Source organism: Neoarius graeffei, chromosome 10, assembly GCF_027579695.1.
Source record: "Neoarius graeffei isolate fNeoGra1 chromosome 10, fNeoGra1.pri, whole genome shotgun sequence".
In the NCBI taxonomy this organism is placed as follows: Eukaryota; Metazoa; Chordata; class Actinopteri; order Siluriformes; family Ariidae; genus Neoarius; species Neoarius graeffei.
In genome coordinates, this window is record NC_083578.1 from 26,298,503 (window position 1) to 26,420,398 (window position 121,896).

General features: G+C 42.1%; 1 protein-coding gene across 1 annotated transcript; it reads right to left on the reverse strand.

Annotated features, from left to right (window-relative positions):
- Positions 1-17,146: 17,146 nt before the first annotated feature.
- Positions 17,147-97,295, reverse strand: gabrd (gamma-aminobutyric acid type A receptor subunit delta). Its single transcript, XM_060930761.1, has 9 exons — positions 97,238-97,295; positions 49,403-49,518; positions 43,376-43,443; positions 34,131-34,351; positions 33,508-33,590; positions 29,821-29,958; positions 27,129-27,284; positions 22,718-22,926; positions 17,147-17,853 (listed from the first exon to the last, which is right to left on the reverse strand). The coding sequence occupies exons 2-9, from the start codon at positions 49,512-49,514 to the stop codon at positions 17,563-17,565; spliced, it is 1,278 nt and encodes a 425-aa protein (XP_060786744.1). The 5' UTR covers positions 49,515-49,518; positions 97,238-97,295; the 3' UTR covers positions 17,147-17,562.
- Between the last annotated feature and the right edge of the window lie 24,601 nt (positions 97,296-121,896).

The window sequence follows — 121,896 nt, forward strand, 5'->3', positions numbered from 1 at the left end:
ACATCGATTCATTTGCACATTAAAAATTCTGGATAAATTAATGTCTTTCCTATAAATAATGATGTCGTATATGAATGTCTTCACTGTAAATAATCAACTGGAAAAGTTGAAGAGCATTTTCATACAGTATAAAAAAGTTTTAAGGCTTAAGCACAAGAAAAGTCTGGACACAGCCTTTTGTTTTAATGCCCTACAAATCTGGACAATCCACAAATACAGTTATTTTTGACTAATTGTCTGATAATTATCAAAACACCATTTAGAATCCATTTATACTTTTCAGAAGGTATACTTATTTGTATTTGATTTATCCATCCATCCATTATCTGCAGCCGCTTATCCTGTCCTAAAGGGTCACAGGCAAGCTGGAGCCTATCCCAGCCGACTACGGGCGAAAGGCGGGGTACACCCTGGACAAGTCGCCAGGTCATCACAGGGCTGACACATAGACACAGACAACCATTCACACTCACATTCACACCTACGCTCAATTTAGAGTCACCAGTTAACCTAACCTGCATGTCTTTGGACTGTGGGGGAAACCGGAGCACCCGGAGGAAACCCACACGGACACGGGGAGAACATGCAAACTCCACACAGAAAGGCCCTCGCCGGCCACGGGGCTCAAACCCGGACCTTCTTGCTGTGAGGCGACATCACTAACCACTACACCACCGTGCCGCCCCATTTGATTTATTCTAAATTGTTATTTAATTGTGTCCTGGTTCATGTGATATTCTTTTTATTTTGAGCTTCTTTTTAAATATGAACATGAGCTGTGCTCAAAGCTGCTCTGAACCCACCTACGATCTGGACTGCCAGTTGTAAGGCAGGAAGTGTTGTAGACAGGACGTATAATTCTGCTGTACACTGATCGAAGATAACTTTTGTTGTCTCTTTTCCATTTACAGCTCAGGATAAACTCAGGGAAAGCTGATCTGGGAACAGAGTTCAGAGGTAGCTCATCAGATCAGCATGGAAATGTGTTGGCTATTTCAGCAGCAGGATATCCTGTCCCAACCTTGTCATATGACCAACACAATGAGAAGCCAGGATGCACACTATAGCCCAGATGTTTTTATTTTGGCCTCACAAAATATTTTTCCACTTAGGCATTTGCTTGTTTGTTCAGCATTTTGCAATTATGATTCCCTCCAGTTTATGTCTTGGTTTTGGTCAATTCTCACGTAGACCTAATATTCATTAGCCTACACTAATAACATTTAACTCCCCAATACTTAGCTAGGACTGCTAGTGACATGTGACTTCATTATCCCATCTTTGCATTTCTTTTAATTTCAAACAATGATCAGTATTGAAAGGCCGACATATTGCTCTGCAATTACATGAGAATTTATTTCTCTCATATGTCACTCAAATGAATCATGTTATATAATCTGTAGTACAGTCTGTGTTAAATGACAAAATATTAAATTAAATCCATTTTATTATGTTTTCTTCTTGAATAAAATGCTTTTTCAGTGTTACACTGTCATGAAAATGAAGTATAAGGATGGTTTTACTTATTGCCGACCATGACCATGCAATATGTGTCAGATAACCCAATAAATGGAGAGACTATTACGCCATCTGTTGGTCAAACTGTGTGGTCATACAGGCCGACTGTTGAAGGAAGGGGGATCATTCATTCATTCATTCATTCATTCATTTACCCTCAGTGCCTGCTTTACCAGGATTACAGTGGATCTGGAGATTATTAGTAGAACACTGGGCATGAAGCAAGAATCCACTCTGGATTGGACACCAATCCCTTGTGAAGCGATGCGGATTATGTTCACAGTTTTTCAGTAGATTGAGGTAAGTGATAAAGCACTCATAAAGTGATTCACTAACTCCATTTCCAGAAAAGTTTTGTTCTTTTCCAAAATGCAATAAAAACAAACATCTATCCATTATCTATAACCACTTATCCTGTGCAGGGTCGCAGGCAAGCTGGAGCCTATCCCAGCTGACTATGGGCGAGAGGCGGGGTCCACCCTGGACAAATTGCCAGATCGTTGCAGGGCTGACACGTAGAGACAAACAACCATTCACACTCACGGTCAATTTAGAGCCATCAATTCGCCTAACCTGCATGTCTTTGGACTGTGGGGGAAACCGGAGCACCCGGAGGAAACCCACGCAGACACAGGGAGAATATGCAAACTCCGCACAGAAAGGCCCCTGTCGGCCACTGGGCTCGAACCCAGAACCTTCTTGCTGTGAGGTGACAGTGCTAACTACTACACCACCGTGCCACCAACAAAAAGCCATGATTTGTTAATTCATGTGAACCTTACTTTAACTGACAAGAGTACAAAGAAAATATTTTCAATAGTTTTACTGACCAACTTAATTGTGATTTGTAAATATAAATGAAGTTAGAATTTGATTCTTGCAACACACTCAAAAAAAAACTTAGGACAGAGGGATTATTAAAATTGTGTTACATCACCTTTCCTTTTAATAACAATTTTAAATGTCATGGTCCTACCTGTGGTTTTCCTCTCTTCAGGTAACAATTCCACTCCTCTCCACTCAGTATTACCTGCCACGCCCGCATACTCCTCCTCTTATTAACTTTCAGTAGCTGTCATTGGCTGTTGCCTATCACCTGCTCCTCCTCTGTGGGTATTTAAACTGCAGTCCTCCCAAGCTTCAGTGTCCAATAGTTTATGGGGTAGCAAACACACTGACCTGAATGGTATGGTGGTTGAAGAAGTCATCAATGACAGGATGTTAGTGTGTTTGAATGATGGCTCCGGTACTAGATTCAATATCCTTAAGAATGAGACTTCATGTATTGACCTATGGTGGTTGAAGAAGTCATCAATGACAGGATGTTAGTGTGTTTGAATGATGGCTCCGGTACTAGATTCAATATCCTTAAGAATGAGACTTCATGTATTGACCTAACCTTAGTTGACAGAAGATTAGCTTACAAATGTGAATGGAAAACTGACCAAACAACTAATATTGGCAGTGATCATTTTCCTATCTGGTGTAAAGTGGATGTGGAAATCAGGACTGAACCTAACTATATATATCATAAATGGCTTTTTTGGAAAGCTAACTGGGAGGAATTCCAGAACATGTCTGCAGACCTGGCTAAACTGATACCATCTGATCAGAGTGTGAATGACATGAATGACAGTATAAACTCTTTTATTTATTCTACAGCAAGACAATTTATACCAATGAGTGAGGGTCAGAATAACCCAAGGAATGTCCCCTGGTGGAATGATAAATGTACCCGAGCAATTAAGGACCAAAATAAAGCTTTTAAGTTATTACGTAATACTTTAACATACAGTATGACAACTTATTGGATTATCAAACGAAGAAAGCATTAGCTAGAAGAATTATTAAAGAGGCAAAAAGAGAGTCTTGGAGAAGCTTTTGCTCATCAATAGGCAAAGAAACCTCACTCAACCAAGTATGGATGATGATCAAAAAGATGACTGGTAGATATACACCTCCTCATATTCCTGTCTTAACTAACAAGGATAACCAATATATTACGGATGTTGATAAGGCTAATATATTAGCTAAAACTTTTGCAGATGTTCACAAAGGTAATCATTTAGAAGACTGTTTTAAGAAAAGAAAAGAGGAAATCTTGAGTATGAATGAGAACCTTTTTACCAAAAGGGAATCAAACATGTCTAGTCTAGATCTTGATTTTAGCATGACAGAATTGAAAATGGCTCTAAATAATACCGCTTACTCTGCCCCGGTAGTGATTGTTTATGCTATGCCATGTTTAGACAACTCCCCGACGTAGTTTTAGAAATTATTCTTAAGTTATTTAATAAAGTATGGAAGGAGGGCATATTACCAACTACTTGGAAAAGATCAACAATTCTCCCATTTCATAAACCTGCTAAAGATAAAAGTGAGCCAGGCAACTATAGACCAATAGCCCTCACCTCACACCTGGGCAAACTAATGGAGAAGATGGTTGTAACTAGACTTAACTATTACTTGGAATATAATAACTTACTCCATGGTTATCAAACAGGTTTTAGAAAGCAAAGGTCAACTACAGATGCACTGGTCAAACTCACAAATGAAATAGAGAAGGCACTGACTATGAAAGAAGCAATGGTAGCAATCTTTCTGGATATTGAAAAGGCATATGACACAATGTGGAGAGAAGGACTACTAATCAAACTACAGAAAATGGGCATTGAAGGGAAGATGTACAACTACATTTTAAATTTCCTATCAAAACGTACCTTGAGGGTTAGAGTTGGAGAAGCTGTGTCAGAAGAGTTCTTAGTGGAAGGTGGAATTCCGCAGGGCAGTGTTATTAGCCCAATTCTATTCAATATTATGATTAATGACATTTTTGAGAACTTGAGCAGAATCAATGATGGGCTACTGGATGCTGATGATGATGTCATTTGGAGAAGGGGCAATAATATTCCATATATTACTAAAACAATACAGAAGGACTTATATATCCTAGAACAATGGGGAGTGGAGTGGGGTTTTAAGTTTTCTGTACAAAAATCGCAAGTGACATACTTTACACGGAAGAAAGTTCCAGAGAGACATAAAGTCCTGCTTTACAACCATCCAATCAAAAGAGGAGAGGGCTTCAAGTATTTGGGTTTATGGTTAGACAACAAACTCTCTCGGAAACACCATATTGAATATGTCGAAACAAAGTGCAAAAAGGTTCTAAACTTGATGCGAATGGTCTCTGGTCTCTGTTGGGGAGCAGATAGACAATCCTTACTCAATATTTATAAAGCATTGATAAGATCAAATATTGATTATGGTTGTATAGTGTTCCTATACAACCATAATCAATAATCATGTTCCTCCTGCTCTGGCTCCCGGTGACCCGGAACCGAAGATCGGTAATCCGGAACGTTTCAATGGTGACCCAAACCAGGTCTGGCCATTCCTGACCAGCTGCCGTATCCAGTTCTCTCTGCAGCCCAGGACCTTCTCGACGGAGGGAGCCAAGGCAGGGTACGTCATCACTCACCTGACCGGCCGGGCTCGGCTGTGGGGGACAGCAGAATTCGACCGGCAGACCCCGGCCTGTGCCTCCTTCAGTGCCTTCGCCGAGGAGATGTTAAAGGTGTTCGACCTGGGCTCGTCAAAAACAGAGGCGTCACGAGCACCAATGAGTATCCGTCAGGGCAACCGGACGGTGGCGGACTACTCCATCGACTTTCGTACCCTGGCGAGGCGCAGTTCGTGGAACATGGCGGCGCTAGTGGACGCCTTCCTCCACAGTTTGGCGGACTACTTCAAGGACGAGCTCGTTTCCCATGAGCAACCCCCGACACTCGATGAGGCCATTGCCCTTGCCGTGTGCATCGATCATCGTATCCAGATCCGTAGACGAGAGAAGGGGCGTCCTAGTCAACCTGCCACCCGCACTCGGGGGGAGTCTTCCGCTGCCCAGTTCCCGCCTGTCACGCCCCAAAGCCGACATAATCAGTCTGAGCCCATGGAGATCGGCCATGCCTCCCTCTCCCCCGAGGAACGACAGCACCGCCTAACCTTCATCCGTAAACCCCTGCTTCAGCTTCGCCTTCAGCTTCCCGACACCACTTGTGCCCTGACCGCCCTGGTGGACTCTGGAGCCGAAGCCAACATCATGGATACAGAGTTCGCACGGAAGCTGGGTGTGGGTCGCCACCACCTCACTCCACCCGTTCCTGTAAGAGCGCTGGGTGGACATCATCTCGGCACAGTTACACACATCACAACCCCCGTGACCATGCTGCTGTCAGGAAACCACCAGGAGTCCATCCAGTTCCACCTCCTACACTCACCCGGCCAACCACTCATCCTAGGGTACCCGTGGCTCCATCTACACAACCCCCAACTTGACTGGGAGACTGGCACCATACGAGAGTGGGGAAGGGGCTGCCATCAGACCTGCTTGAAGGGAGCCGTCCTGCCAGCCAACCAGGAGACCACCAGCTCCACCCCCGACATATCCAAGGTTCCTGTCTGCTATCACCACCTGAGAGAGGTGTTCAACAAGTCCAAGACCACGTTGTTGCCCCCACACCGACCATACAACTGGGCCATCGACCTTCTGCCAGGCACCGCACCCCCTAAGGGCAGTCTCTACTCCCTGTCAGCCCCGGAAAGAAAGGCCATGGAGGACTACATAAACGACTCTCTGGCCGCTGGCCTAATCCGTCCATCGTCCTCTCCTGCCGGAGCTGGATTTTTCTTCGTGGGAAAGAAGGATGGTTCTCTTCGCCCATGCATAGATTACGGGGCTTGAATGACATTACGGTTAAGAACCGCTACCCTCTGCCACTACTCTCCTCTGCCTTTGAACTGCTGCAAGGGGCCACAGTGTTCACCAAGCTAGATCTCTGGAACGCTTACCATCTGGTGAGAGTGAGAGAAGGCGACGAGTGGAAGACTGCATTCAACACCCCGATGGAACATTATGAATATCTGGTCATGCCATTCGGTCTCACCAATGCCCCAGCAGTGTTCCAGGCACTGGTAAACGACATCCTTAGAGACATGCTCAATTAGTTCATTTTCGTTTACTTGGACGATATTTTGATCTTCTCAAAAACCCTGTCTGAACACACCCACCACGTCCAGTTGGTCCTGCACCACCTGCTTGAAAATTTGTTGTTTGTGAAAGCAGAGAAGTGTGAGTTCCATGCTCAGTCTGTCTCGTTCCTGGGATATGTGGTGACCGAGGGCAGCATTCAAATGGACCCTGTGAAGTTGTCGGCAGTGACGTCGTGGCCGGTTCCAGAGAGCCGTAAGAAACTGCAGCAGTTCCTGGGGTTCGCCAACTTCTATAGGAGGTTCATCCGGGGCTACAGCACCGTGGCAGCCCCACTCACCGCACTGACCAGCATCAAACAGCCCTTCCAATGGACTGCAGCAGCTGACAAAGCCTTCGAAACCCTCAAGGCCCGTTTCACTTCAGCTCCCATCCTCCGGATGCCTGACGCCGAGCGGCAGTTTGTGGTGGAGGTAGATGCTTCAGATGTGGGAGTCGGGGCAGTGCTTTCCCAGCGAGCAGCAGAGGATGGAAAAATGCACCCCTGTGCCTTCTACTCCCGAAGACTGATCCCAGCAGAAAGCAACTACGACATCGGCAATCACGAGCTACTGGCTGTCAAGCTCGCCCTCGAGGAGTGGCACCACTGGTTGGAGGGGTCCAAGGTTCCATTTGTGGTCTGGACAGACCACAAAAACCTGGAATATATCCGGACAGCCAGGAGGCTAAACTCCCGCCAGCGCCGGTGGTCACTATTCTTCACCCGATTCAACTTTGTCCTTTCCTACCATCCTGGCTCCCGCAACATCAAGCCCGATGCACTCTCCCGGATGTTTCAGAGGGATGAGGCATCCAAGGAGGAATTAACACCCATCCTCCCAAGCCCCTGTGTCATTGCTTCCCTGACCTGGGACATCGAGGAGCAGGTTCAAGAGGCCATCAGGGACCAGCCAGGCCCCAGCGCTTGCCCCTCCAACCGTCTCTATGTCCCAGCCGACCTGAGGTCTCAAGTGATTCAATGGGGACATGACTCCCACCTGGCCTGTCACCCCGGGGTCACACGCTCCCTCCAACTGCTGTCTCAGCGATTCTGGTGGCCGTTGATGAGGAAGGACATCCAGGACTTTGTGAGAGCCTGCCCCACTTGCAACCAGCAGAAGTCCCCCAGTCAGCCCCCAGCCGGGTTACTCCAGCCCTTGCCAGTACCCATGCATCCCTGGTCCCATGTCTCTCTGGACTTTGTTACTGGTCTTCCTCCATCGGAAGGTAATACGGTCATCCTCACCATTGTGGACCGCTTCAGTAAGATGACCCACTTTGTGCCTCTCCCAAAACTGCCAACTGCGAAGGAGACTGCCCGGGTCATCTTAGAACACGTCTTTTGGGTCCACGGCCTGCCCAGGGATATCATTTCTGACCGGGGACCACAGTTCTCCGCCAGTTTCTGGAGGGAATTCTGCCACCTCCTTGGGGCCACTGCCAGTCTGTCGTCCGGGTTTCACCCACAGTCAAATGGCCAAACGGAGCGCATGAATCAGGAACTGGAGAAAGCACTTAGGTGTGTGGCTTCACGCAACCCCCACGCCTGGGCTCAACATCTGCTCTGGGTGGAATATGCCCACAACTCCCTCACCAGCTCTGCCACCGGACTCTCCCCCTTCCAGTGCATGTATGGCTATCAACCACCTCTGTTTGCCAGCCAGGAGGGAGAAGCCACCTGCCCGTCTGCTCTCGCCTACGCCCGCCGCTGCCGCCGCACATGGGCCCAGGCCCGCACTGCACTCCTGAAGTCCAATACCAGCTATGCTATTGGGGCTAACCGGCGGAGGACCCCTGCACCCATTTACCATGTCGGCCAGAAGGTATGGTTGTCTGCTCGAGACCTACCACTACGGGTGGAGTCACGCAAATTGGCGCCTCGCTACATCGGACCCTTTCCTGTACAGAAGGTCATCAGTCCCACGGCAGTTCGGCTGCTGCTGCCCAAGACCATGAGGATACATCCCACCTTCCACATCTCCAAACTCAAACCGGTGCACGAGAGCCCCCTGGTCCCGGCAACACCGCCACCTCCTCCTCCATGCTTCATTGATGGTGGACCAGTCTACACGGTCCGGCGACTGCTCCGCTCTCGACGAAGGGGTAGGGGCATCCAATACTTGGTAGACGGGGAGGGTTATGGTCCTGAGGAGAGGGCATGGGTCCCCGCTGGAAGGATTTTGGATCCGGCCCTCATCGCCGACTTCCATCGCCTACACCCTGACCAGCCCTCCATCCGACGGGGTCGACGTAGGGGTTCTCACCATACGGAGCCACTTCCGGACCCTGCCGCCACCCCTGCTCCAGGGTCCGAGTCTTCTGACAGTGAAGATGGTGTGGAGGCTATGGACACTGACCGGTCAGAGGAATTCTGACCCTCCACCAGTATTCCCCCTCCTCCCGCCCGTCTTGGTGGGTCTGCGCCTAGGGACTTCTGGAGCCATCCCTTGAGGGGGGGATTCTGTCATGGTCCTACCTGTGGTTTTCCTCTCTTCAGGTAACAATTCCACTCCTCTCCACTCAGTATTACCTGCCACGCCCGCATACTCCTCCTCTTATTAACTTTCAGCAGCTGTCATTGGCTGTTGCCTATCACCTGCTCCTCCTCTGTGGGTATTTAAACTGCAGTCCTCCCAAGCTTCAGTGTCAGATCGTCTTCAAGGCATCGACTCCGTCAACTCTTCAGTCCTGGTAACCTGACCCTGCATTTCTGTCCCTAATCTTGCTACCTGATCTATAACTCTGTGTTCCAGCCTGTTCCCTAACTCCTGCCTGTTGTGCTGTCCTGTCTGTCTGCTGAGGGACTGCTTGCTGGGAGACTGCCTGAAACCCAAGTGCTGTCAACTTACAGTCACGCTACTCTGACAATGCCTGATCCCGTCTGATTTTAGCTGCTAAGCAGGGTCAAGCCTGATCAGTACTTGGATGGGAGACCGCAGACATCACCACCATGCTCCCACCAGCCATCCCTGCCTCTCAGTCCTCTGGCCATTGAACTTCACACATGCACATCCTCCCAACTCCCTTTCCCCTGCTATCAATAAAACTCAACATTTAACTTGCGCTTTTGGGTCCTCGTCTGTTTATCCTGACATTAAATTATATAGGAATGGAGGATACTAATTGTTGCAGTTTCGCAATTGGAATTTTTGTCCATTCTTGCTTGATACAAGACTTCAGCTGCTCAGCAGTCCATGGTTGCTGTTGTCTGATTCTCATCTTCATGAAACCCCATATAGGAGATAGATCTGGAATGGCAGCAGGCCAGTCAAGCACACGCACTCTGTGTCTATGAAGCCATGCTGTTGTAGCCTGTGCAGAATGAGGTCTGGCATTGTCCTATGATGTAACCGGCACACTAGAACACCGTTTGCCTTCTTTACACATAGACCTTCAAATAAAGGTTTCTTATTATAAAAACAAAAACAAACAAACAAAAAACCAATTCCCATTGCTCTCTGTGTGTCTGTCTCTTTCTCTGTGTGTGTGTTTTCACTGCTTCAGATGGGTTGAATACAGAGAAAGACTTTCACTGTGCTGTAGTGTATATGTGACAAATAAAGGCTTCTAATTGTAAAAATCTAATCAAAACTTTTCTGTGACCATGTGACTTTTACTGGCAACAAAATATGTGAATCAACAGACTTCACTTTTATGAAGTGTAAATATCACTCGGCTAGATAACGCATACGCAGTACTGACACGGATACTAGTAAACAATCCCATTGCCATAGCTATGCGATTCTTGCCATCTAAAAAGATCACTTTTCTCAGTGAATTTTAAAAAAGCAAAAAACAAAAGCATGTCACAGAAAAATACAATGAAAATAAAAATTTTTTGGAAAAAAAACAAAAAACATTGTGAATGGCAGCAAAAGGCTCCAAAAGGTTGGTTATGAGTCTGCTCACTGTGTGTGTGTGTGTGTGTTCACTGCTTCATTGATCTGGCTTATTTTTACACCCAAATGCTTGACACTCAGGCATTTTCAGGGCTGTTTCCAGTAATATCGAAGCGATGTATCCACTAGAGCTCAGCCTCGGTAAGTCACGTAGCGTGTAAGTGACGTCACAATCTTGGATTCTCTCGTGTAATTTGTACTCAGAGCGCAATATTTGAACCTTGGAGAGAGTGAGATGGCAGCGCCCAGGGACATAGTTTTTCTTTTAAAATAAAATCTGTACACAGTATACAGGTACAAATATGAACAAGTGAACACAAACATGTCTTGTATGGATATTATCTGTTTGTATAAAGGAGTTTATTTTTGGATTTTGTTAATCTTTAAGTAAAGAATGTGCGAACTTTGCAACCTCTACCAACTTCTCTAAATAAACAACTTGAGGTGACAATAAAAAAAAAAACATAAATTACAATATGCAGTCCTTTTTTTTTTTCAAAACGCAAACTAACATTCAGAAACCAGGTGGTATAAAAATAAGTACACCCTATAATTCAGTAACACATAGGACCAACTTGAGCAACAATAATTTGAAGTAAATGTTTTCTTTATCAGTCGCGCATTATTTTGGAGAAATTTTGGGCCACTTTTCTTTAAAACATTCAGTTAATTGATGTTTGAGGGCATCTGTTTATGCACAGCTCTCTTAAGAGCCCACCACAGCATCTCACTGGGGTTGAGGTGTAGACTTTGACTTGGCCATTCCAACACCTTGATTGTTTTCTTCTTTCGCTATTCAGATGTTGGTATGCTGGTGTGCTTGGGATCATTGTCCGCTTGCATGATTCCTTGTTTTTGTCTTAAGAACATTCTCGTATCAAGTGGAGGTCATTGTTGTCTTAATGGCTGCAAGTTTGACAGGTCCTGTGGCCGCAAACCAAGCCCAAATCACTACATCTCCATGACATTGTGCTTCTGACACTGAGAACATATGGAAGAAACAACTTCTAGAGGATAAATTAGTAACTGGGCAACAACAAAACAGATGACAACTAGTAGATGCTTTACAATCATGATCTAAATGGTTAGAGTATTACAGTAAAATGGCAGAGTAGTGTGTAGGTGTACAGGAATCAGAGCAATAACACATTGTTGATAACAATGTCATTTTTAAGCATTTTAATGGAAATCTCAGCAACACACCAATATACACACCCCCACATTCCCTACCATAGACAATATTTTCTTCATCACTCTTCATTTCTCAGAACCTGATCCATCTTTGGGTATGAGCCTTCAGGTAATGTAGTTCAATATACAGTAGAGGGCGCCACTTCTCAGCCATTTAGTGGAACAAGCCCTTGTATAGTCGTTCAAAGTTACTGAATACAGTCAGTGCACACTGAAAGAAACACCAGAATTTTTCATTATTTCCCATCCAAATGGACAAACGGCCCCATTAGCTGTAATTTCAACATAAATTTGTTTAACATGGTGACCTTCGTCTGTTTTAAACGTCAGTCCATTCCACCAAGGAAGAAAACCAGAGTCTATTTTATAAAGGTCACTGTCAAAAAATAAAAAGATGAGAATAGCCGTCTGTCCTCCTACAGCACACTCTCAACATCTGGCCTAATTTATCTTGCTAGCTAGTTGTTTAATGAACTACTTTCCTAAAGTGCTGCTTTGCTGTTTGGGCTTGATGAGGCAATTCAATATTCCACATTATTATGTGCAGGACATCTTAGTAAAACCGGAGCTAAAAGTGCATCCTTTTATATTTCTTATTCCTTTTTTTTTTACAGCATTTAGTTGATGTTTCAATTATTTTTTTTCTTACTTTTGCTCGACACTAATGAAGAGTTCTGAAACCAAAATAGTTGAATCTTTGAGTTGTCTTGACTTGCATTGGAACACTTTCTTTACTCTATACATTGAGAACACACTGTCATTTTTGCAAACCATGACGTTCCTTTCTACAACTGAATGTGATCACACATTATGAGATTTACACATTATAGACCATGATGTACAGTGGTGCTTGAAAGTTTGTGAACCCTTTAGAATTTTCTATATTTCTGCATAAATATGACCTAAAACATCATCAGATTTTCACACAAGTCCTAAAAGTAGATAAAGAGAACCCAGTTAAACAAATGAGACAAAAATATTATACTTGGTCATTTATTTATTGAGGGCGGCACGGTGGTGTAGTGGTTAGCGCTGTCACCTCACAGCAAGAAGGTCCGGGTTCGAACCCAGTGTCCGGCGAGGGCCTTTCTGTGTGGAGTTTGCATGTTCTCCCCGTGTCCACGTGGGTTTCCTCCGGGTGCTCTGGTTTCCCCCACAGTCCAAAGACATGCAGGTTAGGTTAACTGGTGACTCTAAATTGACCGTAGGTGTGAGTGTGAATGGTTGTCTGTGTCTATGTGTCGGCCCTGTGATGACCTGGTGACTTGTCTAGGGTGTACCCCGCCTTTTGCCCGTAGTCAGCTGAGATAGGCTCCAGCTTGCCTGCGACCCTGTAGAACAGGATAAAGCGGCTGGAGATAATGATATGAGATGAGATTTATTTATTGAGGAAAATGATCCAATATTACATATCTGTGAGAAGTAAAAGTATGTCAACCTTTGCTTTCAGTATCTGGTGTAACCCCCTTGTGCAGCAATAACTGCAACTAAACGTTTCTGGTGACTGTTGATCAGTCCTGCACACCGGCTTGGAGGAATTTTAGCCCATTCCTCCGTACAGAACAGCTTCAACTCTGGGATGTTGGTGGGTTTCCTCACATGAAGTGCTCGCTTCAGGTCCTTCCACAACATTTCGATTGGATTAAGGTCAGGACTTTGACTTGGCCATTCCAAAACATTAACTTTATTCTTCTTTAACCATTCTTTGGTAGAACAACTTGTGTGCTTAGGGTCGTTGTCTTGCTGCATGACCCACCTTCTCTTGAGATTCAATTCATGGACAGATGTCCTGACATTTTCCTTTAGAATTCGCTGGTATAATTCAGAATTCATTGTTCCATCAATGATGGCAAGCCGTCCTGGCCCAGATGCAGCAAAACAGGCCCAAACCATGATACTACCACCACCATGTTTCACAGATGGGATAAGGATCTTATGCTGGAATGCAGTGTTTTCCTTTCTCCAAACATAACGCTTCTCATTTAAACCAAAAAGTTCTATTTTGGTCTCATCCGTCCACAAAACATTTTTCCAATAGCGTCAGAAAATCTGATGATGTTTTAGGTCATATTTATGCAGAAATATAGAAAATTCTAAAGTGTTCACAAACTTTCAAGCACCACTGTAGTTCACTTGAAACAAACCCCAGAACTCTATTCTCCCCTTAGGTAGACGAGAGTTTTGTTCCCCGGAGCACACCCAGGTCCAGAAACATGTTTTATTTCTTGTTCATTGCCAGTTGACCAAGTTGAACTAGCAGACTATGAAACTTAAAAACAGCTGAGTCTGAAAATGAGTACCCATTTGTACCCTGAATCTATAACACAGTCCAATCGACTGAAAGATAGTCTGTGCATCCTGCCTTCCCATCTATCTCAGTGGTACTAGGAAGCGATGGTGATGAAGTAGCAAGCTGTATGGGTGAGCTCATGCCATCAGGCATAGATGTGGGAAGATGGGGCTGCCAAGGCTGCAGTAATTTTAAAAGGTAAAAACTTGCAAAAGTTAAACATTAATAAGATTTAAAACAGTGGGTGAAAATTGGTTGAAACAGTAATGTAGTGTAGTGTTGCACCAAATATACTGGAGGCTATATTTTCAGTGATTAATTGAAGAAACATGTAATTTAAACTATACTATATTGCAGTGTCGAACCGTTACTATTAGAGCTGGGATTTCAGCTCAGCCAAAACTTAGCCAGACACACCAACAAAGCAAAAGGGCAAAGGATTTTGCAAGGGATTAGCGGCAGGCTGCCAGGTAGCTCTGCTGCATGTAGTTGTCGATGTTGATTTTAAACGTAATGAAGTAAATTACATAGGAAAATTAATACTTAAGTCTGAGTGAAAAATACTGTGGCAAGCGTGTGTGGAAGAAGAGTCTTGGCACAGAAATCTTAGTTTCTCAGTCATTAGCCTGTGCTACTTGCTCTCTATAGCACCGACTTGACTGCTTTATTAGCGTTCGCCAACACTACTGATGAACGACTCACGGTTAAGCTCACAAGGGCGATACAATTTTGGTCCTTCCTACTATAAATCAAAATCTGATAGATAAATTAACCAATCTGTCACTTCCTACATAAACATACATTGCCATGGCCTTCTGTCCCTGCAATGAAGTCCTAACCAATGAGTGAGCAGCTCTAAACTCTTCTCAGCCTAGAGACAGCAAACAAAAAAAATCTCATTGGATAACTCTATTTTAATGTTTTCAGGACAGTAGCCCTTTCATTTCTGAAGCAAATTTGATCGAAAATGACGCCAAATTAAAATTAGAAGAGAATAATTAGAATGAAATTATGAAAGAATGAAAGAAAGTAAGATAACATTTGAAATGCTGATGTGTTTGGGCCTTCTCTGAAGACCTAGAAGGTCCTGATGGTTCCCCTCTGCTATATTGGCCAATCAAAGAACCTCATACTAAAGTCTATTAAATAGAGATTACACCCACACGTACTTTATGACGAACAAAAATACCTTTTTTCAAATAATATTTCAAAGAAAGCTAAAATTATTGGCGCAAATACTAAGGTTATCAAAGTGGGTGATAGCTGAATGGTTCTGTGTGTACAATCTATTGACAAGCTATGCTACACTATAAAAATATTTACATCACACTTTTACATTCACTTGGCAGCCTGCCCTACTCAAAACATCTTCGCGTACACCTTCTGGCAGGTACCCCAGAGAGTGCCAGCCTGTCGCAATTTACCACAAATGTGCACAAGCTGAAGTCCACCACATGGTGTCAGGCTTTCCTATATGAATGACTACGGCTCCATGGTCACTCCAGGAAATATACATCAGACCCTTTCTGACCCCAACTCCACAGCCACACCATTTATTTTGAGGTTATCATGACACACTCCATCTCTGACACTTCGTCGCTTTTGGCCTCCCACAGCTTACAGTACTGCAGGTTTCTTCGGTGCAAAGTCACTGCAACAGGGCATTAGCGTTGGCTTGTAGACACCCTGCACAGTGCCAGATTGTGAAGCGATAGGTCTGCAAGGCCTCCAACCTACTTGCCACCTGACCCTCAGGCGCTATGATGCACACAGGCCAGGTAAGTGAGGCATGCTGGAGTATTATGTCTTTGCTGTAGAGATAAGGCCAACAGCTATAGGCAGAAGCTTATAGTGAGTGACACAGTAGTTTCGCTATGATCTGCTAAGCTGGTAGAATGCAATAACCCTCCCTCTCCTCTCTGTCCTTAATCTTTCAGGTACCCTGGTTGCTTGTTCTTGCACTTTGAGGACCAGGTTTTTGCAAGGCAAGCCAAGAGAGAAGAGATATCAACTCCAAACAAAGTGGTGATTATAAGAAGCAAGCCTGAAGAAACTCTGGAGCTTCTCCAAGGCTGGAGTGTTGGACAACATTGCAATTGTGACCTAGTGACCCAAGAACCTTATCTATCACTGTAAGGCTGCATTTAGCCACGTTAAGGTTTCTTGAGCAAATTCTCATCGCTATTAATCCCAGTTTGAGTGTCTTTGGCATCCATGTAGAGACACAGTGAATTTATATTTCCCAAGGAAACATATCGTAAGGGTGGCACGGTGGTGTAGTGGTTAGCACTGTGGCCTCAAAGCAAGAAGGTTCTGGGTTTGAGCCCAGCAGCCAACAGGGGCCTTTCTGTGTGGAGTTTGCATGTTCTCCCCGTGTCCGCGTGGGTTTCCTCCGGGTGCTCCGGTTTCCCCCACAGTCCAAAGACATGCAGGTTAGGTTAACTGGTGGCTCTAAATTGACTGTAGGTGTGAATGTGAGTGTGAATGGTTGTGTGTCTCTATGTGTCAGCCCTGTGATGATCTGGTGACTTGTCCAGGGTATACTCCGCCTCTCGCCCATAGTCAGCTGGGATAGGCTCCAGCTTGCCTGCGGCCCTGCACAGGATAAGCGGTAATGGATGGAACATATCATAAGATCAGTGAAAATTTACATAGATCATCTAATCTGTGGCATAATGAAGTAAATCACAGACATTGTATTTCTTTTTTCACGCTCAAATTTATTGCAGCAGTCATCGCCTCTATATAGACTCAATACAATTTTCTCTTTAGTCTTGTGATTTAATTATTTGGAGCCTTAAACGGAAAACTATAAGAGTGAGCTGAATAATTTCAGAAAGATGGCCATAAATCCCTCTCCACACTTTGGTTGTTCAGGGCAGGAGATAATTTTCAATGTCTTGCAGCCATTTTAAAATCCAAAACTTTCCATTAAAAAATGCATTTGGTATTTTTGATCACTCTGGAGTTTGGCTACCTAAGGTTACACTATAAATATATTAACATGCAAGTATGCATTGTGAATAAAATGATCATTATTTAATGTCATCATTTAAACTACAGCCTTCTTTCATGACTGGTCCAACATTTGCTCAAGTTGAAAATCAAACAGTGGACAAACACTGGACAGTTTTTCAAAGTCTGAAATTAATTTGAAGGCAGGACCAAAACCTCGAGAGTGGGAGGAAACTTAATACTATGGCAGAATAAGAATGAAAAAATGTACTCATAGCAAAAACAGCAGCCATGCAGTCATGTTATAGGGTTCGATTTAATTATCCCCAGTTTCAGGTAAAAAGAACTGCAATTAAATGTCACAAAATAATCTCTAAAATATTATAATAGTAACACAAAGAGAAACCAAGGCAATATGACATTGCAGAGGCGAGACAATCAGCAGCCCTCGCAGCGTTTTCTCATATTTCACTCACCTTCATCTGAGACATTGCTGAAAGGAAAAGTGCTTCCTCACCAGATGTTCTCATCTTCATTATCAGATGCAGAGCCACACAAAACCTAAGCAGTCTGAGTTGAATCATAAGGATTCAATAATCTGAATCATAGTTCGACAATCGTGAACATCCCTTCATGTAAAAATTCAAAATCTCAAGATTTCAGCTAACTTAGCATGTATGTCACATGGTATAAGCCACCCAGTAGATGACATTGACCACGGCGAAAGTGAAAGGGAAGACAGCACGGGCGTATATGTCGATTGTGTCAGCATCTATGGGTTTGCACTTGCAGCACTTTCTCTCCTCACTGCTCCCTTGCTTAGCCGGTTCCACCTCTTCCTGAGGCTCTACGGATGTCTCGGCTTGGTGTTGGGCACGGTTCTGCCGATTGGAGACCACAAGGCCTTGATTCATGCCAGTCACGGACAGTGAGAAGAGGACCATGGCCTGCTTTCCATTTTTCACCATGGACTGTAAAATAATCATAAGAATATTTTTGGATGACACTTTCACAAATTTTATATATATATATATATATATATATATATATATATATATATATATATATATATATATATTTTTTTTTTCAATCCACATTCACTGGATATGAGCAATCGCGTGCTCTGATTGGCTACTCTACGACTAGGATAATACCATGAGTAGAAAAAAACAAAATGGCAGAGCGTGTTGCTGAACCACCCAAGGACAAAATAAAAACTCTACTGGAAAACAAAACCCCAAAAATTGTTCTCAGCTATTTAAAAGAAACGGAAGTAGCTGAAAGAATATAGTTTTTTTCCCCCAATATCTAGTGTTCCACACTTCTGCCCAGTCGGTGGCGGTAATGCACCTTAAAGTTGGTTTGCCAACTGCCAAAAAACCCTAAGAAGAGGAAGAACCCCCCCCCAAAAAAAAAAAAAAAATACAAAAAAGCAACAAAATATGGAATAAAAATGTTTGATAGGAAGAACATATCTTTTTTTTCAAGAATTATTATTATAGAATTTTTCACAAATTGCTACTGTCATTTCGCAGGTTTGTTTCCATTCTAAGCGGAAATGATTTTGTCGGACGTTTTGTATAAAGTTTTTATTTATTGAATTTGCAAAAAATAAAAATGCTCTGTTTCTCAAAATCCAGTGAATGTGGATAGAATAAAACAGTTATTCCACTCAATCTCGTCAAACATGGCTTATAGCCATCAGCTCATGTACGACTCGATTTCATGGGATAACTGTTTATATACATACATACAGTAGTGCTTGAAAGTTTGTGAACCCTTTAGAATTTTCTATATTTCTGCATAAATATGATCTAAAACACCATCAAATTTTCACACAAGTCCTAAAAGTTGATAAAGAGAACCCAGTTAAATAAATAAGACAAAAATATTATACTTGGTCATTTATTTATTGAGGAACATGATACAATATGACATATCTGTGAGTGGCAAAAGTATGTGAACCTCTAGGATTAGCAGTTAATTTGAAGGTGAAATTAGAGTCAGGTGTTTTCAATCAATGGGATGACAATCAGGTGTGAGTGGGCACCCTGTTTTATTTAAAGAACAGGGATCTATCAAAGTCTGATCTTCACAATACATTTGTGGAAGTGTATCATGGCACGAACAAAGGAGATTTCTGAGGACCTCAGAAAAAGCGTTGTTGATGCTCATCAGGCTGGAAAAGGTTACAAAACCATCTCTAAAGAGTTTGGACTCCACCAATCCACAGTCAGACAGATTGTGTACAAATGGAGGAAATTCAAGACCATTGTTACCCTCCCCAGGAGTGGTCGACCAACAAAGATCACTCCAAGAGCAAGGCGTGTAATAGTCGGCGAGGTCACAAAGGACCCCAGGGTAACTTCTAAGCAACTGAAGGCCTCTCTCACATTGGCTAATGTTAATGTTCATGAGTCCACCATCAGGAGAACACTGAACAATGGTGTGCATGGCAGGGTTGCAAGGAGAAAGGCACTGATGTCCAAAAAGAACATTGCTGCTTGTCTGCAGTTTGCTAAAGATCATGTAGACAAGCCAGAAGGCTATTGGAAAAATGTTTTGTGGACGGATGAGACCAAAATAGAAATTTTTGGTTTAAATGAGAAGCGTTATGTTTGGAGAAAGGAAAACACTGCATTCCAGCATAAGACCCTTATCCCATCTGTGAAACATGGAGGTGGTAATATCATGGTTTGGGCCTGTTTTGCTGCATCTGGGCCAGGACGGCTTGCCATCATTGATGGAACAATGAATTCTGAATGATACCAGTGAATTCTAAAGGAAAATGTCAGGACATCTGTCCATGAACTGAATCTCAAGAGAAGATGGGTCATGCAGCAAGACAACGACCCTAAGCACACAAGTCGTTCTACCAAAGAATGGTGAAAGAAGAATAAAGTTAATGTTTTGGAATGGTCAAGTCAAAGTCCTGACCTTAATCCAATCGAAATGTTGTGGAAGGACCTGAAGCGAGCAGGTCATGTGAGGAAACCCACCAACATCCCAGAGTTGAAGCTGTTCTGTACGGAGGAATGGGATAAAATTCCTCCCAAGCTAGTGTGCAGGACTGATCAACAGTTACCGGAAACGTTTAGTTGCAGTTATTGCTGCACAAGGGGGTCACACCAGATATTGAAAGCAAAGGTTCACATACTTTTGCCACTCATACATATGTAATCTCATCTCATCTCATTACCTCTAGCCGCTTTATCCTGTTCTACAGGGTCGCAGGCAAGCTGGAGCCTATCCCAGCTGACTACGGACGAAAGGCGGGGTACACCCTGGACAAGTCGCTAGGTCATCACAGGGCTGACACACAGACACAGACAGCCATTCACACTCACATTCACACCTACGGTCAATTTAGAGCCACCAATTAACCTAACCTGCATGTCTTTGGACTGTGAGGGAAACCGGAGCACCCGGAGGAAACCCACGCGGACACGAGGAGAACATAGAAACTCCGCATAGAAAGGCCCTTGCCGACTACATATGTAATATTGGATCATTTTCCTCAATAAATAAATGACCAAGTATAATATTTTCGTCTCATTTGTTTAACTGGGTTCTCTTTATCTACTTTTAGGACTTGTGTGACAATCTGATGGTGTTTTAGGTCATATTTATGCAGAAATATAGACAATTCTAAAGGGTTCACAAACTTTCAAGCACCACTGTGTGTGTATGTGTATAAATATATATATGACACACACACAGTTGTGGTCAGAAGTTTACATACAGGGACATGAATGTCATCTTAAATATGAATGTCATGGCAATATTTGGGCTTTTAATGATTTCTCTGAACTGTTCTTTTTCTGTGGCAGAATGATTGTACAGCATACATCTTTTTAAAAAAATAAAATTTGGTGCACAATTTTCTTTGGGTTTTCTGAAATCAACACAGGGTCAAAAATATACATACAGCACACCTAATATTTGGGTATAATGTCTCTTTGCAAGATTCACCTTGACCAAACATTTTTTGTTTACCATGAACAAGCTTCTGGCAGAATTCTGGTTGGATATTTCACAACTCTTCAAGGTATAACTGATAGAGTTCAATTACATTTTTTTTTCTTGGCATGGACTCGACTTATAAGCACAGTCCATATATTTTCAATAGGGTTGAAGTCAGGACTTGTTTAAGCTTAATATTAGCCTGCTTTATCCTCCACAACCAGCTCTGATGTGTGTTTGGGTTCATTGTCCTGTTGTACGGTAAGTCCCAGTCATGTTCAAGTTTCCAATGGTTTGAGGTTATGCTGAAGAATTCTGAGGTAGTCCTCCTTCATTATTCCATCCACTTTGTGCAATGAACCAGTTCCACTGGCAGCAAAACAGCCCCAGAGCATGATGATCCTACCACCACCACCAGCTGGTACAGTGTCCTTCTGTACATGGTGGTCATTGTGGCCAAACAACTCAATCTTTGTCTCATCTGACCATACAGCTTTCCTCCAGAAGGCTTTTTCTTTGTCCATGCAGTCAGTTGCAAACTTTAGTTAAGCTTGAAGGTGTCAATTTTGGAGCAGGGTCTTATTTCTTGGATAGCAGCCTCTTAGTCCATGGTGATCTGAACTGTAGACAGTAATCCATCAGCTTCCAGTTCATGGCAGGGTTGTGCCATGGTGGTTCCCAGGTTGTTCCTGACCATCCAAACCAATTTCCTTTCAGCTGAGAGTGACAGTTTGGGTTTTCTTGAAGCAAAGTGGCTTGGCAAAGTGACTACACCTCACAATAACTTGGATACAATTGTTTGAACTGATATTGGGATCTGCAGTTATTTAGAAGTGGCTCCAAGAGACATTCCAGAGTTGTGTATATCTGTGATCCTCTTTCTCAGATTTGCACTGAGCTCCTTGGACTTTCCCATTTTACTGTGTGTTGGTCAATCCAGTGAGTGCTGTAAACAAACCCTTTTTATGAAGGCATAGAGAAGCTACACAGCAAATTCCTCAGTGTTGAATTAACACTTTCAGAGTTAATTTGTGTCCAATTGGACCTATATAAACACAGTAGGGTGTTAAATCAACACTCTGGGTATTAATTCAACACTGGGGATTTTGCTGGGTACCAGCTGTAGTCAATCATGATCACTAACAGGAAGTTAAGAGACCTCGGCCTTGGCAAGATAAGCGACATTTTGGAAGTTTCAGCACCTCTGAATTAATAATCTAAGTGAGTGTATGTATATTTTTGACCATGTATAACTTTGACTAGGTGTTGATTTCAGAAAGCCCAAAATAAATTAAAACTTCTGCACCAAATTCATGTTTTTTTTCTATTAAAGAAACATGTTGTACAATCATTTCGCCACAGAAAACGAACAGTTCAAAGAAATAAATGAAAACCCAATATTGTCATGACATTCATAAACAAGATGACATTCATCTCACTGTATGTAAACTTCTGACCACAACTGTATATATCCTCCCAGAACTTTGGCATTACAGTATACAGTTGTGTATTAATAATGACTCGAAATCTCACTATACGATATGACTTAGCAGAATAATAGGCTCCCTTGTGACTCTGGTTCCTGTCTGGTTTCTTAGTCATGCCATCTCAGGGAGTTTTTCCTTGCCGCTGTTGTATCTGGCTTGCTCATTAGGAAGCTAAATCTACAACTAAATCCATATAAGGATTTCTGTAAAGCTGCTTTGTGACAATGTTTACTGTTAAAAGTGTTAGAGAAAAACAAATTGAATTGTATCTCATTTGTGTAATATTGGCTCCATCATGGACAATTAGCACACCGTATTCTAGCTCAAGCCCAAGAAATCAACATGACAATCTCCATGAAAGTTGACCTTTACTCCTTTCTCTTACCTCTGCAGTCTTGTTCACTTTGACCTTGGCTTTCTCCTTCTTGCTGTAATCGGCATTGTAGTGAGCGAAGGCATACTCAATCAGGGCGGCGAACACAAACACATAGCAGATCCAGAAATATACATCCAGGGCTTTTATGGCAGAGGCACGAGGCAACGAGGAGCGGGCACTCACCATCAGTGTCGTCATGGTCAGCACAGTAGTGATTCCTGAGGTCAGAGTTTACATTTTATTAATACACTACAAGCCCACTATAACGAACACATTTATTTACAAACTTTGGCATATAACGAACTAAGGTCATGTCCCCCATCTTTAATGACAATGAGTCAGAGTCTTTAAAAAATATCACTGTCACGTCCATGCGCATTGGCACTCGGAGCATGCGCAGCACAATTTGGATTAATGACAGTACTATGTACCTGTTCCAGATTAGACCGCAATCACAGCGCACACGTATAAGAAGTCGAAAAAGTATACATGTCTCCCATTACCAAGCCTTGTATCTGTGTATTACCTTTCTGGTTTTGACTTTGCTTTGTGTATTTGGACTCTGCCTTTGGGCGGCACGGTGGTGTAGTGGTTAGCGCTGTCGCCTCACAGCAAGAAGGTCTGGGTTCAAGCCCCGTGGCCGGCGAGGGCCTTTCTGTGCGGAGTTTGCATGTTCTCCCCGTGTCCGCGTGGGTTTCCTCCGGGTGCTCCGGTTTCCCCCACAGCCCAAAGACATGCAGGTTAGGTTAACTGGTGACTCTAAATTGAGCGTAGGTGTGAATGTGAGTGTGAATGGTTGTCTGTGTCTATGTGTCAGCCCTGTGATGACCTGGCGACTTGTCCAGGGTGTACCCCGCCTTTCGCTCGTAGTCAGCTGGGATAGGCTCCAGCTTGCCTGCGACCCTGTAAAACAGGATAAAGCGGCTACAGATAATGAGATGAGATGAGATGAGATGAGACTCTGCCTTTGGTCTTTGCCTCCACCATTCTGTTTGTGCTTCGTGTGACCATTGTCCGTTACATGACCCTGTCTCTGTCTTATGTTTTTGAACTGTTTGCCTGCCATGTTTGGAAGTAAATACTCTTCCTGCAATTACATTCATTCATTCATTCATTCATTCGCCTGCTTACATAACACACTGAGCCATGTGTTCCTCTTCCCACCAGAGACAAACAAGAAGTAATGAAATCCACAATCAAGTTGACAATATGTCAGTTAATGCCATAAACAAAGGCTTAACAAGCCTCGCTTAGGTATCAATCACTAACAGTTATCGAGAACAGTGATCCAAGGATCAATAAAAGGAGGAAATGACTACTGATACTGCGAAACTTAACACCTAGTTAAAGCGTACCAGTGGTGTTTTTATACCCCCCGCCCAGCCCTATGGTGCAACATAAATAACATCATTGGTGATTTATAACACATGAATGAATTGAATGGTGAAAATTTAGAAAATATAGTGAATCAGTGGGTGGATACTGACAACGATACACCAGTAACCTCTGTCATTTCCATAACAGACAAAGAAATTATCACATTTGTTTGTGATTCTTTAACTCAGTCACTGAATTGCCATAGTGACTTGGAAGGAGAAATTCGTGATAAGGAGAACGTGCCTAAAATTTCGCAGATAACATGAGTGTTTGGTGTGACAAGTGTGTCCATTTCAATATTACGAACTTTTCGGTATAACAAACTATTTGGACGTCCCCCAAGGAGTTCGGTATAGTGGGGTTGCACCTTACATGTGTGTAGCACATAGGAATGCAAAATTATTATTATTATTATTATTAGTAGTAGTAGTAGTAGTACCATTTAATAAGGAATAAGTCATTAACAAAAGTTGATCCCACAGTTGAAAATAGGATCATTTGTTTCATGATACTGAGTGTAAATGTACATTCACAATCACATCAAACACAATTAACTTATTTCTACAATATACAGCATTGCATAAAAGTCATACATTAATGATTTTATACATTTTGTCTTAAGTGCTTACAACCCCGATTCCAAAAAAGTTGGGACAAAGTCTCATCTCATCTCATTATCTCTAGCTGCTTTATCCTGTTCTACAGGGTCGCAGGCAAGCTGGAGCCTATCCCAGCTGACTACGGGCGAAAGGCGGGATACACCCTGGACAAGTCACCAGATCATCACAGGGCTGGCACATAGAGACACACAACCATTCACACTCACATTCACACCTACGGTCAATTTAGAGTCGCCAGTTAACCTAACCTGCATGTCTTTGGACTGTGGGGGAAACCGGAGCACCCGGAGGAAACCCACGCGGACACGGGGAGAACATGCAAACTCCGCACAGAAAGGCCCTCGCCGGCCACGGGGCTCGAACCCGGACCTTCTTGCTGTGAGGCGACAGCGCTAACCACTACACCACCGTGCCGCCTGTTTGGCATTGTCATGTTGGAAAATGCAAGGTCTTCCCTGAAAGAGACGTCGTCTGGATGGGAGCATATGTTGCTCTAGAACCTGGATATACCTTTCAGCATTGATGGTGTCTTTCCAGATGTGTAAGCTGCCCATGCCACACGCACTAATGCAACCCCATACCATCAGAGATGCAGGCTTCTGAACTGAGCGCTGATAACAACTTGGGTCGTCCTTCTCCTCTTTAGTCCGAATGACACGGCGTCCCTGATTTCCATAAAGAACTTTAAATTTTGATTCGTCTGACCACAGAACAGTTTTCCACTTTGGCACAGTCCATTTTAAATGAGCCTTGGCCCAGAGAAGACGTCTGCGCTTCTGGATCATGTTTAGATACAGCTTCTTTTTTGATTGATTGATTGATTGATTGATTGATTGATTAAAAAAAATCAATCAATCAAATAAAAAAAAAAGATACGGCTTCTTCTTTGAACTATAGAGTTTTAGTTGGCAACGGCGGATGGCACGGTGAATTGTGTTCACAGATAATGTTCTCTGGAAATATTCCTGAGCCCATTTTGTGATTTCCAATACAGAAGCATGCCTGTATGTGATGCAGTGCCGTCTAAGGGCCCGAAGATCACGGGCACCCAGCATCATTTTCCAGCCTTGACCCTTACGCACAGAGATTCTTCCAGATTCTCTGACTCTTTTGATGATATTATGCACTGTAGCTGATATGTTCAAACTCCGTGCAATTTTACACTGTCGAACTCCTTTCTGATATTGCTCCACTATTTGTCGGCGCAGAATTAGGGGGATTGGTGATCCTCTTCCCATCTTTACTTCTGCGAGCCGCTGCCACTCCAAGATGTTCTTTTTATACCCAGTCATGTTAATGACCTACGTATTGCCAATTGACCTAATGAGTTGCAATTTGGTCCTCCAGCTGTTCCTTTTTTGTACCTTTAACTTTTCCAGCCTCTTATTGCCCCTGTCCCAACTTTTTCGAGATGTGCTGCTGTCATGAAATTTCAAATGAGCCAATATTTGGCATGAAATTTCAAAATGTCTCCCTTTCGACATTTGATATGTTGTCTATGTTCTATTGTGAATACAATATCAGTTTTTGAGATTTGTAAATTATTGCATTCCGTTTTTATTTACAATTTGTACTTTGTCCCAACTTTTTTGGAATCAGGGTTGTAGTTTAAGTCTTCTCCATTGGGGTTACAGTGGACAAGCGACACATCTTGATATCCAAACATTTAATTTCCAAAATATTAAGTGTTATAGAGAAATTTTTGTATGATACTTGTAAGGATAATATGTAACAAATAAAATACTGTTGGCCTGCTGTCACTGGAATAAAATCAGTGATGGTGGTGTGACGTGGCCCAACATGAAGCACAGCTGATCTTATCACCCCAAAGTTTTATTTTCCTGTAACTGCAATTTTCAAAGATGGCATTTTTTGAAAGAATGCCACCTCATACTTTTTATTTGTTTATGGTTACAGTTAGAGTTTTTGTTATAGTTCACAATATCAGCAAATATTTTGATTTGTTAAGTAGCAACAAACCATTTTATCCTTTCATTATTAGACTCAGATCATGCAAATTAGCATGTGAAGTGGCTATCAAAATGATAATATCCTTGAACAAGTACATTAATATAAATCTGTGATCTGAAGCTGCACTACTGTCAGAGCTTCTGTTCCAGGAAATTAATCAACACCCCGTGACCAATCAAAATTCAACAGCACTGTTGTACAATAAACCATTTTTGCAATAAAAACATTACTGAATAATGGTCAATTTTGAAATTCAATTGAAATAACCTACCAGCCAATTACCTTATAAAACTAAACTGCATGACAGTGTACTGAAGATAACTGATGCCATTTTTGAAGTGAAGAGTTGCCACAGCAAGAATTGCACAGTAGCCTGCTGTATCTACACCAAATATGATAATTATATATCAAATCAAGTGATAAAGCTAGATATGTCAAATCTAGTGACAAACCTAGTGATACTCTTGCAGGCACAGCTGACTGGCTGATCCAGAAAGACACCCAGGACATGGCAACCAGCAAGATAGAGGGCATGTAGGACTGGATGATGTACACTCCTCGATTCCGCCTCAACCGGAAGTGCAAACTGAGCCGAGGAAATCGTCCAGCTAATTCAGTGAAAAAACAATTAAAAGCCAACACCTTTGAGTTATCAAATAACTCATTCATAACTTTGACTATAACCAAAGAATGACCTTAAAAGATGTTGGCAGAAATTGATATGGACAGATTTACTATAATAAACTTACAACCCCAATTCCAAAAATGTTGGGACACTGTGTAAAATATAAATAAAAAAAACAGAATATGACAATTTGCAAATCATGGACACCCTATATTTAATTGAAAATAGTACAAAGACAACATATCAAATGTTGAAACTGAGAAATTTTATTGTTGTTTGAAAAATATATATGCTCATTCTGAATTTGATGTCAGCAACACGTTTCAAAAAAGCTGGGACAGGGGCATGTTTACCACTGTGTTGCACCACTTCTACTTTTAACAACACTCTGTAAATGTTTGGGAACTGAGGAGACCAACTGCTGTAGTTTTGAAAGAGAAATGTTGTCCCATTCTTGCTTGATATACAAGTTCAGTTGCTCAACAGTTCGGGGTCTCCTCTGTTGTATTTTGCGCTTCATAATGCACCAAATGTTTTAAATAGGAGAGAGGTCTGGACTGCAGGCAGGCCAGTTTAGCACCCAGACTCTTTTACTACAGAGCCATGCAGTTTTAATATGTGCAGAAAGCGGTTTGGCATTGTCTTGCTGAAAGAAGGAAGGCCTTCCCTGGAAAAGATTTTGTCTGGATGGCAGCATGTTGCTCTGAAACGTGTATATATCATTCAGTATTAATGATGCCTTCCCAGATGTACAAGCTACCCATGTCATGTGTACTAATGCACCCTCATGCCATGACAGATGCTGGCTTTTGAACTGTGCACTGATAACAAGCCGGATGGTCCCTCTCCTCTTTAGCCTGGAGGATGTAGTGTTCATGATTTCTAAAAAGAATTTCTACTTTTGATTCATCAGACCTCAGGACAATTTTCCACTTCGCCTCAGTCCATCGTAAAAGAGCTCGGGCCCAGAGAAGGTTGTGGTGTTTCTGGATTTTTTTTATATCTGGTTTTAACTTTCATTTGTGGATTCAGTAATGAACTGTTTTCACAGACGATGGTTTTCTGAAGTGTTCTTGAGCCCATGCAGTGATTTCCACTACAGACTCATATTTGCTTTGAATGCAGTGTCGCCTGAGGGCCTGAAGATCACAGGCATCCATTGTCAGTTTTCAGCCTTGTCTCTTGCATACAGAGATTTCTCCAGATTCTCTGAATCTTTTAATGATATTATGTACCATAGATGAGGTGATCCCCAAATTCTTTACAATTTTACATTGAGGAACATTATTCTTAAATTATTGCACTGTTTGCCCACACAGTCTTTCACAGAGCAGTGAACCCCTTCCCATTTGTACTTCTGAGAGACTCAGCCTCTCTGGGATGCTCTTTTTATACCCAATCATGGTACTGACCTGTTGCCCATCAACCAAATTAGGATTTTTAGCATTACACAACTTTTTCAGTCTTTTGTTGCCCTGTCCCAACTTTTCTGAAACGTGTTGCTGACAACAAGTTCAAAATGAGCATCTCATCTCATCTCATTATCTCTAGCCGCTTTATCCTGTTCTACAGGGTCGCAGGCAAGCTGGAGCCTATCCCAGCTGACTACGGGCGAAAGGCGGGGTACACCCTGGACAAGTCGCCAGGTCATCACAGGGCTGGCACAGACAACCATTCACACTCACATTCACACCTATGGTCAATTTAGAGTCACCAGTTAACCTAACCTGCATGTCTTTGGACTGTGGGGGAAACTGGAGCACCCGGAGGAAACCCACGCGGACACGGGGAGAACATGCAAACTCCGTACAGAAAGGCCCTCGCCGGCCACGGGGCTCGAACCCGGACCTTCTTGCTGTGAGGCGACAGCACTAACCACTACACCACCGTGCCGCCCAAAATGAGCATATATTTTTCAAAAAACAATAACATTTCTCAGTTTGGGGCGGCACGGTGGTGTAGTGGTTAGCGCTGTCGTCTCACAGCAAGAAGGTCCGGGTTCGAGCCCTGTGGCCGGCGAGGGCCTTTCTGTGCGGAGTTTGCATGTTCTCCCCGTGTCCGCGTGGGTTTCCTCCGGGTGCTCCGGTTTCCCCCACAGTCCAAAGACATGCAGGTTAGGTTAACTGGTGACTCTAAATTGACCGTAGGTGTGAATGTGAGTGTGAATGGTTGTCTGTGTCTATGTGTCAGCCCTGCGATGTCCTGGTGACTTGTCCAGGGTGTACCCTGCCTTTCGCCCATAGTCAGCTGGGATAGGCTCCAGCTTGCCTGTGACCCTGTAGAAGGATAAAGCGGCTAGAGATAATGAGATGAGATTTCTCAGTTTCAAAATTTGATAAATTGTCACTGTACTATTTTCTATGAAATATAGGGTTTCCAAGATTTGCAAATCATCATTCTGTTTTTTATTTACATTTAACACAATTTCCCAAATTTATGGAATTGAGGCTGTAAATATAGGACTGTTGTACTGCCACATTGTTATAAATAATTCAGTAAAAATCATCAGTCTGACTCACCCGATTTAAAGTTCATCATCTCAGTGATAAAGCGGTAGTCTGTGATAGTGAACTGGGACAGCTCCAGTTTGTCCAGGCCGTGAATATGTTTCTGGCTGTCTGACCAGTAATAAATGATGTCCTCTGAAGAGTAGCCATCTGTAGCACCAACAATACAGAATGTTAAGACAGGAGTGTTTATGTCATGACTGCTTAACCCTGAGCCAGCAGATTTACCACCTAGCAGAGTTTTGCTCTAATCCTTATCTGACACACTGGATTTAGTATTTAGCCATCTTGAACTTTTCCACATTTTGTAGTGTTACAATTTGGAACGGAACTGAACTGATTAGGATTATATGCCATAAATTTACCCAAAATATCCCATTATACAAATTTCTCCTGGTGCAGGCAGTTACTATCATAAGATAAACTCGAAGGACACTCGGTAGAGTGCATACCTCCATCAAGCCACATATCCGGATTTGCATCAAAATCTAATCAATTGTTCCTTGGCCCATGGCCCACCGTTCCTCAAAATTTCATCAAAATCCATTCACTGCTTTTTGAGTTACATTGGGAACAGGCAAGCAAACAAACAAACAAATGGAGGCAAAAACTTAACCTCCTCCAACAATGTTTGTAGAGGGAATAAACACAATGGAGTCCACTGATGTGCAAATCATTGTGTCATATGATCTCAATATAAATACAGCTGTTCCTGGAAGGCCTCAGAGTTTGTTAGAGAACATACTTAAACCGCATCATGAAAACCAAGGAGTTATCGATAAACTTCATTTAGGGTTTGGTTATTGAAATATCCCAAACTGAGAACATCCTATGGTGCACAACCTATAGGCAAGAGGAGGCCATCCAACAAAAGTGTTATGAAGGCATTAGTCAAATAATCAACCAAGAGGCAACCACCACCATTCTTCACTGTGGCGATGGTGTTGTCAGGGTAATGAGCAGTTTTGGATTTCAATTAAATGTAGCACTCTGTGGCAAAATCAAAATGATTAATGGTGGTCTCATCAAACCAGAACACTTTTTTGTTGCATTTTTTACAGAGTTCTCCAACATGTGTTTTGACATGTCTTTTGCCATCTGAGTTGTGGATCTCTCCAGCTCATTTAGAATAAACTTTGGCCTCTTGGTTGCTTCTCCAACTAATGCCTCCTTACCCAGACATTGGCTTGGTGTATTTGTTTGTTTAGGCATGTTCTATAGCAAAGACTGAGGCCATACAATATGATTTTTTTCTTCTAATTCAATATTTAAATAATATTGGCTGGTGTTGAGTGGTATATCAGATATATTCCATTCAGCTAGCATAATACTGAACGAGTCAAAGACAAGTTCAATATCATGCTAGCTTGAATGGAACATATCTGATATACCACGATAAAAGCCAGCCAATATTATTATTATTATTATTATTATTATTATTATTATTATTATTATAATACATTCCTTTTGGATGTTCAACACGTCTTTGGCCCAATCCCAATTCTAATTTCTACCCCTACCCCTCCCCCTTCCCCTCCCCCTTCCCCTTGGCCCTTCCCCTTGAAACTGAGCTACAAGGGATAGGGCTTGAAATTCAACCCTTACGTATTGGGATAGCCCTTCAACGATCGCATACGTCATCGCGTACCTCCGTCAGCGTTTACGTTAGCAAAACGCGACCAAATGCGTCATTGGCTGCGACCAGCCGCTACAGTCAGAGCCAGAACAGAAATCTCTGCTGGCAGGGTGTGATTTGTTAACTAACACCACTGAATGGGATATCTTTGGCGCTTCGTGCACCACATCCGACAGAATGAGGTGTCAGAACACTCATGTAAACAATAAAAGCGAGAATAACAGAACAAAACGTACGCAGTAAAGCAACCGAAAACAATACTCACTCCTAAAGCTTTTTAGCAGCAGCTTGGATTTCAGAAATCGCTGCTCATCCTCAGCTCGAAAGCGAATCAAGCGGCGGGTTTCCTCTGGATAACAACTTAAAACACGTAAATAATGGAGAAAATACATTTATGACAATCTTTCGCCGCGGGAACCGCCATCTTTCTGAAATCCGCATGAAATCTCGCTGAAATCCGCATGGCATTGTGGGAAATCACTCAAACCCCTTCGTTCGGAGTCAGCTCCAGGAAAATCTCCGTTTGGAGGGGTACAGAAGCCCTACCCCTTCCCCTACCCCTCCGCGTTAACTGGGATTGGGATACCCCTACCCCTTCACGTGAACGCGCAAAATGGAGGGGAAGGGCCAAGGGGTTGGTCCAAGGGGTGAAATGGGATTCGGCCTTTCTCTTTCGAAATTCTCTCAAAATCTTTCATATTTAACAAAGCAAACCTGACGGCCATGTTGCTCACTCGTGTGGATGTTCCGCTAGCGCAGAAAAAAAAGCCAGCCCATTTTATTATTCTCATCTCATCTCATTATCTGTAGCCGCTTTATCCTGTTCTACAGGGTCGCAGGCAAGCTGGAGCCTATCCCAGCTGACTACGGGCGAAAGGTGGGGTACACCCTGGACAAGTCGCCAGGTCATCACAGGGCTGACACATAGACACAGACAACCATTCACACTCACATTCACACCTACGGTCAATTTAGAGTCACCAGTTAACCTAACCTGCATGTCTTTGGACTGTGGGGGAAACCGGAGCACCCGGAGGAAACCCACGTGGACACGGGGAGAACATGCAAACTCCACACAGAAAGGCCCTCGCCGGCCACGGGGCTCGATCCCGGACCTTCTTGCTGTGAGGCGACAGTGCTAACCACTACACCACCATGCCGCCCCATTTTATTATTATTATTATTATTATTATTATTATACATACACATTCGACGGAACAATTATAGATTTTACAAAAAGTTAAGAACGGGGGGGTGTTTACTTACCAATATCTGATGCAAAGTTTTATGTGTAATACGTATCATATGGCATTTTCAATTCACTGCGACAGTTTACTGCGGGTGCCGCTGGCAAACCAAGAAATACTTCTGCGCATGCACAGCAGAAAACTTTATCACTGAATATTCGCATCAGCTCCAACATGTGACCTCATGTTGTCTTGACAACCATGCAATATCAGAAATCATATTCAGTGCTCATTCTCCATTGGGTAGAGTGACGTAATACACGTAGGATAAGCGATGCTAACAATATTCAAAGCCCCTCTCACACCAGAATCTGGTCTTCCCAGGCAGTCTCCTGTCCCAGTACTAACCAACCCTTGAAGGTGTATGGGTGTGGCACCAATCTCCGTTTCGATAGCCCTCAGCCTCTTGCCTATACAGCTAGGGTTACAGTGGGGGGGCTGGTCCTCTGGTAACTGTGAGAGTTTGACTTCCCCACTCACATCTGTGTTGCAGAGTGCCTTGCCAGACGGTAGTAGGTACCATTTGTATGATGGTCTTGGGTATGACCTGACCGCAAGTAGAACTTGCGATCTCTCAGTCGAGAGGCAGACACGCTAACCACTAGGCCAACTCACGGTCACTAACAATATCATATGTTAGCAAACCAAATGAATGAAACCTGCCAGAAAGGAATAGAATACATGTTTTTATTCCATCGACAAAGTGTCCTTTATGTATAATAATATGGGATATTTTGTGTAGATTCATTACATTTCCCAATTAATCAAATTTCTCTCTCTCTCTCTCTCTCTCTCTCCAAATTTTTTGCCACATACAGCTTTCAAGATCCAGCATGCACTCCTGCTCATCCATTGGGTACTTGGTTAGGTCCATGTCACAGGCTACTGTGGATGTGATTCTGGAAAAGAGAAACAGAGACACCCAAACCACTAAGTGCGACCAACTACAAGATGTATTGGGAAATCCTTTTTGTGAGAATTTAAAGCATAAACTATTATACCACAGGTGAGTATTTAATCAGAATTCTAATGTTATTACTATAACTATTACAATTACCATGGATGCTTTGTTCATGGAATTGTAGAGGATTTTCAGGATTTGCTCTTGAAATAAGATTTCCATATACCGTAAACCATGGAATCTCACAGAGTTGCAGTATTTTCTTCGCATAATAAATGAGTAGCCAATTGGTAAAGTGTAATCTTACTTAATATTATTAACAAAATCTTACTTTTAGCGAGTTTTTGTTCTCCGAAATACAAGTGTGTTAATCTAAGAACATCAAAAATGATTGAAAAATGGAATTGGGACAATGGACTTTGGCCAAAAATTAATTTTGTTGCATAGATCATTTTAGTATTCATTTACTCATTAATAATTCAGTCATTCTATGGTTATATATTATGAATGATGCATAAACACATAAACACACACACACCGGCTGCTGTAGAGAATAACACCATCAGGCTGTAGCCGTATGAGCTTGTTCTCAACAGTGACGTCATGGAACCAGGCCGATTTGGCATTGACAATAAACGTGTCTGGAACCCAGAGTTTATCTACGAAACGGCTGTCCAGCCCCAGGGTCTTGTTTGTGTGGTTGTAAGAAAGGCGCTCGTCTCGCCAGCTCTGACGCAGAAACACAGTCATTGTATATTCCTGCCAGGACACACACACATGTGCACACACGCACACACACAATATTTATGGCATTAGTTAACATTAACAAACCATGAACAGCATTAATAAAACATAAGTAATGCTAACACACATGTTAGTTGACTTCTGTTAATAAACCAAATGTTCATGAAATACACCTGCAGAGACAACTGAACTCTGGTCTTTACGTGCCAGCTTCAGTTCTATAGTTTACCGGTTCACAATCATGGATTTGGGCGGCACAGTGGTGTAGTGGTTAGCGCTGTTGCCTCACAGCAAGAAGGTCCGGGTTCGAGCCCCGTGGCCGGCGAGGGCCTTTCTGTGCGGAGTTTGCATGTTCTCCCCGTGTCCACGTGGATTTCCTCCGGGTGCTCCGGTTTCCCCCACAGTCCAAAGACATGCAGGTTAGGTTAACTGGTGACTCTAAATTGACCGTAGGTGTGAATGTGAGTGTGAATGGTTGTCTGTGTCTGTGTCAGCCCTGTGATGACCTGGCGACTTGTCCAGGGTGTACCCCGCCTTTCGCCCGTAGTCAGCTGGGATAGGCTCCAGCTTGCCTGCGACCCTGTAGAACAGGATAAAGCGGCTACAGATAATGAGATGAGATGAGACAATCATGGATTTGTTCATTAAAGTGTTGGTTCATATTCGTCATTGTCGGCTTCATTTTACTCATCAGTGCTATGAACACTGGTGTACACAGCTGTTGATTATTTTGCTTATTTGGTTTATTATTTAACATTTAATAATTTTTTTTGTAATTTTGTATTTGCTAAGAAACATTTTCAGGACTATTTCGCTTTTTCAAAATTCTTCAGATGGTTAGCCCAACTACTCTACACAACCCAATTTTTTGAATTCAGGTTGAATACAAACAATTCCATTTCCAGGGACAGCACGGTGGTGTAGTGGTTAGCGCTGTTGCCTCAAAGCAAGAAGGTTCTGGATTTGAGCCCAGTGGCTGACGGGGACCTTTCTGTGTGGAGTTTGCATGTTCTCCCCATGTCTGTGTGGGTTTCCTCTGGATGCTCCAGTTTCCCCCACAGTCCAAAGACATGTAGGTTAGGCTAATTGGTGGCTCTAAATTGACCGTAGGTGTGAATGGCTGTTTGTCTCTATGTGTCTGGCGACTTGTCCAGGGTGTACCCTGCCTCTCGCCCATAGTCAGCTGGGATAGGCTCCAGCTTGCCCGTGACCCTCCACAGGATAAACGGTTATGGATAATGGATGGATGGACAATCCCATTTCCAGAATTATTTCATTAACTTCTCAGTCAGATTAAATCTTGAGCAAAACGGTGTGTTTCTCTTGCTCTAACTGTATGTAATCACATACACAATTACAAAACAGTTAATAGCTACTATAAACGTAACATGAAAATAAACTGGATATTAGTTTCCAAAGTCATAAATACTATACTGAACAACAATCAAAGCCCAAAAAAGTATAATGGTCATAGAGACAAAATGCTGACTGAATGTATATAAATAGGCCAAACACAGTTGACTCACACGCCAATCTGCTGTCCTACCCGGGTTCTGATATCTAAGATAAGCTAAAAAGAGGCCACTTCTAGAGTTATTTTCTTCACTTTACAGTAAAAATATGTAATGCAATCCAAACCGCAGAGTAAATACTTGTTCACTACTTCACAGATCGATGTAAAATGGGAATTTTCATTTATGTGGTTGACAGAGGAGTCTTGTTGGTGTTTGGGTGGAATGAATATATTTTGAGATGTGATTGTGTAGAAAGTAGTGTGAAAAGTCTTGGAAAAAGTCAACATGATACCAAAAACCTGCTTGTTATAACAGTTGCAAGAAAATCCTGCAATACAATACAAGCGTTAATTACTTTCATAATCTTATGATTATGAAATGGTGTACTAATGCTGAAGTACATGCTTTGTTTATGTAAACTCATCTCATCTCATTATCTCTAGCCGCTTTATCCTTCTACAGGGTCGCAGGCAAGCTGGAGCCTATCCCAGCTGACTACGGGCGAAAGGCGGGGTACACCCTGGACAAGTCGCCAGGTCATCACAGGGCTGACACATAGACACAGACAACCATTCACACTCACACCTACGGTCAATTTAGAGTCACCAGTTAACCTAACCTGCATGTCTTTGGACTGTGGGGGAAACCGGCGCGCCCGGAGGAAACCCACGCGGACACGGGGAGAACATGCAAACTCCACACAGAAAGGCCCTCGCCGGCCCCGGGGCTCGAACCCAGGACCTTCTTGCTGTGAGGCGACAGCGCTAACCACTACACCACCGTGCCGCCCTGTTTATGTAAACTAATGTGTTAAATAATCTCAGCTGACGGAGCCTTAATGTACAGTGTTACTTAACTTTGGGTAATGTTATACTCCATTCCCACTCACAGTGAAAAGAGTATATTTTCTGTTATTATGCGATAATGGTGTCCTATGCGAATGGGAGCAATATGGCAAAGCTGAAACATTAATCCATCCCCTGTCAGCCTAGTAACTCTGACAGAAATAATTTGTCACAGCTCCAGTGAGAACCAAAACCATCAGATTTATGTGACCGGTTGTGACGTTGCTGGTGGTGATGTTGATATTATATGGAAATGAATGGTTTACTGGGAAATATGTGATTTGTATTTTTCATACGAGCTACATCCAGGAGGCGGCACGGTGGTGTAGTGGTTAGAACTGTCGCCTCACAGCAAGAAGGTCCTAGGTTTGAGCCCAGCGGCCGGCGAGGGCCTTTCTGTGTGGAGTTTGCATGTTCTCCCCGTGTCTGCATGGGTTTCCTCCGGGTGCTCCGGTTTCCCCTACAGTCCAAAGACATGCAGGTTAGGTTAACTGGTGACTCTAAATTGACCGTAGGTGTGAATGTGAGTGTGAATGGTTGTCTGTGTCTATGTGTCAGCCCTGTGATGACCTGGCGACTTGTCCAGGGTGCACCCCGCCTCTCGCCCGTAGTCAGCTGGGATAGGCTCCAGCTTGCCTGCGACCCTGTAGAACAGGATAAGCGGCTACAGATAATGGATGGATGGATGGATGGATGGCTATATCCAGGACATGGAGAACCAAAACTGTGACATAAATCTCTGCATGTCACTCGGGAAGAAATCAATGAATTGTTTTGATAAATTTGGGTACTTTTTGCTTGTGAATGTGTCTATATAATAAAAAGAAACACACATTGGCTTGAAGATATGAAGTTTATCTTCTTGTGTTGAAAAACTTGCATTTTTCATATGAAATACATCATGGATCTGAGTGACATATTTCCCCATATTTCACTCTGATGATGTCACTCCTAATGTTTTCCCGCTGACTAGACGCACATTGTCAAAATGGCGAACTGGTTCAAAATTAAAATTATTTTGATTAACTTGCGTATTTTTTGTGGATGTGTCCATATAATATAAAGCAAATTACATGATGGTGCGAAAACATGAAGTTTATCTTCTCATGTTGAAAACTATATCGCTTGTTCACTTCGCTCACTTGTGAAATATACATTCATCATTCGAAGATAAACTTCATATCTTCTCATGACCCTGTAATATCCTCTATATATAGTCATACTGCAATGGAACTACTGACTAGGGTCATACTGTATCAATCACGGGCGATTGCTCTAAGACAACGAGGGAGGCTCAGCCTCCTCTAAAAATGACGAACATCGTGTAGGATGAATTGCGCTAGGCTTATGTTATAGCCGACCTTATAACATTGCTATTTCAGATCCAGAATCATAGAAATACTGTATATGTGCTCAACCCAACTACAGTGCGAAATCATTCCGTTATAACTTTCCCCAGTTTGCCTAATGTGTGCGTGAGTTTTTCCCCCTCGTAACAGCGCGATGCAGCCCAGCCTCAGTGGACTTCAATGGCATTTGGGAGCTATGCGCTTTTCAATATCAAAATGCAAGACGATTATTGGACAAGTACTGCAAAAACGCCCGCCCACCGGACTCCCAGCCTCAGTGGACTTCAATGGGATTTGGGAGCTATGCGCTTTTCAATATCAAAATGCAAGACGATTATTGGACAAATACTGCGAAAATGCCCGCCCACGGACTCCCAGCCTCACAGTGGGAGGGACATGGCAGTTTCCGTGAGGAGACTGGTGATTGGTGAAAGCGGACGGATATTTTCTTTGATTGACAGCTCGTTTCAAATATAGACAGGCAGCGGTGAATTTCAGTTCAGTCCCATGCGGATTCGCAAGTGCTGTGGTGTATTGTAAGAGATCAGCTTACATTTCGATTTCATTCATTACATACAGTTTCTACCAGCTTTTTTAGTTTGTATATATTTTCATTGTAAATAAAGTGTAAATATAGTGTTGTCAAGTTTGCTATCTTAGTTCCAGAAATTTCGTTTATTTGAGTGACTGAACTTGAACTTGAGGGGGCTAGTCAGCCAGCAAGAAAGCTGCGCACGGATGCCAAGCATTGCTGATTTAATTTTGGCGAAGCCATTTGCCAGTCTTCCTTTCGAGGAAAAAATTAAAATTAAAGAGCAGGGTAGACCAACGCCTCAAATTGACTTGGTGAAAAAGGTAGGGAATAATACTCGTTCCTTTCAGCTCTCCTGGTACGAGAAAGTGAATTGGCTAACAGCAAGTGACCCACATCAACAACAGTAAATAGGCTACTTTAGTAATATGTCATGGATGGACCAAAAATATAGAATCTATTTAAAATGTTTATGCTGAGTATATTATATTGGAATATATATTTTTCTGGATATGAATTAAACACAGCTACAATTTGGAAAACATTTTTAAACAAAAACACAGCCGAGAACATTTCACACTACAGACCTGGATTAAAAGTGAAGGGTTATCAAAATTGTCAATAAAACATTTCTCAGTCAAAATAAGTAAAATATAGGGAAAGTGTGTTTGAATGAAATGTGTGGCACCCAGCTCTGTTTGGCTCCCCAAGGTCAGTGCTTGTGCCTATTCCAGAACACTCTGCTGTTACTGCTGAGGTTCCTGACAAAGAGCTGCTTTCAATAATGATCAATTTTTAAACAACATGCCACAATTTTAAATTATAAAATGTTAAAATATACCCCTCCCCCCCAACACCACCATCATGTATATTGGACAGTAGGCTAATGGGCCAAAAGAACCTGTTATTTCACAGTTTGTGACCCTGCCAACAATCAGCCAGATCAGAGGCAAGAGTATGGGCAAAATTGATGTGTTTTTTCTTTTAAAATCTGGAAATATCGTAACCGACCAGCCTCCCCTGTTTGAAAGACTACCAGCCGCCACTGGTATCAATGTATAGCAACCAGCAGCAAACTCAAAACAACAAACAAAGAAGACATCAGCAGATACCGTGGAGGCATCATATCCGTGGGGGATACGTCCTAAGATCTCATGTGGATAGGAGCGAAGCATTCAGAAGCTTGTTTTTTGGGGAACACACATATCTATGATAAAGTTTCATTTGTAAATTGCACAAAATATGACACCAACAACAGTAACTAATTATAAAGTAAAAGTTATAACAATATCCTGGAATAAAATTTATGTGAATGTGGTCTCTCTGTCTTTCAAATGAATGGGATTCTAACATTTCCACTTCATATGTTTATCATGGTTGAGGCACCAAGATGGATGCAAGTGCGGAAACCTTTTATTTACACAGGATAGTAAGAACAACAGAAACGCCAGGTATGAAAACATGACAGTGGAAATGAGGAATACAATGAGCATCGGCATGCAAAATACAAACAAACGCAAGACAAACTAACAGAAGCCGGGGTTTAAATAAGGCAAGCAATACGTGAAAAAAAGTGAAAGATGTGCTGGTTAATGCTGTGTATAAGCAGGGCGTGTAGTTCGAGAAATCATGCTTGTATGCTTGAGCGAGTTAGCTGGTACGGCGGTCCCACTGTATAAGCAAAAATGTTATAAATAGCCTTTGCTTGAACAAAAGAAATGCTCAGAAACAGGACGAGAACTCTCTCAACAGAGACATGATGCAGCTCAACTGTGGCCATGTTCCTAACTAGCTAATGTCTCAGCCTGGGCTTTTCACAATAATAGACTTGTCGCCTCGTGAATTATACAGTGGTGCTTGAAAGTTTGTGAACCCTTTAGAATTTTCTATATTTCTGCATAAATATGACCTAAAACATCATCAGATTTTCACACAAGTCCTAAAAGTAGATAAAGAGAACCCAGTTAAACAAATGAGACAAAAATATTATACTTGGTCATTTATTTATTTACTGAGGAAAATGATCCAATATTACATATCTGTGAGTGGCAAAAGTATGTGAACCTCTAGGATTAGCAGTTAATTTGAAGGTGAAATTAGAGTCAGGTGTTTTCAATCAATGGGATGACAATCAGGTGCGAGTGGGAACCCTGTTTTATTTAAAGAACAGGGATCTATCGAAGTCTGAGCTTCACAACACGTTTGTGGAAGTGTATCATGGCACGAACAAAAGAGATTTCTGAGGACCGCAGAAAAAGCATTGTTGATGCTCATCAGGCTGGAAAAGGTTACAAAACCATCTCTAAAGAGTTTGGACTCCACCAATCCACAGTCAGACAGATTGTGTACAAATACAGGAAATTCAAGACCATTGTTACCCTCCCCAAGAGTGGTCGACCAACAAAGATCACTCCAAGAGCAAGGCATGTAATAGTCGGCGAGGTCACAAAGGACCTCAGGGTAACTTCTAAGCAACTGAAGGCCTCTCTCACATTGGCTAATGTTAATGTTCATGAGTCCACTATCAGGAGAACACTGAACAACAATGGTGTGCATGGCAGGGTTGCAAGGAGAAAGCCACTGCTCTCCAAAAAGAACATTGCTGCTCATCTGCAGTTTGCTAAAGATCACGTGGACAAGCCAGAAGGCTATTGGAAAAATGTTTTGTGGACGGATGAGACCAAAATAGAACTTTTTGGTTTAAATGAGAAGCATTATGTTTGCAGAAAGGAAAACACTACATTCCAGCATAAGAACCTTATCCCATCTGTGAAACATGGTGGTGGTAGTATCATGGTTTAGGCCTGTTTTGCTGCTTCTGGGCCAGGACGACTTGCCATCATTGATGGAACAATGAATTCTGAATGATACCAGCAAATTCTAAAGGAAAATGTCAGGACATCTGTCCATGAACTGAATCTCAAGAGAAGGTGGGTCATGCAGCAAGACAACGACCCTAAGCACACAAGTTGTTCTACCAAAGAATGGTTAAAGAAGAATAAAGTTAATGTTTTGGAATGGGGGTGAATGGACAGAAGAAGAAACACATTATAAATGGACATTCAAGTACAATCAAAAATAGTAAGAGAAGAGAAAAAAGCTAAAACAGAATAAGACAGATAAAATACAAGAATAAAAGTTATAGTGCAGAGCGAGGAATTAATCAAAAGCCTCCAATTTGATTGAATAAAAGGCAGCGGCAAAGAAGAAAGAAAGTATTCAGCCTTGATTTAAAAGAACTGAAAGGCGCAGCAGATACAAAGTACTTTGTATTTATTAATGTGGGAAATACGTGCAGTATAATATGTATTCATCACAAAAATATATGCATGTATTTATTATTTTGAAAACCTACCAGCTGACTGATCTGGCATGTTTTAATTGTGCGACAGTAATGACGTAAATAAATGGAGTAGTGTCTGAAAGTGTTGTTTGTTTGTTTGTTTGTTTGTTTGTTTGTTTGTTTGTTTTTCATTTTACCAATGAACTCACTATATAGTCCTCTATATAGAATTCCCTAGATAGTGACTAGGGAGTAGTGAATGAGTGAGTGATTTCAGACACAGCCATTGTGTGTTCCCATCTGACTATATTTAACAGAATTCTATGTCGCATGAACCATGCAAAACCAGATATGACGTACAGTGGTGCTTAAAAGTTTGTGAACCCTTTAGAATTTTCTATATTTCTGCATAAATATGACCTAAAACATCATCAGATTTTCACATAAGTCCTAAAAGTAGATAAAGAGAACCCACTTAAACAAATGAGACAAAAATATTTCCTTGGTCGCCGTTATTTACGTCATTACTGTCGCACAATTAAAACATGCCAGATCAGTCGGCTGGTGGGTTTTCAAAATAGTAAATACATGCATGTATTTTTGTGATGAATACATATTATACTGAGCGTATTTCCCACATTAATAAATACAAAGTACTTTGTGTCTGCTGCATCTTTCAGTTCTTTTAAATCAAGGCTGAATACTTTCTTTCTTCTTTGCCGCTGCCTTGTATTCGATCAAATTGGAGGCTTTTGATTAATTCCTCGCTCTGCACTGTAACTTTTTTCTTGTATTTTATCTGTCTTATTCTGTTTTAGCTTTTTTCTCTTCTCTTACTATTTTAATTGTACTTGAATGTCCATTTATAATGTGTTTCTTCCTCCATCAATTCACCTCAACACACTTTTTTTTCAGCATGACCGCAATGCATGATGGTACAGTATATATATCTTGGTTAGTGACCATCGGTTGTACACTACTTTTCACAATGCATTGTGTGATACTATGAGCCCACTATATAGGGTGTAATACTTCTCACTATACATTCCGACAGTACTACAAAATGGTGACCTCACTATATAGTCCACTATATAGTGAGTAGTGAGTGATTTCGGACACAGCGACTGTCCGTCACTTTTCCATTAGGGAAAACTATATGGGAATGCAAATTTGTTAACTAGTCCATGTTGTTTTTACCTCATCCAATAATGGATTATGTATGTGAAAGGGGCTTTATTCATAATGAGAAACTCAAAAGCCATGACATAATTTAAACATAAGTACATATCTACATTGAAATAGCCATTATATTCTTTTCCAGTTCGAATTACAAAAGTCCCGTGACTAAAAATTCACCATATTGGGCATACTGGCCCAAATTCACATTTTTAAATCGATGTCGAAATTCTGACCTTAAAATTGACATAGTCATTCAAAACTAAAGTGTGTAACATGGCAAACAGCATGCAAGCAACAATTTCTCTTTAACTCAAGCAAGCAAAACATTAATTCATACCATGTTGGCTTCTGAGATATGGTCAATGCTGGCTACTTCAATAGCCATGGCAACGTTCACTGGAGGTCCTTGAAAGAGAAACATAAAACAAAGTAAGATTTATCTCCTCGTCATCCTCATTAAAGACTCAACACTGTCATTATGCTCAAACACGCTAATCACTTAACAGCCATGTTAATGAGTGCAAATGTGTGGGGGTTGTTTTTTTTTTGTAGCCTCTTGCCTCTTGAGTATGTCTTTTTATACACAGTCACACTAGCTATCTGAAAGGTTTTTACATGAACCTTAATGTGAGGAATATGCACAAGTGTGGTCAGAAGTTTACATACATTGACATGAATGTCATGGAAATATTTGGGCTTTCAGTAAATTCTTGAACTGTTCTTTGGCAGAATGTACAGCATACATCTTTAATTTAAAAAAAACACTAGAATTTGGTGCACAAGTTTTAATTTTCTTTGGGTTTTCTGAAATCAACACAGGGTCAGAATTATACATGCAGGGTCAAAAATATACATACAGCACACCAAATATTTGGGTAAAATGCCTCTTTGCAAGATTCACCTTGACCATATATTTTTGTTTACCATGAACAAGCTTCTGGCAGAGTTCTGGCATGGACTTCACTTATAAGCACGGTCCATATATTTTCAATAGGGTTGAAGTCAGGACTTGTTTTAAGCTTAATGCTAGCCTGCTTTATCCTCCACAATGCATGTTTGGGTTCATTGTTCTGTCATAACTCCCAATCATGTTCAAGTTTCCAATGGTTTGAGGTGATGCTGAAAAATACTGAAGTAGTCCTCCTTCTTCATTATTCCATCCACTTTGTGCAATGAACCAGTTCCACTGGCAGCAAAACAGCCCCAGAGCATGATGATCCTACCACCACCACCACCTGGTACAGTGTCCCTCTGTACATGGTGGTCACTGTGGCCAAACAACTCAATCTTTGTCTCATCTGACCATACAGCTATCCTCCAGAAGGCTTTTTTCTTTGTCTGTGTGGTCAGCTTCAAACTTTAGATAAGCTTGAAGGTGTTAATTTTGGAGCAGGGTCTTATTTCTTGCATAGCAGCCTCTTAGTCCATGGTGATCTGAACTGTAGACAGTGATCCATCAGCTTCCAGTTCATGGCAGGGTTGTGCCATGGTGGTTCCCAGGTTGTTTCTGACCATCCAAACCAATTTCCTTTCAGCTGAGGGTGACAGTTTGGGTTTTCTTGAAGCAAAGTGGCTTGGCAAAGTGACTACACATCACAGTAATGTAGTGTAGTAGACTACACTTTTTTTATTGTATACATCGCACCTTCAGCTGATGTGAGGGAGGCAGGCAACACTATACACGAGCTGGTGACACTGACTGAAGCAAAAGTGCCCGACGCAGCAAAATTCATACTTGGGGATTTCAATCTTTGTAGTCTGGCTGAGATCCTGCCTGCTTACCATCAATATGTGGCATGTTCTACACGTGAGGAAGCGTTTAGATCTGTGCTACGGCAACCTGGAGAAAGCCTATTATGCAAGGGCTCTACCAGGGCTTGGTAGGTCAGACCACAACATGAGCCATCTAATACCAACATATCAGCCTTTGCTGCGTCGAGAAAAGGTGAGAAAAAAAGAAGTAAAGTGCTGGTCAGCTGAAGCTTCCAACACTCTGAGAGTCTGTCTAGACTGCACTGACTGGGAGCTTTTAATAAACTCGTCGACGGACATCAGTGACGCTGCGCTCGTAGTCACAGGATACATTAACTTCTGCGAGGATCTAATTGTTCCCAAAAAGACAGTGAAACTTTACCCCAACAACAAACCGTGGGTCACCCCTGAACTCAAAGAACTGCTAAACCAAAAAAAGAGGTTATTTAAATCTGGGGGTTCAAAAGAGGACATGAAACTTTTACAGAAAAACATTAAAAGAAAAATACTGGACTGTAAAACTGTTTACAAAAATAAGATTCAGTCACTTTTTAATAGTGATTCTCAGAAGGCCTGGCAGGGACTACAAATAATGACTGGATATAAACCTAAAATGCATAACCTGACTGTTTCAAATGATATTATTTTTGCGGAAGAACTTAACTCATTTTATTGCAGATTTGATAGTACTGACTATACAGTTCAGCAGACCCTGGCAATGGATGCAGTCAATGCTATGCAAGCCAATGACATTACAATCACTATTGATGAGGTTAAAGAACAATTTTTACGTATTAATACCAATAAATCTCAAGGTCCAGATGGCATTAGCTGTAAAGTTTTGCGTACATGTGCCGACTCACTTGCCCCTCCCTTTCAAGTGTTGTTTCAACGTTCTGTAGACACTGGTTTAATACCTGACCAGTGGAAGCAGTCTCTGATCGCACCAGTGCCTAAAAACAACAGGCCCAAAGAGATGAATGATTTAAGACCTGTTGCATTAACATCAGCTCCCATGAAATGCCTGGAGAAGATTGTGCTGAAACATCTGCTTACTGACGTAGCACCATCACTGGATCCATACCAGTTTGCGTACCAGCCAAAGCGTGGTGTGGAGGATGCACTGCTGACAATGACAACCAGTATATACGAGCATCTTGAAGCACCTCAGAGTTTTGTAAAGATTGTCTTTATTGACTTCAGCAGTGCATTCAACACCATACAACCCCACCTGCTGGTACGTAAGCTGGCAGATCTAGGCGTTAATCCAAGGCTCATCATGTGGATCAACAATTTTCTTCTAAAGCGAACCCAACAGGTCAGGTTTAATCAGACTATCTCTTCTATGAGGTACATCAATACTGGTGCACCGCAGGGCTGTGTGTTGTCCCATATACTTTATACACTTTACACCAATGAGTGCCGCGCTTTTGACACCAGACACTCTTATGTTAAGTATGCGGATGACACTGCCCTGGTAGGATTTTTAACAACAGGGAGTGCATCAATGGCCAGCTTTGAGGAGGAAGTGGGGAGCTTCATAAGCTGGTGCTTTGAAAACCATCTTACTGTAAATAAAACCAAAACTAAAGAAATGGTTATTGATTTTAGACGTAATACAGAAGAAGTACCCCACACAGTCGTCAATAACACATCCATTGAAAGAGTTAACACCTACAAATATTTAGGGATTGAACTTGATGATCAGTTGAAGTTTGACAAATGTGCCACTTCTAAGATAAAAAAGCTCCAACAGAGAATGTTTTTCTTAAGGAAGTTACGAAGTTTTAATGTTGATAGATGTATTTTACAGTTGTTTTATAGGTCTGTGCTTCAGAGTGTCTTGTCCTTTGGACTGATCTGTGTTTTTGGCAATATGCGTAAACATGATCAGGATAAATTAAAACGCATTATTAAGAATGCCAGTGGGATAATTGGGTGTAATCAAGTATCAGCTGTTCAGCTATACAAAGACATTATACTACATAAAGCTGAGAGTATTCTCAGGGATCCAACCCATCCCCTATACCAGGGGTGTCAAACCTGATCCATAAAGGGCCTTGTGGCTGCAGGTTTTCATTCCAGCCATGCAGCAGCACACCTGACTTGGCTCATTCAATCAACTGAACTGTCTTCACACAGTCAAATACTTGCAGCCACACCCACCCTTGATTAAAGGGTGGGTGTGTCAGTTGATTGAATGAGCCAAATCAGGGTGCTGCTGCATGGCTGGAATGAAAACCTGCAGCCACACGGCCCTTTATGGATCAGGTTTGACACCCCTGCCCTATACAATAGATTCCAGCCAAGCCAACGTGGCAAGGGGAGACTGCTGCAAAGGAAAATAAGAACTACCAGGTTCAGTAAGTCATTTCTCCCCACTGCAATCAGGATTTTAAATGAAGGGCAAAGAACTTGACAGTACTGTGTGTGCGTGTGTGTGTTGGGGGGGATGTGAAAGACCAGCATGTATCAATTGGATTGCTGATGTATGGGATGGAGTGGGGTATTTATTATTTGTTTTATGTTTTTATGTTTTAAATCTTGTCTACCTCTGTGTATGCACTGACCACTTGAATTTCCCCTTGTGGGATAATAAAGTTAACTTTAACTTTTAACTTTAACTTTAACTTTGCTAAAGTTAACTTTAACAGTAACTTGGATACAATTGTTTGAACTGATCTTGGAATTTGCATTTGTTTAGAAATGGCTCCAAGAGACATTCCAGAGTTGTGTATATCTGCGATCCTCTTTCTCAGATCTGCACTGAGCTCCTTGGACTTTCCCATTGTATTGTGTGTTGGTCAATCCAATAAGTGCTGTAAAGAAACCCTTTTTATGAAGGCACAGAGAAGCTACCAGCTGTAGTCAATCATGATCACTAACAGGAAGTTAAGGGACCTCGGCCTTGACAAGATAAAAGACATTTTGGAAGTTTCAGCACCTCTGAATTAATAATCTAAGTAAGCGTATGTAAATTTCTGTCTCTGTATGTAGAATTTTGACCCTGTGTTGATTTCAGAAAACCCAAAGAAAATTGAGACTTGTGCACCAAATTCTAGTGTTTTTTTTTAAATTAAAGCTGTATGCTGTACAATCATTCTGCCACAGAAAAAGAACAGTTCAAAGAAATTACTGAAAGCCCAAATATTGCCATGACATTCATATCCAAGATGACGTTCATTTCACTGTATGTAAACTTCTGACCACAACTGTATGTGGCTCTTCACAGAATATCTGAATGGATCTATCCTATGTCCATCCCCCCACAGAACTAACTGGATGTTTTTTCTGTTTTTCCACACCATTTTGTGTAAACTCTATCGACTTGTGCGTCTGTGTGTGTGTGTGTGTGTGTGTGTGTGTGTGTTTATGAAGTAGTCCGAGCCTCTGCTCAGAGTCACTGAGATCACATTTTCCCCATTCTGATGTTTCACATGAACATTAATTGAAGCTCGTGAACTGTATCTTCATGATATTTAATAGTTATTCCACAAAATTGAGTCAGACATGAGCTGATAGCTATAAGCCATGTACGACGAGATTGAGTGGAATAACTGTTTTATTATACGCACATTAATTGAATTTTGAGAAACAGAGCATTTTTATTTTTTGCAAATTCGATGAATAAAAACTTTATACAAAACGTCCGACAAAATCATTTCCACTTAGAATGGAAACAAACCAGCGAAATGACAGTAGCAATTTGTGAAAAATGCTATAATAATAATTCTTGAAATTTTTTTTAAAAAGATACATTCTTACCATTAAATACTTTTATTCCATATTTTGTTGGTGTTTTTTTTGTGTGTGTGTATTTTATGGGGTTTTGTTTTCGAGTACAGTTTTTATTTCATCCTCGGTTGGTTCAGCAACATGCTCCGCTATTTTGTTTTTCTCTACTCACGGTATATGAGCTGATAGCCTAGTAGTAGAGTAGCCAATCAGAGCACGCGATTGCTCATATCCAGTGAATGTGGGTAGAATAATATGCATTGCACTGTTGCCACATGATTGGATTGGATTTGATTAGATAACTGCATGAATGTGCAAGTGCGTAGGTGTTTCTAATAAAGTGGACAGTGAGTATATATGGTGCAAAAATACAAGCAGAGTTCCATAATGGTTCCATAATAATAACTGTTTGTTGACAACCAAAATAAGGCTCGAGTGCATGTTCACCTTGACTTAGCGAAATGAAACTGTGAGACACAGAAATCTGCACTGTGACAATAGTTTGTTTGATGGGCATTCTTTTGAGAGGAATGCTCATTTTCACACTGTTGCATTATTAAGGAACTCACTCTTGTATGGGCAGTTTGGTGGGCTCGCTTGCTCGACACACATCAAGTGCTCATTAATGTGCAAAGTCATAATTAGATGGAGTTCATTAAAAATATGTGGCCTAAATATAATGCTTTAAAATTAGATTTCAGGAGGAATTGGAACACACTTTTGGGAAGCAATCTCGGCTAACTGTAGAACTGGAGCAGAAATAGAGCTGGAAACCACACAGCATTGCTATGTTATATGTGTGCTGTTCTCACACATACCGGTATGCTACGAAAGACTAAATGTAAGGAGGGGTGAAAGTGAAATGAAATCGACTCACCTCCTATCCCTGGACGAAAGTTTCGGGCATAGCCTTTCATTAAATCATCCAGATTAGGCAACCAGGAAATCTCAATATCCGTACCTACATAGTCACCAATATCATTCAGCATGGCCCTATAAGAGCAAAGGCACAGAAAATCATATGTATCTGAATTGATCAAAAACGTATGTGAGATCTCATGAAGCAATAAAACACTACAGTTTAATGGTCTGGAACAGTAAAATGATATTATGGCATTATAAAAGAAAACAATAATTGCTGTTTTTATGAGAGAGCTGAAAATTCTTTTATTTGATGAATTTCATGATCTCCAAAGCTCAGATTATTTCATATCTTCAGGGACAAGTGACTTGACATCACATATTTATACAATATTCGGGTAACCCTGCATTTAGAGTACACTCTCAGAAATTAAAGTACATTATTGTACCTTTAGTGGCACAACGGCTTGTCACTGAGGCAGTACCCACTAAGGTACTTATTTGTACCCTTTAGATACTGCATGGGATCATATATGTACTTTTTTTTGTCCCTAAAAAGGTACACATAGTTACCATAAGGACCAATAATGAGCCCTAGGGGTTACATGAGTGTAGCTTGTACCTTGGGGGACGGAAATGGACTCCTATTATACCCCTGTTTCTGACAATGTACTGTGCAAAAGTCTTAGGCATCTTATGTTTTTAGTAGAAACTTTGTTATAGACTTTTATTTGATGACGTCTACATTATGGAATGAGTACAAAAACACTTTAGATTTCCGAACATTAAGTTTTCCAGCCCAAAATTAAATGTTACAAAAAATGTTTGTGTCAGTATGGGATGAATTGGAATACTGACTGCACCCCAGGGCTTCTTGTCCAACATCAGCGCTCACAAAGCTCTTGTGGCTGAATGTGAAAATCCCCACAGCCATGTTAAAAAATTTAATGCAGGGGTTTTCAAAGTGTGAGAGAGTCAGCCCCCCCCGAGAGCAAATAAACAACAGCGCCCCCCCCCTTACAATTTTTGTTGTTGCTATACTTAATGTTCCATTCGTATTTAAAAAAATGGTTGTTGTACACATTTTAATTTTTTCTTTGACACATTTTAAACATCTGTGCTTTTTGAAAACATCTTTTTTTACACATTTAAAACATATGAGCTTTATTAAAACATCTTTTTTTACACATTTTAAACATCTGTGCTTTTTAAAACATCTTTTTTACACATTTTAAACATCTGTGCTTTTTAAAACATCTTTTTTACACATTTTAAACATCTGTGCTTTTTTAAAACATCTTTTTTACACATTTTAAACATCTGTGCTTTTTAAAACATTTTTTTACACATTTTAAACATCTGTGCTTTTTAAAAAAAAACATATTGTTTTACACACTTTAAACATCTGTGCTTTTTAAAACATCTTTTTTTACACATTTTAAACATGTGTTTTTAAAAAAACATCTTGTTTTACACATTTTAAACATCTGTGCTTTTTTAAAACATTTTTTACACATTTTAAACATCTGTGCTTTTTTTAAAAAACATCTTGTTTTACACATTTTAAACATCTGTGCTTTTTAAAACATCTTTTTTTTTTACACATTTTAAATGTGTTTTTTTAAACATCTTGTTTTACACATTTTAAACATCTGTGCTTTTTTAAAACATTTTTTACACATTTTAAACATCTGTGCTTTTTTTTAAAAAACATCTTGTTTTACACATTTTAAACATCTGTGCTTTTTTTTAAAAAAAACATCTTGTTTTACACATTTTAAACATCTGTGCTTTTTAAAACATCTTGTTTTACACATTTTAAACATCTGTGCTTTTTAAAACATTTTTTACACATTTTAAACATCTGTGCTTTTTTTAAAAACATCCTTTTTTACACATTTAAAACATATGAGCTTTATTAAAACATCTTTTTTACTCATTTTAAACATCTGTGCTTTTTAAAACATCTTTTTTACACATTTTAAACATCTGTGCTTTTTAAAACATTTTTTACACATTTTCAACATCTGTGCTTTTTTAAAAAAAACATCTTGTTTTACACATTTTAAACATCTGTGCTTTTTAAAACATCTTTTTTACACATTTTAAACATCTGTGCTTTTTTAAAAAAACATCTTGTTTTACACATTTTAAACATCTGTGCTTTTTTAAAACATCTTGTTTTACACATTTTAACCCTCATCCTACCATGCTATTTTACACCTTAATCTTACCATGTGGGGTCCGTTTGGACCCCAATACTTTTCTTTAAAATTAAAGCTTATAAAGACAAAATCACCAGATAAGTTTTGTTCAGAACATCTTGTATTAATAACAGCAATACACTAAAGGGCCCAAGGCATAAAGAACACACTTAACCTTCATCCTACCAGCCAATTTTACATACACAAACTACCAGGCGGGGTCCGTATGGACCCCAGGAGGGAATACCTTGAAATCAATGCAGTAAGAACCAATTTAATGCAGCAAACAGACATAACTTTATTGAAGAACAAAATCCACTATGGCTGAATATCAATGATATATTATAAATGTAATAACATTGCAATAATATTGCAATAACTAGCATACATGTCGCAAATTATAGCGCCACAAAAAAAATTGGCATTATATACATGATTTTTGCAGCTCATGCAGCTGTAAAACATTCTGGATTACAACTTAGGTCTTTTCTTACAGAATTTAAAACAAAAAAGTAATTGTAAAATAATTTAGGGCTTTTGTTTTGCAGCCTGTGCTTATTGCAGCAGTGGGGTCCACACGGACCCCAAGAAGGAATGCCTTGGTAGTTTCATTATGGAACATAAAAGAAATAAAAGAAGTTAACTTTCAGTGTGCTATTCAATTATAAAATGAAAGACAGATAAACTTTACTCTGGTGTCTGGTTGGACCCCAGTAACAAATTAATTATACCTTCACAATGCAAAAAGCTGATCTTCCGCTGCTTTAGTGTTTTAATTAAGACATAAATTCCGACAAATTCATAAAACGGTGAGGCAGTATGTCACATATTTTTAAAATGGCAAACAAACATATAGGTGCGGGGTCCAGATGGACCCCACTTGGTAGGATGAAGGTTAAACACCTCATAGCATCGTTAGCTAGCACCTCTTGGCAGACAACACACTGTGGGAGTGGAGCGTCTTCAGATCCAGTCCATGAAAATCCAAACTTTAAATAATCGTGGTCATACTTCCTTCTTTTTTTGCTTGGCCCAGACTCTGTCTCCTCACTCACTGTAGCTTTAGGTACTAAAAATCGATCCATTTTGTCTCTGGCAAAGGCTAGCTGAAGTTCGCTAAATGTCCGCAATAGTAACTTATTCTGGTTTATTTTTCCTCACGTTGCGCCCCCCCTGAAGAACTCTGGCGCCCCCTAGGGGAGGCATGCCCCACACTTTGAAAAGCCCTGATTTAATGTCAAGTCTTCCCAGAAGAGTGGAGGCTCTTACTGGACCAATGGGGGGGACCAAGTCCATATTAATGCCCATAGTTTTAGAAAAGACAGTTCAGAAAGAACATCTGGTTGTGGTGGTCAAGTATCCACATACTTTTGGCCATATAGTGTGTTTTATGTGCTTATTTACCCAAAGCTGGCCCCCCCATCCCATCATGGCCTTCTTATAAGTATTATTTGTTATCTCCGAATCTATTTGGTAATAGAGGTTATTGGGTCCATGTTCTTTATAAATAGCACAGAAATTTGCCACAGGAGGGCAGTGTAAAGCTAAAGGCCCAAAAGACTGAACTGGGGTGAGTTTCCCAATAACGTTGCCCTTTAGGACTAAAGAGAGAGTTGAGAGACTCTCTTTAGCAACGGACATTGTCTCTGTACGTGGTTTTCCCGAACTCACTCATCAGAAGGAGTCTTACTGGCAACATTACGAAGAGCTTCTTTGCAATGCACGTCCCTGATATAGGCATTAGTAGTTGCTAAATCCAGTCAAGGAGGTCACATGGCGTTCGTTTTTTACCAAAAAACAATGGAATATAAAGTGTTTAAAATATGTTAAAATACTGTCCTGTCATTAAGCATTACATATATAATGTGGTAATGAATAATTGAGACAATTTTACATTTTTAAGCAATATTTTTTTAAAATCCCAAGCATGTTTTTTTAATTAAATGAATAAACGTTCACATGAAAGAATAAGCAAATCTCATCTCATCTCATTATCTCTAGCCGCTTTATCCTTCTACAGGGTCGCAGGCAAGCTGGAGCCTATCCCAGCTGACTACGGGCGAAAGGCGGGGTACACCCTGGACAAGTCGCCAGGTCATCACAGGGCTGACACATAGACAACCATTCACACTCACATTCACACCTACGGTCAATTTAGAGTCACCAGTTAACCTAACCTGCATGTCTTTGTACTGTGGGGGAAACCGGAGCACCCGGAGGAAACCCACGCGGACACGGGGAGAACACGCAAACTCCGCACAGAAAGGCCCTCGCTGGCCCCGGGGCTCGAACCCAGTACCTTCTTGCTGTGAGGCGACAGCGCTAACCACTACACCACCGTGCCGCCCAGAATAAGCAAATAATAAACTAAATAATTAAGTAAATGTGTTCCCCGTGCCCACTCATTTCACTCTTATTGGAATCTGTGTGTACCTAAGGAGGTTGAATTGACCTTAGATTAGGGATGGCGAAAACTAAAAAAAATCTTGACCGACCACCGAGCCTCATTAGCCGGTTAAAGTCGGTTAACTTACTGTATGAGTTTAAATAGGGATGCAAACGGCGCGCCTTTTAGCGGATGCCGCCTTTTTCACGGCTGAATCGTGCAAAGATCCGATTTTTTTTTTTAGGGGGGGCGTTGGAGTGTCTGAAGAATTTCATCAGAGTAAATTCTGTATGCTCAAAGGAAAGCAATCGGATCTGCACGATTCAGCTGTGAAAAAGTCGGCATCTGCGCCTTTAGTTTGTGTGGAGAGATATGATCTGTAATAATATGCATTGTTGGCTACAGACCGAAACATACTTTCAGAATGCACTGGCCAAGGCAGGACTAAACTCCATGTGCCTTCTAATAATAATAAAAAATAAAAAAAAACAGAATAGTAATCTGTAAGCTAAAAAGCCTGTGTCTACACTTTTCTTTCGCCGAGTGGCAGCTGTGTTCAACTGGGGCGGGACATGACTGAATGGGTGTTTCTGATTTGTCAGCTGTCTTTAACTGGGGCAGGAGGGTGGGACATGACTGAATGGGTGTTTCTGATTCGTCAGCTGTCGTCCTTACACCGCATGGCACACCCCAAGCGTTTACAACACAGAATTCCAAGTCCTCCGCTCCAAAATCGGCAGCTTCAAAACGATTGATTTTTTTTTTAACCGACAACCAAAAAAAAATTAACCGGATGACGTTGATTCGGTCAACCACCGGTCAAACGGTCATCGGTTAACATCCCTACCTTAGATAGATAGATAGATAGATAGATAGATAGATAGATAGATAGATAGATAGATAGATAGATAGATAGATAGATAGATAGATAGTGTGCAAGAACTGTGCAAGAAATAAATGCCTAAAAAAATAGTGCCCAATAGAACAACAGTAGAAATACTATAAGTTACATAAGGGGAATAGGACCACTGGAAAAACCAGTGCCTTGATGGTTAGCATTCTAACAGCAGAAATAAGGTAAGTTATGTAAGAAACTAACCTAATGGTGAAAGTAAATATTGCACATACAGTTGTGGTCAGAAGTTTACATACAGTGAGATGAATGTTATCTTGGATATGAATGTCATGGCAATATTTGGGCTTTCAGTAATTTCTCTGAACTGTTCTTTTTCTGTGCCAGAATGATTGTACAGCATACATCTTTAATAAAAACAAAAAAACCCGAGAATTTGGTGCACAAGTTTTAATTTTCTTTGGGTTTTCTGAAATCAACACAGGGTCAAAATTCTACATACTGGGTCAAAAATATACATATGCTCAATTAGATTATTAATTCAGAGGTGCTGAAACTTTCAAAATGTCTTTTATCTTGCCAAGGCCGAGGTCTCGTAACTTCCTGTTAGTGATCATGATTGACTTTCAGCTGGTAGCTTCTCTATGCCTTCATAAAAAGGGTTTGTTTACAGCACTCATTGGATTGACCAACACACAGTAAAATGGGAAAGTCCAAGGAGCTCAGTGCAGATCTGAGAAAGAGGATCGCAGATATACACGACTCTGGAATGTCTCTTGGAGCCACTTCTAAACAACTGCAAATTCCAAGATCAGTTCAAACAATTGTTTCCAAGTTACTGTGAGGTGTAGTCACTTTGCCAAGCCACTTTGCTTCAAGAAAACCCAAACTGTCACCCTTAGCTGAAAGGAAACTGGTCTGGATGGTCAGGAACAACCTGAGAACCACCATGGCACAACCCTGCCATGAACTGGAAGCTGATGGATCACTGTCTACAGTTCAGATTACCATGGACTAAGAGGCTGCTATGCAAGAAATAAGCCCCTGTTCCAAAATCAACACCTTCAAGCTTAACTAAAGTTTGAAGCTGACCACACGGACAAAGAAAAAAGCCTGCTGGAGGAAAGCTGTATGGTCAGATGAGACAAAGATTGAGTTGTTTGGCCACAGTGACCACCGTGTACAGAGGGACACTGTACCAGCTGGTGGTGGTGGTGGTGGTGGTAGGATCATCATGCTCTGGGGCTGTTTTGCTGCCAGTGGAACTGGTTCATTGCACAAAGTGGATGGAATAATGAAGGAGGACTACCTCAGAATTCTTCAGCATAAACCATCAGAAACTTGAACGCGACTTGGGAGGTACAACAGGACAATGGACCCAAACACGCATCAGAGCTGGTTGTGGAGGATAAAGCAGGCTAACATTAAGCTTAAAACAAGTCCTGACTTCAACCCTGTTGAAAATATATGGACCGTGCTTATAAGTCGAGTCCATGCCAAGAAAAAAAAAATTTACTTGAACTCTACCAATTCTACCATGAAGAGTCATGAAATATCCAACCAGAATTCTGCCAGAAGCTTGTTCATGGTAAACAAAAATGTTTGGTCAAGGTGAATCTTGCAAAGAGACATTTTACCCAAATATTAGGTGTGCTGTATGTATATTTTTGACCCTGTGTGTATAATTTTGACCTTGTGTTGATTTCAGAAAACCCAAAGAAAATTCAAACTTGTGCACCAAATTCTAGTGTGTTTTTTTAATTAAAAATGTATGATGTACAATCATTCTGCCACAGAAAAAGAACAGTTCAAAGAAATTATTGAAAGCCCAAATATTGCCATGACATTCATATCCAAGATGACATTCATGTCACTGTATGTAAACTTCTGACCACAACTGTATGTTGGGGAATATATATACGGTATATAAAAGGAGGTCAATTCAACCTCCTTAGGTACACACAGATCAAAACATCTCTCTCGCGCGCACGCACACGCACACAATGTTAGAGGTGCAGAAATGTGTCTCATTTATAACACTAAATGAGATAATCACTCGCCTTATGGAGTTAAATTTGATGGAAATGTGGCGATATCAATGTGACATTCCGATATCCATAAGTCATTCCAGACCATGCTGAAATATATTCATAATGTTTTTCGTATATTTATTTAATAATTAACTCGGTGTACTTGCAGTGTACAAGAAAAATAATTGAACACTGGCAGCAGATTCAACACCAGTTTCCCCAGTTAACTGTGAGAGTCCCTCGGAGGCGCATGCACATTGTATTCGGCTGTTAGCGATTCGCTCTTTGTTTTGAACGAGTTATCCGGGTCTCTCGTAAATTCCAAGCAAGCTAAAGGACTACTTGGCCTACGATGTTGTTTGGGAAAACCATGTTAGCTTGACGATGGATCTTAGGAGGTAATTAAAGACACTCTTGGCCTTAAGAGGCTTTTGGGAAACCCACCCCTGAACAATTGAGCTGTACATAAAATCAACTGAATTACTGGCACTGGAATTATTCATTACACACGCTGATTCCAATTTTTCATTTGACACAACTGAAGAAAGTGTTTACATTTTGTCTCGAACAAAAATCATTCTTGTAAGAACTTGTTTCTTTCTTTCTGTCATCATTTATTCTCGGAAATTAGTCTAATTTAGCTTCATGAATATTTTTCTTATTGCCATACTTACCAATTTAGGTAGACATTACTTGCTGCCTTTCTAATTTTTTTTGGGCTTTTTTCACCTCTATTTTAGGACAGTGTAGAGACAGGAAATGAGCAGGAGAGAAAGATGGGGAGGGATCAGGAAATGACCTCAGGTCAGAATCAAACCCGGGTCCCCGGATTTATGGTATGGCGCCTTATCCACCTGAGCCACGACACCCTCACCTTTCTAATTTTTAGCTTGGTTTACATGGGTATATTTTACACAAACGGTGCATCAGGTAGTATCGCTGCCTCATAGCACCAGAGTTCAATCCTGAGCTTGAGCTACTGTCTGTGTGAGGTTTTTCATGGATCTCCCCATGTCCATGTGGGTTTCTTTTGGGTCCTCAGTTTCCTTCCACCTCCAAAAAAGCATGCCAATAGTTGAATTAATTCAGCTACATTGCTTTTAGGTGTGAATGAGCGTATGAATGTGTTTGAGCAGGGTGCTCTTCAGGTTTCAGTATTCAAATCATGATTTGCGTCATCCCTATTCAGCAGTGAGACACATGCATGTAATGAGGAGTCAATACTGAAATTGGCATTCCGACCTCAGGCAGAACTACGGACTTTCAGACTGCTCAGGCTCTTACAGAGGATTTGTGAACATGACTGCTGCGCATGTAATTATCTGCTGCTGTAATTGGTGTCTTGTTAGTGTTGCAGAAGTGGTATAAAAATAAAACATGAACATCGCTGGCACATTTAATGAATTCTAGTTGAATTATTTATCTGAATGTTGGAAAATGGCAGGTCAATCCAGCAGTTAGCTATCAAGCTAAGAGAAGCCACTGCTCAGAAAAAAGGTAGTGTAAGTGTTTGAAATAAGTGTTAGCCACACACAGTATATATGCCTACAGGAACACAGAACCCAACTGGCATGGCACACATGCTGCCAAGCCTCAGAGCTAGATAGCACATCTGCTGAGTGAGAGCACAGCTCCTCTCTCTCTCTAGTGGCCCCGTGCTAAAAGAAGAGAGCATATAGAGCCAACAGTAGCAAGCCAATCATTGATAGTTAGTTTGATAGTTCTTTACAATGAACTATCTGGAAGGTCAATGAAATTACTCATACTAAAAGTGAGTAGGTGCTTTGATTGACTCCCGTTTAGGACCTGGTCATACTACAACTCGCGATGGGTTTGCGAATACTTGGCGATGAAAAATTGGTAGCATCGCTACCAATCATGTGATGCACGGCGAATGTTCTCTGAGCTTAGTAAGGTGTGTTTTGGTGTGTCTCCACCAGGGGCGATTCTAGCATCTGATCTTTGGGGGTGCTTCGCCCCCAGAGCTGACAGAGGCACCTGGCTTGAATGACAGTGTTTCCACGTTTATTCCGCATTTATTTCCACGTTAGTTCCTCATCGGTGTGCAATCCAGTTAAAAAAAACACCATGTCGTAGCAAGCACTCGCGCGGACAGGCAACCCAATCAGAGGGGACGCAAGGAGGAGAGGTATTTTACTGGTCATAGAACTATCATGTAACAGGTGAATTCAAGAACACACACACGCCCGCGCACACATTCATTGCGCAGTGCGCAAGGGCACTTATTTCTGAAAATTACGTCCAAAAGCAGTGTTTTTGAGGGTGCTGAGCTAGGGGGTGCTGAGCTCGTTTTTGGGGGTGCTTGAGCACCCCCAAAAATAGGCTAAAAATGCCCCTGGTCTCTACCTCGTGAGTGGCCAAAAACGTCATGAAAAATTTCAATGCATGTATTGAAATTTCGTAGTGATGTTTTCGTTGGCAAACTAAGCGGATGGGTTTGGGAATACTTCCCAAAGCTCGGGGAACCTTCACCAAGTCTATTGAGATGTATTTGTCTCGAATCCATGTCCCAGATGCTCGTGGGAGCCTCATCAACACAGCAGTGAGGCATAGCCTAACCTTCGCCAAGACTTAGAGTGCGTTTACATTCAGGGATCCTTCAGAGCGTGTTGTGCACACGCTTGGGACCCAGTCATTATGGGAAACACCTGATGCTGATTTGAGCACAATCAGCACACGCATATAAGCAGAGGTGGAAAAACCCGGGTGCAGAAAGTAAAAACCCTGCCACATTTTTGCTCCAGCCAATTCAATGAACCAGCTGATCCTAATTACCACATCCCCTAAGCCAGGTTGATGAGCTAATTGGTGAAATGAGAGCACAGGCAGAAGGAAAACCTAAGCAGGACTTTTACTTTGTCAATCCAGTTTTTCCACCTCTGCATATAAGGATGCTGATTTCACAGAAATTTTGCAAAGTATTCTGTCAGGTATGCGGTGGTAGAGGGATGTAAGTGCAGGAAGAGTGTTTATTAGCAGGTGTGATATTTACAAAAACAAAACGTGAGGCAAGGTCAGAGTAACAAAACACAAAGCAGTGTCATAAAGCAGAATATTTAAGCAGAGCCATAAACATGGCTAGAAACAAACATGGCAACGATGATACTTTGCAAAGTCTCTGTGAAAACAGCGTCCTTATATGCTCATGCTGATTGCACTCAAATCAGCATCAGCTGTTTCCCATAATGACTGGGTCCTGTGAGCTAGCATAACCGCTCGAGCGCACGAAGGCGTCACAGTCAAGTGTTCGCCTGCTGTGTGACCACAACTTTTAGCTCACCTGTATATCACCATACATCATCACCAAAACGCCTCATTTTCATTGATAACCTATCACAAATCATCACGAGCTGTAGTGTGACCATAGCTTTAGCAGACATGCCCAGCTAATCTTAGCTAGCTTAAACAACTTCACAACTGGGCTTCTTGTAATAGTGAAATGTGAAATACTCTTACCTAGACTGGAAGACTGCTCTCACCTAGCTTTAGTAATTCACACTACATATATTCTGTACATTCTACAGCTTTTCCTCAGACATATAACAACTTGATGGGATGGAACAACCGAAGTGGAGACAGTTGTAATTACAATACATCGTGGTTAGAGATGTCATTAGTTATCATGATTTTGGAGATTATACAATGATGCCATGCACACATTTCAATCTAAGGTATTATTAAAACCTATTATATACCTGTTACGAATTGTGACCATTCTTATGAAACCATCTCATCTGCCACTTCTATATAATTTACATGTTACAGCAGAATGTATGTAAGTAAACGAAAATAAGTATCGTAAAATGTGGTTAGAGTTAGTTAAACACTGATCTATCCTATGCACTTTCCCTCTGCTTTTCTGTCTGTGTTCTCTTTTCTGTTAGTGTTACCTGTGGAGGTGATTGATAACCCATGTTGCTCATGATTACGTGTGTTACTTTGCAATCTGTGCAAGTCAGTTCTCTTCAAATTGTAACATTGCATCATGCATAGTTTGACTGGATGCTTTGAGACTATTGTTTGGAGCACATAATCCAACCCTCATAATGTATTTAGCTCTATCTGTGTCTCTCTGTACCCTGATTGTGGGTTTGTGTTTTAGTTGTGACTATTTGTTCTTCCCATAATTCTTTCATATGTCTTTTTAACCAGTTAGTGGGTTTGTTGTTGTTGTTGATGAAAAAAAGCATATGCCAAATGAATAAATGTAAATGAATAAAAATGTGTATATTCAAACTGCCATGTGACACTCATTTAACAGATCTGACACTAGCAGGGCTAAGCCCCCTATCTTTCAAAGGTAAAAGAAAAGTCAATATAAGGTTTCATATTTTGGGCATCCACATCATCTTATCTCCACTTAACAAATGTTTTAAATAGCATTATTTGTGAATTTCTTTTGAAAACCAAGCTCCACTAGCGGTCGTACCAAAAGAAAAGACACAGAATGATATGAATTAAGGCTGTGGGCTAACTGTAACGAACCCAATTCAGTAGACAGAGATACTCTGTCGTAGGTTCATGCAGCCAATCAGTGACAGTCATGTCACATGACTACACAGCATGACACGCCCCCCTAGTTTTGAGCTCCAACGGGCTGATATATTCAGGGCTGCCAACTTTTCAAAATTTCTTGGAGTGAGATTTTTTTTTGGGGGGGGGAGTCGACGGCAAAATTTTTCCGCACACCACGTAGTAAGTGGGAATTTTGTATTCAGTTTGATATTCACTTGTCCCCCTGCATTCTGGTGTTTTGTTCGTGGGTCGTCCAGCTGGAGATGGACGGGGGGGGGGGTTGAGATTTTGGATTTAGTAGATGTTCCTGCATTCTGGTGGATTTTTGGAATGGCCTGCTGTGCCATACCTACATTCTTACACACCCTGACTTTCCAGGCCTTCAGCTTGTGGCCAACAAAAGCACCAAGTTTTGGCTTAAAAGCCCCCACACTAGAAAACTACAGATGACTGCCAATGTTCCTGTAGCCCTATAGACCTGCTCTTCTGTCTGCCCTGTTTGTTGCTCTTCTGTCTGTTGTTCTGTCTGTCTTGTCTGCCTTTTCTGGCTTGGCTGGACTGTCAAAATAAAATATTCCACTTTTGTCCTGCCAGTGGTCTTACCCTTCGGGACATCTTACCTTTGAAAAAATTCAAATAGTCATGTTGGTTTAATAAATCTACGCAGTCACAACAACATGCCTTTTCCTGGAGGACGTTTCTTGTGTTTATTCTGAATCTTACCTGCTCTGAGTGGTAGGCAGGCCTACAGCAAAACGGTCAAGTTCTTTGATATTACAGGTGACCATGCTTTATTTACTTTAACTGAGCAATTACATACATCATAAATAATTAAAAATAAATATCCTGTAAATAAACAATAGGTATGGTGGCTAATGGCTCTTCTTGCATTTGTAATATTATCTCTTACTTGCTTTATTTTACAACATTTCCAGTATGGCTTCAAATAAAGTCATAAAGTATGATAACATACAGTAAACAAACTAAAAATGCGCCTTAATAACCGTGTGCTAAGGAGGTGCTCTCCCGTGCTGCTTGTTGGGGAAGATAGAGGCTGTGGCACGGCAGTACAGTGGTGCTTGAAAGTTTGTGAACCCTTTAGAATTTTTTATATTTCTGCATAAATATGACCTAAAACATCATCAGATTTTCACACAAGTCCTAAAAGTAGATAAAGAGAACCCAGTTAAACAAATGAGACAAAAATATTATACTTGGTCATTTATTTATTGAGGAAAATGATCCAATATTACATATCTGTGAGTGGCAAAAGTATGTGAACCTCTAGGATTAGCAGTTAATTTGAAGGTGAAATTAGAGTCAGGTGTTTTCAATCAGTGGGATGACAATCAGGTGTTAGTGGGCACCCTGTTTTATTTAAAGAACAGGGATCTATCAAAGTCTGATCTTCACAACACATGTTTGTGGAAGTGTATCATGGCACGAACAAAGGAGATTTCTGAGGACCTCAGAAAAAGCATTGTTGATGCTCATCAGGCTGGAAAAGGTTACAAAACCATCTCTAAAGAGTTTGGACTCCACCAATCCACAGTCAGACAGATTGTGTACAAGTAGAGGAAATTTAAGACCATTGTTACCCTCCCCAGGAGTGGTCGACCAACAAAGATCACTCCAAGAGCAAGGTGTGTAATAGTCGGTGAGGCCACAAAGGACCCCAGGGTAAATTCTAAGCAACTGAAGGCCTCTCTCATATTGGCTAAAGTTAATGGTCATGAGTCCACCATCAGAAGAACACTGAACAACAATGGTGTGCATGGCAGGGTTGCAAGGAGAAAGCCACTGCTCTCCAAAAAGAACATTGCTGCTCATCTGCAGTTTTTAAAGATCACATGGACAAGCCAGAAGGCTATTGGAAAAATGTTTTGTGGATGGATGAGACCAAAATAGAACTTTTTGGTTTAAATGAGAAGTGTTATGTTTGGAGAAAGGAAAATACTGCATTCCAGCATAAGAACCTTATCCCATCTGTGAAACTTGGTGGTGGTAGTATCACGGTTTGGGCCTGTTTTGCTGCATCTGGGCCAGGACGGCTTGCCATCATTGATGGAACAATGAATTTTGAATCATCCCAGTAAATTCTAAAGGAAAATGTCAGGACATCTGTCCATGAACTGAATCTCAAGAGACATTGGGTCATGCAGCAAGACAACAACCCTCAGCACACAAGTCATTCTACCAAAGAATAGTTAAAGAAGAATAAAGTTAATGTTTTGGAATGTCCAAGTCAAAGTCCTGACCTTAATCCAATTGAAATGTTGTGGAAGGACCTGAAGCGAGCAGTTCATGTGAGGAAACCCACCAACATCCCAGAGTTGAAGCTGTTCTGTACAGAGGAATGGGCTAAAATTCCTCCAAGCCGGTGTGCAGGACTGATCAACAGTTACTGGAAACATTTAGTTGCAGTTATTGCTGCACAAGGGGGTCACACCAGATACTGAAAGCAAAGGTTCACATACTTTTGCCACTCACAGATATGTAATATTGGATCATTTTCCTCAATACATAAATGACCAAGTATAATATTTTTGTCTCATTTTTTTAACTGGGTTCTCTTTATCTACTTTTAGGACTTGTGTGAAAATCTGATGATGTTTTAGATCATATTTATGCAGAAATATCGAAAATTCTAAAGGGTTCACAAACTTTCAAGCACCACTGTAGGCCTATAATGATTTAGCATGCCTAGTACACAGCTCTCGATATGGCATTAAATATTCTCACAACACTTATAGGCTAAAACGATTCAGAAACTTTATATAAGTTCATAATTACGCCAGTAATGCCACACATTGGCGTGCATATGTACAAACCTGTCTGAGACACTCGTCTTCAACTCGGATACCTTCTTCTCTCTCCTCTTCCTCTAAATTGACGGTAGGCAATTATCCAACTTCCGACGAGTGCAGCATCATTAGATGTGCCACCTACCATAGGGGAGTGTGTACAGAAGGGAACAGATCTCTGCCTGTTTAGCCGTGCGTAAGGCATAATTGATCGATTGCAAGTGGTTGGCGCGACGCAATAGGTAGCCTAGATCAGATAGATAAACTAGATTTTTTTTCTAGCGTGAGAAATCGGAGGTATGGCGTGTGAGCGTGTGAAGACAGTCAAATGCGTGTGTCTCAAGCTCATTGCGTGAGAGTTGGCAGCCCAGTATATTCTAGCCCATTTTGGTAACGATTCCATAATACGTCTTCAGTAGACATGTTAGGGACTCAGTCACAGGCGTATTCAGTGTGAACGAAGTGGAGTATTTACTCTATCATTATTTTTCTGCTAAAATATGTTTGGAAGAGAAACTGAAAGTTGATAGACTGAGCACACATTGTCTAATCAAAGTACAAATTACACAAAAGGACATATGACAAAACCGTAAATTTAGTGGGTTTTGGTTTGAACAAAAAGGGTTACAACTTTTCTGTGTACCGTGTTTGTTATTCAGACGAAATGCAGTTCAGATTCAAAGGCCAAAAGTAACATCCATCCATCCATCCATTATCTGTAGCCTCTTATCCTGTACAGGGTCACAGTCAAGCTGGAGCCTATCCCAGCTGACTATGGGCTGACAAGTCGCCAGGTCATCGCAGGGCTGACACATAGGCCAAGTTTACATTAGACCGTATCTGTCTCGTTTTCTTCGCGGATGCACTGTCCGTTTACATTAAAATGCCTGGAAACGCCGGGAAACGGGAATCCGCCAGGGTCCACGTATTCAATCCAGATCGTGTCTGGTCCGGTGCTGTGTAAACATTGAGAATACGCGGATACGCGGATACGCTGTGCTGAGCTCTAGCTGGCGTCGTCATTGGACAACGTCACTGTGACATCCACCTTCCTGATTCGCTGGCGTTGGTCATGTGATGCGACTGCTGAAAAACGGCGCGGACTTCCGCCTTGTATCACCTTTCATTAAAGAGTATAAAAGTATGAAAATACTGCAAATACTGATGCAAATACTGCCCATTGTGTAGTTATGATGGTCTTTAGGCTTGCCATCCTTCCACTTGCAAGTGGTAAGTGACTTGCGCACAGCGGCTCAGTCCCGAATCGCTGCTCATGCACTTCACTCACGCGCTCTGTGAGCTGCGCAGGGCTGGAGTGCGCACCCTCCAGAGGGCACTCGCTGTTCAGGGCGGAGTGATTTGGAGCGCAGCCGCTGAGGAGGAAGCGATGAGCCGCATTGACACATTTCAATTTACGTGCCGAATTAGTCATGTGATTAGCGTATCCGTGTATTGGCGTTGCTGTGTGCACGCGAATCGTGTATTGGCGTTGCTGTGTGCACGCTAATCGTTTTTAAAAACGTTAATCTGATGATCCGCTGATACGGTCTAATGTAAACCCCACCATAGAGACAAACAACCATTCACACTCACATTCACACCTACGGTCAATTTAGAGCCACCAATTAGCCTAACCTGCATGTCTTTGGACTGTGGGGGAAAACAGAGCACCCAGAGGAAACCCACGCAGACACAGGGAGAACATGCAAACGCCACACAGAAAGGCCCTCGCCGGCTGCTGGGCTCGAACCCAGGACCTTCATGCTATGAAGTGACAGTGCTAACCATGACACCACCATGCCACCCCGTAAGTAACATATAAACTTTTATTATATATATATATATATATCATGACACCACCGTGCCACCCCGTAAGTAACATATAAACTTTTATTATATATATATATATATATATATATATATATATATATATATATATATATATATATATACGCACACACTCCGATCAGCCATAACATTATGACCACTGACAGGTGAAGTGAATAACATTGATTATTTCATTATAATGGCACCTGTCAAGGGATGGGCTATATTAGGCAGCAAGAGAACAGTCAGTTCTTGAAGTTGATTTGTTGAAAGCAGGAAAAATGGGCAAGTGTAAGGATCTGAGTGACTTTTAACAAGGGCCAAATTGTGATGGCTAGACTGGGTCTGAGCATCTCCAAAATGGCACATCTTGTGAAGTGTTCCCGGTATGCAGTGGTTAGTAGCTACCAAAAGTGGTCTAAGGAAGGACAAGCAGTGAACCAGCGACAGGGTCATGGGTGTCGAAGGCTCATTGATTCAGATGGGGCACGATGGCTAGCCCATATGGTCAAATCCCACAGAAGAGCTACTGAAGCACAAACTGCTGAAAAGGTTAAAGCTGACACCTTTTTGTTTTAGCCAGCATGAACTTTTTCAGCAGTTCACCGGCTGCCACTGGCTGTGAAGCTTAGGCCATATTTTTTCAAAGTGGAATATTATATTCCAGAAGAGAAAGTGGCAAGGCTACTTTGAAAAAGACTAGGCCCTCCATCCACCCATCCATCCTCTATACCACTTAACTGTCAGTGTTGTAGGGCAGTGATTCTCAAACTGTGGTACGCGTACCACTAGTGGTACGCGGGCTCCATTCTACTGGTACGCCAAAGAATCACTTAATTAAATATAAATAAAATTTAAAAAATAAAATAAAACGTGAAATACTATCCATAATATCCGAATGGATGAAAATATCTTATCAACCGATGACAAGAAAATGAAAGGAGGTACAAATTAAGTTAATAATTTTAAAAAGTTTGCAAGTGCTTCTGAGTAGCCATACGTAGCGTACGTACGCAATGCATTCCCGCCGGTTCCACTGACAGACGGTTATCCGCCATTGGTAGACTAGGCTGTGATGGGAAAAGGTGGAGGTGGCTTTGCTAATTATGACGAGTACGACAAAATTACTGTCGTGGCTTAAATCCGCGAATGGGAGCGTGGATCAGGAGAGAGGGAGAACTGAAGAGGACGTGTGTGAGCCGAGCGCAGATGCTAACGACAGTGGCAAAACCAGCCCCAGAACTGCTAGCAAACGGCAGAAACCAGTAAGGAGGAAGTATGACGAAAAATACATAAAACTGGGATTAATCTGGAGCGGGACAGAGGAGCTGCCCAGGCCGCAGTGTGTTGTATGCGGCGACGTTCTGAGCAATGAGTCCATGAAACCATCGCATCTCAAACGGCATCTTACAACCAAACACACAGCACTAAAGGACAAACCAATGGATTTTTTTTTTACAAAAACGTGATGAACTGAAGCAGTCCAAGTCCACCATTCTGTCCTATGGTACACCCGTAGCACACCCATCACATTAAGCTCAGTAAGTTGTCAATCAGTCAATAGTCTGTGTATATTTAACATTATAAGCTGTTATTCTTAATGCTTTTCCTCACTTTTGTTTTATTCTTAATCTTATTGTTCTTCCTCTATTTGTGGGTGTGTGTTTCTGTTTCAGAAAGCAGTCACTGGAGTTAAGAAACGGCAAGAACTGCAGCTATGCATAGGCTGTTTTGATTTTTTTCAAGTACATCAAGTACAGTACATTTTTTTACTTAACATTTAAGTACAGTACAGTTATTTAACTTTTAAGTACATTTTCATTTAATCTTTAAGAACTGTCTTTTAATATTTATTTTAGTACAATGTTTATTTCACTTTTATGTGCAATTAATTTTATTTGATTCATTATTTAAGTACAGTGTTTTATTTTCCTATATTTAAACACAGTGTTACTGTTCAAAGTACTGTGTGTAATGTTACAGTGGCCAACAATATTAAATATACTTGTTAAATAAAACCTCCGCCTTGTTTTTAATGAATACTTAGGCCTACTACGCTACTGTATTTTAATGTTGGTCATTATGGTGGTATTTGGAGAGCCAAGTATTTTCTGAGGTGGTACTTGGTGAAAAAAGTTTGAGAACCACTGTTGTAGGGGAAGCTGTAGCCAATCCCAGCTGACTTTGGGTGAGAGGCAGAGTACACCCTGAGCAGGTCACAAATTGATTGCAGGGCTAACACAGAGATGAACAACCATTCTCACTTATGGGCAATTTAGAGTAGCCAGTTGACCTAATCTACACATCTTTGGATTGTGGGATGAAACCGGAGCACCCTGAGGAAACCCACCCAGACACAGGGAGAACATGCAAACTCCACACGGAAAGGCCCCAGTCAGCTGCCAGGTTCAAACCCAGAACCTTCTCATGAGGCGACAGTGCTAACCACTGCACCACCATGCTGCCCCCAGGGCATGCGATTATATTAATTAATTACTTAGTAGAATTAAATATTAATTAACTATTATCACTAAAGGCATAAAATTCATTCATTCATTCATTTTAGTTCCATTTTTCCTGGCGGCTAAGAAGGTCCGTCTGTATTTCTCTGTCCCTAGTCATAGAACACAGGGTCCTGCCCAAACCAGTTCAGCTCACTCCTGACTCCACCTCAATGGAAACAAGAAAACCACAAGCAAGAGTGGATACAAGACAGACTCTTAATGTACAGTAGCCCAACACTCACATTAAAGCTAGACTGCCTTTCAGATTTTTCAAGTGTAGGTCATAAAAAGAATTTTCTCCGACACCCAATTATTTTTGTTCAGTGGAACGAAAGCTGCTGAATTCGAATCACAGACTTCCAATTTTATTATTTTTTTTTCCAATAGAACAATTAATGAATTTACCACATGGTCCTAAATTCTCTGCTATTTTTTCCTGCTTCAACATGACCCAATTCAAGATACTACGTCATGCATCACGTGGTGGGCTTTCCCTGTTCACGCAAGGCATTTTGGGATACAAATTTGAAACAAGAGAGAAAAATGGAGGATGCAAGTGTGCGAATGAAACATGGAAGACTGACTACAGTAACAGAAAGTGAGAAGAAAAGACATTATGTTGCGAAGGAAAGGAAACGCAGGACCAAACTAATAAATATCGTCGGTCAGCGAGCACCTCGGTGTGATCAGCGACAGAATGATGGAACTGTCAGTGCACGGTCAAAGGTAAACCTGTGCATGCGCACACAGACTTCCTCTGTGTGCTTGACTGCACAAAGTGAGCGATTTCATGCACATTATTTGTCAAATTAAATAACTTCCCAGCCACAGAATGGCCTGATATTTTGTGAGATATTACAGAAATATATCACAATGACCAAATTTCAGAGGGAACTAAATTTCACCAATTTTATGAAATCGAAAGGCAGTCTCGCTTTAAACTATTCTAATTTAATGCCAAGTATGTGAACACAACTCTCATGGAGATGATATAGAGATCAGATTGTGTAAGTAGTGACCAAGATACCCCATACTCCTGCAGCACCTCCTACAACAAGTGTTGGAGCATTCTTGTACGATCATAAGCTTTTTCCAAACATACAAACAGTGTTGGGGTAGTTACTCATCTCATCTCATTATCTCTAGCCACTACAGGGTCGCAGGCAAGCTGGAGCCTATCCCAGCTGACTACGGGCGAAAGGCGGGGTACACCCTGGACAAGTCGCCAGGTCATCACAGGGCTGACACATAGATACAGACAACCATTCACACTCACATTCACACCTACGGTCAATTTAGAGTCACCAGTTAACCTAACCTGCTTGTCTTTGGACTGTGGGGGAAACCGGAGCACCCAGAGGAAACCCATGCGGAGAACATGCAAACCCCGCACAGAAAGGCCCTCGCCGGCCACGGGGCTCAAACCCGGACCTTCTTGCTATGAGGCGACAGCGCTAACCACTACACCACCATGCCGCCCAGATAGTTACACAAAAAAAGTAATTAGTTACAAGTTACTAGTTACTTCTGTAAATTGTAATGAGATTATTTTACTAGTTACTGCTTTTGAAAAGTAACTTCACTACTCGTTATTTTACTTTTCAGTTTCTTCATCCAAATTCCCAAATTTACCGCGTAGATATATGGACAAACATAATGGCTCTTTCATCAGTTTATTTTCAATTTTCAGTCAGGGCATCTCTTAGCCTTTCAACATAGTGTATATCGTATAAATGTTTTTTAAAAAAAGGCATTTAAAACTAGGCCATTAATTTGAAAGAACAGTAAGTAGGCCTGTCTGTACAAAGAAATATGCCTCACTGTAAAATCCACAAACAACAGGATAAAAGAGGCTAGGTATGGTACAGTAAGGCAATCAGATGGGTCAATCAGCAGTAACACATTTAAACACAGGCTTTGGGAAACATGAGACCCCACTGAACACAACGTAGGCCTACTCTTGAGAACAAAACCAGCTTGTTACAGGAATCTCATCTCATCTCATTATCTCTAGCCGCTTTATCCTTCTACAGGGTCGCAGGCAAGCTGGAGCCTATCCCAGCTGACTACGGGCGAAAGGCGGGGTACACCCTGGACAAGTCGCCAGGTCATCACAGGGCTGACACATAGACACAGACAACCATTCACACTCACATTCACACCTACGGTCAATTTAGAGTCACCAGTTAACCTAACCTGCATGTCTTTGGACTGTGGGGGAAACCGGAGCACCCGGAGGAAACCCACGCGGACACGGGGAGAACATGCAAACTCCGCACAGAAAGGCCCTTGCCGGCCCCGGGGCTCGAACCCAGGACCTTCTTGCTGTGAGGCGACAGCGCTAACCACTACACCACCGTGCCGCCTGTTACAGGAATCATGGCAAAAAAAAATTTAAGTGGTTAAAGAAAAATAGAAACAGAAATTGCACTTAATCCCATAAAATAGAAACAGAAAATGCACTTAAATAAACAGAAAATTCATTTCGTCCCATAAATAAACAGAAAATGCACTTTATCCCATAAAGTTTATTCCATAATTCAAATATTTGAAAGACTTTTACTCATGCGATACAATCGCTATTTTGAAGAAGAGAGAGAAAAATGAATTGAATGGGATATTCAATTATTTTTTCTCTCTCTTCTTCAAAATAGCGATTGTATCGCATGAGTAAAAGTCTTTCAAATCTTTTATCCGACAAACTGTTCCTCCTTGGGGTCAGAACAATACTGCCCAGGCTGAAAAGCCTTTCGACCGGTGCACTTGACAGTATTGGAGTGTTGTAGTGCCTTGTAATATCTTTAATCCTGGGGAACTGTCTGAGAACTGTCTGCAGGTATTTTACTTAGTATTTTTCTAAATCTCAGTGATTCGATAGTGGACAGGGGAAGCATGTCTTCCACGATGTACCCTGCTACTAGTCTGTTCATTTCTTTTTGTGTTACCTGCTGCGCTCCAAGACATGAGAGAAGCTTAGCTTGTTTAGGGGGGGTTGGTGCCTGAGTGTCTTCAACTGCCCGACGAGCCGGAGAATCTTTCACCACAAGTTTTGTATTACGATGCTGGCTTGCCAAGTGCTTCGACAGGTTGCTCATTGAGTTAGCAGCAGTTGAAAGGCACCTCTATAGAGTGCATTTCACATGTATATTTTTGTCCTTTCGAGCAATAAACTGAAAGTAATGTGAGTATCGCCACTGGCTGAAACCCCCTGTGTTCGTCTCCATTTTCCCTCTCTCATGTCCCTCTACACACCAGCAGCTATGTACTCACTCAAATCGGTCTCTATGGCAACGGTGCCTAAGCACACATGCAGCATGCATGAACGCGCCACTAAAACAGATCAGAACTTTTCTGACTGCTAAAAATGGCTTGGGCAACACAGGAAAGCACGTTCCTATAGTCTAGTAAAGTAGCGTAGTTACTGATATTGTTAGTGTAATGCGTTATTTCACTTCGTTACCCATAAAAGTAATAAAGTTACTGTAATCCATTACCCAGATATGGACGAGCGGTGTGGACGTGCAAAGACTGCGTCTGGAAAGACCAAACAATTTATATCTTATCGACATTCGGCTCCCTGAGACAGCACCGGCCTCGGTTAAGGCCGTTGCTGAGGCAACATTTCCCCCTGAAGGTCACTGCTGGGAGACGCTCTCGCATTCCTCGCATTCCTTCTCCAACTTTCCTTGGTTGCCATTTTCATCCCCAGTGTGACAAGTGGGTGCGTGACCAGTGCCTTCATGGCTGCAGGAGCTGATGGCTGCTTGCTTGCGCTGGGTTACCTCTACCTCCTCCCCTCCCCCCTCCCCCCCTTATCCCCCACCCCTGATTACCCCCTCTTTTCCCCCTTCCCCCCCAAGTCCCGTGTTTAAAGTGTACTTGTGTTATTGTGTGATTATGTGCAAAGGTTTTTTAAATGTTCCCACACTTACCCCTTTTCCACCAAATCAGTTCCAGGGCTGGTTCGGGGCCAGTGCTGGTGCTGGTTCACAACTTGTTCAACTTGCGAGCCAGCTGAGAACCAGTTTGCTTTTCCATAGCTCGGGGTGCTAAGGGAAGCCACGTCATTACGTCACTGTATACGTTAGTTACGTCATTGTATACGTCAGTTACGTCGCTGTATACGTCAGTTACATCGCTACGTTTGCATAAACCTTGGCGCGAATATCAACGCAAAAACATGGAAGAAGCAGCAGCAGCAACAACAACAACAATAATAATAATGGATGACTTCGCGTTTGTACAGCTGCTGCTTCTCGTTGCTTAAAAATGGCGATCTTTCACGGTCTTGTTATTGTTGTTGGTCTTAACAACTCCGCCCCCCGCTGACGTAAGCAGTTCTTTCCTCTGGCCCAGCAAAGAGCTGGTGCTAGCCTGGAACCGGTTTTTCTGGCCCCAGAGCCAGTTCTTTGTCAGTGGAAACAGAAAACCCGGTTCCAAACTAAGCACTGGCCCCGAACCAGCCCTGGAACTGCTTTGGTGGAAAAGGGGCAACTGTATTCCTGACAGGAGCATAGTGGGGGGGTGTTCTTTTTTTCCTTATCTCTCCTCATGTTGTGTTTCCTTTTCTTTTATCCCTGTCTTCCTGTCCTGTTCCCCCTCTGTAAGGACAGGTTGATGGTCAATTTCACTGGCAACAGTGATAATAAAGGGTTCATTCATTCATTCATACCCCAACACTGCATACAAACTACATGTAGACTGGATTAACATACTTCCATGACCTCTCACTAAGTTGTGCAAGAGACAAGAGTTGGTCCTTTTACACTTATACAGCCATGGCAGAACCTATGTTGTTCCTCCTAAATCCTAGCTTCTACAACCCCGATTCCAAAAAAGTTGGGACAAAGTACAAATTGTAAATAAAAACGGAATGCAATAATTTACAAATCTCAAAAACTGATATTGTATTCACAATAGAACATAGACAACATATCAAATGTCAAAAGTGATACATTTTGAAATTTCATGCCAAATACTGGCTCATTTGAAACTTCATGACAGCAACACATCTCAAAAAAGTTGGGACAGGGGCAATAAGAGGCTGGAAAAGTTAAAGGTACAAAAAAGGAACAGCTGGAGGACCAAATTGCAACTCATTAGGTCAACTGGCAATAGGTCATTAACATGACTGGGTATAAAAAGAGCATCTTGGAGTGGCAGCGGCTCTCAGAAGTAAAGATGGGAAGAGGATCATCAATCCCCCTAATTCTGCGCCAACAAATAGTGGAGCAATATCAGAAAGGAGTTTGACAGTGTAAAATTGCAAAGAGTTTGAACATATCATCATCTACAGTGCATAATATCATCAAAAGATTCAGAGAATCTGGAAGAATCTCTGTGCGTAAGGGTCAAGGCCGGAAAACCATACTGGGTGCCTGTGATCTTCGGGCCCTTAGACGGCACTGCATCACATATAGGCATGCTTCTGGATTGGAAATCACAAAATGGGCTCAGGAATATTTCCAGAGAACATTATCTGTGAACACAATTCACCGTGCCATCCGTCGTTGCCAGCTAAAACTCTATAGTTCAAAGAAGAAGCCGTATCTAAACATGATCCAGAAGCGCAGACGTCTTCTCTGGGCCAAGGCTCATTTAAAATGGACTGTGGCAAAGTGGAAAACTGTGGTCAGATGAATCAAAATGTGAAGTTCTTTATGGAAATCAGGGACGCCGTGTCATTCGGACTAAAGAGGGGAAGGATGACCCAAGTTATCATCAGTGCTCAGTTCAGAAGCCTGCATCTCTGATGGTATGGGGTTGCATTAGTGCATGTGGCATGGGCAGCTTACACATCTGGAAAGACACCATCAATGCTGAAAGGGATATACAGGTTCTAGAGCAACATATGCTCCCATCTAGATGACGTCTCTTTCAGGGAAGACCTTGCATTTTCTAACATGACAATGCCAAACCACATACTGCATCAATTACAGCACCATGGCTGCATAGAAGAAGGGTCCGGGTACTGAACTGGCCAGCCTGCAGTCCAGATCTTTCACCCATAGAAAACATTTGGCGCATCATAAAACGGAAGATATGACAAAAAAGACCTAAGACAGTTGAACAACTAGAATCCTACATTAGACAAGAATGGGTTAACATTCCTATCCCTAAACTTGAGCAACATGTCTCCTCACTCCCCAGATGTTTACAGACTGTTGTAAAGAGAAAAGGGGATGTCTCAAAGTGGTAAACATGGCCTTGTCCCAACTTTTTTGAGATGTGTTGTTGCCATGAAATTTAAAATCAGATAATTTTTCTCTTTAAATGATACATTTTCTCAGTTTAAACATTTTATATGTCATCTATGTTCTATTCTGAATAAAATATGGAATTTTGAAACTTCCACATCATTGCATCCCATTTTTATTTACAATTTGTACTTTGCCCCAACTTTTTTGGAATCGGGGTTGTATTATAGAATGGAGTCTCCTCTCCAGACCCTGAGCATTTCCTGGGATGTGGTTCCTCTATAATTGGAACACACCCTCTCCTACCCCCCTTTTTTAAAATTAGGGGCCACCATTCCAATTTCTCAGTCCAAAGACAAGTCCCTTCCACGCCAGGATCTGGTCTTCCCAGGCAGTCTCCTGTCCCAGTACTAACCAGCTCTTTGAGGCGCATGGGTGCAGCGCCGATCTCGGTTTCCATAGCCCTCGGCCTCTTGCCTATACTGCTAGGGTTACAGTGGGGGGTAATCCTCTGGTACCCACAAGAGTTTGACTTCCCCACTTGCATCTGTATTGCAGCGTGCCTTGCCAGATGGCAGTAGGTACCATTTTTATGATGGTCTTTGGTATGACCCGACCGTGAGTAGAGCTCGCAATCTCCCAGTCAAGAGGCAGACACACTAACCACTAGGCCAGCTTGTGGTAGTCCAAAGACAGAACCCAAGATATCCATGCAACAATAAAGAAACATGTTAACCACACAACCCTAACTTCCTCTGGCCAAACTACATCCCCTCTGCAGCTTGCTACTATGAAGGTTTCTAACTGCCATAGTATCATCAGCCACAGAGGTAGACTCCAAAACTCTCTCCTGATGGAACAGCATGTCCACTGGCTCAAGGAGCTCCTAAAAGCGCTCCTTTTATTGCTCATCAATATCCCCAGTAGAGGTTAACACGTCCCATTGCACTTGCTTAGCAGAGTTTGTTCATAGTCTCATCTCCCCCTCTTGGGTTTGCCACAACATATTTGGGGCCACCAGAAAGTCTTTGTCCATGCTTTTCAAATTCCACCCATGCCTGAGCATTGATCATTGACCTTTAGCCAAAGGTGTTCTGCTGACAAGTACACTTATGGGTAGACTTGTGTATAATAACATTTCACCACATGGATCCAGATCAGGTAGGTAATTTCTCCCAATCAGACCCCTCCAAGTATCTCCATTATTCCCAATATTGAATATTGAAATCCCCCACAACCACTATGGCGTTAGAAGGAGGTACCTTCATGGTGGTACATGCTCCACCTTCACCAAGAAGGGTAAATATTCTGAACTGTTATTTGGTGCATATGCAAAAACAACAGTGAAATTTTCCTGATGGAGACTAATGGAGATATCCCTCTTGTCCACTGGGGGAAAAACACCCTCTTACTGTGAGGCTCTTAGCCTCGGATGAGTGAGTATACCCAGTATACACAGTATACACAGAGTGAGTATACCAGCCAGAGGCCTCTCTCCTGTGGGAACTCTGGAGCAGGAGAGAAATCACCCTCAGTCAAGGCATTGCCATGACAAAGTATTAGCCCCCTTCTGTTTTGCGTATTTATTACACTAAATGGTTCCATATCCTCATATAAAATGTTGCATCAGGCAAGAAGGACATGAAAAAACACCCACAAAGCACAGTTTTTAAATGACATTTAATGAAGGAAAAGGTTATGTAACACCCATAGCACTTATCTGAAAAAGTAATGGCCCCTAAATTTAATAATGGGCTGTGCCAGTTGTAGCAGCAACAACTGCACCCAAAGACTTAACCAACAATTGATGATCAGCTGTTCACTTTGCTGTGAAGCATTTTTGGTTCAGTTGTCTTTCTAGTATTGCTCAGCCACATTAGATTGCTCTTGAGCATGAACTACCTGTTTAAGGCAGGCCCTACCACAAGATCTCAGTGGGGTTCAAGTCAGGATTTTGCCTAAGCCACTCCAAAACATTAATGTAGTTCTTTTGAGGCATTCAGAGTTGGACTTGTTCTTGTGCTTCAGATCATTGTCTTGCTTCTCCTTTACGATTTTCTGGGAGGGAGCAGAATTCATGGCTCCTTCAATTATGGCAAGGCACCCAGGCTCTGAAGCACCAAAGCATCCCCACAACATCACACGACCACCAACATGTTTGACTGTTGGTATGATGTTCTTACTGTGGAATTCTGTGTTGGGTTACACCAAATATAACAGGACTCATGTCTTCCAAAGAGTTCCATTTTTGACTCATTGGTATACAGAACATTATCCCAAAAAACTTGGGGGTCATCAAGGTGTTTTTTGTTTGTTTGTGTTTGCAAAGGTAAGATGTTAGCAGTGAATTTTGCCTTGCAACTCTCCCATGGATACAATTTTTCAGTCTCTGAGTCACTGATGCCCTCTGGGAGGAACTTTGGTAGACTGGCCATTTCTGAAGATCACCTCTGTTCCAAGTTTTTTGTTTTTGTTTTCCATAAAGGCTCTCACTGTGGTTCACTGGAGTCCCAAAGCCTTACAAATGGCTTTCTAACCCTTTCCAGACTGAGATATTTGAATAATTTTCTTTCTGATCTTTTCCAGGCTATGTTTTGATTGCAGCATTGTACATTGCATGTTAATACCTTTTAGCCTACCTCACACTGCTGGAAAGGTATAAGTGATGCTTTGATTCAACAGGATTGGCAGTAAGCATGCCTGTGTGTCTATGCTAATTGAACTATTCATCCATCCATCCATTATCCCTAACCGTTTATCCTGTGCAGGGTCGCAGGCAAGCTGGAGCCTATCCCAATTGACTATGGGCGAGAGGCGGGGTACACTCTGGACAAGTCGCCAGGTCATTACAGGGCTGCCACATAGAGACAAACAACCATTCACACCTACGGTCAATCTAGACCCACCAATTAGCCTAACCTGCATGTCTTTGGATTGCTGTGGAAACCAGAGCACCTGTTGGAAACCCACACAGAGACGGAGAGAATGTGCAAACTCCACACAGAAAGGCCCCCATCAGCCACTGGGCTTGAACCCAGAACCCTCTTGCTGTGAGGCGACAGTGCTAACCACTACATCACTGTGCAGCCCTAATTGAACTAAATTTGGTTAATTGTTTGATTAATGAAGGGGCCAGTTGATGTTGGGCAACACTTTTCCTTCAATAAATGATCATTTAAAAACTGTATTTTGTCTTTATTCAGTTTATCTTATATAGGGGGTGGCACAGTGGTGTAGTGGTTAGCGCTGTCGCCTCACAGCAAGAAGGTCCGGGTTCGAGCCCCATGGCCGGCGAGGGCCTTTCTGTGCAGAGTTTGCATGTTCTCCCCGTGTCCGCGTGGGTTTCCTCCGGGTGCACCGGTTTCCCCCACAGTCCAAAGACATGCAGGTTAGGTTAACTAGTGACTCTAAATTGACCATAAATGTGAGTGTGAATGGTTGTCTGTGTCTATGTGTCAGCCCTGTGATGACCTGGCGACTTGTCCAGGGTGTACTCCGCCTTTCGCCCGTAGTCAGCTGGGATAGGCTCCAGCTCACCTGCGACCCTGTAGAACAGGATAAAGCGGCTAGAGATAATGAGATGAGATCTTATATTAGTTTTTTTTAAATATCTGAAACAATTACTTCTGACAAATATGCAATAATAGAAGAAATCAGGAAGGGTGCAAAAACTTTTTCACTGAACTGGATATCTACTTCAAACCATTCCATCCCACATACTAACTCAGGCTTTTTCCCTGCCAGTGAAGTGACAGTCCACATTCCCAAAGAAAATTGCCATTGCAAGGGTATGTCTCTCACTTGCCTGCAACCCAACTGGCATTACCCCTGAACCCCACCATTTAGCTTGCAGGTGGTAAACACACATGATGGCTCCACATTACCATTTCGTGCCCGATTACAGGCATTACAGGCACCACCACCAGGCCTGGCTCCAGGGGGAGTGTCCTGGTAACCCTCATCCAGGCAGCATGCACTTATTCTTCTTGTGCATTTCATGGGGGTATTTTGGATCCTTCTTTCTCTGACCTTTCCCCTAATATCTGTTCCTAGTTCACGAACAGAGGCCTTACTAGGAGCATTCAGCTCCTGTGGATATTGCCCTGAGGTTCAAGAAAGTACACAAGCCCTTTCACTATGACAAGCTCTGGATCCATGAACTAACTTAAAATGCATATGTAATAAATGTATATGTTAGAAAATCTATTTAAAATAACAAGAATGAACAAATGAAAATTGTGGTCCAATGTATCTCAGTTGCTGTATATTGCCTTGAATTTGCTGTTACTCATCTCATCTCATTATCTGTAGCCGCTTTATCCTTCTACAGGGTCGCAGGCAAGCTGGAGCCTATCCCAGCTGACTACACCCTGGACAAGTCGCCAGGTCATCACAGGGCTGACACATAGACACAGACAACCATTCACACTCACATTCATACCTACGGTCAATTTAGAGTCACCAGTTAACCTAACCTGCATGTCTTTGGACTGTGGGGGAAACCGGAGCACCCGGAGGAAACCCACGCGGACACGGGGAGAACATGCAAACTCCACACAGAAAGGCCCTCGCCGGCCCCGGGGCTCGAACCCAGGACCTTCTTGCTGTGAGGCGACAGCGCTAACCACTACACCACCGTGCCGCCCGCTGTTACTCATAGTTAACTCAAATGTGTTAAAAATGTGCTATTTACAGTGTTCAGTAACAGTTATAGTTGCAAAAGTTAAGAGTGGAGTCAAAAGTCAAAGTCCCTCTCATGCCAGGACCTGATCTTCCCAGGCAGTATCCTGTCCCAGTACCAACCAGGCACTTAGCGCATTGGGCAGTACCGATCTCTGTTTCCATAGCCCTCGGTTTCTCACCTATTGCATATTTGGGGTTACAGTGGGGGGTCAGTCCTCTAGTAACCACGAGAGTTTGACTCCCTGCTGACATCCATATTGTGGCATGCCTCACTAGATGACAGTAGGTACCATTTTTATAATAGTTTTTGGTATAACCCAACTGCAAGGGATACAGGTCATTTCATCCAACAATCATTTTGTCCAATGCCATTTCGTCCAATAGTTAAGACATTTCGTCCAAAGCCTTTTTCATACTCACTATCAATCATTTTATATTTCAGGTATTGGTTTGTTCAAAAAAAGGAGGACTTCTCAATGGAATTTGGCCAAAGCAAAAGACATTTTTGCAGCGTGTAGTTTAATCACCCGTCACTTGCCAAACGCGAGTTGTGAAGGCAAGTAAAGATCGCCCCAGACTCGCCTTTCTCAGCGAGTGTGTTCAAAACAATGGGTTCCTACCTAGTATTCATGTAAAATCCAAGAAATATTAGACAAAAACTCCTTCTTTGCGCATGTTGGGGGCCGCCATTGCAAAATAAAAACGAAACCGGAAATGATGGGAATCAGCGAGTGTCACCTGCGGGCACGTTTGGCTGGGGCCGCTTGTGGGGAAAGATAGTTTTTATTAGACCAAATTATATAGAAAATCTATACTCGCACTTACCAGATATCCTTTTTTGGGGCCCCAACTATTATGTGGGTGTCAGTCCTGCGTGCTTTGGTGTGCACACCTGAAGGATTCTCAGGTGCGCTCCGGACTGTGTGTGTGCTGAGCGGACTCTCGCACACACACTGTTAAAAATTTTATGTTTGGTTTATTTCCGTTTATTACAAGGAGACGCAGTCATAAACCTGCTTAATGCACTCCCTTAAATGAATTATGGTTTGTTTATATCTCGATCTTGTCACACATATTGTTACTACATATAAAATAATTGATAGTTCGTATGAGAAAGGCTTTGGAAGAAATGTCTCAACTATTGGACGAAATGGTCATTGGACGAAGTGTCCTGATCCCACTGCAAGTAGAACTCACGATCTTCCGGGCAAGAGGCAGACACGCTAATCACTAGGCCAGCTTATGAGTGAGAGTGCAGTAGAAGGTGTATAATATTATAGAAGTTGTTTTGGAACAATATGTTTAATCATTTAGAAGCTACTGAATATTTTCATTAAAATTCAAGTTCTCAGGTAAAGAGTGTTGAGAGATATTTACTGCTACTCCAATATTGAACTCTACAGTTGCATTTTCTGTAACTACAATTATGCCATTGATTGAAACTGATAAGATGAATTGTGATAAGAAATTAGAGGAAGATGGTTTGGAGGAAAATCGAGAAGATGTAAAATCCTAATGCCATCCCTTTGATTGGTCCTAAGAGTATTGCTAAATGTCTGGATTCACAGCTCAACCTCATTCACTTGAAACTGTTAAGAGGTAATTTCCTCCCTATCTCCACAGCTCTTGCGCTTTTATTTCTTTTCATTAATGCAGCCTTCCTCGAGGCTTTAACTATCCCTTAATAACGTGCATGGTGCAGTAAGGCAGTTCAAAATAACAGACTAGAGATGCAAACACTTGCCATTACATGCACGACATCTAAGCTGAAAAGTGTAATCAAATACAATCTTAATTTTGTGATACCAACAACAAAACCATAGAACTATGCAACAAAAATATTATGATTGAAAGTATCAGATTCTGGATGGTTTTTAGTTTAAACTGTAGGAGAGCCACTGCTGAGCCATCAACTCGCTGCTGCACTGAGCTGAATTCTGCTACCGTACATTTCTAGTCCACCAAAGTACACAAAAATAAATCCATATCAAACATAATGTGGGGCCTTATGTAAGGAATAAAACGTGACAGAGTGTGCTGGTATACACCACCATATCAATGACAATAATCAACAATGTATAGTGTGACAAATCGGAATGAGTGTTGCCACACTGAAGTTGATTATTCCCAAAACAGCACATGCTCTTATACCACAGCAATTTGCCAATAATTTAAAAGAAAATGCATGAATGAACTCTGTACTCTATATTATATCTATAGGGGACAGCGGGGAGACTTGAGACAGGGGATACTCGGGACAGTTTCTCATCTCATCTCATCTCATCTCATCTCATTATCTCTAGCCGCTTTATCCTGTTCTACAGGGTCGCGGGCAAGCTGGAGCCTATCCCAGCTGACTACGGGCGAAAGGCGGGGTACACCCTGGACAAGTCGCCAGGTCATCACAGGGCTGACACATAGACACCGACAACCATTCACACTCACATTCACACCTACGCTCAATTTAGAGTCACCAGTGAACCTAACCTGCATGTCTTTGGACTGTGGGGGAAACCGGAACACCCGGAGGAAACCCATGCAAACACGGGGAGAACATGCAAACTCCACACAGAAAGGCCCTTGCCGGCCCCGGGGCTCGAACCCGGACCTTCTTGCTGTGAGGCGACAGCACTATTGGGACAGTTTGTATTTCCATAAATTAATTTCAACCGGGCGGCACGGTGGTGTAGTGGTTAGCGCTGTCGCCTCACAGCAAGAAGGTCCTGGGTTCGAGCCCCGGGGCCGGCGAGGGCCTTTCTGTGTGGAGTTTGCATGTTCTCCCCGTGTCCGCGTGGGTTTCCTCCGGGTGCTCCGGTTTCCCCCACAGTCCAAAGACATGCAGGTTAGGTTAACTGGTGACTCTAAATTGAGCGTAGGTGTGAATGTGAGTGTGAATGGTTGTCTGTGTCTATGTGTCAGCCCTGTGATGACCTGGCGACTTGTCCAGGGTGTACCCCGCCTTTCGCCCGTAGTCAGCTGGGATAGGCTCCAGCTTGCCTGCGACCCTGTAGAAGGATAAAGCGGCTAGAGATAATGAGATGAGATGAGATGAATTTCAACCAATCAGGTTTTAGATGACATCAGAAGTTAGATGTTTCCCCTGAGAGTACTTCCTTATCAGCCATGAAGCTGGACACTGCAGTAAGGTTTGTGCAGTTCAATATTTTTTGTCAACCAAAACTTGTATTTTTTTCTTCACAATCCACCTCCATTCGATGGTGTAATGTACGCTGGTGAATTTGGGATTTGTTAGGAATTAAACTATGTAGCCTAGAGTTACCATATATAGTATATTTTATTCAATTTAAATTCTGGGGAAAAAACTTTTAAGTTTTTGGTTTGTTTTTTCCCCCAAAATGGCCAGATAGGGATAGTTGGGACAGTTCATCATGTTACAGGTTTTTTCTTGTGGTTTACAAATATAACATTGTTTAAAAAATTTTTTTTGATAAAAATGTGGGCGTGTACCTGCATGAGGATTACATTTATTTCATTCCTTCTTGAGAATGAACTGTTTTGTGTTTAGCCAGGTTTTAGGTAAACTGAAATTTTTCTATCGCTGTTCCAGCATTATATGTTCATACAGTTCATATGTTACACGTTTTGATAATAAATACAAATAAAATTTTATTTTTGTTCCATGTCTACCCACACTGTCCCAAGTCTCCCAACATAATGTCTCATGTCTCCCCTCAATGTCTCGTGTCTCCCTGAAAAAAAAAGATAACAGAAAAAGTGAAGCCTGAAGGTCAGTATATGTGACAAGCTCAGAAACTAATGTTGTGGTAAGAGCAGGGCCGTTGACAGCTTTGGCTGGGGCCGGGACAAAATAATCTGAGTGGGCCCCCCCCCAAAATAATCTGAGTGCCCCCCCCCACCACCACCACACACACACACACATACGCGCGCACGCACATCGCCACACAGCAACCACCCACACCCAACCCCTCTTTTCACAGTCTCCATTCACTCCAACCCTTAAATAACAGGTATTCCAAGCCCATTATAACAGTCAACCATTTTATTTCAACATTTCAACATATTTACAGTTTGAACATTTCCTTAGTCTGCAACTATTCAGGTGCGAAATGCAATGCGCCGGACTTTTGCTGTGGCAAAGTCGTCAATAAGGTCATTGAAGTCCAGCTTCTTTGCAAGTTCGTGCTCTATAGAGAGCATAGCCAGCCCATTGAGCCTCTCCTGTGACATGTTTGAGCGCAGGTAGTTGATAAACCAAAATGATTGTTTACGGGATGGAACTGGGCCTCAATGAGAACGGAGTTATGGCTTTCCCAAAATCTGAACATAGAAGCATCACCACTAGTGATGTGTACAGTGAGTTTTTCAGTGTATTTTTTTGTCTTGTTTTTCATAAACGTCCTTTCTGTACTCGATTTAGAATGTTACAAAAAAAATTGACACCCTCCCAACCACGTAACATTTGCCTATCTGACCTGGGGGCTGACACGTTTATTACGGATAAACCAAAAGGATTACAACGTTCCCTGGATATAGAACTGGACCGAGAAGATTTCAAAATCTTAACGTGTAAGCAACAACAATAAAACAGAGGTTGTTTTATTCATTTAGGGCTTATTAGGCTACTTTCATTAATTGCGCTTTTCATACAGGCCTATCATTTTTCACTTGAGCAAGGGAATTGTTTGAAGAGTATCCAGTCTAAGCGAAAGTTTAATGTTTTGCAACAGACTAACCTCAAAACACCCCATTTATAGCCCATTCGTTACATTAAACTCTATCTAGCTGGCAATTTCACATGCCGTCGTATCTACACGGGATGATTTCCAACAAAATAAGGTTTAATTAACAAGAGGCAGCGTTCCACGGGCTTTCAGCTAACCGGAGTCCAGCTCAGCGCAGCTCAGCAAGCGTGCCTAAAACATTTGGATATGATTGCGGGCCAATGTGCTATTCTTTGCTTCATTGAGATATATGCAACACAGTGTTATTAAACCGATATGTTTATGAAATAATTCAATGCCCTGTGCATTTCAGTGTTCACTCAGTGTACCCTGCTATCCCCTACTTTATAATTATGAATGGCGCGTCGTGCGTGCTGGGGTTACATTACGGGGCTGGAAAAAAGTTATCTGTGTCTTACCTGGCTCAGCTGCCCCACTGCCTTCACCACCTGCTGCATCATCTGAATCTTTTCTAAAATATCTATGCAGTGAGCCCCTGAGGCTCTTGGCTTCTTCATCTCTTTTTCTCTTTTCTTTTCTTTGCTCCTGACTTGTGCATGTTGGCAAATGGGCTCGCACGCTTATTGTCGAAGCATTATGATGGAATAGTGCAGTGTTATTTGGCGCCTTAATCAAAGACCAAACCATTTCTGCATTAGGGGTGGTAGGTGGGTTCTTGAATCTATTTTCGAAGACAATAAAGGCAAAAGAACCAGAAATCATTCATTGAATGCAAATATAGCACATTTTTCTCCCCCAAATCAACACATTTTGAAATGAAACAGAATGATTAATGGCATCTTCATGAGGGACCAGTTCTGGGCCCCCCCTCATGCCTGGGCCCGGGACAAAATACCCGGTTGTCCCCCTCTGTCGACGGCCCTGGGTAAGAGGGTGTAGTAAATACGCTCTAATGCTAGCAATGACAGACCATTTTTTAAATAGTTGTCATAGTGTTGTGTAATGTATCAAATTAAAGAGCATGAAGATATTTGAGAAGAAGAAACCTTTATTTGTCACATGCACACTTCAAGCACAGTGAAATTCATCCTCTGCATTTAACCCATCTGAAGCAGTGAACACAAGCACACACACCCAGAGCAGTGGGCAGCCACACTACAGTGCCCAGTCAGGGGTCAGGTACCTTGCTCAAGGGCACCTCAGCCCAAGGCTGCCCCACGTTAACCTAACTACATGTCTTTGGACTGTGTGAGGAAACCCACGCAGACACGAGGAGAACATGCAAACTCTACACAGAAAGGCCCTCGCCAGCAGCTGGGCTTGAACCCGGAACCTTCTTGCTGTGAGGCGACAGTGTTAACCACTACACCACCGTGCCGCCCAGATATGAATTAAAAACTTGTTTAATTTTGTAAACAAGTCTAAAAAAAACCCATAGTTATGAACATTTGAAAATCCAGTGTTTTATAAAGTTTCCATTTCTGTCTGTTGCCCCGGTCACAAACCAGCAATCATTTTCCATTGATTTAATTTCCCATTCATGAGAAAAAAACCTCAATCAGAAATTAATAGACCAAAAAGCCAAAAATAAACAGATTTAGTATTTTGAGTATCACGGTAAGAATTACAGATAAAGGCTTCTTCTTGTATACCACAATTATGCACCTAGAAGGCTTAAAAGTGAAATTGAATCCATGAATTGAATCAATGAAATTGGTCCATCCTCTGTGTTTAAACATAAAAGCCAGAATTTAGCGGGTATGTTCACTTTAAATTGTGGACACCAAGCACGACTAATGACAGTGGTGTTTGAATGCGCTGTGTACAAGAGGGTCAAACTTTTGTTAATTATTTTCAAAACAGTATTACTGATATTGATACACCTTCTCATTTTTTCTCCATGAAAAAATATTTGAAAAATCATTGATTTTTAGGAAGGATACAAAATTTTCCTCAGCGATCTGATCTTTCGCAGGCACAAGACAGCAAAGTGTTCGGGCGATTTTATTGGAAAAACAAGTTAACATGAGAGATTTGACCACTCAGTGGGAATCATGAGTTTCAAGCTGATTGAACCGACAGTGAGCGAGCTGAAAGGAACAAACAACAAAACACACGGACCGGTGACGAATATCACTAAAAAACCCAAGATGATGGCAGAATTTGGTGTATTGCATTACACAATGTAAAAAAAAAACACTTAAAGTGAAAGCTCATCACAACGCCGCACAAAATTAACAATATATTGCATAAACATGTAATTTATTCTTGAATCGACACTAGTTTTATGTAGATTAAACACCTTTAAATGTCTTTAAAGGAACAGTCCACCGTACTTCCATAATGAAATATGCTCTTATCTGAATTGAGACGAGCTGCTCCGTACCTCTCCGAGCTTTGCGCGACCTCCCAGTCAGTCAGACACAGTCAGACGTACTGTCACTCCTGTTAGCAATGTAGCTAGGCTCAGCATGGCCAATGGTATTTTTTGGGGCTGTAGTTAGATGCGACCAAACTCTTCCGCGTTTTTCCTGTTTACATAGGTTTATCTGAGCTCCGTATCAATGCGCTGCCGAAGCGCGCAGAAGGTGTTAGTACGCCTGTCATTATAGTGCGGACTTTCCATAGCATAGAAAATCGCTACGTTTCAATTTGTGTAACTGAACTTGTTTCATATCACTGGTCATATAAACCTATGTAAACAGGAAAAACGCGGAAGAGTTTGGTCGCATCTAACTACAGCCCCAAAAAATACCATTGGCCATACTGAGCCTAGCTACATTGCTAACAGGAGTGACAGCACGTCTGACTGACTGGGAGCTCGTGCAAAGCTCGGAGAGGTACGGAGCAGCTCGTCTCAATTCAGATAAGAGCATATTTCATTATGGAAGTACGGTGGACTGTTCCTTTAAAGGCCAAACATGCTGTTCTCCCATACAAACGTATGAGAGGTTCATCAGTGCAGCGGCGCGCTGTCAAGCCTACTAATGCAATATGAATACAACGCTACCTGTAAATAATTTCACACAATCTACAAAAGCTGAAAACTTTTCCCAAGTCTCCCCTCTCTCCTCTACTGTTATAAATATTGACAAAAAAAATGTTTCCTGCTGTGGTGCAATCTTTGAGAAATGCAACAAGATTTCAAATATAATACAAGCTAACTAGCTTTCTTTAAAAGAACCAAAATACCAAGCAAACTCACATTTTATTTTTATTAAATGCTAAAGGCTGAGATCCGCTTCAGCCTGTTTAAATTATTTCTCTAAACAAACCTATACAATTGTATGCCTCTTTCATGAAATATTATAAGACTGTGCAGTATATTGTAGCATTGTAGCATGCAGTTATGATTCCGTTAATTGTTCATACAAATATATTGGCGTTGTCTAGTGTAATCACCTTAAAATCGGCACAATCATCTTCAAGACTTCGAACATAAAACAAACAAACAAACAAAAAAACACTGTTTTAAATTAGTACAGTGATACTTCAACCATAACTGTTAAACAGAGCATCAATTATCATGCAACGTTAAAACAGGCCGAGCCGACTGCAGATGACGATGATGCGTAAACTGAAATGAGTTGTATTACCAATATAACTGCAGTGTGATAAATGGGGTATCAGTACACCAAACATAGAATGGTCTTTTAAATATGATCTAGATGGAAATTCATAAAAAGGTCCATGATCAAAACAAATGAGAGCGGGCTGCAGAAGCCATGATGGTCATACTGGTCATAGTTGTTCACAAATGGTCTTATAATATCATGTAAATCAAATCAAATGGTGATGCTTTTCTCTAATGTCCACAAATAATCATACATCAACATTTATCTTAATGAAGAATTAATGCATTCATTAATCCTTAGTGCATCAGGAAATAATAAAACATATACAGTCCTGTGCAAAAGTCTTATACGCATGTAAAGTAATGCTGTCGACCAAAAATGGCTTAAAATAATGAAATGAAATGTTTCAACTTGGAAAAAAAATACTATAAGCAGTAAGCCATAATAAATTAAATAACTTCAATATTTGGTGTGAGACGACCCTTTGCTTAAAAAAAAAAAAAAAGTGGTCTCAGGTACAGCGAGTGCAGTTTGATAAGGAAATGAGCTGTAGGTTTTACTGAGCATCTTACAGAACCAGCCACAGTTCTTCTGGACACTTTGACTGTCGCACTCGCTTCTTCATTTTGCACCAAAACCCAGCAGCCTTCATTATGTTTTCTTTTTTAATCTGAAAAGCAGTCTCTTAAGTGGTCTCTTATCACACCAGATATCTGAAGAGAGCACAGAAGCGCCTGCACTTTCTGTGCTGGATGAGCGCCTCACCACTTTCTATAGGAGCACCATAGAGAAGACAAGATCATCGGGACGTCCCTGCCCTCCATCCAAGACACTGCAGTTGAACACTGTCTGACCAGGGCTCCGAACATTATAAAAGACCCCATCCATCCTCATCACGGACTGTTCTCCCTGCTGCCCTCTGACAAACGGTTCTGCAGTATCCAGAGCAGAACAACCAGGTTCTGTAACAGCTTCTTCCCCAAAGCCATCAGACGCCTGAACTCTAAATAATCCCCTACCATATATATCTGGGCAAGAACCTCATTATCCAGAATACAGTATGTGCAATATCCTACATGCTGTTATAAATCCTTTATTGTGTAATATATTTAATATACAGGGTGTTTCAAAAAATGTGATATTTCACAATCTAATAACTTTGCCAGTTCTTGTTCAATTGACCTCAAATTTTAACGGCATGTCTGGAAACAGGTCAAAATTTTATGTTTAATGTTTTGTGTTTTTATCTTTTTCAGTACAGAAATGCTGGAAAAGAAAAAGTGTTTTGTGCGTGAGTACGCTCAAACACAGTCGAACAGGACTGTGCAGCGTGCATTTATGAGAGAATTGTCTAAAAATCCACCAACTGCAATGCAGATTTGGACACGGCACAAAAAGTTCAAAGAGGAAGGCTGTGTGTGTGTGTGTGTGTGTGTGTGTGTTTCAGGCGGTGCGCATATTGAAAATCTGTGAAATCGTTCATAGAATCCACATACCTTTGAATTTCTCATTCAAATTTTGAGGAATAAATCTTATATTACTCAACATTAAGCCTGTTCAGTTTCATTTGCCTCGACTATGTAGTTTCTGGGATATTTATAGCTCAAATAATATCAAATTTTTGGACACATACACTATATGTAGCATAGTTAGTATATTTTATTCAAGGTTTTTTTTTTATTATTTAAAGTATCTTAATCGTAAAATTTTGATATTTTGTTTACCGGACTATGTGCAATAGTTATATGCAGCAGTTATATTGATGTCAGCCAGTGGAACAAAATTTTGTTCAAATGTGCATTCTGAATGTACAGGTGAATGACAATAAATCTATCTATCTATCTATCTATCTATCTAATGTGCTTCTCAGATACAAACATTTTTTCTCATCTCATTATCTCTAGCCGCTTTATCCTTCTACAGGGTCGCAGGCAAGCTGGAGCCTATCCCAGCTGACTACGGGCGAAAGGCGGGGTACACCCTGGACAAGTCGCCAGGTCATCACAGGGCTGACACATAGACACAGACAACCATTCACACTCACATTCACACCTACGGTCAATTTAGAGTCACCAGTTAACCTAACCTGCATGTCTTTGGACTGTGGGGGAAACCGGAGCACCCGGAGGAAACCCACACGGACACGGGGAGAACATGCAAACTCCACACAGAAAGGCCCTCGCCGGCCCCGGGGCTCGAACCCAGGACCTTCTTGCTGTGAGGCGACAGCGCTAACCACTACACCACCGTGCCACCAACATTTTTTCTGTATCATTTAATTTTGTGCTGGAAAACAAACGTCTGGAACTCAAAAATGTTTTTGTACTGACTCGATAATGTAGAAGTCGTAAAATAGAAATCTATAACAAAGTTTGTATGAAATAAGAATTAGGGTGTCTAAGACTTTTGCACAGTACTGTACAGCATCTATGAATCACAGTAAATCTTAAGTATTAACATTTTGTTAACTCATCTCATCTCATTATCTCTAGCCGCTTTATCCTGTTCTACAGGGTCGCAGGCAAGCTGGAGCCTATCCCAGCTGACTACGGGCGAAAGGTGGGGTACACCCTGGACAAGTTGCCAGGTCATCACAGGGCTGACACATAGACACAGACAACCATTCACACTCACATTCACACCTACGGTCAATTTAGAGTCACCAGTTAACCTAACCTGCATGTCTTTGGACTGTGGGGGAAACTGGAGCACCCGGAGGAAACCCACACGGACACGGGGAGAACGTGCAAACTCCACACAGAAAGACCCTCGCCGGCCACAGGGCTTGAACCTGGACTTTCTTGCTGTGAGGCAACAGCGCTAACCACTACACCACCGTGCCGCCCATCTTGTTAACTCATCTCATCTCATTATCTCGAGCCGCTTTATCCTGTTCTACAGGGTCGCAGGCAAGCTGGAGCCTATCCCAGCTGACTACGGGCGAAAGGCGGGGTACACCCTGGACAAGTCGCCAGGTCATCACAGGGCTGACACATAGACACAGACTCTTGTTAACTAATTTTTTAAATTAATATTTTATATACAGCACTGAGAAAAAAAAACTAAAACGCTCCTTAAATTTACTTGATTTAAATGTGTACGTCAGTTCCACGTGAATGAATTGAGTTACAGTACAACAATTTTTTTGGTACATATACACCTTTTTCAGTGACCGAGACCATGACAACATTTGGATCTGCACTGATCAGCATCATATTTATAGCTCAGATGACAAAGCGGATCTCACCCTAAATTCATAGCAGTAGGAAATGAGTCAGTGACAGTTTGTTGGATTGTATATCCTGTAAGTAATGTCTAACAGAATATATTCATTAAATTATAAGTTATATTCACAAATCATTTTTCAGTCTTTTTGTGTCATTTGCCTCACGTGCATTGTTAAATATTTGGATCATGAGATTCTATTCAGATAGCTGATATTTTTTTAAAAAACAGCTATTACAAGCAACGTTTTGACTGATTTTTCTTTTTCTAAATGGGTTGAATGCTAACTCGCACCGAGCAAATCTAATAAACATTTAAGCTTAACAGTAAAGCAGAGAAGGGAACGTCCCTTGGAGGATGAATTTACATCAAATCATTGTGTGATTTTGTGTTAAAAAAATGATGCCGAAAGAGGTTCACGTGCATGTCTGAATGCATGTACAGTATAAATGTATGTTTCTGCACCAAAAAAAGGGCCACAGGAAATGTTTCGCAGGTTATAATGCCTGTAAAGCATCGAGGGACCTTGAGCTCTGCTTCAAGTGCAGAGGGTTAATTGAAAAACTGTTAGCTGTAGCTCACAGAAGGTGACAAGGTAACACCAGCTGCTTTCACACTCTCCTGGCATGTACTGTTACTGTGCAGCACAAAAAAGGGAGAGGGAGAGGAAAAAAGGGGGATATTAACCAAAAATAATAAAAAAAAAAAATCCTACACACTTGCCAAAAATAAATCACTCACTCCTGAGAACGGGGATACAGAAATTCAAAGTGCCAGAAGAAAATGTGTTGGATGAATCATTGGAAAACAGCATGACTGACATAATGAGTCAAGAAAGATGCAGTTTATGAAATGGGAGTGAAAGACACGGGTTCGCACTGTTTCGCAAGTGCACATAACCCAGTATAACAGATTATGTCATACAAAATGCAAGCTTCCGTTTACATTTAAGAAAACACCATACCATTTTCTGTGAAGATACTCAGTCATCCAGGTACATAGCAATCTGTGGTTGGTAGAAGAGAGCAACTGGACTTGCTTGAAAAGTCTTGAAGACGTTTCGCCTCTCATCCGAAAGGCATCCTCAGTTCTGTCTGTCTAATAGGGAGTATAAAGTATTTATCCTCTCATGGATCATCATAGAATCAAGCAAGTCCAGTTGGTCTCTTCTACCAACCACAGATTGCTATGTACCTGGATGACTGAGTATCTTTACAGATATGTTTCTACGCACTTTGGGATGAGTTCCCTTCGACTGGTGCGGGAGTATGAGAGGACTGCCAGAAAACTGGCAGACATCTTAGCCAGAGAGGATCATTCATTTTTGTCAATCTGGAACGACCATCACTGAACAGAGGTGGGTGTCTATGACATCTATCAGCCACCTACAATGCAGCCATCAGCATTCTGATTCGGATTCTGTGATGATCCATGAGAGGATAAATACTTGATACTCCCTATTAGACAGACAGAACTGAGGATGCCTTTCAGACGAGAGGTGAAACGTCTTCAAGACTTTTCAAGCAAGTCCAGTTGCTCTCTTCTACCAACCACCATACCATTTTGTTTATCCCCTTAAACCATTAAAATTCTTAAGTCCATATTTACATGCCTTAGTCTTGTGACTACATACCTGTTTAGCCAAAATCAAAGTACGCAGTGAATTAAAATGCTTGGCATTGCCCATTTGCGATTAATGAACAAATAATTCTTGCTTGAAATGAACCAATAACTGATCTTTCATTATTGCTTCGTTGGATGGCATAATGCACTAATGGAAAATGCAGTACACCCTTCCCTTCCCTTCCCTTCCCTTCCCTTCCCTTCCCTTCCCTTGCAAAAAGTAATTTACAAGTTAATTTATAAATGCACTTATTGCCCTTGAGAAAGTAAGAGGTACACAAACAATACTGCTGAAATGTTTTCTACCTTTTACTTATGATTCAGCATTAAAAAAAGACACGTAACATTTTTTTTCAACAAAATGGTGTTTTTCTATGTGTTTCCAATATAGGCCGAGTCTAAAATATGTAAATACACCCCAGATAGCTAAATATCGTTGACCGCAACAGTGTTATAGTTGAGTCACTAAACATTGAGTCCGAGTCCAGTCTTGAGTCCCCAGTGTTCAAGTCCGAGTCATTAAAAAAATTTCAAGTCGAGTTCCCTATTGATCCGAGTCAAGTCCGAGAATAAGACTCCAACTGCACCATTTGACGGTGGCTGTTTCAGCGCCATTAACGTTAGTTTGTTCTTGAACATGACGTATGAACAGGTGAATGTGCTTCTCTTTGTCAGGGAGCGTGAAGTATTCTGTCAGAGATGGTTGGGAGACAGATGTAAGCGCAGAAGCTGTGTTTATTAATACAAGTGAAGACATAAACGATCCAGAACGGCAGGTAAAATCATAAAACAGTGAAACAGGCAATAGGTTGAGTGAGGCACAAACAGGCTATCGTAGACTCGGCAGAATCAAAGACGAGAAACAGGGATCAGGAAACCAAACAAGGAAATAAGGCTTGGTAATGTGTCAGCAATGCAATTCAATACTTCGCAAAGTAAGTACGTTTTCATAGTTTTTATACAGGCGCACTGATTGCACCTTAATCCTGTGCAGGTGCGAGTCGTTTACGGCGTGCGTGAGAGTCCGCTTGGCACGTGTGCTGTCCGGAGCGCGCCCGAGAGTCTATCTGATGCACACGCCAAAGCGCACAGGTGTGACACTCTTGAACGAAATTAGTACAAAATTAATATAGATATAAATATTTTATGCCAAATTATTATGGCATGTTACAAAAAAATAAAGAAAAAATCCAAGTCCTCTTCTCCAATTTGGGAGTCCGAATGCAGTTAATGCATGAGTCCGAGTCCAAGCCTGAATCATCAGTGCTCAAGTCCAAGTCAAGTCACGAGTCCTTAAAATTAGGGCACGAGTCGTACTCGAGTCCGAGTCCTGGACTCGAGTACTCAAGCCTGCCTCAGGACCATAATGGCAAGTACAACATGGACCAAAAGTGATCTAACTGGAAGTAGCCATCTTTGAGTTTTTCACAGCCTTTGAAATCTGGGCCAAAAGTGGTATAAAATGCAAGCAACCACATCTAACGTTTGTGCAGCATTTCATTTCTAAGCCAGAAATAATGTTCGATTCAATATTATACTGAACTGATAACATGAAGAACTTGTAGCCTATCTGTTTGAACAAGCACGTGATTGGATTTAATGAAAAATGAATATGATTGAGAAATGTTTTGTGCTTTTTTTTAATAAAAATGAAGCAATGCTAGTTGGCTGGAGATACAGTATATCCACATCGGGGTTGAGTTCCAGCTGTGCTATGGCAACCATATCAGCCGTGTCACAGGATGAAAGTGAGGGCTAAGACAAAGCCATCACTCGCTTGCTGTTTGAGATCTTAAAAAAGCAATCACCTCCTTGAAAATATATTTTCTACACGCTTTAAAAATCAATTGCCACTATTGGGGAACCCTGAACGTTTCTGTGGAGAACCCTACAAAGGGATGTTTCCCAACTAGACAAGGTTCCAACCCTTAATTATCCATTGAATCATGGAAGAACACTTGAAGAACTCTTTTTTTTCTGAAAGTGTACACTTGCACAGACTTCCTGATGCTTCAAAAGCTACATCTAAAACATACTAATCAGTTGGATAATCCAGTATTTCCAGCACACTATGCACTTTATTTAACCTAGTGACATCTATTAATTCATTTTGAGTGACCGCTTTATCCAAGTCAAGTCAAGTTTATTTGTATAGCATTTTTAACAATAAACATTGTCGCAAAGCAGCTTTACAGAATTTGAATGACTTAAAACATGAGCTAATTTTATCCCTAATCTATCCCCAATGAGCACGCCTGTGGCGACGGTGGCAAGGAAAAACTCCCTCAGACGACATGAGGAAGAAACCTCGAGAGGAACCAGACTCAAAAGGGAACTCATCCCCATCCGGGCAACAACAGACAACATGACTATAACATTAACAGTCCTAACAAAGTCAGCTTCGTTGATGCTATAAACCCCCCACCGACGGAAACCCGAGCGCAAAACCGTTCACGACAACCATAGTCCCAAAGTCAGCAAGTCAACTGCAGTCCCAAAGTCAGCAAGTCAACTGCAGTCCTAAAGTCAGCAAGTCAACTGCAGTCCTAAAGTCAGCAAGTCAACTGCAGTCCTAAAGTCAGCAAGTCTGGGTTTGCATTGGATAATGACCATATCCTGGGAGCACTGAATATCAGTACATGTCAAGTCCAGTCAAGTTTATTTGTATAGCGCTTTTAACAATAAATGTTGTCGCAAAGCAGCTTTACAGAATTTGAACGACTTAAAACATGAGCTAATTTTATCCCTAATCTATCCCCAATGGGCATGCCTGTGGCGACAGTGGCAAGGAAAAACTCCCTCAGACGACATGAGGAAGAAACCTCGAGAGGAACCAGACTCAAAAGGGAACTCATCCCCATCCGGGCAACAACAGACAACATGACTATAACATTAACAGTCCTAACAAAGTCAGCTTCGTTGATGCTATAAACCCCCCACCGACGGAAACCCGAGCACAAAACCATTCACGACAACTGCAGTCCCAAAGTCAGCAAGTCAACTGCAGTCCTAAAGTCAGCAAGTCAACTGCAGTCCTAAAGTCAGCAAGTCAACTGCAGTCCTAAAGTCAGCAAGTCTGGGTTTGCATTGGATAATGACCATATCCTGGGAGCACTGAATATCAGTACATGTCATGTCAAGTCAAGTTTATCTGTATAGCGCTTTTAACAATAAACATTGTCGCAAAGCAGCTTTACAGAATTTGAACGACTTAAAACATGAGCTAATTTTATCCCTAATCTATCCCCAATGGGCACGCCTGTGGCGACGGTGGCAAGGAAAAACTCCCTCAGACGGCATGAGAAAGAAACCTCGAGAGGAACCAGACTCAAAAGGGAACCCATCCTCATTTGGGCAACAACAGACAACATGACTATAACATTAACAGTTTTAACATGAAGTCAGTTTCGTTGATGTTATAAACTCTTCATTGATGGAAACAGTACATCACAGAACACCCTGTAAGTCCACCTACTGGTATGTTTTTGGGAGGTGGGAACCTGTAGGAAACCCACATGAACACAGGGCATATCTGAAAAACTTCACAAAGACAGTAACCTGAGACTGAGGATTCTGGAGCTGTGAAGCATCAACATTACCCATGATACTACAATGCTGTAAGAGGTCACCTGGCTGTTACTCTCATTCTTACATTATGTATTGAGTGTAGGATCCAGTGCCAGTGATGCTGCCTGGTATGAACAGGCGATGTGTGTGGCGTTGCCGGTTTTCAACGGGACTGTGACCATATAAACCATAGCTATTTATGAATAGTCTGTGCTAACTGTTGTGTTTCTGCTTGGTTTGTTTCATCTTATCTCATCATCTCTAGCCGCTTTATCCTGTTCTACAGGGTCGCAGGCAAGCTGGAGCCTATCCCAGCTGACTACGGGCGAAAGGCGGGGTACACCCTGGACAAGTCACCAGGTCATCACAGGGCTGACACATAGACACAGACAACCATTCACACTCACATTCACACCTACGCTCAATTTAGAGTCACCAGTTAACCTAACCTGCATGTCTTTGGACTGTGGGGGAAACCGGAGCACCCGGAGGAAACCCACGCGGACACGGGGAGAACATGCAAACTCCACACAGAAAGGCCCTCGTCGGCCACGGGGCTCGAACCCGGACCTTCTTGCTGTGAGGCGACAGCACTAACCACTACACCACTGTGCTGCCCTTGATAACGATCATGTAAAAAAAATTTTTTCAGGTGCCACTAAAACAAATGATTCTCCTATTGCTATAAAGATGTAATGAATCTATTGATACTGTAAAATCTCTCTCTCTCTCTGTGTTCTCTTTACCTATTCAGAGCCATAATCTAGGGTACAGTCTAGTACCTACATTATATGATCGAATCCCTTCCTCATGCACACTTCTTTCTGTAGCTTTACATCAGATCTTAAAGGATGGTGACAGCTCAGCTATCAGATCCTATAAAGTGCTGCCCTGTTTATTCTCAGGTTCGAGAGCGCACATCTAACTGCAAAAGGTGTAAAACCAACACCAAGTCCCAGAAAGTGCAACTGGACTCAGCTGGATGCATAAGTTTGGGGCACACTGAACGAGTTAATAAATCATTGTGGAAGTACAGAGACTCGCACTGCAGCGGGTGCGGGTGCGAGAGCGCGCGCACAGAACAAAAAAAAAAAAAAAAAAGGGGCTTGGACCCAATACCTCCTTCCCATTAGTATGAAGGCATGAAGCAAACCTCATGCGCGCAACTCTTACCTGGTCAACTGGTTCCACACGAGGATCAGTGAGAAAACGGTGGAAAGAACGAACGTCATTTCCATTTTTGCAGGAAGATGTTGAAGTATTGCCGAGGTTAAGATACCAAACCAGAGTTGGGTTGACGGTCCTATGTTGTGTAGAGAGGAAGTGAGGAAAGTAAACAATCAGGATGATCCATGTTGCGTCCTTGCTGTCCCTGAGTCCTCCTGTCCCAACTGCTGAACCGCTTCAAGCGCAACGGAATCTCTCTCTCTCTCTCTCTCTCTGTGTGTGTGTGTGTGTGTGTGTGTGTAAAGCAGCTGATCAGCAGTAATCCCATCCCATCTGAGTAGGAGAACAACGTCAGATTAAATAGAGGAGAACCCACAGTTATTTTTGTTTTTTTTTTAAAGCAGGCTCTTATGTAACGCGCAGTTTTCTGCTGAACTGAGTCAGGTGCTGTACTATGGAATGCTATTTACGTCAGTATTCAAGAAGTAAATAAAGAAATTAGACTCTCTTTATAGATAGATAGATGGTGGCACGGTGGTGTAGTGGTTAGCACTGTCACCTCACAGCAAGAAGGTTCTGGGTTCGAGCCCCGGGGCCGGCGAGGGCCTTTCTGTGTAGAGTTTGCATGTTCTCCCCGTGTCCGCGTGGGTTTCCTCCGGGTGCTCCGGTTTCCCCCACAGTCCAAAGACATGCAGGTTAGGTTAACTGGTGACTCTAAATTGACCGTAGGTGTGAATGTGAGTGTGAATGGTTGTCTGTGTCTATGTGTCAGCCCTGTGATGACCTGGCGACTTGTCCAGGGTGTACCCCGCCTTTCGCCCGTAGTCAGCTGGGATAGGCTCCAGCTTGCCTGCGACCCTGTAGAACAGGATAAAGCGGCTAGAGATAATGAGATGAGATGATATATATATATATATATATATATAGTGGCATGGGGCGGCACGGTGGTGTAGTGGTTAGTGCTGTCGCCTCACAGCAAGAAGGTCCTGGGTTCGAGCCCCGGGGCCGGCGAGGGCCTTTCTGTGTGGAGTTTGCATGTTCTCCCCGTGTCCGCGTGGGTTTCCTCCGGGTGCTCCGGTTTCCCCCACAGTCCAAAGACATGCAGGTTAGGTTAACTGGTGACTCTAAATTGACCGTAGGTGTGAATGTGAGTGTGAATGGTTGTCTGTGTCTATGTGTCAGCCCTGTGATGACCTGGCGACTTGTCCAGGGTGTACCCCGCCTTTCGCCCGTAGTCAGCTGGGATAGGCTCCAGCTTGCCTGCGACCCTGTAGAACAAGATAAAGCGGCTACAGATAATGAGATGAGATGAGATTATATATATATATATATATATATATAGTGGCATGGTGGTGTAGTGTTAGCACTGTCGCCTCACAGCAAGAAAGTTCCGGGTTCGAGCCCAGCAGCCGGCGAGGGCCTTTCTGCATGTTCTCCCCGTGTCTGAGTGGGTTTCCTCTGGGTGCTCCGGTTTCCCCCACAGTCCAAAGGCTAATTGGTGGCTTTAAATTGACCGTAAGTGTGAATTGTTGTTTGTTTCTGTGTCAGCCCTGCAATGACCTGGCGACTTGTCCAGGGTGTACCCCGCCTCTCACCCATAGTCAGCTGGGATAGGCTCCAGCTTGCCTGTGACCCTGTAGAACAGGATAAGCAGCTACAGATAATGGATGGATGGTGTGTGTGTGTATCCATCATCGTTACTGCCGAACCCGATCCGGACTTGAGGTGAACCATATTTGGTCGACTTGGCCAGAATTGCAGCAGTAAGGTGGCCAGTTCCTTTCTGCACACTCACATTCACTCCTATGAGCAATTTAGAGTAGTCAGTTAACCTAACTGCATGTCTTTGGACTGCGAGGCAAACCAGAGCACCTGAAGGAAACCCACACAGACACAGGGAGAACATGTAAACTCCACGCAGAAAGGCCCCCGTCGGACACTGGGCTTGAACCCAGAACCTTCTTGCTGTGTCGCAGCAATGCTAACCACTGCACCACCATGCCATCCTTATGAGTCAATTTAGTTCTCAAAATAAATATTTTTTTCTTCATAAAAGGACTCAATCACTCACTCCTTCCAGCGTGTCCCACTTATGTAGGTGGGGTTGATGCCATGTGGACCCTACTGATGCATATGTCATATTAACTGGAGCATAGTTTTACACCAGACGCCCTTCCTGCGACAACCATTCCATTTCCAGGCTTGGGAAACAACCATTCATACCTATGGACAATTTAAAGTAGTCAGTTAACCTAACTGCATGTCTTTGGGGGAAACGAGAGGAAACCCACGCAGACACGGGGAGAACATGCAAACTTGTCACAGAAAGGCCCCTACCGGCCACTGGGCTTGAACCCAGAACCTTCTTGCTGTGAGGCGACAGTGCTAACCACTGCACTACCATGCTGTCCCCTAATTCAAAAAAGGACTATTTTTATTTATTTCATCAGACTTTTATTTCATTTATTTCCTAATGCCTTTAATTTCCTATTTCCCCACTCTCCTTATTTCTATCTGTTTTATTCAAACAAATGAGGTGTGGTTATCTCACAGCTTCAGATCAAAGCAACATCATCAGAACAGCACTGAATCACTGCTGCCAATTTCGCGACTTTTCACAACATTTCAGCACTAATAGCACGGATGAACAATGAACAACAACCATGTAGCCTTCTGTCCTTTTCTGGTCTTTTCCTGTCTTCAGCGCTGCTGTATATTCACTGATATAGTGCCGTTCTGATGATGTCACTTTGTTCTGAATCTGTGAGATAACCATGCCCCATTTATTTGAATATTTCATACAGAAAATAAAAAGTCTTATTACCAGTGTCAGACTATATTCTTATGAGTGATGTCATAGAAATGAAATCTGTTTCCATAGAGAACTTTTTTCACATTTATGATTCTTTAACCATTTTTATTGCCACAGTAAAACAACAACAACAACAACAACAACAACAACAACCTCAATCATCATCATCATCATCATCATCATCATCACCATCATCATCATCAACATTTAAACATGGTAGTAATTTGATTAATCAGTTCTTTGTAGCACCAATAAAAGAAAAGAAAAAACCTCCCATTGAGCACCAGAGTGATCCATACTTTTTGATCACTCCTGGTCTTCCTTGATTTTTAAAATAGATTTTAAAAATAATCTTGAAAAGATCTTTGTGCTCTCCAAGATACCCTGAACTACTAGGAATCCCCAAACCGATTCTTCTTGGGTATCACTCAAAATGTTTTCTGTCATCTTTAAGAGCAACAATTTGCTGCACTCCTGAAAATAAATACTTTACTCTTAAAAATATATATGCCAGGAAAGGTTTTGGTTTTGATGTAAGCCAAAGTGGATACAAATTAATTGTAATGCAGCTGTAGTAAAAAGTTTTGTCCTGGTGGATAAAGTCACTGTGGATCCAGAGCCAATCCTGGGAACACATTAGGGCGAAGTGGGAATATGCTGGGAAGACCGAGAGAGAGGTGGTAATATCCCAGGAACATAGGGGATGAGGTGAGAATATCACAGAAACACTGAGGGTGAGGTGGGAATATCCTGGAAACACTGAGGGTGAGGTGGATATATCCCAGAACATTGAGGGTGAGGTGGGAATATCCCAGGAACACTGGGGACAAGGCAGGAATATCCCAGGAACAATGGGGGCGAGGCGGGAATATCCTGGGAACACTGAGGGTGAGGTGAATATATCCCAGGAGTGCTGGGGGCAAGGTGGGAAAATCCTAGGAAAGCTGGGTGTGAGGTGGAAATATCCTGGGAACACTGAGGGTGAGGTCGATATATCTCGGAACACTGAGGATGAGGTGGGTATCTCCTGGGAACACTGAGGGTGAGGTGGGAATATCCTGGGAACACTGAGGGTGAGGTGGGAATATCCCAGGAACACTGGGGACGAGGCGGGAATATCCCAGGAACAAATGGGGGCAAGGTGGGAATATCCCGGGAACACTGAGGGTGAGGCAGGAATATCCCAGGAACACTGAGGGTGAGGCAGGAATATCCCAGGAACACTGAGGGTGAGGCAGGAATATCCCAGGAACACTGAGGGTGAGGCAGGAATATCCCAGGAACAATGGGGACAAGGTGGGAATATCCTAGGAAAGCTGGGTGTGAGGTGGAAATATCCTGGGAACACTGGAGGTGAAGAGGGAATATCCCAGGAACACAGGGGATGAGGTGAGAATATCACAGGAAAGCTGAAGGTGAGGTGGGTATATCCCGGAACACTGAGGGTGAGGTGGGAATATCCCAGGAGCACTGGGGGCAAGGTAGGAATATCCTGAGAAAGCTGGGTGTAAGGTGGAAATATCCTGAGAACACTGGAGCTGAGGTGATAATATCCTTAGAACACTGGGGGTGAGGCGGGAATATTCCAGGAACACTGGGGCAAGGTGGGAATATTCTAAGAACACTGGGACAGAGGCAGGAATATCCAAGGAGCACTGGGGACGAGGCGGGAATATTCCAGGAACATTAAGGGTGAGGTGTAAATATCCTGCAAACAGTGGGGACAAGGCAGGAATATCCAGGGAACAATTGCGGAGGGGTAGGAACATCCTGGGAAAGCTGGGTGCAAGGTGAGAATATCCCAGGAACACTGGGGATGAGGTGAGAATATCCAGGGAACACTCAGGGTGAGGCAGGAATATTCAGGGAACACTGGGGGCAAGGTGGGAATATCCTGGGAAAGATGGTGTGAGGTGGGAATATCCCAAGAACACTGGGGCTGAGGTGAGAATATCCTGGGAACACTGGGAGTGAGGCAGGAATATCCAGGGAGCACTAGGGGCAAGGCAGGAATATCCCAAGAACACTTGGAGCAAGGTGGGAATACACCCTGGATGAGATGCCAGTCAAATCACAGAACACCACACACACATTCGTTCACACATTTGGCATAGCAATTGACTTACCACTATAATTTTGGGAGGAAACCAGAGAGTCCAGTGGAAATGACACAGGGAAGAAACACACATAGAAACTCTCCACCTGAGTTTGGGATTGAAACAAGGACCCTGGAGCTGTGAGGTAGCAACCTACTACACCATCATGCCACCCTTTAGTTCATCAGTGTAACACTGAATTCAACACTGCATATGTTAAATAAAGCCTGTGGATGATAATTTATCACCGTGACGTGAAATTATCACTGAAGTAGACAGTGTTTTGATGTGTGTCTGTGTGCACGCGCATGTGTAATTTTCAGATTTTTTCAGTGTATATAGGCTCCTGTAGACACAATGCAATGCCGTTGCCACAACAACCTAAGGGGAAAAAAATCCCTGTACTCTCTTTTATATACTCTTCTTTATATCTGTATATCCACACATGAATAAACATTAACTATCTGTAGGTTTGAGTGTACAATAAGCAGGTAGAAGAGAAAACATAGAAAAAAACCCACACCACTGGTTAACAAACAACAGCTCGTTGTTTAGTGTTGTCTTCCAGTTGTGTATTAACACCAGCAGTCTTTCTATAAATCTGCATTTTATGGGTTAAATCCTCACTGTAGGAGCACTAATATATGTGGTATATAAGCGTGCATAAGCCGAGGGGTCACTGTACAGTATGTGGGAGGCTGTGTGCGTGTGTGTGTGTGTATGTATGTAAATTGCTGCCAGCATCAAGACAAAACCCAATCTCCTACTAAACATTGTTCACAGTCCTATGTTTATACAGTAGAAATGCAGTCTATTCTGTACGCTCATTAGTGTGTACTGCTTTGCTGATTTCATTTGTACCTGAATTGTATTTGCTACTTACTGTTGAAAAGGTTCTTCATGCATATCAATGCACTAAAATTATGCAGTGTTGTGGCTATCTGGGAGCTTCTGTCAAAACGCTACATGCGTGCCAGTTGATTCTCTTCATTGATTACTTTAGAAACATTCTGGACAAAAAAACAAAACAGTCTATGATTATAAATGTGCTATTATCGGGTCTAAAAACATGCTAGGAGGTGAATGAGTGTGTCAGTTTTTCTCTGCTTGAAGCATGGCATCCCATCCAGGATATATTCCCACCTCATACTCAGTATTCATGGCATATAGGCACCACAGCCACCACAACCCTGACCAGCCCTGTGTCCGAAATCACTCACTTATTCACTACTCCCTACTCACTATATAGGGAATTACTATATAGAGGACTGAGCTCATTGGTAAAATGAAAAAACACTTTCGGACGCTACTCCATCGCGCCGTTATTTACGTCATTACTGTTGCACAATTAAAACGTGCCAGATCAGTCGGCTGGTGGGTTTTCAAAATTATAAATACACGCATGTATTTTTGTGATGAATACATATCATACTGAGCGTATTTCCCACATTAATAAATACAAAGTACTTTGTGTCTGCTGCGTCTTTCAGTTCTTTTAAATCAAGGCTGAATACTTTCTTTCTTCTTTGTCGCTGCCTTTTATTCGATCAAATTTGAGGCTTTTGGTTAATTCCTCACTCTGCACTGTAACTTTTATTCTTGTATTTTAACTGTCTTTTTCTATTTTAGCTTATTTTCTATTCTCTTACTATTTTTAATTATACTTGAATGTCCATTTATAATGTGTTTCTTCCTCCATCAGTTCACCCCAACACACTTTTTTTTCAGCGTGACTGCAATGCATGATGGTATATATTGCTTGGTTAGTGACCATCGGTTGGACACTACTTTGCATGATTTTCATGGTTTTTTTCTCTCCGTGCTTCCACGGAAGGCGGTCGCATTTTCTGCTCTCCCTCTCCCTCCTTTTTTCCCTGCTTGTGCTTCTGTGTCTTGTCTCGTCTGCTGTACTTTTTGAAGAGACAATTCCTGCATTACTTTCTAAACTAAAAAAAGCATGGAATTGATAAACTGGTCTCCTAACAAAATTGACACAGTTTTCTCGACGAGAAGTTTGGGTTCGGGGGAATCCGTTTGTACTGTCGGAATGTTTGCGTCTGGTTACACGATGGACGCGTGGGAGCGGTGGTGGGTCGTGTGCCTGGTGATTCTTTCTGTGGAGGACATTGAAGATATCTACCTATTCAGAACCATGATTACAGGACTTTTGCTGATTGAATTAGGCATTTCCCTGGTATATCGAGGAAATCAGACAACGGTGACAGCTGTTCAAAGCCCCACAAAGCTGCCAGATATGATTGGAGTGGTGGGCAAAGCTGTTGGCACTCAGACTGTGGACAATCAGAACTTTAACCACAAAATGGTTGTTATCTCGGAGCAGCTTTCAGCTTTGCAAGGAATACATTTTTCGGAGATCAATTTGAATAGAATGGACAGAATGGACAGATATGGATGAGCGGTGTGGACGTGCAAAGACTGCGTCTGGAAAGACCAAACAATTCATATCTTATCGACATTCGGCGCCCTGAGACAGCACCGGCCTTGGTTCAGGCCGTTGCTGAGGCAACATTTCCCCCTGAAGGTCACTGCTGGGAGACACTCTCATTCCTCTCTAACTTTCCGCGCTCGCCATTTTTACCCCCAGTGTGACAAGCGGGTGCGTGACCAGCACCTTCATGGCTACAGGAGCGGACGGCTGCTTGCTTGCGCTGGATTACCTCCTCCCCTCCCCCACCCCTCCCCCCCTTACTCCCCCCCTCAAGTCCCGTGTTTAAAGTGCACTTGTGTTGTTGTGTGCTTATGCAAAGGTTTTTTTTTTTTTTATGTGCCCACACTGTACTCCTGACAGGAGCATAGTGTGTGTGTGTGGGGGGGGGCTGTTCTTTTTTTTCCTTATCTCTCCTCGTGTTGTGTTTCCTTTTTATCTTTATCCCTGTCTTCCTGTCCTGTCTACCCTATGTCAATTGTATGTTGTATATGTACGGACAGGTTGACGGCTAATTTCGCTGGTACATATGACTAGTGACAATAAAGGGCATCATCATCATCATGATGCATTGTGGGATACTTTGAGTGCACTATATAGGGTTTAATAATTTGCACTATACAGTCAGACAGCACTACAAAATGGTGAACTCACTATATAGTCCACTATATAGTGAGTCGTGAGTGACTTCAGATGCAGGGCAGGATAATTTGGTTACTGAATGTGAGTATGTATTGGAGGGTAATTTGCTGCCTTTATTACACATGATATGTGTGTGGGGTTTTTTGGTCAGTATGATTGAACAATGACCACCTTGTGTGGCACAATGTACTCTGTGTGTGTGTGTGTGTGTGTGTGTGTGTGTGTGTGTGTGTGTGTGTGTGTGTGTGTGTGTTGTGTAATTACTACGTGAAGAGCTTACTAAAGCATTATAGCTTCTCTTCAAGTAAGTACAGTGGTATAAAAAGTGTACACACCCGGTTAAAATGATAGGTTTTTCTGATGTTAAAAAAATGAAACCACGATAAATAATTTCAAAACTTTTCCCACCTTTAATGTGACCTATAACCTGTACAATTCAGCTGAAAAACAAACAAATCTGTTAGGGGGAAAGCATAAAAAAATGAAAAATGTATAATAAACTGGTTGCATAAGTGTGTACACCCTTAAACTAATACTTTGTTGAAGCACCTTTTGATTTAATTACAGCATTCAGTCTTTTTGGGTACACACGTTCCATAAGTTAAAGTGACTCTGATTAACCCCAAATAAAGTTCAGACATTTACTCAGTTGCATCCTCCAGCAAAATTCAGGGTTCGCAGAGAGCTTACAAAGCATCAAAGGGATCTCATTGTTGAAAGGTATCAGTCAGGAGAAGGATACAAAAACATTTCCACAGCATTAGATATACCATGGAGCACAGTGAAGACAGTCATCAAGAAGTGGAGAAAATATGGGACAACAGTGACATTACCGAGAACCAGACGTCTTTCCAAAATTGATGAAAAGACAAGACAAAAACTGGTCAGGGAGGCTGCCAAGAGGCCTACAGCAACACTGAAGGAGCTGCAGGAATTTCTGGCAAGTACTGGTTGTGTACTACATGTGATAACAATCTCCCGTATTCTCCATATGTCTGGACTATGAGGTAGGGTCAAAGAAAAACATCCAGGCCCGGCTAAATTTTGAAAAAAAAAAAAAAGCACATGGGAAAATGTGTTATGGTCTGATGAAACCAAGGTTGAACTTTTTGGCCACAATTCCAAAAGGTATGTTTGGTGCAAAAACACTGCACATCACCAAAAGAACACCATACCCACGGTGAAGCATGGTGGTGGCAGCATCATGTTTCGGGGTTGTTTTCGGGCTTTAGTCAAGCTGGAGGGAATTATGAACAGTTCTAAATACCAGTCAATTTTGGCCCAAAACCTTCAGGTGTCTGCTAGAAAGCTGAAGATGAAGAGGAATTTCATCTTTCAGCACGACAATGACCCCAAAAAAGGTTTGGAATGATCCAGCCAAAGCCCAGAGCTAAATCAAGTTTATTTGTACAGCGCTTTTAACAATAAACATTGTCGCAAAGCAGCTTTACAGAATTTGAACGACTTAAAACATGAGCTAATTTTATCCCTAATCTATCCCCAATGAGCAAGCCTGTGGCGACGGTGGCAAGGAAAAACTCCCTCAGACGACATGAGGAAGAAACCTCGAGAGGAACCAGACTCAAAAGGGAACCCATCCTCATTTGGGCAACAACAGACAGCCTGACTATAATATTAACAGTTTTAACAGGTATAACCCTCAACTGTCCTCATGGGGCCGTCCTTCACAGGAGTGGGGCGATAAAACTCCGACCAGACACAGGGCACCAGGATGGATCAAGCAGGTCCGAGGGGCAGAAGAGGCCAGCATCTCAATCCCAGGATCAACATGTAACTCAGAGGGACAGATTGGGGGGGGGGGGGGGGGGGGGGGGAGAGAAAGAAAACATGTTGTTAGGTATGCCCTAAAAATGACAAGTATTAAATCTGTGTGGTAGGCTCGCAGAGACAAGAGTCTTTACATCAGGCATGACACACAATGGCATGTTAATATGGTAAAAAAATATATCATGACCTGCTCTGGCTGGATGCTAGATTGGGTGATGGGAGCACACTCCTCAGCAATGATGAGATGCAGATGGGACCCTTAGGCCTGGCCAAGACAATTCAGTTACATTTCACCGGGTCTGGGACATGCGACAGAATGTCTGACGGCCGATTCCCTGCAGGCTACGATAGCCAGTCGAGGTCTCCACCCTCTCCACCAAAAGATTTCCTGTTGACTCCATGTAACTCAGAGGGACAGATTTGGAGTGGGGGGGGGGGGGGGGGAGAAAGAAAACACAGGTGGTTAGGTATGCCCAATGTCACCTGAATAAGTAGGAACAGTATACATACTGCACCGAGTACAAGCAGGGACTCCGGCAACTAACTATGACAGCATAACTAAAAGGAGAGAGCCAGAAGGTAACACAGGCATGAGGGAGCCCCGGGACATAAAGCAGCCAGCCACTGCACCGTCAACAAACTCGAGTGAGCAAGCGAGTGGGGACTGACAGCATCCATACATCCCAGTTTACCAAAACACTCTATGTCTGAGGACCCTCCAGACCTACTCCTTTACCTCATAAACACCATTAACAAAAGGCTTGACTAAATAGATATGTTTTCAGCCTAGACTTAAATGCTGAGACTGTGTCTGATTCCCGAACATTACTTGGAAGGCTGTTCCATAACAGTGGGGCTTTGTAAGAAAAGGCTCTGCCCCCTGATGTAGCCTTCACTATACGAGGTACCAGCAGATAGCCTGCACCTTTTGATCTAAGTAGGCGTGGCGGGTCATAGAGGAGCAGAAGTTCACTCAGGTACTGTGGTGCGAGACCATTTAGTGCTTTAAAGGTCAATAGTAGTATTTTATAATCTATACGAAATTTGATTGGGAGCCAATGCAGTGTGGATAAGACAGGCGTGATGTGGTCATATTTTCTAGTTCTAGTAAGGACTCTTGCTGCAGCATTTTGAACTAACTGGAGCTTGTTTATGCACTTATTGGAACATCCAGACAGTAAGGCATTACAATAATCCAACCTGGAGGTAACGAAAGCATGGACTAGTTTTTCTGCATCATGCAATGACATTAAATTTCTTATCTTTGCAATATTTCTGAGATGAAAGAAAGCTATCCGGGTGATGTTATCAATGTGAGTTTCGAATGAAAGACTGGGGTCAATAATCACTCCGAGGTCTTTTACTGCTGCACGTGAAGAAACAGAAAGGCCATCCAGAGTTACTGTGTAATCAGAAAACTTACTTCTAGCTGTATGTGGTCCTAGCACAAGTACTTCAGTCTTGTCAGAGTTAAGCAGAAGGAAATTTATAAGCATCCAGTGTCTAATGTCCTTAACACATTCCTCAATTTTATTAAGCTGGTGTGTCTCATCAGGTTTTGCAGAGACATACAACTGTGTGTCATCAGCATAACAGTGGAAACTAATACAATGTTTATGAATAATATCGCCCATAGGTAACATATATAGAGAAAAAAGCAGTGGACCCAAGACAGAACCTTGTGGAACACCAAACTTTACCTCGGTACGTCTAGAAATATCACCATTTATATCAACATACTGATAACGATCAGTTAGATAAGACCTGAGCCAGGAGAGGGCCATTCCCTTAACTCCCACAACATTTTCTAGTCTATCCAGAAGAATGGAATGATCAATGGTATCAAATGTTGCACTAAGGTCAAGCAACACAAGTAGCGAGACACAGCCCTGATCAGACGCCAACAGTAGGTCGTTTACTACTTTAACCAGTGCTGTCTCTGTGCTATGATGAGGTCTAAATCCTGACTGATACATTTCATGGATGTTATTCCTATGTAAATATGAGCATAACTGCTGTGCCACAGCTTTTTCAAGGATCTTGGAGATAAAGGGGAGGTTTGATATTGGCCGATAATTGGACAGCTGACAGGGATCAAGGTCAAATCCAATTGAAAATCTGTGGGATGACCTGAAGAGGGCTGTGCACAAGACATGCCCTCGCAATCTGACAGATTTGGAGCGCTTCTTCAAGGAAGAGCGGGCAAATATTGCCAAGTCTAGATGTGGCAGGCTGATCGACTCCGACCCAAAAAGACTAAATGCTGTAATTAAATCAAAAGGTGCTTCAACAAAGTATTAGTTTATGGGTGTGCACACTTACGGTATGCAACCAGCTTATTGTATTTTCCCCCTAACAGATTTGTTTGTTTTTCAATTGAATTGTACAGGTTATAGGTCACATTAAAGCTGGGAAAAGTTTTGAAATTATTTATCGTGGTCTCATTTTTTTTTTACATCAGAAAAACCTATCATTTTAACAGGGTGTGTACACTTTTTATAGCCACTGTATGTAGGCCAGTATGCAGCTACAGTATTTTTTTTTAATAACTTGCACCATTTTCAGACCTCAGCCTCCCAAGAATATCACATACATTTAAGGGATTATTTTACCTGCAATGTTAAAAAAAAAAAAAAAAAACAAGAATGTAAAATTAAACTTCTACAAAATTATTTCAGGCAGCATGGTGGTGTAGTGGTTAGCACTGTCGTCTCACAGTAAGAAGGTTCTGGGTTCAAGCCCAGTGGCTGACAGGAGCCTTTCTGTGTGGAGTTTGCATGTTCTCCTTGTGTCTGTGTGGGTTCCCCCCACAATCCAAAGACATGCAGTTAGGTTAACTGGTGGCTCCAAATTGACTGTAGGTGTGAATGTGAGTTTGAATGGTTGTCTCTATGTGTCAGCCCTGTGATGATCTGGTGATTTTCCAGGGTCACCTGCCTCTTGCCCATAGTCAGCTGGGATAGGCTCCAGCTTGCCCATGACCCTGCACAGGATAAGCGGTTACAGATGATGGAGGGAAATTATTCCAGATTTGATTTTGTTGATTTACTTTATGAAATATGACAAACATTGTTTTGAATAGTCCACTGCAGACACTCTACAAACCATCTGTCATGAAGCAGCCATCAACTGTCAACTTGTCAGTATGTCAACTGATTTTTTTTATTGTTTCAAAAACATGCCGTAATACACTGTCAGAAACAGGGCTACAGTAGGAGTCCATTTCTGTCTCCCAAGGTACAGTCTACACTGATGTACCCCCTAGGGCTTATTATTGGACTTCAAGGTCACTATGTGTACCTTTTAGGATTAAAAAGGTACATGTATGTTCCCAATCAGTATATAAAAATAGTACAAATACAGTATGTACCTTAGAGGGTACTGCCCTAGTGACAAGCCACTGTACCCCTAAAGGTACAATTATCTACTTTGTTTTCTGAGTGTAGAAGGACACTTGGATGCCTCTGCCAAGCCACATTGCATCAAAACATAATTAATTGATCCTTGGCACATGACCCGAGCAGCAGGGCACGGTGGTGTAGTGGTTAGCACTGTCGCCTCACAGCAAGAAGGTTCTGGGTTCGAGCCCAACGGCCGATGAGGGCCTTTCTGTGTGGAGCTTGCATGTTCTCCCCGTGGCCACGTGGGTTTCCTCCGGGTGCTCCGGTTTCCCCCACAGTCCAAAGGCATGCAGGTTAGGTTAACTGGTGACTCTAAACTGACCATAGGTGTGAGTGTAAATGGTTGTCTATGTGTCAGCCCTGTGATGACCTGGCGACTTGTCCAGGGTGTACCCCGTCTCTTGCCCATAGTCAGCTGGGACAGGCTCCAGCTTGCCTGCAACCCTGTAGGACAGGATAAGCGGCTACAGATAATGGATGGATGGATGGATGGATGGATGGATGGGCACATGACCCACCTTTCCTCAAAAATTCATCAAAATCTGTTCACTAGTTTTTGAGTTACATTGGGAACAGACAAAAAAAATAAATCCTGGATCCACATATATATATTCGAATTTGCATCAAAATCTAATTAATTGTTCCTTAGCCCATGGCTCACCTTTCCTCAAAATTTCATCAAACTCTGTTCATTACTTTTTGAGTTACGTTGGGAACAGACAAACAAACAAACGGAGGTGAAAACATAACCTCCTCCAACAAAGCTGACGTAGGTACAAATGTATCAGTCAAGTACGCATGAACTAAATGAGTTGGGATGAACTGATATAGTCAATAGATGATCTCATCTCATTATCTCTAGCCGCTTTATCCTGTTCTATAGGGTCGCAGGCAAGCTGGAGCCTATCCCAGCTGACTATGGGCGAGAGGCAGGGTACACCCTGGACAAGTCGCCAGGTCATCACAGGGCTGACACATAGACACAGACAACCATTCACACTCACATTCACACCTACGGTCAATTTAGAGTCACCAGTTAACCTAACCTGCATGTCTTTGGACTGTGGGGGAAACCGGAGCACCCGGAGGAAACCCAGGCAGACACCACACAGAAAGGCCCTCGTCGGCCACGGGGCTCGAACCCGGACCCTCTTGCTGTGAGGCGACAGCGCTAACCACTACACCACCGTGCCACCCTATAGATGATCTATTAAACATAAATACCTGGACACTGGACCATCCAAAAAAGGTAGAAGAAGAAAAAAACAGACAAGTATGTAGACTATTTGTATTCAGCTAAAACTTGTAAAAGACTAATAACATAAAATTCCTCACTTACAAAAGTCTGGATAAGCAACTAATATGACTGAATGACTACAACAGTTCACTGTCAATGCTTAGCCAGCAATGAATACTTTATGGCTATAAATTAGATTCAAAATGATAATGTTTAGTATCCTAGTGGTGCTTCACCTTATCACTTTTGAGGATCAGAGACTCAATGGAGAGGTTGACTGTTTTAATTTGAAACAGGGAAAATAAATACATCTCAACAGCTCCTTTACAAGGCCGGAGAGGATAATTAAAATGAGAAACCTATTAAAATCTGTGAAAACTCCTCCGGGCGGCACGGTGGTGTAGTGGTTAGCGCTGTCGCCTCACAGCAAGAAGGTCCTGGGTTCGAGCCCCGGGGCCGGCGAGGGCCTTTCTGTGTGGAGTTTGCATGTTCTCCCTGTGTCCGCGTGGGTTTCCTCCGGGTGCTCCGGTTTCCCCCACAGTCCAAAGACATGCAGGTTAGGTTAACTGGTGACTCTAAATTGACCGTAGGTGTGAGTGTGAATGGTTGTCTGTGTCTATGTGTCAGCCCTGTGATGACCTGGCGACTTGTCCAGGGTGTACCCCGCCTTTCGCCCGTAGTCAGCTGGGATAGGCTCCAGCTTGCCTGCGACCCTGTAGAAGGATAAAGCGGCTAGAGATAATGAGATGAGATAACTCCTCCCTTTCTGAGATATTATCTCTAACAGGTGTAGCTAGTCTCTGATCTGATGTGCTGCCTTCAGTGAAATCATTGACATACAGTGGCATGGCATGCAAAAGTTTGGGCACCCTTGCTGAAAATGTCTGTTACTGTGACTAAGTGAGCAGAAGATGAACTGATCACCAAAAGGCATAAGGGTAAAGATGACATTTCTTTAATATTTTCTGCAAGATTACATTTTTATTTCCATCATTTACAGGTGTAAAATACCAAAAAATGAAAAGGACCTGAAGCAAAAGTTTGGGCACCTGACATGGTCAGTACTTAGTAACACCCCCTTTGGCAAGTATCACAGCTTGTTAACACTTTTTGTAGCCAGCTAATAATCTTTCAGTTCTTACCTGGGGGATTTTTGCGCATTCGTCCTTGCAAAAGGCTTCCAGTTCTACAAGTTTCTTGGGCTGTCTTGCATGCACTGCTCTTTTGAGATCTAGCCACAGATTTTCAATGATGTTTAGGTCAGGGGACTGTGAGGGCCAGAGCAAAACCTTCAGCTTGGGCCTCTTGAGGTATTCCATTGTAGATTTTGAGGTGTGTTTTGGATCGTCTTATTGTAGGACCCATCCTCTTTTTAACTTCAACTTTTTTACAGATGGTGTGATGTTTGCTTCCAGAGTTTGCTGGTATTTATTCGAATCCATGCTTCCCTCGACCAATGAAATGTGCCCTGTGCCACTGGCTGCAACACAACCCCAAAGCATGATCGATCCACACCCATACTTCAGAGTTGGAGAGGTGTTCTTTTCCTGGAATTTGACACCCTTTTTTCTCCAAACATACCTTTGCACATTGTGGCCAAAAAGTTCTATTTTGATTTCATCAGTCCACAGGACCACAGGACTTGTTTCCAAAATGCATCAGGCTTATTTAGATGTTTATTTGCAAACTTCAGACACTGAATTTTGTGGCTAGGACGCAGGAAAGGTTTTCTTCTGATGACTCTCTCATGAAGGTCATATTTGTTCAGGTGTCGCTGCAGAGTAGAACAGTGCACCACCACTCCAGGGTCTGCTAAATCTTTCTGAAGGTCTTTTGCAGTTCAACAGGGGTTTTTATTTGCCTTTCTAGCAATCCAATGAGCAGTTCTTTCAGAAAGTTTTCTTCATCTTCCAGACCTCACCTTGATCTCCACTGTTTCTGTTAACTGCCATTTCTTAATAACATTACGATGTGGGCAGCATGGTGGTGTAGTGGTTAGCGCTGTTGCCTCACAGCAAGAAGGTTCTGGGTTCGAGCCCCGTGGCTGGCGAGGGCCTTTCCGTGTGGAGTTTGCATGTTCTCCCCGTGTCCGCGTGGGTTTCCTCCGGGTGTTCCGGTTTCCCCCACAGTCCAAAGACATGCAGGTTAGGTTAACTGGTGACTCTAAATTGACCGTAGGTGTGAGTGTGAATGGTTGTCTGTGTCTATGTGTCAGCCCTGTGATGACCTGGCGACTTGTCCAGGGTGTACCCTGCCTTTCGCCCGTAGTCAGCTGGGATAGGCTCCAGCTTGCCTGCGACCCTGTAGAACAGGATAAAGTGGCTAGACATAATGAGATGAGATGAGACATTACGATCTGAGGAAACAGCCACCTGAAAACACTTTGCTATGTTCTTGTAGCCTTCTCTTGCTTTGTGAGCATCAATTATTTTATTATTCAGAATGCGAGGGAGTTGCTTAGAGGAGCCCATGGCTGTTGATTTTAGGGACAAGTTTGAGGAGTCAGAGAATTTATACAGCTTTGAAATCTGCATCATCTGACCTTTCCTAAAGAAGAATTTGAACAAGCCACAGCTCAATAAGCTAATTAAGGTCTGGAACCTTGGTAAAAGTTACCTGAGAACTCAAACGTATTGGGGTGCCCAAACTTTCGCATGGTGTTTCTTTACTTTTTTTCACTCTCCAATTGTACAAAACAAAAATAATACACAAATCTTGCATAAAACGCTGAAAAGAAATGTCCCGTCTTTACCTTTATGCCTTTTGGTGATCAGTTCATCTTCTGTTCACTTAACTATTCACAGTAACAGACATTTTCAGCAAGGGTGCCCAAACTTTTGCATGCCACTGTAAATGCATATGGTTGGATAAATGGCAACAGAGGATCTGCTACAGAAGCCACGCTGGTTCATGTTTAGAACACTAGACAAGACCTGTATCCGGACCATGGACCACTAGTTATAAACTGTTGACCTATCGTTTAATTAATCGATTGACTACTTGATAATGGTCACCTGAGAAGATTTTGATGATCCATGGATGGTTTAAGCTGTCTCTACTCTTACCCAATACTTTCCTAGGCAACCGTTTGACCTGTTTTCTGGAGCTTTTCTAGTGCAACCCAATTCCTGCTACCTCCAAATGAAATTACTTTAGTGGATCCTGGATAACTGATATTGTGCTGAAAGCTTGATCACTCAAAACAGACCAGCAAGCCATTTATCACTATACAACCCCTTTTATGTTTAAAAAAAAAAAGTTAAGCACTATAATAAATCATCATGACGGCTGAGATGGATGGCTCATGTCCAGGAGGCAGATTTCATGAGTCAAAGCAGTCCTTTGAATTGCAATATTACATCTAAAAATACGAATAAAAATAAATGCCTTAGGAATTTTCTTGACTGACCACACAAAGAAAGTCTAGAAGCAGTACAGGTCTATCCTAGACATTCAGCCAAAACATGACCAGCTTACGTTGGGCTTTTCAGCAATGTGCAAGGAGAGCTCAGCTACTGGTTGGAGTATCTGTGTCACTGCAGTTCTCCGGAGATATGAGACGCAGTTCGAGTTTCCTCATGTATTCCTATCTGCCCTGGTTTCTTCATTTCAGGCCTCAAGGGATGAGAGTAGGTGTTTCGGAGTGAAGAACGTGGTCTCCTGCCCTTAGAATGCTACACACACCATTATCATCAGAAGCGTCATGGGATAATTTGAGATACAGTACTGCTCAGTTGGTTGTATGTTGTGCCATGGGTTGGTGGCACAAAACCAAGTGTTCACTATATACTCAATTCATATAAAGTGTAAAAATAAGAACCTAAATCTGGCACACACACACACAAATCAGAAGCATTTGAAAGATTAAATGAATTGAAATTCAGCTTTTTCCATGTTTTTTTCCTTGGGTATTCTCCAAATCCTGCTGATGAGAAAAAGATCCTTATCAACACTGACAGTATAATGGTAGAAGGAGGGCGTCGATTTGCATGCTGCTTAATTTAAATCTGATAATATAAATGAACTTACGAGTGATTATCCCCCTGAGCATCTTCGACTCTATTTTATTTGTGCATTTTAACACAGAACAGATTCTTTACGAGCAGTTCCTTGCTTAATTGCAAACAATAACACACATGAAGATAAAAGCAAGAACATCCCACAGCCACACACACACACACCACAAAATCTCCTATGGTCCATTACACATGAATTTAAAATATGAAATTCTGCTTATTAGCTAGTGTAAGTCATCTTTTGCCTTAAGTCATGCAATGGAGAAAGTAATACTTCTATTTTTGCTCTCAAACAGGGCTGTCTATAAAGATGTTTCAAGCCTATTTATTTCTGTTGGCTATCAAAAACATTGAGCCTTAACAGTTAGAAATTAAAACAATAAAATACAAGAAATACTCCCATCCATCCATTTCTAGTTTTTTGTTTTTCAAACCTATTGTGCATCTAAGGGCGGCACGGTGGTGTAGTGGTTAGCGCTGTCGCCTCACAGTAAGAAGGTCCGGGTTCGAGCCCCGTGGCCAGCGAGGGCCTTTCTGTGTGGAGTTTGCATGTTCTCCCCGTGTCCGTGTGGGTTTCCTCCGGGTGCTCCGGTTTCCCCCACAGTCCAAAGACATGCAGGTTAGGTTAACTGGTGACTCTAAATTGACCGTAGGTGTGAATGTGAGTGTCTATGTGTCAGCCCTGTGATGACCTGGCGACTTGTCCAGGGTGTACCCCGCCTTTCACCCGTAGTCAGCTGGGATAGGCTCCAGCTTGCCTGCGACCCTGTAGAACAGGATAAAGCGGCTACAGATAATGTGATGTGTGAATGTATTGTGCATCTAATGGCTCCCAAAGACTAAGAAACAGATTTGTCTGGCTTTGGAACTTGAACTGGCGGCTGAATTCCAAATACCTCCTCACTCCCTATATAGGTGCACTACATGTGGTATAAAGTAACAGCTTGTACACCCTATATAGTGCACTATATTGCCAAACTGAACGCCATTTGGATTTCAGCCAGCAGTCTCTGCACTCAGCTGGCTCCGGTGTCCATGGAAACGCAGCAAACTGGAGCTCGAGCTCAACAGAAAGGGCAGTTTACAGAGCTCAAGTGCCGAGAAGTGAGCCTTCTCAGAAGTTGGTAAGAGAGAAAAAAATAAAATGAAAATAAAAAAGAGAACAAAATTGTAGACAAAAACGTCGACAAAAATTGGAACAACGTACATTCATGGTTGTAATAATTAGCATAATAGGTTAGTGACGCAATTTTATCGTTAAGGAAGGGGAGGTGAGATTAGCTTAGCTTAGCTTAGCTTAGCTGAGGTGAAAGTGGAAGCTAATTTCGCGAGCTAATGCACTCTAAGTGTAACTAACTGCACTCTATTACAGTACAGAAGAATATTTATTATAAACAACCATGAAAAGTGAAATGTTAGACAGGATGTAAAACGTGTAAAGGTTTGAACAAAGGCTTTAATACGTGGTGGTAAATTCCTATCTGCTCTAGCAGCCCATAAACTGGCTAATAATATTGTCAACTTTTTTGTCTTATAATTCCATGTAACAAAAAATGCATGGAATACAAATTGTTTTTCAGTGAGGCATCTGCATGAAAGAATAATACTGCCAGCATTTCATTCATTTCCAAAAAGACTTTTATTAAGACTATTATGAGAAAAGTGTCATTATTATTATCAAAAACAACTTATTATTAAGAGAAAAGTATTGCAATATTTGAGCAGCACAGTGGTGTAGTGCAGGGGTTTCAAAGTGTGGGAGAGTGAGCCCCCCCTCAGAGAGCAAATAAACAACAGCCCCCCCCCCCCTACAATTTTTGTTGTTGCTATACTTAAAGACCCACTGACAGTCATTTCGTATTAATTTTTAAACAAACAATATATGACCAAAGATAAATTCTGGTTTTAATTCTTGGTTTAACTGTCCGTTTTAAACATCAGAAGTAATTTTAAATTTCGCGCAGGTAGATTGACCTGGATATGAACTGGGCTCATTCAGAGATGCCGGAAGTGACGTCACATCAGTGTGTCGTTTTTGTTTACAAGTCACTATCGCTACGTTCACACTGCAAGGCTTAATGCTCAATTCCGATTTTTTTGTGAAATCCGATTTTTTTGTGAGGTCGTTCACATTAACAAATATATGCGACTTGTATGTGATCCTCAGTATGAACGAAAAGCGACCTAAAAGTGTTCCGCATGCGCATTGCAGGATACGACGACGTCACACGCAGTGAGCATGGCCAGTGTTTACGGAAGTAAAACCGCCCGGTTGCGGTATGACCCATCCAATCTAGCTTGAATAGCTGCATCCCCCCAAATGGAAATCAGCTCCCTAACCTCTGCGTCCTTCCATTGAGAAGATTCAGAACCTTCACAGCCCGAAGCGTCCCTCGCATTGATGTCATGCGCAGGGGCGCAGATACGGTTTTTGAACTGGGGGGGACAAAAAACTGGGGGGGGGACAAAGCTGCCAGTAAACCAACCCCAACCCTGATATGCCTGTCAAACTTGTTGTGGGTTACCATAGCAACCAAGCTCGAGCTCGCAACCTGTGCAGTCTGCGCAGCTCAACCAACCGAATATCAGTCTTTGTTTTGTTTTATGTGAGTTGTTGCAACTATGTATACACTGCCGTGCACCTCAGTAAACCGAATGGTAATTAGTCTTTTGATTTTTCCGTGAGGTTTGCCTTATGCAAAGAAAGACAGCATAGACGTTTTTTCCTCCCTATAAGTGGGGGGGACCGAGCGAGGTGAATTTAAATCTGGGTGGGACGAGTCCCACCCTCTATCTGCACCCGTGATTATGCGCCATGTTGTTGTAACTTTTTTTGAGAGACCCGCCGCCTACTTCAGCGCAGAATAGTGACGTTTGTGGCTTGTTGATGATGTGTAAGTCGGATGAATGCGACCTGGCGGTTCAGACTGAAGTCGCATATGAAAAGATCGGATAGGAATCGGAATTAGGACCACATATCCAAACGGCCTGGGTCGGATTTGAAAAAATCAGATCTGTGTCGTTCATATTGTCAATAAAAGATCGGATACAGGTCACATATGGACGAAAAGATCGGATTTGAGTCACTTCAGCCTGCAGTGTGAACGTAGCCTATGTTGGTTCAGTTCTCACAAGTCTTGTGATATCGAGCTGTGGTTTTGTTGTGATTTCCTTGCGTGAAAAAGTTAAATGGCGTCTAACCGAAAAGGGATTATATGTGTGGCTTACGGGTGTTCTAACACCACGTCGGAAGGAGTGAAACTCCATTCCTTTCCTTGGAAAAAAACACCCTGAAATAGCAAAAGAGTGGGAAAGAAACGTTTCCAAAATACGTGCGAACTGGAAGTCAACAAAATGGTCACGTCTCTGTTCAGCACATTTCGAGGAGCACTGTTTCACTTTGTCGTCCAGAACTCGAAGAACGTTTGATCCAACTTATCCACTGGTGTTGGAGGAGTCAGCTGTGCCGACGTTGTTTGACAGGCCCGGGCCGAATCAATCTGTCAAAAGAGAAACAGATGACAGCAGACCCCCCGAAGGGGCGGTCAAAAAGCGAAAGTCTGGTGGTGCCTTTGCCAAAAGAGAACGAGCCAGGGTACGTGGCTATGTGTTGTTATTCAATACATGTATGCTGTTTAAAATTTGTTGTAACGTCACAAATGCGTCTTATACCATTGCATATGACTTATCAATAGGCCAAAGCAGCTAATACCAGTAATGTACAACAACTGAAAGGCCAATACCTTGTTTCATATATTTAGTTAGGATAATATACATGATATATGTGTGGAGTGATAGATATAAGATGTCATCCGGCATGTTTTTTCCTATACCATAAAAGAAAAAAAATTACAACAAATTCCTTTCATCACCCCCTCCTCCGTGTCTTATTATAGAAATCGAAATACTGACAGACTATAATATAATGCAACTTTCTTCAAATTAGATGCTCCAAGAAATAGAAGACTCAGAACCCAATGTACATGTGCCAGATCATGCAGAGGAGGTTATACCAAATATTGAATCTGAGGTTTGTCACAGACCGTGCAGATATTGTTTTCAACTTCTACATGCCATGAAATTGTTCAAATGTTCTTTTGTCTCTTTATGTTATTCTTATTTTTATATTGATGCCGACTGTGTTGGTTCAAACTGATACGGTAAAACGCCGAGTTTTGGATATTCTTCATAACACTCTTCTTCATGCTCTGAATCAGAAATATCCGCATATTCGCCACTAAAACTTGACGAAGAACAAGAGAAGTGATCGTCTTCGACATGAGCCATGTTTTGTTTTCATGCAATCCAGAACGACATACACTGATGTGACGTCACTCGCCCTAGCGGCAAAAACGGGCAAATGGCTCATGGCGCTTGTAGAAGTCGGGGCAAAAAACACAAAATCGGCTCTGAAATTCTTGATTTTCTACAAAGACGACCCTTTATTCAAGTTGAGTTTTGGATATTTTATTTCACAATACAGCAATAAAACAATAAATATACATATTACGTGGTGTAAAAAGTTGTGTCAGTGGGTCTTTAATGTTCCATTTGTATTTAAAAAAAAAAAGCTGTTGTACACACATTTATTTTTTTCTTTTACACATTTTAAACATCTGTGCTTTTTAAAACATCTTTTTTTTTTTTTTACACATTTTAAACATCTGTGCTTTTCTTATTTAAACATCTTGTTTTACACATTTTAAGCATCTCATAGCATCGTTAGCTAGCACCTCTTGGCAGACAACACACTGTGGCAGTGGAGCATCTTCAGATCCAGTCCATGAAAATCCAAACTTTAAATAATCGTGGTCATACTTCCTTCTTTTTTCAGTCCCCCCAGGATTTCACGGGCCTTTTTTGTGATTGTTGCGGGCTAAAATGTCTGATGTTGCGGGGGTTTTCCAAAAAATTGCGATGAAAGTTGCGGTGTTTTTTTTAGGTTTTTGTTGCGATTACATTGCGGGAGGAAGTGAAAGTTGCGAGAAATTGTTGCGATTTTCTCTTTTTGTGATTAAAATTGAGTGATATGTTAAATATTAAGTTATTACTGAAAAACTATTGATTAAAAGAACAAAGACACTGAGAAATGCTCCTATAAACAACTTTACCAATATAAAAGATTACAAAATGCAGAAAAATAGGCTTTACTTATCCAAATGCACCTGTTGGTTCAAAAGTTAAAGTGCATAGAACCTCACAGCACAACATGAAGTTACCTTAAAATATAATATAAATGCCTCAGCTTTCATGTCAGAAAAAAAAAAAAACTATTAATACTAGTGCTGTGTGCAGGCAGTCTCTCCTGAAGACTAAATTAAACAATAATTATAAGCTAATAAAATAAATGGCTCAGGCTTCATAGAAGAAAAAAAAACAATTTGAACAGAATCTCACAGTATGATGCTGAAGCTGCCTAAACAATGGAAAATAAAATACCATTTTGGCAAAAATGTTGGCATCCATTAATTTCTTGTATTAAGTAAAAAAATAATGTAAAGTGCACACAGTCCTTCACTGTAAACATAATACACTTTCAGTAACAGAATTTAAGCCTACAGAAACACTGTCTCGCACATGCAGTGTTGCCAGATACTGCTGACGTTTTCCAGTCCAAAATATGTTCAAAACCCGCCAAAATGCACTTAAAACCGCCCAATCTGGCAACACTGCGCGCATGCTGCTTCTCTTGAACGTATACACGGAAGTAAGGCGGAAGGTAGTTTGTCGACGTCACCTCAAGACGACGCCAACGATTGGTCAAATTTGCGGGAAAGGTGCGGTGATTGGATATAATTGCAACACTGCCCTGAATTCGTGGGGATTGGTTGAATTTGCAAATCGCAACATCGCGAAATCCTGGAGGGTCTGTTTTTTTGCTTGGCCCAGACTCTGTCTCCTCACTCACTGTAGCTTTAGGTACTAAAAATCGATCCATTTTGTCTCTGGCAAAGGCTAGCTGAAGTTCGCTAAATGTCCGCAATAGTAACTTATTCTGGTTTATGTTTCCTCACGTTGCGCCCCCCCCGAAGAACTCTGGCGCCCCCTAGGGGAGGCGCGCCCCACACTTTGAAAAGCCCTGGTGTAGCGGTTAGCACTGTCGCCTCACAGCAAGAAGGTTCTGGGTTCGAGCCCAGTGGCCGACAGGGGCCTTTCTGTGTGGAATTTGCATGTTCTCCCCGTGTCTGTGTGGGTTTCCTCCGGGTGCTCCAGTTTCCCCCACAGTC

What these genes read in the sequence shown, in the direction of transcription:
- gabrd (XM_060930761.1), bottom strand. Translation starts at nt 49,514, where the DNA reads ATGCTGAATGATATTGGTGACTATGTAGGTACGGATATTGAGATTTCC. An exon ending in CTTTCGTCCAGGGATAGGAG is followed by an intron (nt 43,444 to 49,402) that starts GTGAGTCGATTT and finishes TTCTCTTTCAAG; the next exon opens with GACCTCCAGTGAACGTTGCC. An exon ending in GCCTGCAAGAGTATCACTAG is followed by an intron (nt 22,927 to 27,128) that starts GTTTGTCACTAG and finishes CTCTGACCTCAG; the next exon opens with GAATCACTACTGTGCTGACC.